Source organism: Aegilops tauschii, chromosome 5 (genome assembly GCF_002575655.3).
Source record: "Aegilops tauschii subsp. strangulata cultivar AL8/78 chromosome 5, Aet v6.0, whole genome shotgun sequence".
Lineage (NCBI taxonomy): Eukaryota > Viridiplantae > Streptophyta > Magnoliopsida > Poales > Poaceae > Aegilops > Aegilops tauschii.
In genome coordinates this window covers 196,369,703-196,513,881 of record NC_053039.3, presented here as the reverse complement: position 1 = coordinate 196,513,881, position 144,179 = coordinate 196,369,703, and positions in this window count along the sequence as shown.

Genomic DNA, 144,179 nt, shown 5'->3' with positions numbered 1-144,179 from the left:
ACATTGCATACATGCATATTTATCAGGTGATTTCTAGTGCAAACTATTCAATAATTTATTTATGTTATCCAGAACAATAATACTTCACACACTTTTGTGTTTTGCCTAATTGCAGGTGTATGGGACATTTGTACAATCCACATATGAAGATAGGGGAGAAGGAGAAGTTCAGGTTCTGTTCAAAAAGTCCTCTCACGTCACTTTTGGGCCAAAAGAAGATAGAGTCCAAGTCTCTCACGTTCTGGATTCAGATTCGGACTGCACAGACATACCTGACTCAAAACGCCAACAACTTTTTCATACGGACTCCGAATTGGGTGATTTTTTTTTGGAAAGTAGATTTCGTCCTCTTTCCCGCCCAATTGGATTCACCTTTAAATTCGTCCGGAGTGTTGAGATATGGATGAAACAATCTGACGCTACAGCAGAATCCGAGTCAAACAACAAGTCCAAAGGTGTTGCATCACCTCCACTTGGGCCCATGAGCCTTGTACGACCTAGGGTTGGTTTTAGGCTGCCTTGGGACGTCCTCCCACCTCCTTGGCCGCCACTCCTTGCTCCTATATAAGTAGATCCATCTAGTAGCTTTTTCCTTGGGATTTGTTTAGTTAAAAGTTAGCCATTGCAACTTCGTGTATTTCATTTGTGTCCAACGACAAGACCAAGACCGCTTACGGATCCCCACCATTATCAATACTTCATATATATTCGCAATATTCAGATTGCTTTACCATATTCTTGCTCGTTCTTAGATTGCTTGCAGGAATAGACCTTCGTGGTCAGGCTGATCGTGCTTCCGGCATCGTCAGTAACCTCAGGAGATTGGTTTAGCGATTGCTAAGGCACAACGTCGTGCACGTGATGAGGACATCAATACCATTGTTACACCCACAACCCCTGCTGCTATACATACTGGACCAATTACTAGAGCTCGCGCACGCCAATTAAATTACCAGGTACTTTCGTTTCTTGGTAATGATTCTAATGTTCATGAGAATATGATGCTGCCTAAATTGGATACATTTGTTTTGCTTACAAATGAAGGGCCTAGCTTTGAGAAGGATGAACATTGGAGCAAGAACAAGCATGGAGATGATTGCATGCGCATGGGGGACAAGAACGGAGTTACAAGTGATGATTTCAGGACATTGAAGCCACCATAATGCGTGCATGAAGCCTTGGACGAAATATACAAGATGCTACTTCATAACTTTCGTCCAGAGGCTATTCTAGGTGCTGCGTCACCTTATTATTGGGCCAGGCCCATGTAATTTCGAAATACTTGAGTATAGGCTATTTTTAGAGTCCGTATGTGTGGGGAAACAAGAGATAGGGTTGGTTTCGGACCCCTTCCCCAAGGGCCACGAAATTCCCCCCTCTTCCTCCATATATACAGCCCTTAGGGCGTCGTTTAGACTTTGGGTTTTGTTTAGATTAAAAGTTCGCCATAGCTGCAACTTCGCGTACTTCGTTTGTGTTCCACGACCAGACAAAGGCGTCACAGAACCCCACCTTGATCAATAAAGCTTTCATCTTATATTCGCAATATCCAGATTGCAATCTCAGTTTCTTGCTTGTTTTTCGTTTGCTCGCAGGAAACAGACCCTCGTGGTCAGGTTGATCGTGCTCCGGCGTGGTCAATAACCTCTCGGAGTTGGTTTAGCGATTGCTAAGGCGCAACGTCATCGCACGTTCGTAGTCGGGTCGTCAAAGTCGACTTCCACCAAAGCGATATCCATCATCTCATCGAAAGACGGGACACCTTAGCCTCTATCAAGTGGTATCAGATTTCCAGGTTGCTCGGTGAGATTTTACAGTTTTTCGTAGTTTAGATCGAGTCTGTTCTTCATACCTACAGTCCACGAAAAAGCCACACAAAAAAATTAGGGTTAGTTCATCATATCCGAACCAATCTGAGCCTTTGCATAATCTTTTTAGGGTTTTTGCTTTGTTGAATTTGCGGTTGCATCGTCGTGTCAAGTTGCTGGTCTTAGAGTCTAGTCTTTTAGAGTTTCGAGTTCTGGTCATAAGTTGTCACGCCGCCGCCGCACCATCATCATCGCCTTGCCATCTACCACCATTGCTTATCCGCCACCGCTCTGAATCCGTATCCATATACCACCACCAATCCGTATCCATATACCACCACCGATCCGTATCCATATACCACCACCGCTACCATATACCACCACCGCTGCCATATCCTACCACCATATATCCACCACCAATCCGAGTTCTTTTCATATTCGGTTTGTTTAGAGATCCATCTATTTTCCGTTTCGTGTTTCCTTGCCTGAGTAGGTCTCGAAAAAAAAAAGAGTCTGGAGACCCCCGGGCAGTTTTTAGGCCAAAATTTCGGCGACAAAAAATATTTTTCCCTATCTTATTTTTAGGTCCCGGGGAGTGTTTTGAGACACTCGCCATCATAGTGATTTTTTGTCGCACTTTTTCGTCGTCGCTGCCCTGATTTCTGAAAAAAAAATAGTCAAAAAAAATTTTGTGCCTATCCTGTCAGTTTGACCTGGGAAGTGTTTTGAGACACTCGCCATTATAGTGATTTTTCGCAAAAAATAAAAATAAAAGAGGAGCGCAAAAAAAAGAGAGCAAAAAATTTTTCCAGAGTGTGCTTTTCCCTTGTTTACGTGCAGCGCCATGATTTTGTTAGTGTTCTAGGCTCGCGTCTCTAGCACGGTCTAGCCTAGGACCAGCACAGTACCGTCGTTGAGCGTTTATTCAACTTTGCATCTCTGAATTGATTATTGCTGACCATTTTTGCTACCATATTATAAGCCTTCCCAGCTCCACATACATCTACATCGTGCGTTTGACTCTCCCTGGTAATCGCTCTATCCAAGCTTTGAGAGTTTTGACTACAACGGTTGCCGATCACCACCTGCTGCTGGGTAAGAACTGGTAAGAATTTGAGATTCGCTTGAAGGATTTGTGACACACCACCATCACCAGCACTTCCTAGTAGTATGTAGGATCATATTCTTTTGTGTTTCTATTGCTGCTAACCATGGCAGGATCACAAGCCGATGAGACTGATTGGGAGAACATGACGAACAAGGAGTTGCATGATAAATTTCAGCAAATGATGAGTGGCCAGGTGGGAGATGTGCTAAACAGATTTGAAGAGGCTATGGAGAAGATAGATGCCGTGGAGAAGTCGTTCGAGACAAAGCTGGATAACAAGTTTACTGAATTACTCAAGCGTCTCCCCCAACCACCACCGGCTGCATATGTCGCACCTCTACAACAACAACAACCACATCTCCAACGCCGCCTTCCAAATCAAGTGGGACGGGCACAGCGCGTTCCAATTGAGATTGGTCAAAATTCGGGTGCTGCTGCACCTACTGTTGATGCTTCTTTGGCTCCTGCTCCTGCGGCGGCTGAGGAGGATGACGATTATGCGGGCGATTATGAGGATGAGGTTGATCAAAATCAGAACTACGTGCAGCCACCACCACCACCACCAGCAGGTCGACCTCAGGTATATATTCGCAACGGTAGGCCGGCACCACCACCTCAGGTACGAGATCATGACCATCTCCCTAAACTGAAATTGAATATTCCACCATTTGAGGGTAGATATGTTCCTGATATATATCTTACTTGGGAGTTAGAAATTGAACAACGATTTACATGTTTACAATATCCTGAGGAGAGACGTGTTCCTGCTGCTGTTTGTGCTTTCACTAGCTTTGCATGTGTTTGGTGGTCTGAACATTGTAGATTATATCCTGTTCCAGCTACTTGGGCTGCTTTGAAAACTGCTATGCGTACTCGTTGGGTTCCACCATATTATCAACGTGAATTACTTCAAAAATTGCAGCGTTTAAGACAAGGGAAAAATTCTGTAGAAGAATATTATCAGGAATTACAAACTGGCATGATTAGATGTGGTATTGTTGAGGAGAATGAAGCTATGCTTGCACGTTTTATGGGTGGATTAAATAAAGCGATTCAGACCATTCTAGAGTATAAGGATTATAATAATATCACTCGTTTATTCCATCTTGCTTGTAAAGCTGAACGTGAAGTGCAGGATCGACAGGCATTGGCGCGAACTAACTTTTCTGCAGGTCGACCTTCATCATGGACACCACGTGCATACTCTACTTCCACTTCACCATCACCTCCATCAGGTGCCACCTCCAGCCGTGATACAAGAAAGCAGGCACAACCACCACTCTCTGCCAAGAGCACACCTGCCGGGCCTGCGCAGAGCTCTTCTTCTTCCATGGCGTCCACAGGGCACACAAGTGATATTATTTGTCGTCGTTGTAAGGGAAGAGGACATTATGCGAGAGAATGCAAATCTCAGCGTGTGATGATTGCTACTGAGGATGGTGGGTATGAGTCCGCTAGTGACAATGATGAGGAGACTTTGGCTCTTATTACACGTGAAGAACATGGTGGAGATGATTCTGAAAATGAGACGCAATACATGGCTCCTGAAGACGCTGACAGGTATGAATGTTTAGTTGCTCAACGTGTTTTGAGTGTGCAGGTCACACAAGCAGAGCAAAATCAGAGGCATAATTTGTTCCATACAAAGGGAGTTGTGAAGGAACGTTCTGTTCGCGTCATCATAGATGGAGGGAGCTGTAACAACTTGGCTAGCATGGAGATGGTGGAGAAACTATCTCTCACCACAAGACCACATCCACATCCTTACTACATCCAATGGTTCAACAACAGCGACAAGGTTAAGGTAACACGTACTGTTCGTGTGCATTTTAGTATCTCTACATATGCTGATTATGTTGATTGTGATGTGGTACCCATGCAAGCATGTTCCTTATTACTTGGTAGACCATGGCAATTTGATAAAAATTCTGTACACCATGGTAGAAACAATCAGTATACTCTTGTTCATAAGGATAAAAATATTACTTTGCTTCCTATGACTCCTGATTCCATTTTGAAAGATGACATTAATAGAGCTAATAAAGCAAAACAGGAGAAAATTAAGAGTGAAAATTAGATTGTGGCAAAAGAATTTGAGCAACAAATGAAACCTAATAATAAACCATCTAGTGTTGTTTCTGAAATTAAATTGAAAAGTGCATGTTTACTTGCCACAAAATCTGATATTGATGAGCTAGATTTCAACAAATCTGTTTGCTATGCTTTTGTGTGCAAAGAGGCATTATTTTCATTCGAGGACGTGCCTTCCTCTTTGCCCCCTGCTGTCACTAACATTTTGCAGGAGTTCGCTGACGTCTTCCCACAAGACGTGCCACCGGGATTACCACCTATTCGAGGGATTGAGCATCAAATTGATTTAATTCCCGGTGCATCGCTACCCAACCGTGCACCATACCGTACCAATCCAGAGGAGACGAAGGAGATTATGCGTCAAGTACATGAGCTGCTCGACAAAGGTTATATACGGGAATCTCTTAGTCCTTGTGCTGTTCCTATTATACTAGAGCCTAAAAAGGATGGTACGTCGCGTATGTGTGTTGATTGTAGAGGCATTAATAATATTACTATTCGTTATCGTCATCCTATTCCTTGGCTAGATGATATGCTTGATGAATTGAGTGGCTCTACAATATTCTCCAAAGTTGATTTGCGTAGTGGATACCATCAAATTCGTATGAAATTGGGAGATGAATGGAAAACTGCATTTAAAACTAAGTTTGGTTTATATGAGTGGTTAGTCATGCCTTTTGGGTTAACTAATGCACCTAGTACTTTCATGAGACTAATGAACGAAGTTTTACGTGCTTTCATTGGACGATTTGTGGTAGTCTATTTTGATGATATACTGATTTATAGCAAATCTTTGGAAGAACATTTGGAACATTTACGTGCTGTTTTTATTGCTCTACGTGATGCACGTTTGTTTGGTAACCTTGGGAAGTGCACCTTTTGCACCGACCGAGTATCTTTTCTTGGCTATGTTGTTACTCCACAGGGAATTGAAGTTGATAAAGCCAAGATTGAAGCTATTGAGAGTTGGCCGCAGCCCAAAACGGTCACACAAGTGCGGAGTTTTCTTGGACTCGCTGGTTTCTATAGGCGTTTTGTGAGAGATTTTAGCACCATTGCTGCACCTCTCAACGAGCTTACAAAGAAGGATGTGCCTTTTGTTTGGGGTACCGCACAGGAAGAAGCCTTCACGGTATTGAAAGATAAGTTGACACATGCTCCTTTACTCCAACTTCCTGATTTTAATAAGACTTTTGAGCTTGAATGTGATGCTAGTGGCATTGGATTAGGAGGTGTGTTATTACAAGATGGCAAACCTGTTGCATACTTTTCTGAAAAAATGAGTGGGCCTAGTCTGAATTATTCTACTTATGATAAAGAACTATATGCTCTTGTTCGGACTTTAGAAACATGGCAACATTATTTATGGCCCAAAGAATTTGTTATACATTCTGATCATGAATCTTTGAAACATATTAAAAGTCAAGCTAAACTGAATCGTAGACATGCTAAATGGGTTGAATTCATTGAAACTTTCCCTTATGTCATTAAACACAAGAAGGGTAAAGAAAATGTTATTGCTGATGCATTGTCTCGTAGCTATACTATGCTTTCACAACTTGACTTCAAAATATTTGGTTTGGAGACCATCAAAGATCAATATGTGCATGATGCTGATTTTAAAGATGTTTTGCAGAATTGTAAAGAAGGAAGAACCTGGAACAAGTTTGTCGTTAATGATGGATTTGTGTTCCGTGCTAACAAGCTATGCATTCCAGCTAGCTCTCTTCGTCTTTTGTTGTTGCAGGAGGCGCATGGAGGAGGATTAATGGGACACTTTGGCGTGAAGAAGACGGAGGACGTACTTGCTACACATTTCTTTTGGCCAAAGATGAGACGGGATGTTGAGCGTTTTGTTGCTCGCTGCACTACATGTCAAAAAGCTAAGTCACGACTCAATCCTCATGGTTTATATATGCCTTTGCCTGTACCTAGTGTTCCTTGGGAGGATATATCTATGGACTTTGTTTTAGGTTTACCTCGAACAAAGAAGGGGAGGGATAGCATATTTGTTGTCGTGGATAGATTCTCAAAAATGGCACACTTTATACCATGTCATAAAAACGATGATGCTGTTAATGTTGCTGATTTGTTCTTCCGTGAAATTATTCGTTTGCATGGTGTGCCAAATACTATTGTTTCAGATCGTGATACTAAATTTCTTAGCCACTTTTGGAGATGTTTATGGGCTAAGTTGGGGACTAAACTGCTTTTTAGTACTACTTGTCACCCCCAAACTGATGGACAAACTGAAGTAGTCAATAGAACATTGTCTACTATGCTTAGGGCTGTTTTGAAGAATAATAAGAAAATGTGGGAAGAATGCTTGCCTCATATTGAGTTTGTTTATAATCGTTCATTGCATTCTACTACTAAAATGTGCCCTTTTGAAATTGTGTATGGTTAGCTATCTCGTGCAGCTATTGATTTGTTGCCTCTTCCATCTTCGGAGAAGGTTAATTTTGATGCTAAACAACGTGCTGAATTGATCTTAAAAATGCATGAGTTAACTAAGGAAAACATTGAGCGTATGAATGCTAAATATAAACTTGCTGGAGATAAGGGTAGAAAACATGTTGTGTTTGCACCTGGAGATCTTGTTTGGTTACATTTGCGTAAGGATAGATTTCCTGATTTGCGCAAATCAAAGCTAATGCCACGTGCTGATGGTCCTTTTAAGGTGTTAGAGAAAATAAATGATAATGCATATAAACTTGAGCTGCCTGCAGATTTTGGGGTTAGTCCCACTTTTAACATTGCAGATTTGAAGCCTTATTTGGGTGAGGGAGATGAGCTTCCGTCGAGGATGACTTCATTTCAAGAAGGGGAGGATGATGAGGACATCAATACCATTGTTACACCCACAGCCCCTGCTGCTATACATACTGGACCAATTACTAGAGCTCGCGCACGCCAATTAAATTACCAGGTACTTTCGTTTCTTGGTAATGATTCTAATGTTCATGAGAATATGATGCTGCCTAAATTGGATACATTTGTTTTGCTTACAAATGAAGGGCCTAGCTTTGAGAAGGATGAACATTGGAGCAAGAACAAGCATGGCGATGATGGCATGCGCATGGGGGACAAGAACGGAGTTACAAGTGATGATTTCAGGACATTGAAGCCACCATAATGCGTGCATGAAGCCTTGGACGAAATATACAAGATGCTACTTCATAACTTTCGTCCAGAGGCTATTCTAGGTGCTGCGTCACCTTATTATTGGGTCAGGCCCATGTAATTTCGAAATACTTGAGTATAGGCTATTTTTAGAGTCCGTATGTGTGGGGAAACAAGAGATAGGGTTGGTTTCGGACCCCTTCCCCAAGGGCCACGAAATTGCCCCCTCTTCCTCCATATATACAGCCCTTAGGGCGTCGTTTAGACTTTGGGTTTTGTTTAGATTAAAAGTTCGCCATAGCTGCAACTTCGCGTACTTCGTTTGTGTTCAATGACCAGACAAAGGCGTCACAGAACCCCACCTTGATCAATAAAGCTTTCATTTTATATTCGCAATATCCAGATTGCAATCTCAGTTTCTTGGTTGTTCTTCGTTTGCTCGCAGGAAACAGACCCTCGTGGTCAGGTTGATCGTGCTCCGGCGTGGTCAATAACCTCTCGGAGTTGGTTTAGCGATTGCTAAGGCGCAACGTCATCGCACGTTCGTAGTCGGGTCGTCAAAGTCGACTTCCACCAAAGCGATATCCATCATCTCATCGAAAGACGGGACACCTTAGCCTCTATCAGCACGTTTGTAGTCGGATCGTCAAAGTCGACTCCACCAAATCGATAGTTATCATCTCATCGAAAGATCGGGACACCCTTGCCTCTATCAAGTGGTATCAGTTTTCAGGTTTTTCGGTGAGAATTTCCAGTTTCCCCTAGATTAGATTTATTTTCTTACCTATTGTCCAAGAAAAAGCCACAAAAAAGTTAGATCTATTCATCTTTTTGTCCAAGCCTGTCTGAGCCTTTGCAATTTTCTTTTCATTGTTTGCATTATTGAATTATCGTTTGCATCTTCGTGTCGAGTTGCTGGTCTTAGGGTCTAGTTCGTTTAGAGTTTCGAGTTCTGTTCACATTAGTCACGTCGCCGCTGCATCGTTATCCCTTCCGCTGTCCACCACACCATCTATCAATTTCCACCACGTGCTACCCATAGTTCATTGTCACAATCATAGTTGAGGTCGTTCACATCTTCGCTTGATCCAATCTGCATCTTATCTAGTTTGTCTTGGAAAGAGGGAGAGAAAAAAAGACAGAGAAAAAATAACAGAGAAAAAAAAAGAGAGAAAAAAAAGAAAAAGAAGTCAGAGAAAAAAAAGAGAAAAAGAAAAAAAGTGTGAGGAAAAAAAGAGAGAGAAAAAAACAAAATTCGGATCTATCTAGACTCAGTCTCGTAGTTGAATTCGGATTGGAATCTGTTTTGTGCACTGTTCAGTAAAACAGGCATAACTTCCTCATACGAAGTCCGTTTTCGCTCCGCGAGTACTCAAATGAAAGCTAGCGACGAGCCACATCTAAATAGTTGCAGAGACTAGTTCAATATTTGACACCTCAAAATCGTCTTCTAAATAGGTCTTTTTGCCCTCCGAAGTTCGCGGACACAGCTTATTCCAGTTTTTCAAGCCAGTTTCAGAATTTTTTGACTCCTCATATCAACTCGGAATTGAGTGATTCTTTTTGCATTGGAAAGCTTGAGTTAGTAGCATTCTTTGAAAAAATTTATCAGAAAATTGGCTCAAACTTTTCAAGAGGAAAGTTGGAGAGAGAGTTGTTGTATATCCTCCTTGGCAGTTCTTTTTCATCATTATCTTTAGTGCTGTTGTGATCTGCACTTATATCTTGCTGTCCAGAGCTACTTAGTATCCTTCATTGATGCTAGTTGTGCTACGCTGTGACCTCATTAGTGTTCTAGGCTCGCGTCTCTAGTCCGGTCTAGCCTAGGACCAGCACAGTACCGTCGTTGAGCGTTTATTCAACATTGCATCTTTGAATTGATTATTGCTAATCTTTTGCTACCATATATAGCCAAGCCAGCTCCACATATTTCTACACCGTGTATACGTACGTTTTCCTGGCAATCGCTTTACACAATCTTCGGAGTTATTTGACACCGCTGGTTGCCTATCACCACCTGCCGCATGGTAAAAACTTGTAAGATATTGATATTTGCGTTACTGTGAGCACTTTACAACCACATCCTAGTAGTTCATAGGAACATTATTCTCGAATTTTGTTTCTTGTTTCTACTAATCATGACAGGTTCCGGAGATAGAAGTTCTTGGACGACAGACACATCATCACCATCACGAGAGTTGGGACAACACACACAAGCACATGGTCAGGTTATCTCTTTACCGTCATTTGAGGGTAGATTTAATCCTGCTATTTATCTAGCTTGGGAGCTTGAAGTAGAACAAGTTTTTAGTCACCGTGACTTTTCTGAACTTGAGCGAGTACGGGCTGCCACTAGAGCATTTACTGGTTTTGCTTCTGTTTGGTGGAGTGTGCATTGTAAGAAAAACATTGATAACCAACCCACAACTTGGAAAGATTTGAAAGATGTAATGAGACCACAATTTTTCCCTCCTTACTATCGCCGTGAATTGCTTCGCAAATTTGAACAATTTAAACAAGGCAACAACACTGTTCATGCTTACTTCCAAGAGTTCAAATCTTATATGCATCATTGTGACATAGAAGAATCTGAGGATGATACAATGAATAGATTTTTGGTGGTTTGAACCACGATATTCAGGCACGATTTCAGTATATTCCTCGTTGCATTACTGGTATGTATGTTCGTGCTTGTACCTTTGAGAGACAGTTACAGGAGGACGCATTAGGTGACTACAACAACAACTATTCCAGTTCATGCTCACCACCACCGGTTGGTTCCTCGACCGTTGCACCTACTAGAGCAGCCACACCTCAGATTGTGAGCGCGACATCATCTCAAGAGTATGGTACATTGCCATCATCCGTACCTACATCAGCTACATCTTTGCGACAAGGTAACTGTAAAGGTATTGATGATATAACTTCACATGAGAATGATGGATGCCTAGTTAACTTGAATACATCATGTGTTGAGTTACCTGTTGATTTGAGCGCATCACCTATTTAAGAGAATCATGTTACTGTCATGAATGCGTCATGTGATCAAACAACTGAAATACCAACAATTTTGAGTGCACCCAATGAATTAACTGTTGATGCAAAAGAACCAATGTTTAATCATTTTGATATGACCTCTAATCTTGGTGATGATTCTGTGTCAAATGACTTATTGCATGTTTGCTTATTTAAGCATGTTGTAGCATGTAAATTTGATGCAAGTAAGGTTTATTCACCAATGTTGGGACGGTTTAATGATGAATATTGTCAATCTTTTCATATGAATAAGAGCTTCACTTATATGTGCAAACTGAGTTGCAATAGTTTCATGCCTTCTACTTCTTGTGATAATATTTTGGCTTTATATTTTATTAACTATGAAATTTACTCATGTATACATGTGTCATATGTGCAAAATCCACGGGAAGTAAAAATGGATGACATATACAACATGTACACCTTGTCTCTTTTGTTAGCCACATTTCAGATTAAGCAACGCCGAGGACGGCTTTATTTTCAAGAAGGGGAGGATGATGAGGACATGACTACCTTGGATACGACCAAAAATATTGCATACATGCATATTTGTCAGGTGATTTCTAGTGCAAATTATTCAATAATCTATTTATGTTATCCAGAACAAAAATACTTCACACACTTTTGTGTTTTGTCTAATTGCACGTGTATGGAACATTTGTACAATCCACATATGAAGATAGGGGAAAAGGAGAAGTTTAGGTTCTGTTCGAGAAGTCCTCTCACGTCACTTTTGGGCCAAGAGAAGATAGAGTCCAAGTCTCTCACGTTCTGGATTCAGATTCAGACTGCACAGACATACCTGACTCAAAACGCCAACAACTTTTTCATACGGACTCCAAATTGGGTGATTCTTTTTATGTTGGAAAAGTAGATTTCGTCCTCTTTCCAACCCAATTGGAAGCACCTTTAAATTCGTCCGGAGCATTGAGATATGGACGAAACAATCTGATGCTGCAGCAGAATCCGAGTCAAACAACAAGTCCAAAGGTGTTGCATCACCTCCACTTGGGCCCATGAGCCTTGTACGACCTAGGGTTGGTTTTAGGCTGCCTTGGGACGTCCTCCCACCTCCTTGGCCGCCACCCCTTGCTCCTATATAAGTAGATCCATCTAGTAGCTTTTTCTTTGGGATTTGTTTAGTTAAAAGTTAGCCATTGCAACTTCATGTACTTCGTTTGTGTCCAACGACCAGACCAAGACCGCTTTCGGATCCCCACCTTTATCAATACTTCATCTATATTCGCAATATTCAGATTGCATTATCATATTCTTGCTTTTTCTTCGATTGCGTGCAGGAATAGACCTTCGTGGTCAGGCTGATTGTGCTTCCAGCCTCGTCAGTAACCTCGGGAGATTGGTTTGTAGTCGGATCGGTAAAGTCGGCTCCACCAAATCGATAGTTATCATCTCATCGAAAGATCGGGACACCCTCGCCTCTATCACCTTCCCTTTGAGCCTTTCTCAAATACGCATGTTGGATGGGTCATTCTTTCATTGTTGTTTCCTTCTTGTTTTCTACATGATACATCTCGTGAACGGAGTACCGACATTGGAGATGGACCCTATGGACCTTCAAGTTGAGGAGTGCTCGGACTTAGTGGATGCACCACCGGACCAACACTTCTACCACGACATCGAGCTATGGTACAACACCACCCATGACAAATTTGCATCTTATGCATGGATTGACACACATTATGCTTGTCTTGTTGCACCTATTCCCATGTCATCCATGATATATGAGCTTGTGCATTTTCTTAGCAAATTTGTTGTGATCTTACTTGATGGCATATTCATACATCATAATCATATTGCCTACCATCAATTGCATGATAACATAATCATATTGAGCATCCATTGCCATATTCATGCTATTGATCAACCGTCTCACTATGACATCATTTTGCACCGTGGTTGCATTGATCATATTCACAACACATTTGTGTGCACATCCCATGAATGCTTTACATCTCATTCCATATCATCTTGCTAAGCTTCATGTGCTTTGTCATGAACAACCTTGCCTCGCGGACTCATTCTTACATGATGGACACCTTGTGTGCGCTAACCATTGTATTTCCAAGTGTCGTTTGTGTTTGCTCTTTTTGCATGTGTACCACTCCGGAAACACATTGGAGTACTTGGATTGCGCCATGACTTCCACTCCGTCCAATTACAAGTACGTCCACGACAACCGTTTCCATGGTGATGAGGATTTCGATCCGAGGTCGGATCTTTCCCAAGGGAGGGGAGATGATGTGGAGCATCCGACGATCATCCCCATGTACACTCGAGCCTATGCCATTGGACCTAAGGTGAACTCGCTCCTTTCTGAATATTCCCTTTCCGCATGCAAGACATGGATGCTACTTCAAGCGCGGACCTTGTTCATACTCAGGTACACCCGAGGAGACCATGGAGAACCCAAGGACCAAGGCCAAGCGTGCGCGGAAGCAAAGGAAGGAGAAGGAAGAAGAGACAGCTACTAAGAGTCAGAATATCCAATGAGATCAAAAGCCGAGCCCTTGGGGTACCATAATCCAAGTGTTGGTGTGTGAGCTAGATATCGAAGAATATGCTTCACAGCCTTATGGTGTGATTCCTTCGGTGTAGCTTGAAATCGGGCACACCTGCAAACACTAAGCATAATATCTAGCCTAGATGCACATAAATACAATAAAGAACTAATCATGGAGCGGTATACCTTTTGATCGAAGTCAATACCATTTTTATCAGTGCATAGATGGCCATTTGTGGGCATCGGAATTTTGACGCCTTTGCAATCTAGCATGCCGAATTTCCTCAGTACATCCTTGAGGTATTTCTCCTGAGATATGAATATGCCATTGCGCTGTTGACGAATTTGAAGACCTAAGAAGAATTTCAACTCTCCCATCATAGACATTTGATATTCTTCACTCATCATATAGGCAAATTCATCACTATAACGTTGGTTAGTACAGCCAAAGATAATATCATCAACATATATTTGGCACACAAACAATTCACCATCATAAGATTTAGTGAAAAGAGTAGGGTCGGGTGAATCGGGTTTGAAGCCTTTCTTCATGAGGAATTCCTTCAAAATATCATACCATGCCCGAGGGGCCTGCTTGAGGCCATAGAGGGCCTTATTGAGTCTGAAGACTTTGTCAGGATGCTTTGGATCTTCAAAACCTGGGGGTTGAGCAACATATATGATAGAGGCAAAGGTGTCCCGTCTTTCGATGAGATGATGAATATCGCTTTGATGGAAGTCGACTTTGACGATCCGACTACGAACGTGCGAGGACGTCGCGCCTTAGCAATCGCTAAACCAACTCCGAGAGGTTATCGACCACGCCGGAGCACGATCAACCTGACCACGAGGGTCTGTTTCCTGCGAGCAAACGAAGAACAAGCAAGAAACTGAGACTGCAATCTGGATATTGCGAATATAAGATGAAAGCTTTATTGATCAAGGTGGAGTTCTGTGACGCCTTTGCCTGGTCGCTGAACACAAACGAAGTACGCGAAGTTGCAGCTATGGCGAACTTTTAATCTAAACAAAACCCAAAGTCTAAACGACGCCCTAAGGGCTGTATATATGGAGGAAGAGGGGGGAATTTCGTGGCCCTTGAGGAAGGGGTCCGAAACCAACCCTATCTCTTGTTTCCCCACACATACGGACTATAAAAACAGCCTATACTTATGTATTTCGAAATTACATGGGCCTGGCCCAATAATAAGGTGACGCAGCACCTAGGATAGCCTCTGGACGAAAGTTATGAAGTAGCATCTTGTATATTTCGTCCAAGGCTTCATGCACGCATTATGGTGGCTTCAACGTCCTGAAATCATCACTTGTAACTCCGTTCTTGTTCCCCATGCGCATGCCATCATCTCCATGCTTGTTCTTGCTCCAATGTTCATCCTTCTCAAAGCTAGGCCCTTCATTTGTAAGCAAAACAAATGTATCCAATTTAGGCAGCATCATATTCTCATGAACATTAGAATCATTACCAAGAAACGAAAGTACCTGGTAATTTAATTGGCGTGCGCGAGCTCTAGTAATTGGTCCAGTATGTATAGCAGCAGGGGCTGTGGGTGTAACAATGGTATTGATGTCCTCATCATCCTCCCCTTCTTGAAATGAAGTCGTCCGCGACGGAAGCTCATCTTCCTCACCCAAATAAGGCTTCAAATCTGCAATGTTAAAAGTGGGACTAACCCCAAAATCTGCAGGCAGCTCAAGTTTATATGCATTATCATTAATTTTCTCTAACACCTTAAAAGGACCATCAGCACGTGGCATTAGCTTTGATTTGCGCAAATCAGGAAATCTATCCTTACGCAAATGTAACCAAACAAGATCTCCAGGTGCAAACAAAACATGTTTTCTACCCTTATCTCCAGCAAGTTTATATTTAGCATTCATACGCTCAATGTTTTCCTTAGTTAACTCATGCATTTTTAAGATCAATTCAGCACGTTGTTTAGCATCAAAATTAACCTTCTCCGAAGATGGAAGAGGCAACAAATCAATAGGTGCACGAGGTAGGAAACCATACACAATTTCAAAAGGGCACATCTTAGTAGTAGAATGCAATGAACGATTATAAGCAAACTCAATATGAGGCAAGCCTTCTTCCCACATTTTCTTATTATTCTTCAAAACAGCCCTAAGCATAGTAGACAATGTTCTATTGACTACTTCAGTTTGTCCATCAGTTTGGGGGTGACAAGTAGTACTAAAAAGCAGTTTAGTCCCCAACTTAGCCCATAAACATCTCCAAAAGTGGCTAAGAAATTTAGTATCACGATCGGAAACAATAGTATTTGGCACACCATGCAAGCGAATAATTTCACGAAAGAACAAATCAGCAACATTAACAGCATCATCGCTTTTATGACATGGTATAAAGTGTGCCATTTTCGAGAATCTATCCACGACAACAAATATGCTATCCCTCCCCTTCTTTGTTCGAGGTAAACCTAAAACAAAGTCCATAGATATATCCTCCCAAGGAACACTAGGTACAGGCAAAGGCATATATAAACCATGAGGATTGAGTCGTGACTTAGCTTTTTGACATGTAGTGCAGCGAGCAACAAAACGCTCAACATCCCGTCTCATCTTTGGCCAAAAGAAATGTGTAGCAAGTACGTCCTCCGTCTTCTTCACGCCAAAGTGTCCCATTAATCCTCCTCCATGCGCCTCCTGCAACAACAAAAGACGAAGAGAGCTAGCTGGAATGCATAGCTTGTTAGCACGGAACACAAATCCATCATTAACGACAAACTTGTTCCAGGTTCTTCCTTCTTTACAATTCTGCAATACATCTTTAAAATCAGCATCATGCACATATTGATCTTTGATGGTCTCCAAACCAAATATTTTGAAGTCAAGTTGTGAAAGCATAGTATGGCGACGAGACAATGCATCAGCAATAACATTTTCTTTACCCTTCTTGTGTTTAATGACATAAGGGAAAGTTTCAATGAATTCAACCCATTTAGCATGTCTACGATTCAGTTTAGCTTGACTTTTAATATGTTTCAAAGATTCATGATCAGAATGTATAACAAATTCTTTGGGCCATAAATAATGTTGCCATGTTTCTAAAGTCCGAACAAGAGCATATAGTTCTTTATCATAAGTAGAATAATTCAGACTAGGCCCACTCATTTTTTCAGAAAAGTATGCAACAGGTTTGCCATCTTGTAATAACACACCTCCTAATCCAATGCCACTAGCATCACATTCAAGCTCAAAAGTCTTATTAAAATCAAGAAGTTGGAGTAAAGGAGCATGTGTCAACTTATCTTTCAATACCGTGAAGGCTTCTTCCTGTGCGGTACCCCAAACAAAAGGCACATCCTTCTTTGTAAGCTCGTTGAGAGGTGCAGCAATGGTGCTAAAATCTCTCACAAAACGCCTATAGAAACCAGCGAGTCCAAGAAAACTCCGCACTTGTGTGACCGTTTTGGGCTGCGGCCAACTCTCAATAGTTTCAATCTTGGCTTTATCAACTTCAATTCCCTGTGGAGTAACAACATAGCCAAGAAAAGATACTCGGTCGGTGCAAAAGGTACACTTCCCAAGGTTACCAAACAAACGTGCATCACGTAGAGCAATAAAAACAGCACGTAAATGTTCCAAATGTTCTTCCAAAGATTTGCTATAAATCAGTATATCATCAAAATAGACTACCACAAATCGTCCAATGAAAGCACGTAAAACTTCGTTCATTAGTCTCATGAAAGTACTAGGTGCATTAGTTAACCCAAAAGGCATGACTAACCACTCATATAAACCAAACTTAGTTTTAAATGCAGTTTTCCATTCATCTCCCAATTTCATACGAATTTGATGGTATCCACTACGCAAATCAACTTTGGAGAATATTGTAGAGCCACTCAATTCATCAAGCATATCATCTAGCCTAGGAATAGGATGACGATAACGAATAGTAATATTATTAATGCCTCTACAATCAACACACATACGCGACGTACCATCCTTTTTAGGCACTAGTATAATAGGAACATCACAAGGACTAAGAGATTCGCGTATATAACCTTTGTCGAGCAGCTCCTGTACTTGACGCATAATCTCCTTCGTCTCCTCTGATTGGTACGGTATGGTGCACGGTTGGGTAGCGATGCACCGGGAATTAAGTCAATTTGATGCTCAATCCCTCGAATAGGTGGTAATCCCGGTGGCACGTCTTGTGGGAAGACGTCAGCGAACTCCTGTAAAATGTTAGTGACAGCAGGGGGCAAAGAGGAAGGCACGTCCTCGAATGAAAATAATGCCTCTTTGCACACAAAAGCATAGCAAACAGATTTGCTGAAATCTAGTTCATCAATATCTGATTTTGTGGCAAGTAAACATGCACTTTTCAATTTAATTTCAGAAACAACACTAGATGGTTTATTATTAGGTTTCATTTGTTGCTCAAATTCCTTTGCCACAATCTGATTTTCACTCTTATTTTTCTCCTGTTTTGCTTTATTAGCTCTATTAATGTCATCTATCAAAATGGAATCAGGAGTCATAGGAAGCAAAGTAATATTTTTATCCTTATGAACAAGAGTATACTGATTGTTTCTACCATGGTGTACAGAATTTTTATCAAATTGCCATGGTCTACCTAGTAATAAGGAAGATGCTTGCATGGGTACCACATCACAATCAACATAATCAGCATATGTAGAGATACTAAAATGCACACGAACAGTACGTGTTACCTTAACCTTGCCGCTGTTGTTGAACCATTGGATGTAGTAAGGATGTGGATGTGGTCTTGTGGTGAGAGATAGCTTCTCCACCATCTCCATGCTAGCCAAGTTGTTACAGCTCCCTCCATCTATGATGACGCGAACAGAACGTTCCTTCACAACTCCCTTTGTATGGAACAAATTATGCCTCTGATTTTGCTCTGCTTGTGTGACCTGCACACTCAAAACACGTTGAGCAACTAAACATTCATACCTGTCAGCGTCTTCAGGAGCCATGTATTGCGTCTCATTTTCAGAATCATCTCCACCATGTTCTTCACGTGTAATAAGAGCTAAAGTCTCCTCATCATAGTCACTAGCGGACTCATACCCACCATCCTCAGTAGCAATCATGACACGCTGAGATTTGCATTCTCTCGCAAAATGTCCTCTTCCCTTACAACGACGACAAATAATATCACTTGTGTGCCCTGTCGATGCCATGGAAGAAGAAGAGCTCTGCGCAGGCCCGGCAGGTGTGCTCTTGGCAGAGAGTGGTGGTTGTGCCTGCTTTCTTGTATCACGGCTGGAGGTGGCACCTGATGGAGGTGATGGTGAAGTGGAAGTAGAAGATGCACGCGGTGTCCATGATGAAGGTCGACCTGCAGAAAAGTTAGTTCGCGCCAATGGCTGTCGATCCTGCACTTCACGTTCAGCTTTACAAGCAAGATGGAATAAACGAGTGATATTATTATAATCCTTATACTCTAGAATGGTCTGAATCTCTTTATTTAATCCACCCATAAAACGTGCAAGCATAGCTTCATTCTCCTCAACAATACCACATCTAATCATGCCAGTTTGTAATTCCTGATAATATTCTTCTACAGAATTTTTTCCTTGTCTTAAACGCTGCAATTTTTGAAGTAATTCACGTTGATAATATGGTGGAACCCAACGAGTACGCATAGCAGTTTTCAAAGCAGCCCAAGTAGCTGGAACAGGATATAATCTACAATGTTCAGACCACCAAACACATGCAAAGCTAGTGAAAGCACAAACAGCAGCAGGAACACATCTCTCCTCAGGATATTGTAAACATGTAAATCGTTGTTCAGTTTCTAACTCAAAAGTAAGATATATATCAGGAACATATCTACCCTCAAATGGTGGAATATTCAATTTCAGTTTAGGGAGATGGTCATGATCTCGTACCTGAGGTGGTGGTGCCGGCCTACCGTTGCGAATATATACCTGAGGTCGACCTGCTGGTGGTGGTGGTGGTGGCTGCACGTAGTTCTGATTTTGATCAACCTCATCCTCATAATCGCCCGCATAATCGTCATCCTCCTCAGCCGCCGCAGGAGCAGGAGCCAAAGAAGCATCAACAGTAGGTGCAGCAGCACCCGAATTTTGACCAATCTCAATTGGAACGCGCTGTGCCCGTCCCACTTGATTTGGAAGGCGGCGTTGGAGATGTGGTTGTTGTTGTTGTAGAGGTGCGACATGTGCAGCCGGTGGTGGTTGGGAAGACGCTTGAGTAATTCAGTAAACTTGTTAACCAGCTTTGTCTCGAACGACTTCTCCACGGCATCTATCTTCTCCATAGCCTCTTCAAATCTGTTTAGCACATCTCCCACCTGGCCACTCATCATTTGCTGAAATTTATCATGCAACTCCTTGTTCGTCATGTTCTCCCAATCAGTCTCATCGGCGTGTGAACCTGCCATGGTTAGCAGCAATAGAAACACAAAAGAATATGATCCTGCAGACTACTAGAAGTGGTGGTGATGGTGGTGTGTCACAAAACCTTCAAGCGAATCTCAAATTCTTACCAGTTCTTACCCAGCAGCAGGTGGTGATCGGCAACCGTTGTAGTCAAAAACTCTCAAACCTTGGATATAGCGATTACCAGGGAGAGTCAAACGCACGATGTAGACTTATGTGGAGCTGGGAAGGCTTATAATATGGTAGCAAAATGGTAAGCAATAATCAATTCAGAGATGCAAAGTTGAATAAACGCTCAACGACGGTACTGTGCTGGTCCTAGGCTAGACCGTGCTAGAGACGCGAGCCTAGAACACTAACAAAATCACGGCGCTGCACGTAAACAAGGGAAAAGCACACTCTGGAATTTTTTTTTTCGCTTTTTTTTTGCGCTCTCTTTTTTTTTTGCGCTCCTCTTTTTTTTGCGAAAAATCACTATAATGGCGTGTGTCGCAAAACTCTTCCCAGGTCAAACTGACAGGACGGGCACAAATTTTTTTGACTATTTTTTTTTGGAAATCAGGGCAGCGACGACGAAAAAGTGCGACAAAAAATCACTATGATGGCGAGTGTCTCGAAACACTACCCGGGGCCTAAAAATAGGATAGGGAAAAAATATTTTTGGTTGCCGATTTTTTTTTTCCGAGACCTACTCAGGCAAGGAAACACGAAACGGAAAATATATGGATCTCTAAAACCAACCGAATATGAAAAGAACTCGGATTGGTGGTGGATATATGGCGGTAGGATATGGCAGCGGTGATGGTATATGGTAGCGGTAGTGGTATATGGATACGGATTGGTGGTGGTATATAGATACGGATTCAGAGCGGTGACGGATGAGCAATGGTAGTAGATGGCAAGGCGATGATGATGGTGCGGCGGCGGCGGCGTGACAACTTATGACCAGAACTCGAAACTCTAAAAGACTAGACTCTAAGACCAGCAACTTGACACGACGATGCAACCGCAAATTCAACAAAGCAAAAACCCTAAAAAGATTATGCAAAGGCTCAGATTGGTTCGGATATGATGAACTAACCCTAATTTTTTTGTGGCTTTTTGTGGACTGTAGGTATGAAGAACAGACTCGATCTAAACGACGAAAAACTGTAAAATCTCACCGAGCAACCTGGAAATCTGATACCACTTGATAGAGGCAAAGGTGTCCCGTCTTTCGATGAGATGATGAATATCGCTTTGATGGAAGTCGACTTTGACGATCCGACTACGAACGTGCGAGGACGTCGCGCCTTAGCAATCGCTAAACCAACTCCGAGAGGTTATCGACCACGCCGGAGCACGATCAACCTGATCACGAGGGTCTGTTTCCTGCGAGCAAACGAAGAACAAGCAAGAAACTGAGATTGCAATCTGGATATTGCGAATATAAGATGAAAGCTTTATTGATCAAGGTGGAGTTCTGTGACGCCTTTGTCTGGTCGCTGAACACAAACGAAGTATGCGAAGTTGCAGCTATGGCGAACTTTTAATCTAAACAAAACCCAAAGTCTAAACGACGCCCTAAGGGCTGTATATATGGAGGAAGAGGGGGGGAATTTCGTGGCCCTTGCGGAAGGGGTCCAAAACCAACCCTATCTCTTGTTTCCCCACACATACGGACTCTAAAAACAGCCTATAGTTATGTATTTCGAAATTACGTGGGCCTGGCCCAATAATAAGGTGACGCGGCACCTAGAATAGCCTCTGGACGAAAGTTATGAAGTAGCATCTTGTATATTTCGTCCAAGGCTTCATGCACGCATTATGGTGGCTTCAACGTCCTGAAATCATCACTTGTAAGTCCGTTCTTGTTCCCCATGCGCATGCCATCATCTCCATGCTTGTTCTTGCTCCAATGTTCATCCTTCTCAAAGCTAGGCCCTTCATTTGTAAGCAAAACAAATGTATCCAATTTAGGCAGCATCATATTCTCATGAACATTAGAATCATTACCAAGAAACGAAAGTACCTGGTAATTTAATTAGCGTGCGCGAGCTCTAGTAATTGGTCCAGTATGTATAGCAGCAGGGGCTGTGGGTGTAACAATGGTATTGATGTCCTCATCAATATACTTCTTCCTCAAGCTTACCATTGAGGAATGCACTTTTCACATCCATTTGATATAAAGTGATATCATGATGGTTAGCATAAGCAAGTAATATGCGAATAGCTTCAAGTCTAGCAACATGTGCAAAAGTTTCATCGAAATCAATTCCTTCAACCTGCGTGTAGCCTTGAGCTAGAAGCCGTGCCTTATTCCTCACCACAAGGCCATTTTCATCTTGCTTGTTCGGTAGATCCACTTTGTGCCAATGATATTGTGCTTGCGAGGATCTGGACGTTTAACCAGTTCCCAGACGTTGTTGAGTTCGAATTGATGTAATTCTTCTTGCATGGCTTGAATCCACTCAGGCTCCAGAAATGCTTCATCTACCTTAATGGGCTCTGTGATAGAGACAAAAGCATAGTGCCCACAAAAGTTAGATAAATGTGAAGCTTTTGAGCGTGTGAGAGGACCTGGTGCTTCAATGTCATCGATGATCTTTTTAACTTGCACTTCTTTTGCAACGCGAGGATGAGCTGGTCGTCGTCGAGGAATTTGATCAGCATTTTCTTCAGCATTTTCTTCAGGTGCATTAGCTCGACGTTCTTCACGTTCTGGAATGAATTCTTCAGTAGATTCTTCGGTAGGAATGACATCCTCAGTAGCCTTGAACTTGATAGTTTCCTCAGGTGTTGGTTCATCTATCACAGAGGGTAGGTGCTCTCTTTGCGAGCCATTAGTTTCATCGAACCGCACATCTACAGTTTCAACAACCTTGTGAAGAATGTTGTTGAAGACTCTGTAGGTGTGCGAGTCCTTTCCGTAACCAAGCATAAAACCTTCATGTGCTTTCGGTGCAAATTTAGCATTGTGATGAGGGTCTCTAATCCAACATTTAGCACCGAAGACTTTGAAATAACTCACATTGGGTTTCTTGTCAGTGAGGAGTTCATAGGCAGTCTTCTTGAAGAATTTGTGAAGATATACCCTGTTGATGATGTGGCACGCAGTATAAATTGCCTCAATCAAGAAGTGACGAGGCGTCTTGTACTCATCAAGCATAGTGCGAGCCATCTCAACAAGAGTTCTGTTCTTGCGCTCCACGATGCCATTCTGCTGAGGAGTATAAGGAGCAGGTAACTCAGGAGTAATACCAAGTTCATCAAGATAGTCATCAAGACCAGAATTCTTGAACTCAGTTCCATTGTCACTTCTGATGTGCTTGATCTTCACACCAAAGTTAGTTGAAGCCCTCGAGGAAAATCGTTTGAAGACTTCCTGCACTTCATGTTTGTAAGTAACAATGTGTACCCATGTGTATCGAGAGTAATCATCAACAATAACAAAGCTATAGAGAGATGCGTCATTTGTGACTGCTGAGTAATGGTTAGGACCGAAGAGATCCATATGAAGCAATTCAAATGGTCGAGTAGTGGTCATGATAGTCTTCGCTGGATGCTTAGCCTTGGTCATCTTTCCAGCTTCACAAGCTCCACACAAGTGATCCTTGAGGAATTTGACATTCTCAATGCCAATGACATGCTTCTTCTTCCCAAGCGTGTGCAAATTCCTCATGCCTGCATGACCAAGTCGTCGATGCCATAGCCAGCCTTCTGAAGCTTTTGCAAGTAGGCACACGGCTGGTTGCGGTCCTGTAGAGAAATCAACAATATACAAGTCTTCTCTCCTAAAGCCTTCGAAGGCTTTGGAATTGTCAGCTTCCATAACCACAACACAACGATACTTGCCAAAGACAACAACCATATCAAGATCACAAAGCATTGAGACAGACATGAGGTTGTATCCTAAGGACTCGACAAGCATGACTTTGTCCATGTGTCGATCCTTTGTGATCGCAACCTTACCTAGACCCAATACCTGACTTTTGCCTTTGTCAGCGAAGATGATATGCTTCAGATGCGATGGTGATAAGGGAGCATCCATCAATAGATTCTTGTCACCAGTCATGTGATTTGTACATCCACTATCGAGGACCCACTCAGTGGCTTTGGGTTGATCATCCTGCAGATGAATTAGTGCAGCTTACGAACTTCATATACTTCATCAGTGAAGAATATGACATCACAATTCATCAGACCAATTTCATCAAGCAATGCAACAGTTAAAACAGTATGAGGACGTGAGAAATGAAAGTTCATTTCTTCATGATTAGCCTGCGTCCTTTCAGGCACTTTTCAGGTCTCCAGCAAATTCTTCAGACATTTAAGTACGTCTGGAGACCTGACCCTGCATAAAAGATTAGTTCTTTTTCTTCACCACCCACATCTGAAGGGGTGGCAAAGAGTTCATCACTCTGTGAGCTCCATACGAGAAAGGTAGCATAGAAGCCAATCCATTTCGTTCCACATAAGAGGAGTTAGGTGATGTAGGGTGGAACCCTAGATGGCCGATCTTTCACGAAAGGAGCGGATCCCTACGAAGAACGCGATGAACACGAGGGGAAACACGAGGGAAACATGAGGGAAACACGAGGGAAACATGAGGGGAACACGAGAGAAATCACTCAACCAACAAGAATAGATCACACATGCGCTAGATCGATGAACACAAAGGTAAGATACAAGATCCAAAGTCAACAACGGACGATACAAAGGGTAACCGGTTCTTCTCCGTGAGGAGGTCTTGAGGGGGCCGCCCAAGAGGGGGTCTTGAATCCAAGGGGATCTTCTCCATAGAGGGGCCACGGTCTCTCTCGTGGAGTAGATCCGTAACGGATGAGCAAAGCTCTATCTCACATATGAGCTAATCCTTTGCTAACCCTAACTAGGAGGAGGTGGGGTCTATATATAGTGCTAGTGTAAGTTGGGGCGAAGGGGAACATGGGCTTTCGGCCCGGATACACTGCGTGTAGGCAGGAGGGGCCGGATGTCCGGGCGACGGGCCGGATGTCAGGGGCTTCACGACGGGCCGGATGTCCGGGCTGGGGTGGCCGGATATCCGGGCTGTCCTGGGTCTTCCAGATGCATTCGGTGATGGAGGGGCCGGATTTCCGGGTGAAGGGCCGGATGTCTGGGCTGGGGCCGGATGTCCGGGGCCTGTAGCAGCTGGATCTTCTCCCTTCTCCTTCCTTCGCTTCCAGGCATGCTTGGCCTTGGTCCTTGGGCTCTCCATGGTCTCCTCGGGTGTACCTGAGTATGCACAAGGTCCGGGCTTGAAGTAGCATCCATGTCTTACATGCGGAAAGGGAAGATTCGGAAAGGAGCGAGTTCACCTTAGGTCCAATGGCGTAGGCTCGAGTGTACATGGGGATGATCGTAGGATGCTCCGCATCATCTCCCCTCCCTTGGGAAAGATCCGACCTTGGATCGAAAACCTCATCACCATGGAAACGGTTGTCGTGGACGGACTTGTAGTTGGACGAAGTGGAAAACATGGCGCAATCCAAATACTCCAAGGTGTGTCCGGAGTGGTACACATGCAAAAAGAGCAAACACAAACAACACTTGGATATACAATGGTTAGCGCACACAAAGTGTCCATCATGTAAGAATGAGTCCGTGAGGCAAGATTGTTCATGACAAAGCACATGAAGCTTAGCAAGATGATATGGAATGAGATGTAAAGCATCATGGGGGCAAAAACATTCATTGTGCACACAAATGTGTTGTGAATATGATGAATGCAACCACGGTGCAAAATGATGTCATAGTCAGACGGTTTATCAATAGCATGAATATGGCAATGGATGCTCAATATGAATAAGTTATCATGCAATTGATGGGAGGCAATATGATCATGATGTATGAATATGCCATCAAGAAAGATCACAACAAATTTGCTAAGAAAATGCACAAGCTCATATATCATGGATGACATGGGAATAGGTGCAACAAGACAAGCATAATGTGTGTCAATCCATGCATAGGGTGCAAACTTGTGGTGAGTATGATATGTCCATCGAGCATGACATGTATGAGCACAATCAACAAATATGAAGGTGGGGGTGCAATGTGTCAAAGGAGTGTTGATGTACCAATGCTCGATGTCGTGGCATGAGTGGAGGTTCGAAGGTGCATCCAATAAGTCCGAGCGCTTCTCAATGTGAAGGTCCATAGAGCCAATTTCCAATGTCGGTCCTCCATCCAATAGATGTATCATGTAGACAAGAACAAGGAAACAACAATGAAAGAATGACCCATCCAATATGCGTAATTGAGTCGCTCAAAGGGAAAGAGTTCACCTTGATGAGTTTGTCGAAAATGTTGGTGTTGCACATCATATACGCCTTCACATAACCAATATGTCTCTTGATAGTAATGCCTTGAGAATCCTTCAAAATGAAAGAACATGACAAACACTCGGAAAAACAAATGAGGTTAGTGCAAATGCAAAACCTATCATTCGAGTGGTAAGATACCCAACAAGTGTATGCATCATGCTCATCATAAGAAAGGACAAGGGAGCATTTCATAGTATGGAGGCATATGATGCGAGAACAACCAAATACAATAGGCTCAATCAACCAAGCATGTATCACAAGTGAAGTGTCCAAGTCTCCAAGATCATTAAGCATAGAGGCAATTATTGGAGGCAAGCGACAATAAACAACATATATCATGTGAGAGGCATGAGCATATATGTCATCAACCCAAGAAAGCGAGTAATGGAACATGGGTGATGCAACAAAGCAAGCAATCATAGAGATCAAGTCAAGCAAGCTAGTAGTACGAAGATGCAACGTACTATAAGGAATCATGGCGAACATGTCATGTGTGCAAATACTGGGCATATATAATGCACATGACATTTCACAAGCATAAAGGCAAGATATGAGCAAAATAGCATCAATAGCATGGGGCACATGATAAACATGGCAATAGCAACAAGGATCTCCACCAAGCATGCAAATACACATAGGAGTAGCATAATGGTGAATCATGGGTAGATGCAAGCAAGGGTCACGATTGCATGGCAAAATCATAGAAAGAGGCATAGCATGCAAAGTGAACACGGGAAAATGGGTATAACATAACAAGTGATATATAGCCCAAAGCCGTGTGAGAGCCAAGTAAAAGGAATGCCCGAAGTCGTTGCGCGAAGGGAATGGTGGTAAGGATAGTCCACGGGATCCCAAGTGGTCGTTGCTCTCAAGAGCTCGTTTCGTCAACTCTTGGGATTGAGAGGTTGACGAGTATACATGAGTACCTACACCAAACAAAGGCAAAGGTAAAATTGTGTGTGCGTGGTAGATGTACACATCATCCATCATGATGCGCACGTGCATGTGTTGGTTAGCACAAAATAGCCAATGCTCAAATAAATGAGATGCTGATATAGAAACATGTCATCCATCATGAGAGGTTTGTTATTATGTATAGCATAATGGAGACTCAAATTGTGTAATGCATCATGAGAAATATGTAGAGCATTGTTATTCATGGAATGCATATGGTGCAAGCAATTATGGGAATCATGCAAAGTATGGAATGCATCAAGATCTCCTAATATGTATGAGGAAACTATGGGGGTCTCCTCATGAGCATTTGTAGAAACATCACATGGAGAATATTGACAACATCCAAAACAAAGCATATTTGGAACAATGTGATCATGACATGGCATAGTAGATGAATTGCGCAAATCATGTAATGGAAGCATAGCAATATCATCACATGAAAAAAAAAGCCAATAACCATCATCTCGTCATCTATGCCATAAGTGCAAATGGGATTTATTTTAATGGGGCATGCATAGTTACAATGTTGAGATTGAAATGATGTAATATGGGATATCTCACTCATAGCATATGACAAGTTCAATGGATTGTCAAACATGAAGTGACCAATAGAATTTTCACAAGATATCCTATGGAGCATAGCATCACAACTAGGCAACTCAACATGCTCATCATAAATTGGTAAGTCATGACATGAAGAAGTCGCACTAGCATGAAGCATGGGAATAGGTGGATCAACATCATGCAAGCAATCATTGGTGAGATAGTCCACTAGTTGGACAAGAGAAGCACCATCACCTATGTTACCTTTGGAGCATCGTTCATGTGTTGTAGGTGAGGTGCCGAAGACCAAGCCATGGTCATCTTCATCTTGATGGAACCATGTGGGGGTGCATCATCGTCCATCATGGCCATCATCATTTCAATTTGAGGTATGGACTCGTCGAGGATAGGCATGTCGTCATGTAGGAGACCTAGCACCAAAGAAGAAAACACACTAGGAGTAGAGGTTAAGTCATTAGAAATCATAGTGGTCTCACGTGCCGTCTCAAATACCTCACTCACTAAGTGTTGTGGCTCACTCACTCCCGGTAAGATGCTCTCACTCATATGGTTGGTGGAGTCACTCAAATGGCACTCAACCTCACATAGGATGTGTGGCATATGTGTGGGGCTAGTGGTGGTCACACTCATCCTCTCATAGGAAATGCACTCAATGTCACATATGGTGGAGTCACTCATATCACTCATGGTGGGGTGGCTCTCCTCACATGGGAATTGGGGCATCTCTTCATATGTGGGTGTCGGAGAGATGTTGGTGTAAATGTCTCCATGTGCGGTCTATTAGCTTGACTCGGAGTATGAGTCACATAGGGGCGTCCTCTTCATGTTGTTGAAGAGGGTCGCACTCGCCGCCGTGGTCGAAGGGAATGGCCCTAGCTCGACCGTCTTGTCGCCGTCTTGTTGTCGGAGGCCCCTATGATGTGGCACCTCGTAGCTCGTCTCCATGACCGAAGGGAATTTCCCATGCTCGGCCATCTTCCTTGAGGGGCTGCCGAAGATGGAAGTGTCGCCCTCGCTCATAGGTGGTCGCCTTGTTGTTGAAGATGTTGATGTAGGCGAACTCATGGGAAGTAGGCGAAGATGCCTTCATAGCACTTGGCGAAGATGCCGAAGTGGTTGTTGTAGCCGTAGCTCCGTCTTGGTGGTGCTCGTCTCGCAGTCTTCTCTTATGCTCATGAAGCTTGGACTTGGCGTGAAGTAGAGCTTGTTGGGACTTGTGCATTTGCGCTTGTGGAGCAACTTTATGTTGATGGTGTCGTCGTCGCACTTGAGCTCGTAGTAGATGTCGTTCGTCGTCGTTGTGCACATGATGCTTGGAGGTGTCTTGCCCTTTGATAGAGGCAAAGGTGTCCCGTCTTTCGATGAGATGATGGATATCGCTTTGGTGGAAGTCGACTTTGATGATCCGACTATGAACGTGCGATGACGTCGCGCCTTAGCAATCGCTAAACCAACTCCGAGAGGTTATTGACCACGCCGGAGCACGATCAACCTGACCACGAGGGTCTGTTTCCTGCAAGCAAACGAAGAACAAGCAAGAAACTGAGATTGCAATCTGGATATTGCGAATATAAGATGAAAGCTTTATTGATCAAGGTGGGGTTCTGTGACGCCTTTGTCTAGTCGTTGAACACAAACGAAGTACGCGAAGTTGCAGCTATGGCGAACTTTTAATCTAAACAAAACCAAAGTCTAAACGACGCCCTAAGGGCTGTATATATGGAGGAAGAGGGGGGAATTTCGTGGCCCTTGAGTAAGGGGTCCGAAACCAACCCTATCTCTTGTTTCCCCACACATACGGACTCTAAAAACAGCCTATACTCAAGTATTTCGAAATTACATGGGCCTGGCCCAATAATAAGGTGACGCAGCACCTAGAATAGCCTCTGGACGAAAGTTATGAAGTAGCATCTTGTATATTTCGTCCAAGGCTTCATGCACGCATTATGGTGGCTTCAACGTCCTGAAATCATCACTTGTAACTCCGTTCTTGTTCCCCATACGCATGCCATCATCTCCATGCTTGTTCTTGCTCCAATGTTCATCCTTCTCAAAGCTAGGCCCTTCATTTGTAAGCAAAACAAATGTATCCAATTTAGGCAGCATCATATTCTCATGAACATTAGAATCATTACCAAGAAACGAAAGTACTTGGTAATTTAATTGGCGTGCGCGAGCTCTAGTAATTGGTCCAGTATGTATAGCAGCAGGGGCTGTGGGTGTAACAATGGTATTGATGTCCTCATCATCCTCCCCTTCTTGAAATGAAGTCGTCCTCAACGGAAGCTCATCTCCCTCACCCAAATAAGGCTTCAAATCTGCAATGTTAAAAGTGGGACTAACCCCAAAATCTGCAGGTAGCTCAAGTTTATATGCATTATCATTTATTTTCTCTAACACCTTAAAAGGACCATCAGCACGTGGCATTAGCTTTGATTTGCGCAAATCAGGAAATCTATCCTTACGCAAATGTAACCAAACAAGATCTCCAGGTGCAAACACACACATGTTTTCTACCCTTATCTCCAGCAAGTTTATATTTAGCATTCATACGCTCAATGTTTTCCTTAGTTAACTAATGCATTTTTAAGATCAATTCAGCACGTTGTTTAGCATCAAAATTAACCTTCTCCGAAGATGGAAGAGGCAACAAATCAATAGGTGCACGAGGTAGGAAACCATACACAATTTCAAAAGGGCACATCTTAGTAGTAGAATGCAATGAACGATTATAAGCAAACTCAATATGAGGCAAGCATTCTTCCCACATTTTCTTATTATTCTTCAAAACAGCCCTAAGCATAGTAGACAATGTTCTATTGACTACTTTAGTTTGTCCATCAGTTAGGGGGTGACAAGTAGTACTAAAAAGCAGTTTAGTCCCCAACTTAGCCCATAAACATCTCCAAAAGTGACTAAGAAATTTAATATCACGATATGAAACAATAGTATTTGGCACACCATGCAAACGAATAATTTCACGGAAGAACAAATCAGCAACATTAACAGCATCATCGCTTTTATAACATGGTATAAAGTGTGCCATTTTCGAGAATCTATCCACGACAACAAATAAGCTATCCCTCCCCTTCTTTGTTCGAGGTAAACCTAAAACAAAGTCCATAGATATATCCTCCCAAGGAACACTAGGTACAGGCAAAGGCATATATAAACCATGAGGATTGAGTCGTGACTTAGCTTTTTGACATGTAGTGCAGCGAGCAACAAAACGCTCAACATCGCGTCTCATCTTTGGCCAAAAGAAATGTGTAGCAAGTACGTCCTCCGTCTTCTTCACGCCAAAGTGTCCCATTAATCCTCCTCCATGCGCCTCCTGCAACAACAAAAGACGAAGAGAGCTAGCTGGAATGCATAGCTTGTTAGCACGGAACACAAATCCATCATTAACAACAAACTTGTTCCAGGTTCTTCCTTCTTTACAATTCTGCAAAACATCTTTAAAATCAGCATCATGCACATATTGATCTTTGATGGTCTCCAAACCAATTTTTTTGAAGTCAAGTTGTGACAGCATAGTATAGCGACGAGACAATGCATCAGCAATAACATTTTCTCCAGCATAAAACGTGCAAGCATAGCTTCATTCTCCTCAACAATACCACATCTAATCATGCCAGTTTGTAATTCCTGATAATATTCGTCTACAGAATTTTTCCCTTATCGTAAATGCTGCAGTTTATGAAGCAATTCACGTTGATAATATGGTGGAACCCAACGAGTACGCATAGCAGTTTTCAAAGCAGCCCAAGTAGCTGGAATAGGATATAATCTACAATGTTCGGACCACCATACACATGCAAAACTAGTGAAAGCACAAACAGCAGCACCAACCCGTCTCTCCTCGGGATATTGTAAACATGGAAAACGTTGTTCAGTTTCTAACTCCCAAGTAAGATATACATCAGGAATTTATCTACCCTCAAACGGTGGAATATTCAATTTCAGTTTAGGAACATGGTCATGATCTCGTACCTGAGGTGGTGGTGCAGGCCTACCGTTGCGAATATATACCTGAGGTCGACCTGCTGGAGGTGGTGCTGGTGGCTGCACGTAGTTCTGATTTTGATCAACCTCATCCTCATAATCGCCCGCATAATCGTCATCCTCCTCAGCCGCCGCAGTAGCAGGAGCCAAAGAAGCATCAACAGTAGGTGCAGCGGCACCCGAATTTTGATCAGTCTCAATTGGAACGCGCTGTGCTCGTCCCACTTGATTTGGAAGGCGGCGTTGGAGATGTGGTTGTTGTTGTTGTAGAGGTGCGACAGGTGCAGCCGGTGGTGGTTGGGGAAGACGCTTGAGCAATTCATTAAACCTGTTATCCAGCTTTGTCTCAAACGACTTCTCCACGGCATCTATCTTCTCCATAGCCTCTTCAAATCTGTTTAGCACATCTCCCACCTGGCCACTCATCATTTGCTGAAATTTATCATGCAACCCCTTGTTCGTCATGTTCTCCCAATCAGTCTCATCGGCGTGTGATGCTGCCATGGTTAGCAGCAATAGAAACACACAAAAATATGATCCTACAGACTACTAGGAAGTGGTGGTGATGGTGGTGTGTCACAAATCCTTCAAGCGAATCTCAAATTCTTACCAGTTCTTACCCAGCAGCAGGTGGTGATCGGCAACCGTTGTAGTCAAAACTCTCAAAGCTTGGATAGAGCGATTACCAGGGAGAGTCAAACGCACGACGTAGATGTATGTGGAGCTGGGAAGGCTTATAATATGGTAGCAAAAAGGGTCAGCAATAATCAATTCAGATATGCAAAGTTGAATAAACGCTCAACGACGGTACTGTGCTGGTCCTAGGCTAGACCGTGCTAGAGACGCGAGCCTAGAACACTAACAAAATCACGGCGCTTCACGTAAACAAGGGAGGAGCACACTCTGGATTTTTTTTCACTTTTTTTTGCTCCGCAACAATTTTTTTCGAAAAAGTCTACAAATGGTCTAAAAACTGCCTAGCCAGAATTTTCCAGACTTAGTTTTTTTTTAAACTGGAACTATTTTTCTACTTCGGGTAACACAAAAGTTTGGGAGTCCTTCTCTGTCACGACTCGGAGTATGGCGTGATCTGGAAATCCTAAACAGAGTAACAAAATACTGGACTTGGACTAGGACTGGTGGAGGAGATGAATCTGGTGGAACTAGGACTGGTGGCGGAGATGAATCTGGTGGAACTCGGACTGGTGGCGGATATATGTTGCAGGTGTACTCGGATTGGCGTGATGGCGGCGTGATGAGGACATGACTACCTTGGATACGACCAAAAATATTGCATACATGCATATTTATCAGGTGATTTCTAGTGCAAACTATTCAATAATCTATTTATGTTATCCAGAACAAAAATACTTCACACACTTTTGTGTTTTGTCTAATTGCAGGTGTATGGGACATTTGTACAATCCACATATGAAGATAAGGCAAAAGGAGAAGTTTAGGTTCTGTTCAAAAAGTCCTCTCACGTCACTTTTGGGCCAAGAGAAGATAGAGTCCAAGTCTCTCACGTTCTGGATTCAGATTCGGACTGCACAGACATACCTGACTCAAAACGCCAACAACTTTTTCATACGGACTCCGAATTGGGTGATTCTTTTTTTGTTGGAAACTAGATTTCGTGCTCTTTCCAACCCAATTGGATTCACCTTTAAATTCGTCTGGAGCATTGAGTTATGGTCGAAACAATCTGACGTTGCACCAGAATCCGAGTCAAACTACAAGTCCAAAGGTGTTGCATCACCTCCACTTGGGCCCATGAGCCTTGTACGACCTAGGGTTGGTTTTAGGCTGCCTTGGGACGTCCTCCCACCTCCTTGGCCGCCACCCCTTGCTCCTATATAAGTAGATCCATCTAGTAGCTTTTTCCTTGGGATTTGTTTAGTTAAAAGTTAGCCATTGCAATTTCGTGTACTTCGTTTGTGTCCAACGACCAGACCAAGACCGCTTACGGATCCCCACCACTATCAATACTTCATATATATTCGCAATATTCAGATTGCATTATCATATTCTTGCTCGTTCTTTGATTGCTTGCAGGAATAGACCTTCGTGGTCAGGCTGATCGTGCTTCCGGCATCGTCAGTAACCTCAGGAGATTGGTTTAGCGATTGATAAGGCGCAACGTCGTGCACGTTTGTAGTCGGATCGTCAAAGTCGTCTCCACCAAATCGATAGTTATCATCTCATCGAAAGATCGGGACACCCTCGCCTCTATCAAGTGGTATCAGTTTTCAGGTTGCTCGGTGAGAATTTCCAATTTCCCCTAGATTAGATTTATTTTCTTACCTATTGTCCAAGAAAAAGCCACAAAAAGTTAGATCTATTCATCCTTTTGTCCAAGCCAGTCTGAGCCTTTGCAATTTTCTATTCATTGTTTGCATTATTGAATTATCGGTTGCATCGTCGTGTCGAGTTGCTGGTCTTAGGGTCTAGTTCGTTTAGAGTTTCGAGTTCTGTTCACATTAGTCACGTCGCCGCTGCATCGTTATCCCTTCTGCTGTCCACCACACCATCCATCAAATTCCACCACGTGCTACCCATAGTTCATTGTCACAATCATAGTTGAGGTCGTTCACATCTTCGCTTGATCCAATCTGCATCTTATCTAGTTTGTCTTGGAAAGAGGGAGAGAAAAAAGACAGAGAAAAAAAAGAGAGAAAAAAGAAAGAAAAAGAAGTCAGAAAAAAAGAGAAAGAAAAAAAAGTGTGAGGGAAAAAAAGAGAGAAGAAAAAAAAACAAAATTCGGATCTATCTAGACTCGATCTCGTAGTTGAATTCGGATTGGAATCTGTTTTGTGCACTGTTTAGTAAAACAGGCATAACTTCCTCAAACGAAGTCCGTTTTGACTCCGCGAGTACTCAAATGAGAGCTAGCGACGAGCCGCATCTAAATAGTTGCAGAGACTAGTTCAATATTTGACACCTCAAAATCGTCTTCTAAATAGGTCTTTTTGCCCTCCGAAGTTCGCGGACACAGCTTATTCCAGTTTTTCAAGCCAGTTTCAGAATTCTTTGACTCCTCGTATCAACTCGGAATTGAGTGATTCTTTTTGCATTGGAAAGCTTGAGTTAGTAGCATTCTTTGAAAAAAAATTATCACAAAATTGGCACAAACTTTTCAAGAGGAAAGTTGGAGAGAGTTGCTGTATATCCTGCTTGGCAGTTGTTTTTCATCATTATCTTTACTGCCGTTGTGATCTTCACTTATATCTTGCTGTCCAGAGCTACTTAGTATCCTTCATTGATGCTAGTTGTGCTACGCCGTGACCTCATTAGTGTTCTAGGCTCGCGTCTCTAGTCCGGTCTAGCCTAGGACCAGCACAGTACCGTCGTTGAGCGTTTATTCAACATTGCATCTCTGAATTGATTATTGCTAATATTTTGCTACCATATATAGCCAACCCAGCTCCACATATTTCTACACCGTGTATACGTACGTTCCCCTGGCAATCGCTTTACTCAATCTTTGGAGTTATTTGACACCGCTGGTTGCCTGTCACCACCTGCTGCTTGGTAAGAACTTGTAAGATATTGATATTTGCTTTACTGTGAGCACTTTACCACCACATCCTAGTAGTTCATAGGAACATTATTCTTGAATTTTGTTTCTTGTTTCTACTAATCATGACAGGATCTAGAGTCAATTCATGGGGTTTGTCGATCGTGGGAGATGTGCCATCACCTATGCAAATACCACAACCGTCACGAGAGGTGCACAAACATCCAAATGCACATGATCAGGTTAATGTTTCTATACCACCATTTAATGGCCGTTTTAGACCTGCTTTATATATTGAATGGGAGTTTGACCTAAATAATATATTTGCTTCCAATAATTTTGATGTACGTAAAAATGTTAAGGTTGCGGTTGGTTCTTTCACTGGTTATGCTGTAGTTTGGTGGAGTGAATATTGTCGGTTACACCCTAATGATATACCTACTACTTGGGATGATTTGAAACTTGCCATGCGACATACATTCGTTCCCGCTTATTATACTCGTGACATGATTACAAAGTTGCAACATTTAAAACAAGGTAGTGACACCGTAACGAAATATTATGATACTTTACAAACTACCTTGCTGCATTCCTCTTTAGAAGAAAGTGAAGAAGATTTTATGGATAGATTTTGGGGAGGATTAAATCGTGACATTCAGGAGATACTAATACATGAAGAGTGTTATCCTATGGACCATTTGTTTCATCTTGCTTGCAAAGCTGAACAGGAAATAAAACGACGTGTTGCGCACAAGGAGAACAAGCGCGAGATGCACATTCCAAGAGTTGATACGGTTGTCCCTTCAACTACTAAGCATACTATGACAACCACATCCGTTGTTGTGAGGACTACATCACCTCCACCATGTGACACATCATCACCAGGAGTGCCTACCTCATCTGAGTTGATCATAAGAGGTAATGACAAAGGTACTAATCTTCCACTTCCACATGAGTATGATGAATGTCTTGTCAATTTAAGTGCACCATGCGGTGAGCTACCCACTACTTTGATCACACCAGCTACCTTAGAGGACTATGTTGATGATTTGACTTTGCCATGTGATCAAACAATTTTGAGTGAGCCCATTGAATTAACTATCGATGCAAAAGAATCAAGTGAATCAGGGAATAAATCAGATTTGGATCAAATATGTTTGAAAATAATTGTGCCAATGTTTAATCATTTTGATATGACCTCTAATCTTGGTGATGGTTCATCAATGTTGGGATGGTTTAATGATGAATATTGTCCATCTTTTCATATGAATAAGAGCTTCACTTATATGTGCAAACTGAGTTGCAATACTTTCATGCCTTCTACTTCTTGTGATAATATTTTGGCTTTATATTTTATTAACTATGAAAGTTACTCATGTATACATGTGTCATATGTGCAAAATCCACGGGAAGTAAAAATGGATGACATATACATATACAACATGTACACCTTGTCTCTTTTGTTAGCCACATTTCAGATTAAGCAACGCCGAGGACGGCTTTGTTTTCAAGAAGGGGAGGATGATGAGGGCATGACTACCTTGGATACGACCAAAAATATTGCATACATGCATATTTATCAGGTGATTTGTAGTGCAAACTATTCAATAATCTATTTATGTTATCCAGAACAAAAATACTTCACACACTTTTGTGTTTTGTCTAATTGCAGGTGTATGGGACATTTGTACAATCCACATATGAAGATAAGGCAAAAGGAGAAGTTTAGGTTCTGTTCAAAAAGTCCTCTCACGTCACTTTTGGGCCAAGAGAAGATAGAGTCCAAGTCTCTCACGTTCTGGATTCAGATTCGGACTGCACAGACATACCTGACTCAAAACGCCAACAACTTTTTCATACGGACTCCGAATTGGGTGATTCTTTTTTTGTTGGAAACTAGATTTCGTGCTCTTTCCAACCCAATTGGATTCACCTTTAAATTCGTCTGGAGCATTGAGTTATGGTCGAAACAATCTGACGTTGCACCAGAATCCGAGTCAAACTACAAGTCCAAAGGTGTTGCATCACCTCCACTTGGGCCCATGAGCCTTGTACGACCTAGGGTTGGTTTTAGGCTGCCTTGGGACGTCCTCCCACCTCCTTGGCCGCCACCCCTTGCTCCTATATAAGTAGATCCATCTAGTAGCTTTTTCCTTGGGATTTGTTTAGTTAAAAGTTAGCCATTGCAATTTCGTGTACTTCGTTTGTGTCCAACGACCAGACCAAGACCGCTTACGGATCCCCACCACTATCAATACTTCATATATATTCGCAATATTCAGATTGCATTATCATATTCTTGCTCGTTCTTTGATTGCTTGCAGGAATAGACCTTCGTGGTCAGGCTGATCGTGCTTCCGGCATCGTCAGTAACATCAGGAGATTGGTTTAGCGATTGATAAGGCGCAACGTCGTGCACGTTTGTAGTCGGATCGTCAAAGTCGTCTCCACCAAATCGATAGTTATCATCTCATCGAAAGATCGGGACACCCAAAAATATTGCATACATGCATATTTATCAGGTGATTTCTAGTGCAAACTATTCAATAATCTATTTATGTTATCCAGAACAAAAATACTTCACACACTTTTGTGTTTTGTCTAATTGCAGGTGTATGGGACATTTGTACAATCCACATATGAAGATAAGGCAAAAGGAGAAGTTTAGGTTCTGTTCAAAAAGTCCTCTCACGTCACTTTTGGGCCAAGAGAAGATAGAGTCCAAGTCTCTCACGTTCTGGATTCAGATTCGGACTGCACAGACATACCTGACTCAAAACGCCAACAACTTTTTCATACGGACTCCGAATTGGGTGATTCTTTTTTTGTTGGAAACTAGATTTCGTGCTCTTTCCAACCCAACTGGATTCACCTTTAAATTCGTCTGGAGCATTGAGTTATGGTCGAAACAATCTGACGTTGCACCAGAATCCGAGTCAAACTACAAGTCCAAAGGTGTTGCATCACCTCCACTTGGGCCCATGAGCCTTGTACGACCTAGGGTTGGTTTTAGGCTGCCTTGGGACGTCCTCCCACCTCCTTGGCCGCCACCCCTTGCTCCTATATAAGTAGATCCATCTAGTAGCTTTTTCCTTGGGATTTGTTTAGTTAAAAGTTAGCCATTGCAATTTCGTGTACTTCGTTTGTGTCCAACGACCAGACCAAGACCGCTTACGGATCCCCACCACTATCAATACTTCATATATATTCGCAATATTCAGATTGCATTATCATATTCTTGCTCGTTCTTTGATTGCTTGCAGGAATAGACCTTCGTGGTCAGGCTGATCGTGCTTCCGGCATCGTCAGTAACCTCAGGAGATTGGTTTAGCGATTGATAAGGCGCAACGTCGTGCACGTTTGTAGTCGGATCGTCAAAGTCGTCTCCACCAAATCGATAGTTATCATCTCATCGAAAGATCGGGACACCCTCGCCTCTATCACGGCGGATATGTGGTGGCGTATATGGACTCGGATTGGCGGTGAATATGTGGTGGTGGTATATGGCAGCGGCAATGAAGTTGGTGCTGTGGTGGTATATGGCAGCAGCGATGATGATGAAGGTGGTGATATATGGCAGCGGCGACGTGACAACCTGTGAACAGAACTCGAAACTCTAAAGCACTAGACGCTAAGACCAGCAACTTGACACGACGATGCAACCGCAAATTCAACAAAGCAAACACAGAAAAGATTATGCAAAGGCTCAAATTGGTTCGGATAGGATGAACTAACCCTAAATTTTTTTTGGCTTTTTCGTGGACTATAGGTATGAAGAACAAACTCGATCTAAACTACGAAAAACTGTAAAATCTCACCGAGCAACCTGGAAATCTGATACCACTTGATAGAGGCAAAGGTGTCCCGTCTTTCGATGAGATGATGGATATCGCTTTGGTGGAAGTCGACTTTGACGATCCGACTACGAACGTGCGATGACGTCGCGCCTTAGCAATCGCTAAACCAACTCCGAGAGGTTATTGACCACGCCGGAGCAAGATCAACCTGACCACGAGGGTCTGTTTCCTGCGAGCAAACAAAGAACAAGCAAGAAACTGAGATTGCAATCTGGATATTGCGAATATAAGATAAAAGCTTTATTGATCAAGGTGGGGTTCTGTGACGCCTTTGTCTGGTCGTTGAACACAAACGAAGTACACGAAGTTGCAGCTATGGCGAACTTTTAATCTAAACAAAACCCAAAGTCTAAACGACGCCCTAAGGGCTGTATATATGGAGGAAGAGGGGGGGAATTTCGTGGCCCTTGGGGAAGGGGTCCGAAACCAACCCTATGTCTTGTTTCCCCACACATACGGACTCTAAAAACCAACCCTATGTCTTGTTTTTAGAGTCCGTATGTGTGGGGAAACAAGAGATAGGGTTGGTTTCGGACCCCTTACTCAAGGGCCACGAAATTCCCCCCTCTTCCTCCATATATACAGCCCTTAGGGCGTCGTTTAGACTTTGGTTTTGTTTAGATTAAAAGTTCGCCATAGCTGCAACTTCGCGTACTTCGTTTGTGTTCAACGACTAGACAAAGGCGTCACAGAACCCCATCTTGATCAATAAAGCTTTCATCTTATATTCGCAATATCCAGATTGCTATCTCAGTTTCTTGCTTGTTCTTCGTTTGCTTGCAGGAAACAAACCCTCGTGGTCAGGTTGATCGTGCTCCGGCGTGGTCCATAACCTCTCGGAGTTGGTTTAGCGATTGCTAAATCGCGACGTCATCGCACGTTCCTAGTCGGATCGTCAAAGTCGACTTCCACCAAAGCGATATCCATCATCTCATCGAAAGACGGGACACCTTTGCCTCTATCAAGTGGTATCAGATTTCCAGGTTGCTCGGTGAGATTTTACAGTTTTTCGTAGTTTAGATCGAGTTTGTTCTTCATACCTATAGTCCACGAAAAAGCCAAAAAAAAAATTAGGGTTAGTTCATCCTATCCGAACCAATCTGAGCCTTTGCATTTCTGTGTTTGCTTTGTTGAATTTGCGGTTGCATCGTCGTGTCAAGTTGCTGGTCTTAGCGTCTAGTCCTTTAGAGTTTCGAGTTCTGTTCACAGGTTGTCACGTCGCCGCTGCCATATATCACCACCACATCATCATCATCGCTGCTGCCATATACCACCACCGCACCAACTTCATCGCCGCTGCCATATACCACCACCACATATTCACCGCCAATCCGAGTCCATATACGCCACCACATATCTGCCGCCATCACGCCAATCCGAGTACACCTGCAACATATATCCGCCACCAGTCCGAGTTCCACCAGATTCATCTCCGCCACCAGTCTGAGTTCCACCAGATTCATCTCCGCCACCAGTCCTAGTCCAAGTCCAGTATTTTGTTACTCTGTTTTGGATTTCCAGATCACGCCATACTCCGAGTCGTGACAGAGAAGGACTCCCAAACTTTTGTGTTACCCGCAGTAGAAAAATAGTTCCAGATTCAAAAAAAACTAAGTCTGGAAAATTCTGGCTAGGCAGTTTTTAGACCATTTGTAGACTTTTTCGAAAAAAAATTGTTGCGGAGCAAAAAAAAGTGCAAAAAAAAAGTGAAGAAAAAATTCAGAGTGTGCTCCTCCCTTGTTTACGTGCAGCGTCGTGATTTTGTTAGTGTTCTAGGCTCGCCTCTCTAGCACGGTCTAGCCTAGGACCAGCACAGTACCGTCGTTGAGCGTTTATTCAACTTTGCATATCTGAATTGATTATTGCTGACCCTTTTTGCTACCATATTATAAGCCTTCCCAGCTCCACATACATCTACATCGTGCGTTTGACTCTCCCTGGTAATCGCTCTATCCAAGCTTTGAGAGTTTTGACTACAACGGTTGCCGATCACCATCTGCTGCTGGGTAAGAACTGGTAAGAATTCTAGATTCGCTTGAAGGATTTGTGACACACCACCATCACCACCACTTCCTAGTAGTCTGTAGGATCATATTCTTTTGTGTTTCTATTGCTGCTAACCATGGCAGGATCACAAGCCGATGAGACTGATTGGGAGAACATGACGAACAAGGGGTTGCATGATAAATTTCAGCAAATGATGAGTGGCCAGGTGCGAGATGTGCTAAACAGATTTGAAGAGGCTATGGAGAAGATAGATGCCGTGGAGAAGTCGTTTGAGAAAAAGCTGGATAACAGGTTTAATGAATTGCTCAAGCGTCTTCCCCAACCACCACCGGCTGCACCTGTCGCACCTCTACAACAACAACAACCACATCTCCAACACTGCCTTCCAAATCAAGTGGGACGAGCACAGCGCGTTCCAATTGAGACTGGTCAAAATTCGGGTGCCGCTGCACCTACTGTTGATGCTTCTTTGGCTCCTGCTACTGCGGCGGCTGAGGAGGATGACGATTATGCGGGCGATTATGAGGATGAGGTTGATCAAAATCAGAACTACGTGCAGCCACCAGCACCACCTCCAGCAGGTCGACCTTAGGTATACATTCGCAACGGTAGGCCTGCACCACCACCTCAGGTACGAGATCATGACCATGTTCCTAAACAGAAATTGAATATTCCACCGTTTGAGGGTAGATACATTCCTGATGTATATCTTACTACGGAGTTAGAAACTGAACAACGTTTTACATGTTTACAATATCCCGAGGAGAGACGGGTTGCTGCTGCTGTTTGTGCTTTCACTAGTCTTGCATGTGTATGGTGGTCTGAACATTGTAGATTATATCCTATTCCAGCTACTTGGGCAGCTTTGAAAACTGCTATGCGTACTCGTTGGATTCCACCATATTATCAACGTGAATTGCTTCAAAAACTGCAGCGTTTACGACAAGGGAAAAATTCTGTAGAAGAATATTATCAGGAATTACAAACTGGCATGATTAGATGTGGTATTGTTGAGGAGAATGAAGCTATGCTTGCACGTTTTATGGGTGGTTTAAATAGAGAGATTCAGGCCATTCTAGAGTATAAGGACTATACTAATATCACTCGTTTATTCCATCTTGCTTGTAAAGCTGAACGTGAAGTGCAGGATCGACAAGCATTGGCGCGAACTAACTTTTCTGCAGGTCGACCTTCATCATGGACACCGCGTGCATCTTCTACTTCCACTGCACCAGCACCTCCATCAGGTTCCACCTCCAGCCGTGATACAAGAAAGCAGGCACAACCACCACTATCTGCCAAGAGCGCACCTGCCGGGCCTGCATAGAGCTCTTCTTCTTCCATGGCATCCACAGGGCACACAAGTGATGTTATTTGTCGTCGTTGTAAGGGAAGAGGACATTATGCGCGAGAATGCAAATCTCAGCGTGTAATGATTGCTACTGAGGATGGTGGGTATGAGTCCGCTAGTGACTATGATGAGGAGACTTTGGCTCTTATTACACGTGAAGAACATGGTGGAGATGATTTTGAAAATGAGACGCAATACATGGCTCCTGAAGACGCTGACAGGTATGAATGTTTAGTTGCTCAACGTGTTTTGAGTGTGCAGGTCACACAAGAAGAGCAAAATCAGAGGCATAATTTGTTCTATACAAAGGGAGTTGTGAAGGAACGTTCTGTTCGCGTCATCATAGATGGAGGGAGCTGTAACAACTTGGCTAGCATGGAGATGGTGGAGAAACTATCTCTCACCACAAGACCACATCCACATCCTTACTACATCCAATGGTTCAACAACAGCGGCAAGGTTAAGGTAACACATACTGTTCGTGTGCATTTTAGTGTCTCTACATATGCTGATTATGTTGATTGTGATGTGGTACCCATGCAAGCATGTTCCTTATTACTTGGTAGACCATGGCAATTTGATAAAAATTCTGTACACCATGGTAGGAACAATCAGTATACTCTTGTTCATAAGGATAAAAATATTACCTTGCTTCCTATGACTCCTGATTCCATTTTGAAAGATGACATTAATAGAGCTAATAAAGCAAAACAGGAGAAAAATAAGAGTGAAAATCAGATTGTGGCAAAAGAATTTGAGCAACAAATGAAGCCTAATAATAAACCATCTAGTGTTGTTTCTGAAATTAAATTGAAAAGTGCATGTTTACTTGCCACAAAATCTGATATTGATGAGCTAGATTTCAACAAATATGTTTGCTATGCTTTTGTGTGCAAAGAGGCATTATTTTCATTCGAGGACGTGCCTTCCTCTTTGCCCCCTGCTGTCACTAACATTTTGCAGGAGTTCGCTGACGTCTTTCCACAAGACGTGCCACCGGGATTACCACCTATTCGAGGGATTGAGCATCAAATTGACTTAATTCCCGGTGCATCGCTACCCAACCGTGCACCATACCGTACCAATCCAGAGGAGACGAAGGAGATTATGCGTCAAGTACAGGAGCTGCTCGACAAAGGTTATATACGCGAATCTCTTAGTCCTTGTGCTGTTCCTATTATACTTATGCCTAAAAAGGATGGTACATCGCGTATGTGTGTTGATTGTAGAGGCATTAATAACATTACTATTCGTTATCGTCATCCTATTCCTAGGCTAGATGATATGCTTGATGAATTGAGTGGCTCTACAATATTTTCCAAAGTTGATTTGCGTTGTGGATACCATCAAATTCGTATGAAACTGGGAGATGAATAGAAAACAGCATTTAAAACTAAGTTTGGTTTATATGAGTGGTTAGTCATGCCTTTTGGGTTAACTAATGCACCTAGTACTTTCATGAGACTAATGAACGAAGTTTTACGTGCTTTTATTGGACGATTTGTGGTAGTCTATTTTGATGATATACTGATTTATAGCAAATCTTTGGAAGAACATTTGGAACATTTACATGCTGTTTTTATTGCTCTACGTGATGCACGTTTGTTTGGTAACCTTGGGAAGTGCACCTTTTGCACCGACCGAGTGTCTTTTCTTGGCTATGTTGTTACTCCACAGGGAATTGAAGTTGATAAAGCCAAGATTGAAGCTATTGAGAGTTGGCCGCAGCTCAAAACGGTCACACAAGTGAGGAGTTTCCTTGGCCTCGCTGGTTTCTATAGGCGTTTTGTGAGAGATTTCAGCACCATTGCTGATAGAGGCGAGGGTCCCGATCTTTCGATGAGATGATAACTATCGATTTGGTGGAGACGACTTTGACGATCCGACTACAAACGTGCACGACGTTGCGCCTTAGCAATCGCTAAACCAACTCGAAGAGGTTATTGACCATGCCGGAGCACGATCAACCTGACCACGAAGGTCTATTCCTGCAAGCAATCGAAGAACGGGCAAGAATATGATAAAGCAATCTGAATATTGCGAATATGGATGAAGTATTGATAAAAGTGGGGTTTCATAAGCGGTCTTGGTCTGGTCGCTGGACACAAACGAAGTACACGAAGTTGCAGCGATGGCTAACTTTTAACTAAATAAAACCCAAGTCTAAACGATGCCTTAAGGGCTATATTTATAGGGAAAAGAGAGGGGATTTTGTCCACCCTTGGCAAGGTGGGACTAAAACACCTCCTAAGTCGTTTCCCCTACAATATGGACTCTAAAAATAGATTACATGGGCCTGGCCCAAAATAAGGTCGCGCCACACCAATAATAAGCTATGGACGAAATTTATGAAAGGCCATCTTGTATATTTCGTCCATCTTCTTGTATGTCATCATGGTGGCTTCAAAGTCCGGAAATCTCCACTTGAACCTCCGTTCTTGTTCTCCTCACACGCACCTTCATCTCCGTGCTTGACCATGCTCCAATGTTCAACCTTCTTGTCCGTGCTAGGCCCTTCAATTGCAAACAACACAAATGTATCTAAGTTAGGCAGCATCATATTCTCATGAACACTAGAAACATTACCAAGAAACGAAAGTACCTGATAATTTAATTGGCATATCTGAGCTCTAGCAACTGTTCTAAGAGGTAAAACAGCAGGGGATATGGGTGTAACTGTGGTGGCCATGTCCTCATCATCCTCCCCTTCTTGAAAACAAAGCCGTCCTCGGCGTTGCTTAATCTGAAATCTGGCTAACAAAAGAGACAAGGTGTACACATTGTATATGTATATGTCATCCATTTTTACTGATCTCAGTTGGGGCACATGTGACACGGTTATACAAGAGCACCCTTCAAAAGTCATGAAATATAAAGCCAATATATTATCACAAGAATTCAAAGGCATGAAAATATTGCAACTTAGTTTGCACATATAAGTGAAGCTCTTATTCATATCAAAAGATTGACAATGCTTATCATTAAACCATCCTAACATTGATGAATCATCACCAAGATTAGAGGTCATATCAAAATGATTAAACATTGGCACAATTATTTTCAAACGTATTTGATCCAAATATGATTTATTCCCTGATTCACATGATTCTTTTGCGTCAATTGTTAATTCAATGGGTTCACTCAAAATTGTTTGATCACATGGCAAAGTCAAATCATGAACATGGTCCTCTAAAATAGCTGGTGTGATCAAAGTAGTGGGTAGCTCATCGCATGGTTCATTTAAATTAACAAGGCATTCATCATACTCATGTGGAGGTGGAAGATCGGTACCTTCGGCATTACCTCTTATGATCAACAAAGATGATGTAGGCACTCTAGGTGGCGACACGGCACATGGTGGAGGTGATGTAGTGCTCTCAACAATGGATGTTGTTTTCATAGGAGACACAGTGGTGGAAGGAACAACCGTCGCAACTCTTGGGATTTGCACCTTCCACTTGTTTGTCTTGTGGGCAACACGTCTTGTTATCTCCTGTTCAGCTTTGCAAGCAAGACGAAACAAACGGTCCATAGGATAACATGTTTCATGAATTAGTATATCCCGAATGTCACAGTTTAATCCGCCCCAAAATCTATCCATAAAATCTTCTTCACTTTCTTCTAAAGAGGAATGCAACAAGGTAGTTTGTAAATCATCATAATATTTCGTTACGGTGTCACTACCTTGTTTTAAATGTTGCAACTTTTTCATCATGTCACGAGTATAATAAGCGGGGACAAATGTATGTCGCATGGCAAGTTTCAAATCATCCCAAGTAGTAGGTATATAATCAGGGTGTAACCGACAATATTCACTCGACCAAACTAAAGCATAACAGGTGAAAGAACCAACCGCAACCTTAACTTTTTTATGTTCATCAAAATTATGGGAAGCAAATATATTATTTATGTGGAACTCCCATTCAATATATAAAGCAGGTCTAAAACGCCTATTAAATGGTGGTATAGAAACATTAACCTGAACATGTGCATCCGGATGTTTGTGCACCTCTCGTGACGGTTGTGATATTTGCATAGGTGGTGGCACGTCTCCCGCGATCGACAAAGCCCATGAATTGACTCTAGATCCTGATGAGGACATCAATACCATTGTTACACCCACAGGCCCTGCTGCTATACATACTGGACCAATTACTAGAGCTCGCGCACGCCAATTAAATTACCAGGTACTTTCGTTTCTTGGTAATGATTCTAATGTTCATGAGAATATGATGCTGCCTAAATTGGATACATTTGTTTTGCTTACAAATGAAGGGCCTAGCTTTGAGAAGGATGAACATTGGAGCAAGAACAAGCATGGAGATGATGGCATGCGCATGGGGAACAAGAACGGAGTTACAAGTGATGATTTCAGGACGTTGAAGCCACCATAATGCGTGCATGAAGCCTTGGACGAAATATACAAGATGCTACTTCATAACTTTCGTCCAGAGGCTATTCTAGGTGCTGCGTCACCTTATTATTGGGCCAGGCCCATGTAATTTCGAAATACATAAGTATAGGCTGTTTTTAGAGTCCGTATGTGTGGGGAAACAAGAGATAGGGTTGGTTTCGGACCCCTTACTCAAGGGCCACGAAATTCCCCCCTCTTCCTCCATATATACAGCCCTTAGGGCGTCGTTTAGACTTTGGTCTTGTTTAGATTAAAAGTTCGCCATAGCTGCAACTTCGCGTACTTCGTTTGTGTTCAACGACTAGACAAAGGCGTCACAGAACCCCACCTTGATCAATAAAGCTTTCATCTCATATTCGCAATATCCAGATTGCAATCTCAGTTTCTTGCTTGTTCTTCGTTTGCTCGCGGGAAACAAACCCTCGTGGTCAGGTTGATCGTGCTCCGGCGTGGTCCATAACCTCTCGGAGTTGGTTTAGCGATTGCTAAATCGCGACGTCATCGCACGTTCATAGTCGGATCGTCAAAGTCGACTTCCACCAAAGCGATATCCATCATCTCATCGAAAGACGGGACACCTTTGCCTCTATCAAGTGGTATCAGATTTCCAGGTTGCTCGGTGAGATTTTACAGTTTTTCGTAGTTTAGATCGAGTCTGTTCTTCATACCTACCGTCCACGAAAAAGCCACAAAAAAAATTAGGGTTAGTTCATCATATCCGAACCAATCTGAGCCTTTGCATAATCTTTTTAGGGTTTTTTGCTTTGTTGAATTTGCGGTTGCATCGTCGTGTCAAGTTGCTGGTCTTAGAGTCTAGTCTTTTAGAGTTTCGAGTTCTGGTCATAAGTTGTCACGCCGCCGCCGCACCATCATCATCGCCTTGCCATCTACCACCATTGCTTCTCCGCCACCGCTTTGAATCCGTATCCATATACCACCACCAATCCATATCCATATACCACCACCGATCCGTATCCATATACCACTACCGCTACCATATACCACCACCGCTGCCATATCCTACCGCCATATATCCACCACCAATCCGAGTTCTTTTCATATTCGGTTGGTTTTGGAGATCCATATATTTTCCGTTTCGTGTTTCCTTGCCTGAGTAGAAAAAAACGAGTCTGGAGACCCCCGGGCAGTTTTTAGGCCAAAATTTCGGCAACCAAAAATATTTTTTCCCTATCCTATTTTTAGGTCCCGGGGAGTGTTTTGAGACACTCGCCATCATAGTGATTTTTTGTCGCACTTTTTCGTCGTCGCTGCCCTGATTTCCGAAAAAAAAATAGTCAAAAAATTTTGTGCCCATCCTGACAGTTTGACCTGGGAAGAGTTTTGAGACACTCGCCATTATAGTGATTTTTCGCAAAAAAAAAAGAGCGCAAAAAAAAAAGAGCGCAAAAAAAAGAGCGAATTTTTTTTTCCAGAGTGTGCTTTTCCCTTGTTTACGTGCAGCGCCGTGATTTTTAATCTTTCTAGGCTCGCGTCTCTAGCACGGTCTAGCCTAGGACCAGCACAGTACCGTCGTTGAGCGTTTATTCAACTTTGCATCTCTGAATTGATTATTGCTTACCATTTTTGCTACCATATTATAAGCCTTCCCAGCTCCACATACATCTACATCGTGCGTTTGACTCTCCCTGGTAATCGCTATATCCAAGCTTTGAGAGTTTTTGACTACAACGGTTGCCGATCACCACCTGCTGCTGGGTAAGAACTGGTAAGAATTTGAGATTCACTTGAAGGTTTTGTGACACACCACCATCACCACCACTTCTAGTAGTCTGCAGGATCATATTCTTTGGTGTTTCTATTGCTGCTAACCATGGCAGGTTCACAAGCCGATGAGACTGATTGGGAGAACATGACGAACAAGGAGTTGCATGATAAATTTCAGCAAATGATGAGTGGCCAGGTGGGAGATGTGCTAAACAGATTTGAAGAGGCTATGGAGAAGATAGATGCCGTGGAGAAGTCGTTTGAGACAAAGCTGGATAACAAGTTTACTGAATTACTCAAGCGTCTTCCCCAACCACCACCGGCTGCACATGTCGCACCTCTACAACAACAACAACCACATCTCCAACGCCGCCTTCCAAATCAAGTGGGACGGGCACAGCGCGTTCCACTTGAGATTGCTCAAAATTCGGGTGCTGCTGCACCTACTGTTGATGTTTCTTTGGCTCCTGCTCCTGCGGCGGCTGAGGAGGATGACGATTATGCGGGCGATTATGAGGATGAGGTTGATCAAAATCAGAACTACGTGCAGCCACCAGCAGGTCGACCTCAGGTATATATTCGCAATGGTAGGCCGGCACCACCACCTCAGGTACGAGATCATGACCATCTCCCTAAACTTAAATTGAATATTCCACCATTTGAGGGTAGATATGTTCCTGATATATATCTTACTTGGGAGTTAGAAACTGAACAACGATTTACATGTTTACAATATCCTGAGGAGAGACGTGTTCCTGCTGCTGTTTGTGCTTTCACTAGCTTTGCATGTGTTTGGTGGTCTGAACATTGTAGATTATATCCTGTTCCAGCTACTTGGGCTGCTTTGAAAACTGCTATGCGTACTCGTTGGTTTCCACCATATTATCAACGTGAATTACTTCAAAAACTGCAGCGTTTAAGACAAGGGAAAAATTCTGTAGAAGAATATTATCAGGAATTACAAACTGGCATGATTAGATGTGGTATTGTTGAGGAGAATGAAGCTATGCTTGCACGTTTTATGGGTGGATTAAATAAAGAGATTCAGACCATTCTAGAGTATAAGGATTATAATTATATCACTCGTTTATTCCATCTTGCTTGTAAAGCTGAACGTGAAGTGCAGGATCGACAGCCATTGGCGCGAACTAACTTTTCTGCAGGTCGACCTTCATCATGGACACCGCGTGCATCTTCTACTTCCACTTCACCATCACCTCCATCAGGTGCCACCTCCAGCCGTGATACAAGAAAGCAGGCACAACCACCACTCTCTGCCAAGAGCACCCCTGCCGGGCCTGCGCAGAGCTCTTCTTCTTCCATGGCATCGACAGGGCACACAAGTGATATTATTTGTCGACGTTGTAAGGGAAGAGGACATTTTGCGAGAGAATGCAAATCTCAGCGTGTCATGATTGCTACTGAGGATGGTGGGTATGAGTCCGCTAGTGACTATGATGAGGAGACTTTGGCTCTTATTACACGTGAAGAACATGGTGGAGATGATTCTGAAAATGAGACGCAATACATGGCTCCTGAAGACGCTGACAGGTATGAATGTTTAGTTTCTCAACGTGTTTTGAGTGTGCAGGTCACACAAGCAGAGCAAAATCAGAGGCATAATTTGTTCCATACAAAGGGAGTTGTGAAGGAACGTTCTGTTCGCGTCATCATAGATGGAGGGAGTTGTAACAACTTGGCTAGCATGGAGATGGTGGAGAAGCTATCTCTCACCACAAGACCACATCCACATCCTTACTACATCCAATGGTTCAACAACAGCGGCAAGGTTAAGGTAACACGTACTGTTCGTGTGCATTTTAGTATCTCTACATATGCTGATTATGTTGATTGTGATGTGGTACCCATGCAAGCATGTTCCTTATTACTTGGTAGACCATGGCAATTTGATAAAAATTCTGTACACCATGGTAGGAACAATCAGTATACTCTTGTTCATAAGGATAAAAATATTACTTTGCTTCCTATGACTCCTGATTCCATTTTGAAAGATGACATAAATAGAGCTAATAAAACAAAACAGGAGAAAAATAAGAGTGAAAATCAGATTGTGGCAAAGGAATTTGAGCAACAAATGAAACCTAATAATAAACCATCTAGTGTTGTTTCTGAAATTAAATTGAAAAGTGCATGTTTACTTGCCACAAAATCTGATATTGATGAACTAGATTTCAGCAAATCTGTTTGCTATGCTTTTGTGTGCAAAGAGGCATTATTTTCATTCGAGGACGTGCCTTCCTCTTTGCCCCCTGCTGTCACTAACATTTTGCAGGAGTTCGCTGACGTCTTCCCACAAGACGTGCCACCGGGATTACCACCTATTCGAGGGATTGAGCATCAAATTGACTTAATTCCCGGTGCATCGCTACCCAACCGTGCACTATACCGTACCAATCCAGAGGAGACGAAGGAGATTATGCGTCAAGTACAGGAGCTGCTCGACAAAGGTTATATACGCGAATCTCTTAGTCCTTGTGCTGTTCCTATTATACTCGTGCCTAAAAAGGATGGTACGTCGCGTATGTGTGTTGATTGTAGAGGCATTAATAATATTACTATTCGTTATCGTCATCCTATTCCTAGGCTAGATGATATGCTTGATGAATTGAGTGGCTCTACAATATTCTCCAAAGTTGATTTGCGTAGTGGATACCATCAAATTCGTATGAAATTGGGAGATGAATGGAAAACTGCATTTAAAACTAAGTTTGGTTTATATGAGTGGTTAGTCATGCCTTTTGGGTTAACTAATGCACCTAGTACTTTCATGAGACTAATGAACGAAGTTTTACGTGCTTTCATTGGACGATTTGTGGTAGTCTATTTTGATGATATACTGATTTATAGCAAATCTTTGGAAGAACATTTGGAACATTTACGTGCTGTTTTTATTGCTCTACGTGATGCACGTTTGTTAGGTAACCTTGGGAAGTGCACCTTTTGCACCGACCGAGTATCTTTTCTTGGCTATGTTGTTACTCCACAGGGAATTGAAGTTGATAAAGCCAAGATTGAAGCTATTGAGAGTTGGCCGCAGCCCAAAACGGTCACACAAGTGCGGAGTTTTCTTGGACTCGCTGGTTTCTATAGGCGTTTTGTGAGAGATTTTAGCACCATTGCTGCACCTCTCAACGAGCTTACAAAGAAGGATGTGCCTTTTGTTTGGGGTACCGCACAGGAAGAAGCCTTCACGGTATTGAAAGATAAGTTGACACATGCTCCTTTACTCCAACTTCCTGATTTTAATAAGACTTTTGAGCTTGAATGTGATGCTAGTGGCATTGGATTAGGAGGTGTGTTATTACAAGATGGCAAACCTGTTGCATACTTTTCTGAAAAATTGAGTGGGCCTAGTCTGAATTATTCTACTTATGATAAAGAACTATATGCTCTTGTTCGGACTTTAGAAACATGGCAACATTATTTATGGCCCAAAGAATTTGTTATACATTCTGATCATGAATCTTTGAAACATATTAAAAGTCAAGCTAAACTGAATCGTAGACATGCTAAATGGGTTGAATTCATTGAAACTTTCCCTTATGTCATTAAACACAAGAAGGGTAAAGAAAATGTTATTGCTGATGCATTGTCTCGTCGCTATACTATGCTTTCACAGCTTGACTTCAAAATATTTGGTTTGGAGACCATCAAAGATCAATATGTGCATGATGCTGATTTTAAAGATGTATTGCAGAATTGTAAAGAAGGAAGAACCTGGAACAAGTTTGTCGTTAATGATGGATTTGTGTTCCGTGCTAACAAGCTATGCATTCCAGCTAGCTCTCTTTGTCTTTTGTTGTTGCAGGAGGCGCATGGAGGAGGATTAATGGGACACTTTGGCGTGAAGAAGACGGAGGACGTACTTGCTACACATTTCTTTTGGCCAAAGATGAGACGGGATGTTGAGCGTTTTGTTGCTCGCTGCACTACATGTCAAAAAGCTAAGTCACGACTCAATCCTCATGGTTTATATATGCCTTTGCCTGTACCTAGTGTTCCTTGGGAGGATATATCTATGGACTTTGTTTTAGGTTTACCTCGAACAAAGAAGGGGAGGGATAGCATATTTGTTGTCGTGGATAGATTCTCGAAAATGGCACAATTTATACCATGTCATAAAAGCGATGATGCTGTTAATGTTGCTGATTTGTTCTTTCGTGAAATTATTCGCTTGCATGGTGTGCCAAATACTATTGTTTCAGATCGTGATACTAAATTTCTTAGCCACTTTTGGAGATGTTTATGGGCTAAGTTGGGGACCAAACTGCTTTTTAGTACTACTTGTCACCCCCAAACTGATGGACAAACTGAAGTAGTCAATAGAACATTGTCTACTATGCTTAGGGCTGTTTTGAAGAATAATAAGAAAATGTGGGAAGAATGCTTGCCTCATATTGAGTTTGCTTATAATCGTTCATTGCATTCTACTACTAAGATGTGCCCTTTTGAAATTGTGCATGGTTTCCTACCTCGTGCACCTATTGATTTGTTGCCTCTTCCATCTTCGGAGAAGGTTAATTTTGATGCTAAACAACGTGCTGAATTGATCTTAAAAATGCATGAGTTAACTAAGGAAAACATTGAGCGTATGAATGCTAAATATAAACTTGCTGGAGATAAGGGTAGAAAACATGTTGTGTTTGCACCTGGAGATCTTGTTTGGTTACATTTGCGTAAGGATAGATTTCCTGATTTGCGCAAATCAAAGCTAATGCCACGTGCTGATGGTCCTTTTAAGGTGTTAGAGAAAATAAATGATAATGCATATAAACTTGAGCTGCCTGCAGATTTTGGGGTTAGTCCCACTTTTAACATTGCAGATTTGAAGCCTTATTTGGGTGAGGAAGATGAGCTTCCGTCGAGGACGACTTCATTTCAAGAAGGGGAGGATGATGAGGACATCAATACCATTGTTACACCCACAGGCCCTGCTGCTATACATACTGGACCAATTACTAGAGCTCGCGCACACCAATTAAATTACCAGGTACTTTCGTTTCTTGGTAATGATTCTAATGTTCATGAGAATATGATGCTGCCTAAATTGGATACATTTGTTTTGCTTACAAATGAAGGGCCTAGCTTTGAGAAGGATGAACATTGGAGCAAGAACAAGCATGGAGATGATGGCATGCGCATGGGGAACAAGAACGGAGTTACAAGTGATTATTTCGGGACGTTGAAGCCACCATAATGCGTGCATGAAGCCTTGGACGAAATATACAAGATGCTACTTCATAACTTTCGTCCAGAGGCTATTCTAGGTGCTGCGTCACCTTATTATTGGGCCAGGCCCATGTAATTTCGAAATACATAAGTATAGGCTGTTTTTAGAGTCCGTATGTGTGGGGAAATGATGAGGACATCAATACCATTGTTACACCCACAGCCCCTGCTGCTATACATACTGGACCAATTACTAGAGCTCGCGCACGCCAATTAAATTACCAGGTACTTTCGTTTCTTGGTAATGATTCTAATATTCATGAGAATATGATGCTGCCTAAATTGGATACATTTGTTTTGCTTACAAATGAAGGGCCTAGCTTTGAGAAGGATGAACATTGGAGCAAGAACAAGCATGGAGATGATAGCATGCGCATGGGGAACAAGAACGGAGTTACAAGTGATGATTTCAAGACGTTGAAGCCACCATAATGCGTGCATGAAACCTTGGACGAAATATACAAGATGCTACTTCATAACTTTCGTCCAGAGGCTATTCTAGGTGCTGCGTCACCTTATTATTGGGCCAGGCCCATGTAATTTCGAAATACATCAGTATAGGCTGTTTTTAGAGTCCGTATGTGTGGGGAAACAAGAGATAGGGTTGGTTTCGGACCCCTTCCTCAAGGGCCACGAAATTCCCCCCCTCTTCCTCCATATATACAGCCCTTAGGGCGTCGTTTAGACTTTGGGTTTTGTTTAGATTAAAAGTTCGCCATAGCTGCAACTTCGCGTACTTCGTTTGTGTTCAGCGACCAGACAAAGGCGTCACAGAACTCCACCTTGATCAATAAAGCTTTCATCTTATATTCGCAATATCCAGATTGCAATCTCAGTTTCTTGCTTGTTCTTCGTTTGCTCGCAGGAAACAGACCCTCGTGGTCAGGTTGATCGTGCTCCGGCGTGGTCGATAACCTCTCGGAGTTGGTTTAGCGATTGCTAAGGCGCGACGTCCTCGCACGTTCGTAGTCGGATCGTCAAAGTCGACTTCCACCAAAGCGATATCCATCATCTCATCGAAAGACGGGACACCTTTGCCTCTATCAAGTGGTATCAGATTTCCAGGTTGCTCGGTGAGATTTTACAGTTTTTCATAGTTTAGATCGAGTCTGTTCTTCATACCTACAGTCCACGAAAAAGCCACAAAAAAAATTAGGGTTAGTTCATCATATCCGAACCAATCTGAGCCTTTGCATAATCTTTTTAGGGTTTTTGCTTTGTTGAATTTGCGGTTGCATCGTCGTGTCAAGTTGCTGGTCTTAGAGCCTAGTCTTTTAGAGTTTCGAGTTCTGGTCATAAGTTGTCACGCCGCCGCCGCACCATCATCATCGCCTTGCCATCTACCACCATTGCTTATCCGCCACCGCTTTGCATCCGTAGCCATATACCACCACCAATCCGTATCCATATACCACCACCGATCCGTATCCATATACCACTACCGCTACCATATACCACCACCGCTGCCATATCCTACCGCCATATATCCACCACCAATCCGAGTTCTTTTCATATTCGGTTGGTTTTAGAGATCCATATATTTTCCGTTTCGTGTTTCCTTGCCTGAGTAGGTCTCGAAAAAAAAAGAGTCTGGAGACCCCCGGGCAGTTTTTAGGCCAAAATTTCGGCAACCAAAAATATTTTTTCCCTATCCTATTTTTAGGCCCCGGGTAGTGTTTTGAGACACTCGCCATCATAGTGATTTTTTGTCGCACTTTTTCGTCGTCGCTGCCCTGATTTCCGAAAAAAAATAGTCAAAAAATTTTGTGCCCATCCTGTCAGTTTGACCTGGGAAGAGTTTTGAGACACTCGCCATTATAGTGATTTTTCGCAAAAAAAAAAGAGGAGCGCAAAAAAAAAGAGCGAAAAAAAAATTCCAGAGTGTGCTTTTCCCTTGTTTACGTGCAGCGCCGTGATTTTGTTAGTGTTCTAGGCTCGCGTCTCTAGCACGGTCTAGCCTAGGACCAGCACAGTACCGTCGTTGAGCGTTTATTCAACTTTGCATCTCTGAATTGATTATTGCTTACCATTTTGCTACCATATTATAAGCCTTCCCAGCTCCACATAAGTCTACATCGTGCGTTTGACTCTTCCTGGTAATCGCTATATCCAAGCTTTGAGAGTTTTTGACTACAACGGTTGCCGATCACCACCTGCTGCTGGGTAAGAACTGGTAAGAATTTGAGATTCGCTTGAAGGTTTTGTGACACACCACCATCACCACCACTTCTAGTAGTCTGCAGGATCATATTCTTTTGTGTTTCTTTTGCTGCTAACCATGGCAGGTTCACAAGCCGATGAGACTGATTGGGAGAACATGACGAACAAGGAGTTGCATGATAAATTTCAGCAAATGATGAGTGGCCAGGTGGGAGATGTGCTAAACAGATTTGAAGAGGCTATGGAGAAGATAGATGCCGTGGAGAAGTCGTTTGAGATAAAGCTGGATAACAAGTTTACTGAATTACTCAAGCGTCTTCCCCAACCACCACCGGCTGCACATGTCGCACCTCTACAACAACAACAACCACATCTCCAACGCCGCCTTCCAAATCAATTGGGACGGGCACAGCGCGTTCCAATTGAGATTGGTCAAAATTCGGGTGCTGCTGCACCTACTGTTGATGCTTCTTTGGCTCCTGCTCCTGCGGCGGCTGAGGAGGATGACGATTATGCGGGCGATTATGAGGATGAGGTTGATCAAAATCAGAACTACGTGCAGCCACCAGCACCACCACCAGCAGGTCGACCTCAGGTATATATTCGCAACGGTAGGCCGGCACCACCACCTCAGGTACGAGATCATGACCATCTCCCTAAACTGAAATTGAATATTCCACCATTTGAGGGTAGATATGTTCCTGATATATATCTTACTTCGGAGTTAGAAACTGAACAACGATTTACATGTTTACAATATCCTGAGGAGAGACGTGTTCCTGCTGCTGTTTGTGCTTTCACTAGCTTTGCATGTGTTTGGTGGTCTGAACATTGTAGATTATATTCTGTTCCAACTACTTGGGCTGCTTTGAAAACTGCTATGCGTACTCGTTGGGTTCCACCATATTATCAACGTGAATTACTTCAAAAATTGCAGCGTTTAAGACAAGGGAAAAATTCTGTAGAAGAATATTATCAGGAATTACAAACTGGCATGATTAGATGTGGTATTGTTGAGGAGAATGAAGCTATGCTTGCACGTTTTATGGGTGGATTAAATAAAGAGATTCAGACCATTCTAGAGTATAAGGATTATAATAATATCACTCGTTTATTCCATCTTGCTTGTAAAGCTGAACGTGAAGTGCAGGATCGACAGCCATTGGCGCGAACTAACTTTTCTGCAGGTCGACCTTCATCATGGACACCGCGTGCATCTTCTACTTCCACTTCACCATCACCTCCATCAGGTGCCACCTCCAGCCATGATACAAGAAAGCAGGCACAACCACCACTCTCTGCCAAGAGCACGCCTGCCGGGCCTGCGCAGAGCTCTTCTTCTTCCATGGCATCGACAGGGCACACAAGTGATATTATTTGTCGTCGTTGTAAGGGAAGAGGACATTTTGCGAGAGAATGCAAATCTCAGCGTGTCATGATTGCTACTGAGGATGGTGGGTATGAGTCCGCTAGTGACTATGATGAGGAGACTTTGGCTCTTATTACACGTGAAGAACATGGTGGAGATGATTCTGAAAATGAGACGCAATACATGGCTCCTGAAGACGCTGACAGGTATGAATGTTTAGTTGCTCAACGTGTTTTGAGTGTGCAGGTCACACAAGCAGAGCAAAATCAGAGGCATAATTTGTTCCATACAAAGGGAGTTGTGAAGGAACGTTCTGTTCGCGTCATCATCGATGGAGGGAGCTGTAACAACTTGGCTAGCATGGAGATGGTGGAGAAGCTATCTCTCACCACAAGACCACATCCACATCCTTACTACATCCAATGGTTCAACAACAGCGGCAAGGTTAAGGTAACACGTACCGTTCGTGTGCATTTTAGTATCTCTACATATGCTGATTATGTTGATTGTGATGTGGTACCCATGCAAGCATGTTCCTTATTACTAGGTAGACCATGGCAATTTGATAAAAATTCTGTACACCATGGTAGAAACAATCAGTATACTCTTGTTCATAAGGATAAAAATATTACTTTGCTTCCTATGACTCCTGATTCCATTTCGAAAGATGACATTAATAGAGCTAATAAAGCAAAACAGGAGAAAAATAAGAGTGAAAATCAGATTGTGGCAAAGGAATTTGAGCAACAAATGAAACCTAATAATAAACCATCTAGTGTTGTTTCTGAAATTAAATTGAAAAGTGCATGTTTACTTGCCACAAAATCTGATATTGATGAACTAGATTTCCACAAATCTGTTTGCTATGCTTTTGTGTGCAAAGAGGCATTATTTTCATTCGAGGACGTGCCTTCCTCTTTGCCCCCTGCTGTCACTAACATTTTGCAGGAGTTCGCTGACGTCTTCCCACAAGACGTGCCACCGGGATTACCACCTATTCGAGGGATTGAGCATCAAATTGACTTAATTCCCGGTGCATCGCTACCCAACCGTGCACCATACCGTACCAATCCAGAGGAGACGAAGGAGATTATGCGTCAAGAACAGGAGCTGCTTGACAAAGGTTATATACGCGAATCTCTTAGTCCTTGTGCTGTTCCTATTATACTCGTGCCTAAAAAGGATGGTACGTCGCGTATGTGTGTTGATTGTAGAGGCATTAATAATATTACTATTCGTTATCGTCATCCTATTCCTAGGCTAGATGATATGCTTGATGAATTGAGTGGCTCTACAATATTCTCCAAAGTTGATTTGCGTAGTGGATACCATCAAATTCGTATGAAATTGGGAGATGAATGGAAAACTGCCTTTAAAACTAAGTTTGGTTTATATGAGTGGTTAGTCATGCCTTTTGGGTTAACTAATGCACCTAGTACTTTCATGAGACTAATGAACGAAGTTTTACGTGCTTTCATTGGACGATTTGTGGTAGTCTATTTTGATGATATACTGATTTATAGCAAATCTTTGGAAGAACATTTGGAACATTTACGTGCTGTTTTTATTGCTCTACGTGATGCACGTTTGTTTGGTAACCTTGGGAAGTGCACCTTTTGCACCGACCGAGTATCTTTTCTTGGCTATGTTGTTACTCCACAGGGAATTGAAGTTGATAAAGCCAAGATTGAAGCTATTGAGAGTTGGCCGCAGCCCAAAACGGTCACACAAGTGCGGAGTTTTCTTGGACTCGCTGGTTTCTATAGGCGTTTTGTGAGAGATTTTAGCACCATTGCTGCACCTCTCAACGAGCTTACAAAGAAGGATGTGCCTTTTGTTTGGGGTACCGCACAGGAAGAAGCCTTCACGGTATTGAAAGATAAGTTGACACATGCTCCTTTACTCCAACTTCCTGATTTTAATAAGACTTTTGAGCTTGAATGTGATGCTAGTGGCATTGGATTAGGAGGTGTGTTATTACAAGATGGCAAACCTGTTGCATACTTTTCTGAAAAATTGAGTGGGCCTAGTCTGAATTATTCTACTTATGATAAAGAACTATATGCTCTTGTTCGGACTTTAGAAACATGGCAACATTATTTATGGCCCAAAGAATTTGTTATACATTCTGATCATGAATCTTTGAAACATATTAAAAGTCAAGCTAAACTGAATCGTAGACATGCTAAATGGGTTGAATTCATTGAAACTTTCCCTTATGTCATTAAACACAAGAAGGGTAAAGAAAATGTTATTGCTGATGCATTGTCTCGTCGCTATACTATGCTTTCACAGCTTGACTTCAAAATATTTGGTTTGGAGACCATCAAAGATCAATATGTGCATGATGCTGATTTTAAAGATGTATTGCAGAATTGTAAAGAAGGAAGAACCTGGAACAAGTTTGTCGTTAATGATGGATTTGTGTTCCGTGCTAACAAGCTATGCATTCCAGCTAGCTCTCTTCGTCTTTTGTTGTTGCAGGAGGCGCATGGCGGAGGATTAATGGGACACTTTGGCGTGAAGAAGACAGAGGACGTACTTGCTACACATTTCTTTTGGCCAAAGATGAGACGGGATGTTGAGCGTTTTGTTGCTCGCTGCACTACATGTCAAAAAGCTAAGTCACGACTCAATCCTCATGGTTTATATATGCCTTTGCCTGTACCTAGTGTTCCTTGGGAGGATATATCTATGGACTTTGTTTTAGGTTTACCTCGAACAAAGAAGGGGAGGGATAGCATATTTGTTGTCGTGGATAGATTCTCGAAAATGGCACACTTTATACCATGTCATAAAAGCGATGATGCTGTTAATGTTGCTGATTTGTTCTTTCGTGAAATTATTCGCTTGCATGGTGTGCCAAATACTATTGTTTCCGATCGTGATACTAAATTTCTTAGCCACTTTTGGAGATGTTTATGGGCTAAGTTGGGGACTAAACTGCTTTTTAGTACTACTTGTCACCCCCAAACTGATGGACAAACTGAAGTAGTCAATAGAACATTGTCTACTATGCTTAGGGCTGTTTTGAAGAATAATAAGAAAATGTGGGAAGAATGCTTGCCTCATATTGAGTTTGCTTATAATCGTTCATTGCATTCTACTACTAAGATGTGCCCTTTTGAAATTGTGTATGGTTTCCTACCTCGTGCACCTATTGATTTGTTGCCTCTTCCATCTTCGGAGAAGGTTAATTTTGATGCTAAACAACGTGCTGAATTGATCTTAAAAATGCATGAGTTAACTAAGGAAAACATTGAGCGTATGAATGCTAAATATAAACTTGCTGGAGATAAGGGTAGAAAACATGTTGTGTTTGCACCTGGAGATCTTGTTTGGTTACATTTGCGTAAGGATAGATTTCCTGATTTGCGCAAATCAAAGCTAATGCCACGTGCTGATGGTCCTTTTAAGGTGTTAGAGAAAATAAATGATAATGCATATAAACTTGAGCTGCCTGCAGATTTTGGGGTTAGTCCCACTTTTAACATTGCAGATTTGAAGCCTTATTTGGGTGAGGAAGATGAGCTTCCGTCGAGGACGACTTCATTTCAAGAAGGGGAGGATGATGAGGACATCAATACCATTGTTACACCCACAGCCCCTGCTGCTATACATACTGGACCAATTACTAGAGCTCGCGCACGCCAATTAAATTACCAGGTACTTTCGTTTCTTGGTAATGATTCTAATATTCATGAGAATATGATGCTGCCTAAATTGGATACATTTGTTTTGCTTACAAATGAAGGGCCTAGCTTTGAGAAGGATGAACATTGGAGCAAGAACAAGCATGGAGATGATGGCATGCGCATGGGGAACAAGAACGGAGTTACAAGTGATGATTTCAAGACGTTGAAGCCACCATAATGCGTGCATGAAACCTTGGACGAAATATACAAGATGCTACTTCATAACTTTCGTCCAGAGACTATTCTAGGTGCTGCGTCACCTTATTATTGGGCCAGGCCCATGTAATTTCGAAATACATCAGTATAGGCTGTTTTTAGAGTCCGTATGTGTGGGGAAACAAGAGATAGGGTTGGTTTCGGACCCCTTCCTCAAGGGCCACGAAATTCCCCCCCTCTTCCTCCATATATACAGCCCTTAGGTCATCGTTTAGACTTTGGGTTTTTTTTAGATTAAAAGTTCGCCATAGCTGCAACTTCGCGTACTTCGTTTGTGTTCAGCGACCAGACAAAGGCGTCACAGAACTCCACCTTGATCAATAAAGCTTTCATCTTATATTCGCAATATCCAGATTGCAATCTCAGTTTCTTGCTTGTTCTTCGTTTGCTCGCAGGAAACAGACCCTCGTGGTCAGGTTGATCGTGCTCCGGCGTGGTCGATAACCTCTCGGAGTTGGTTTAGCGATTGCTAAGGCGCGACGTCCTCGCACGTTCGTAGTCGGATCGTCAAAGTCGACTTCCACCAAAGCGATATCCATCATCTCATCGAAAGACGGGACACCTTTGCCTCTATCAGGAAACAAGAGATAGGGTTGGTTTCGGACCCCTTCCTCAAGGGCCACGAAATTCCCCCCTTTTCCTCCATATATACAGCCCTTAGGGCGTCGTTTAGACTTTGGGTTTTGTTTAGATTAAAAGTTCGCCATAGCTGCAACTTCGCGTACTTCGTTTGTGTTCAGCGACCAGACAAAGGCGTCACAGAACTCCACCTTGATCAATAAAGCTTTCATCTTATATTCGCAATATCCAGATTGCAATCTCAGTTTCTTGCTTGTTCTTCGTTTGCTCGCAGGAAACAGACCCTCGTGGTCAGGTTGATCGTGCTCCGGCGTGGTCGATAACCTCTCGGAGTTGGTTTAGCGATTGCTAAGGCGCGACGTCCTCGCACGTTCGTAGTCGGATCATCAAAGTCGACTTCCACCAAAGCGATATCCATCATCTCATCGAAAGACGGGACACCTTTGCCTCTATCAGATCCTGTCATGATTAGTAGAAAAAAGAAACAAAATCCAAAAATAATGCTCGTATAACTACTAGGATGTGGTGGTAAAACGCTCACAGTAAAGCGAATATCAATGTCTTACAAGTTCTTACCATGCAGCAGGCGGTGATCGGCAACCAGCAGTGTCAAGTAACTCCAAAAGTTGGGTAAAGCGATTGCCAGGTGAACTATAGATACACGGTGTAGAAATATGTGGAGCTAGGTTGGCTTTATATATGTGGGAAAAAAATGCTACAACCACGTTAATTAATGCAAGCTGAAAATTCGTTCAAAGTGGTCGAGTGCTGGTCCTAGGCTAGACAACTAGAGACGCGAGCCTATGACACAAATGAATTCACGATGCTTCACTGAAAAAAAATGTGTTTACAATGGTAGACACGACGATAGATGTGGCTGAAAATATAGATCCTCAAAAATAGAGCAATCAAAAACGTGCCTAACGTGAAAAACCAACGTGGCAGCAGAGAATCTTGTGGCCCTCTCCTTGATCCAAGTCAACTTTTAGGCACAAGTATACTAGTGACGTACCACTCCTTCAATAAGCTAGTCTCTTTTTTTTGGAAGCCAACACCACAAAGGGATCAAGTCAACCGCTGCACTTTTCTCTCTCTCCAAAGAAAAACTGCACGGGCTGTTTTCTTTTTTTTCGTGGGAAAGACAACTGAATCAGCCAAGAGATTTTTTTTATCGTGAGGCCCTAGGCAAAAGCACGTGCACTTCCCTTCTCTTACTTCTTCTTTTTTTCCAGTCAAAACGCCCGAGCAACCGTCCCACAAAATCAGCTAGATGCCAAACGCCAATTGCCTGTTTTTTTTCGTCAAATGCTTCCTTCCAAATAGCACAAAATCCTACGTAAAAAAAACAGATCCTCAGCTTTCCTTATTTTCTTCTTCGAAACATGGAAACAACCACCTCTCCTTGATTTACGTGCAGATTTATTTCCTCCTTTCCTTTTTTTCACAGAAATTGCCCAATAAAACGGCCACCAACCAAACCGATTAACACTTGCCTTTTTTTTCACTTGTTTCCTTGTGATACGTAACAAACTTTCCGCAACAAACACAAATTTTCGTCCAACTAGGAAGCAGATCAACGCTGGACTTTCCTTTTTTCCAATCTCCTTCCTTATTCTCCTCTACTCTTTCTTATAATTCTTCTTCTCTTTTTTTCAATAAATGTGCCCGGATCTGATCCGACTTGCCTTTTTTTTCTCCAAGATGGCTGCTCTTTTTCTCCTTTATTTTCACCAAGGAGATTCCAAAACTTGGAAACCACCAACCGAATGAGCCAACTATAGTACTACTTCCTCTTTTGTTTCCTTTCCTTCCCTTTTTTTTACTTGGTTTCCAAAAACGTGAATGGCAAGGACTCCAAACCGAACAGCTTTTTTTAATTATCTCAACGTCACAAGTAGAAGTCCTTCCACGTGAAGGACTAGATCTTACTACCCAAGAGGAAAACAAGACACGCTTCACGTGGTTGCCTTAAAATATCTGCATGCTGCCACTCTTTTCTTTATTCCTTCGAAATCTTCTTCCTAAACAAGTCACGTGAGTCGCCTCCTCCTTTCAAAAATATTTTGTCCTCAACCACTCAAACCGACAAGATCTGCACAACAGAATCAATATGACGTGATTGAACTATTGTGTTCCCCTCAAAACTACTAGTATATCATAACTTCCAATTGAACCAGTACTAGTAGTATCCGAAGGTTGACTTTCCTTGTAAGGTGAGAAACAAAATTTTATGTACTCCTCCCTTCTTTTTCTACGGAGGTTGATGCAACGGAAAACGATGACGGCAGCAAATGACTCACGATGGCAGCAGTGAGTGCGAAGCGCGAACGATACTGATGTAGGGCGGCAACAACTGAGGTGATGGAGATGACAACGACAACCTCAGTGAATGATGGATGTGGATGCAGTCGGTGCAAGTGGATGCAACATGAACAATGCGTGACTAGAACTCGAAACTCTAAATGACTAGATGCTAAGAAACCAGCAACTCGACACAGATGCAGCCGAAAATTCAACAATGCAAAAACTATGTGGCAATGGCGAAAAGGCTCGGACTGTCTTGGACATGGATGAACTAATCTAACTTTTTTTGTGGCTTTTTCTGGGACTCCAGGTATGAAGAACAGATGCAATCTAGACTATGAAAAACTGGAAAATCTCACCGAGCAACCTGAAAACTGATACCACTTGATAGAGGTGAGGGTCCCGATCTTTCGATGAGATGATAACTATCGATTTGGTGGAGACGACTTTCACGATCCGACTACAAACGTGCACGACGTTGCGCCTTATCAATCGCTAAACCAACTCGAAGAGGTTATTGACCATGCCGGAGCACGATCAACCTGACCACGAAGGTCTATTCCTGCAAGCAATCGAAGAACGGGCAAGTCGTCCACGCCCACATCTCCATGGCGACCATCGCCAACACCTTCATGAAGGGTGATGAGGACATCAATACCATTGTTACACCCACAACCCCTGCTACTATACATACTGGACCGATTACTAGAGCTCGCGCACACCAATTAAATTACCAGGTACTTTCGTTTCTTAGTAATGATTCTAATGTTCATGAGAATATGATGCTGCCTAAATTGGATACATTTGTTTTGCTTACAAATGAAGGGCCTAGCTTGGAGAAGGATGAACATTGGAGCAAGAACAAGCATCGAGTTGATGGCATGCGCAAGGGAGACAAGAACAGAGTTTCAAGTGATGATTTCAGGACTTTGAAGCCACCATAATGAGGGCATGAAGCCTTGGACGAAATATACAAGATGCCACTTCATAATTTTCGTCCATAGGCTATTCTAGGTGCTGCGTCACCTTATTTTGGGCCAGGCCCATGTAATTTCGAAATACTTCAATATAGGCTGTTTTTAGAGTCCGTATGTGTGGGGAAACAAGAGTTAGGGTGGGTTTCGGACCCCTCCTCCAAGGGCCACGAAATTCCCCCCCTCTTCTTCCATATATACAGCCCCCAGGGCATCGTTTAGACTTTGGGTTTTGTTTAGATTAAAATTTCGCCATAGCCGCAACTTCGCGTACTTCGTTTGTGTTCAACGACCAGACAAAGACGTCACAGGACCCCACCTTGATCAATAAAGCTTTCCTCTTATATTCGCAATATCCAGATTGCAATCTTAGTTTCTTGCTTGTTCTTTGTTTGCGTGCAGGAAACAGACCTTCGTGGTCAGGTTGATCGTGCTCCGGCGTGGTCAATAACCTCTCGGAGTTGGTTTAGCGATTGCTAAGGCGCGATGTCCTCGCACGTTCGTAGTCGGATCGTCAAAGTCGACTTCCTCCAAAAAGATAGCCACCATCTCATCGAAAGACGGGACACCTTTGCCTCTATCAAGTGGTATCAGATTTCCAGGTTGCTCGGTGAGATTTTACAGTTTTTCTTTGTTTAGATCGAGTCTGTTCTTCATACCTATAGTCCATGAAAAAGCAAAAAAAAAATATTAGGGTTAGTTCATCTTATCCGAACCAATCTGAGCCTTTGCATAATCTTTTCTGTATTTGCTTTGTTGAATTTGCGGTTGCATCGTCGTGTCAAGTTGCTGGTCCTAGAGTCTAGTACTTTCGAGTTTCTAGTTCTGTTCACATGTTGTCACGCCGCCGCCGCACCATTGTCATCACCGCTGCCATATACCACCATTGTCATCACCGTTGCCATATACCACCATCATCATCACCGCTGCCATATACCACCATCGTCATCACCGCTGCCATATACCACCATCGTCATCACCGCAACCATATACCACATATCCACCGCCATCACGCTAATTCGAGTCCACCTCCATCACAGATTCGCCACGAGTCCGTGTTCAATTGCCCTGCAAGTATCCGCCACCAGTCCGAGTTTCCACCAGATTCATCTCTGCCACCAGTCCTAGTCCGAGTCCAGTAATTATTGCTTTGTTCTCGATTTCCAGATCACGCGATACTCCGAGTCATGACAGAGTAGGACTCCCCAACTTCCGAGCCATCCGCAGAAGAAAAATAGTTCCAGTTAAAAAAAACTAAGTCTGGAAAATTCTGGCTAGGCAGTTTTTAGGACATTTGTAGACTTTTTCGAAAAAAATTGTTGTGGAGCAAAAAAAGTTCAAAAAAAAGTGAAAAAAGAAAAAAAAATCAAAGAGTGCTCCTCCCTTGTTTACGTGCAGCGCCGTGATTTTGTTAGTGTTCTAGGCCCGCGTCTCTAGTACGGTCTAGCCTAGGACCAGCACAGTACCGTCGTTGAGCGTTTATTCAACTTTGCATTTCTGAATTGATTATTGCTGACCCTTTTTGCTACCATATTATAAGCCTTCCCAGCTCCACATACATCTACATCGTGCGTTTGACTCTCCCTGGTAATCGCTCTATCCAAGCTTTGAGAGTTTTGACTACAACGGTTGCCGATCACCGCCTGCTGCTGGGTAAGAACTGGTAAGAATTTGAGATTTGCTTGACGGATTTGTGACACCCACCACCACCACCACTTGTTAGTAGTCTATAGGATCATATTTTTGTGTGTTTCTATTGCTGCTAACCATGCCAGGATCACAAGCCGACGAGATTGACTGGGAGAACTTAACGAACAAGGAGCTTCATGATAAGTTTCAGCAAATGATGACTCAACAGGTGCAAGATGTGCTGAACGATTTTGAAGAGGCCATGGAGAAGATCACTGGCCTTGAGAAGACGTTCGAAACAAAGCTCGATAACAGATTTAATGAACTGCTTGCGCGTCTTCCACCACCGGCTGAACCTGCCGCACCTCTGCAACAACAACAACAACGACTACCTCCACGTCGGGAAACAGCCCTCCGCCGAGCGAGTCGTGTCCCTCTTCAGCCTGGCCAAACTGCTGGTGCTGCTGTTGATACTTCTGTGGCTCCTGCTGCTGATGTGGAGGAGGATGATTATGCGGGAGATTACGAGGATGAGGTTGATCAAAATCAGAACTACGTGCAACCACCAGCACCACAACCACCAGGTCGTCCACACGCAAATAATGGCAATGTTAGGGCTCCCCCTCAGGTCCGAGATCATGACCATCTCCCTAAACTGAAACTGAATATTCCACCATTTGAGGGTAGATACGTTCCTGATATATATCTTACTTGGGAGTTAGAAACTGAACAACGATTTACATGTTTACAATATCCTGAGGAGAGACGTGTTCCTGCTGCTGTTTGTGCTTTCACTAGCTTTGCATGTGTTTGGTGGTCTGAACATTGTAGATTATATCCTGTTCCAACTACTTGGGCTGCTTTGAAAACTACTATGCATACTCGTTGCGTTCCACCATATTATCAACGTGAATTACTTCAAAAATTGCAGCGCTTAAGACAAGGAAAAAATTATGTAGAAGAATATTATCAAGAATTACAAACTGGCTTGATTAGATGTGGTATTGTTGAGGAGAATGAAGCTATGCTTGCACGTTTTATGGGTGGATTAAATAGAGAGATTCAGACCATTTTAGAGTATAAGGATTATAATAATATCACTCGTTTATTCCATCTTGCTTGTAAAGCTGAACGTGAAGTGCAGGATCGACATGCATTGGCGCGAACTAACTTTTCTACAGGTCGACCTTCATCATGGACACCACGTGCATCATCTACTTCCACTGCACCATCACCTCCTTCAGGTGCCACCTCCAACCGTGATACAAGAAAGCAGGCACAACCACCACTATCTGCCAAGAGCACACCTGCCGGGCCTGCATAGAGCTCTTCTTCTTCCATGGTGTCAACAGGGCACACAAGTGATATTATTTGTCGTTGTTGTAAGGGAAGATGACATTTTGCGAGAGAATGCAAATCTCGGCGTGTCATGATTGCTACTGAGGATGGTGGGTATGAGTCCGCTAGTGACTATGATGAGGAGACTTTGGCTCTTATTACACATGAAGAACACGGTGGAGATGATTCTGATCATGAGACGCAATACATGGCTGCTGAAGATGCTGACAGGTATGAATGTTTAGTTGCTCAACGTGTTTTGAGTGTGCAGGTTACACAAGCTGAGCAAAATCAGAGGCATAATTTGTTCCATACAAAGGGAGTTGTGAAGGAACGTTCTATTCGCGTCATCATAGATGGAGGGAGCTGCAACAACTTGGCTAGCATGGAGATGGTGGAGAAGCTATCTCTCACCACAAGACCACATCCACATCCTTACTACATCCTATGGTTCAACAACAGCGGCAAGGTTAAGGTAACACGTACTGTTCGGGTGCATTTTACTATCTCTACATATGCTGATTATGTTGATTGTGATGTGGTACCTATGCAAGCATGTTCCTTATTACTTGGTAGACCATGTCAATTTGATAAAAATTCTGTACACCCTGGTAGAAACAATCAGTATACTCTTGTTCATAAGGATACATTACTCTGCTTCGTATGACTCCTGATTCCATTTTCAAAGATGATATTCATAGAGCTAATAAAGCAAAACAGGAGAAAAATAAGAGTGAAAATCGGATTGTGGCAAAAGAATTTGAGCAACAAATGAAGCCTAATAATAAACCATCTAGTGTTGCTTTTGAAATTAAAGTGAAAAGTGCATGTTTACTTGCCACCAAATCTGATATTGATGAGCTAGTTTTTACCAAATCTGTTTGCTATGCTTTTGTGTCCAAAGAGGCATTATTTTCATTCGAGGACGTGCCTTCCTCTTTGCCCCTGCTGTCACTAACATTTTGCAGGAGTTCGCTGACGTCTTCCCACAAGACGTGCCACCGGGATTACCACCTATTCGAGGGATTGAGCATCAAATTGACTTAATTCCCGGTGCATCGCTACCCAACCGTGCACCATACCGTACCAATCCAGAGGAGACGAAGGAGATTATGCGTCAAGTACGGGAGCTGCTCGACAAAGGTTATATACGTGAATCTCTTAGTCCTTGTGCTATTCCTATTATACTAGTGCCTAAAAAGGATGGTACGTCGCGTATGTGTGTTGATTGTAGAGGCATTAATAATATTACTATTCGTTATCGTCATCCTATTCCTAGGCTAGATGATATGCTTGATGAATTGAGTGGCTCTACAATATTCTCCAAAGTTGATTTGCGTAGTGGATACCATCAAATTCGTATCAAATTGGGAGATGAATGGAAAACAACATTTAAAACTAAGTTTGGTTTATATGAGTGGTTAGTCATGCCTTTTGGGTTAACTAATGCACCTAGTACTTTCATGAGACTAATGAACGAAGTTTTATGTGCTTTCATTGGACGATTTGTGGTAGTCTATTTTGATGATATACTGATTTATAGCAAATATTTGGAAGAACATTTGGAACATTTACGTGCTGTTTTTATTGCTCTACATGATGCATGTTTGTTTGGTAACCTTGGGAAGTGCACCTTTTGCACCGACCGAGTATCTTTTCTTGGCTATGTTGTTACTCCACAGGGAATTGAAGTTGATAAAGCCAAGATTGAAGCTACTGAGAGTTGGCCGCAGCCCAAAACGGTCACACAAGTGCGGAGTTTTCTTGGACTCGCTGGTTTCTGTAGGCGTTTTGTGAGAGATTTTAGCACCATTGCTGCACCTCTCAACGAGCTTACAAAGAAGGATGTGCCTTTTGTTTGGGGTACCGCACAGGAAGAAGCCTTCACGGTATTGAAAGATAAGTTGACACATGCTCCTTTACTCCAACTTCCTGATTTTAATAAGACTTTTGAGCTTGAATGTGATGCTAGTGGAATTGGATTAGGAGGTGTGTTATTACAAGATGGCAAACCTGTTGCATACTTTTCTGAAAAATTGAGTGGGCCTAGTCTGAACTACTCTACTTATGACAAAGAATTATATGCTCTTGTTCGGACTTTAGAAACATGGCAACATTATTTATGGCCCAAAGAATTTGTTATACATTCTGATCATGAATCTTTGAAACACATTAAAAGTCAAGCAAAACTAAACCGTAGATATGCTAAATGGGTTGAATTCATTGAGACTTTCCCTTATGTCATTAAACACAAGAAGGGTAAAGAAAATGTTATTGCTGATGCATTGTCTCGTCGTTATACTATGCTTTCACAACTTGACTTTAAAATATTTGGTTTGGAGACCATCAAAGATCAATATGTGCATGATGCTGAATTTAAAGATGTATTGCAGAATTGTAAAGAAGGTAGAACATGGAACAAGTTCGTCGTTAACGATGGATTTGTGTTTCGTGCTAACAAGCTATGCATTCCAGCTAGCTCCGTTCGTCTTTTGTTGTTGCAGGAGGCGCATGGAGGAGGACTAATGGGACACTTTGGCGTGAAGAAGACGGAGGATATACTTGCTACACATTTCTTTTGGCCAAAGATGAGACGGGATGTTGAGCGTTTTGTTGCTCGCTGCACTACATGTCAAAAAGCTAAGTCACGACTCAATCCTCATGGTTTATATATGCCTTTGCCTGTACCTAGTGTTCCTTGGGAGGATATATCTATGGACTTTGTTTTAGGTTTACCTCGAACAAAGAAGGGGAGGGATAGCATATTTGTTGTCGTGGATAGGTTCTCGAAAATGGCACACTTTATACCATGTCATAAAAGCGATGATGCTGTTAATGTTGCTGATTTGTTCTTTCGTGAAATTATTCGCTTGCATGGTGTGCCAAATACTATTGTTTCAGATCGTGATACTAAATTTCTTAGTCACTTTTGGAGATGTTTATGGGCTAAGCTGGGGACTAAACTGCTTTTTAGTACTACTTGTCACCCCCAAACTGATGGTCAAACTGAAGTAGTCAATAGAACATTGTCTACTATGCTTAGGGATGTTTTGAAGAATAATAAGAAAATGTGGGAAGAATGCTTGCCTCATATTGAATTTGCTTATAATCGTTCGTTGCATTCTACTACTAAGATGTGCCCTTTTGAAATTGTGTATGGTTTCCTACCTCGTGCACCCATTGATTTGTTGCCTCTTCCATCTTCGGAAAAGGTTAATTTTGATGCTAAACAACGCGCTGAATTGATCTTAAAAATGCATGAGTTAACTAAGGAAAACATTGAGCGTATGAATGCTAAATATAAACTTGCTGGACATAAGGGTAGAAAACATGTTGTCTTTGCACCTGGAGATCTTGTTTGGTTACATTTGCGTAAGGATAGGTTTCCTAATTTGCGCAAATCAAAGCAAATGCCACGTGCTGATGGTCCTTTTAAGGTGTTAGAGAAAATAAATGATAATGCATATAAACTTGAGCTGCCTGCAGATTTTGGGGTTAGTCCCACTTTTAACATTGGAGATTTGAAGCCTTATTTGGGTGAGGAAGATGAGCTTCCGTCGAGGACGACTTCATTTCAAGAAGGGGAGGATGATGAGGACATCAATACCATTGTTACACCCACAACCCCTGCTACTATACATACTGGACCGATTACTAGAGCTCGCGCACGCCAATTAAATTAGCAGGTACTTTCGTTTCTTGGTAATGATTCTAATGTTCATGAGAATATGATGCTGCCTAAATTGGATACTTTTGTTTTGCTTACAAATGAAGGGCCTAGCTTGGAGAAGGATGAACATTGGAGCAAGAACAAACATGGAGTTGATGGCATGCGCAAGGGAGACAAGAACAGAGTTTCAAGTTATGATTTCAGGACTTTGAAGCCACCATAATGAGTGCATGAAGCCTTGGACGAAATATACAAGATGCCACTTCATAATTTTCGTCCAGAGGCTATTCTAGGTGCTGCGTCACCTTATTTTGGGCCAGGCCCATGTAATTTCGAAATACTTCAATATAGGCTGTTTTTAGAGTCCGTATGTGTGGGGAAACAAGAGTTAAGGTGGGTTTCGGACCCCTCCTCAAAGGGCCACGAAATTCCCCCCTCTTCCTCCATATATACAGCCCCTAGGGCATCGTTTAGACTTTGGGTTTTGTTTAGATTAAAAGTTCGCCATAGCCGCAACTTCACGTACTTCGTTTGTGTTCAACGACCAGACAAAGGCGTCACAGAACCACACCTTGATCAATAAAGCTTTCCTCTTATATTCGCAATATCCAGATTGCAATCTTAGTTTCTTGCTTGTTCTTCGTTTGCCTGCAGGAAACAGACCTTCGTGGTCACGTTGATCGTGCTCCGGCGTGGTCAATAACCTCTCGGAGTTGGTTTAGCGATTGCTAAGGCGCGACGTCCTCGCACGTTCGTAGTCGGATCGTCAAAGTCGACTTCCTCCAAAACGATAGCCACCATCTCATCGAAAGACGGGACACCTTTGCCTCTATCAGGTTAGGTTGTTGTCGGAAGTGTATGGTGGGTAAGCCTATGCGGTAGTGGTGGTGGTGGTTGATGAAGAAGCAACCGTCCCTAAGTAGCCGAAACACCTTAGGGGACTTGAATCACAACTCAAACAACCACAAATGCTAAGGGGAACAAAATGTGTTAGGTTGTGGAAGTCGGTGGTGGTTATGCGGAAGTTATGGTGGAAGCCCTAGGCAAAGATGCCTAAATGCCAAATATTTGATGGAGTTAAATGGTGATGTAACCTATCTAGATGTATAGAGGATGTCAATAGCTACTCAACGAGCTAAAGAACGCGAAAATCGGACTCCGTATGTGGAAGTTATGCACAAAACGGTGAAACGGGAAAGCTGAAATGTACAGGGGTCGGATGTCCGGGGTGGAGCCCGGATTTCCGGGGCTGTCTGTCCAGAACCGAGCAGATTTGGCGCTCCAGGAGCCGGATGTCCGGCTTGGGGCCGGATGTCTGGCCCGATGGCCCGGATGTCCGGCCCGACGATTCCAGATCTCGTTTGGGGCGGAAATTTTCGAATTGGGGCGGAAATTGATGATTCCAAGGGCAAAATTGGAGAGATTTCGTGGATGAAAGTGGGAAAACTTGGGGAGATGCTAGATCCACTCGAAACCAAGCAAATCCATGGATCAAAATCAACAAAATATCATCACATGAACAAATCAGAAAAAAATTTGGGGGCTATTTTTTGGTGGGGATTTTCGAATTTGGGACAAAATGAACAAAACTAGGCTAGAAAACACAACGGGGAGGCTCCAAATTCGTGATAAACCTAAGCTCTGATCCAAGATGATGTAGGGTGGAACCCTAGATGGCAGATCTTTCACGAAAGGAGCGGATCCCTACGAAGAACGTGATGAACACGAGGGGAAACACGAGGGAAACACGAGGGGAACACGAGAGAAATCACTCAACCAACAAGAATAGATCACACGTGCGCTAGATCGATGAACACAAAGGTAAGATACAAGATCCAAAGTCAACAACGGACGATACAAAGGGTAACCGGTTCTTCTCCGTGAGGAGGTCTTGAGGGGGCCGCCCAAGAGGGGGTCTTGAATCCAAGGGGATCTTCTCCGTAGAGGGGCCGCGGTCTCTCTCGTGGAGTAAATCCGTAATGGATGAGCAAAGCTCTATCTCACATATGAGCTAATCCTTTGCTAACCCTAACTAGGAGGAGGTGGGGGTCTATATATAGTGCTAGTGTAAGTTGGGGCGAAGGGGTACATGGGCTTTCGGCCCGGATACAATGCGCGTAGGCAGGAGGGGCCGGATGTCCGGGGCTTCACGACGGGCCGGATGTCCGGGCTGGGGTGGCCGGATGTCCGGGCAAGCCTGGGTTGCGTTCTGTGAAGGACGCCGGATGTCCGGGCTTGGGCCGGATGTCCGGGGCTTCAGGACGGGCCGGATGTCCGGCTGGGAGGCCGGATGTCCGGGCTGGCCTGGATCTTCCAGATGCATTCGGTGATGGAGGGGCCGGATTTCCGGGCTCGGGCTGGATGTCCGGGGCCTGTAGCAGCTGGCTCTTCTCCCTTCTCCTTCCTTCGCTTCCACGCACGCTTGGCCTTGGTCCTTGGGCTCTCCATGGTCTCCTCGGGTGTACCTGAGTATGCACAAGGTCCGGGCTTGAAGTAGCATGCATGTCTTACATGTGGAAAGGGAAGATTCGGAAAGGAGCGAGTTCACCTTAGGTCCAATGGCGTAGGCTCGAGTGTACATGGGGATGATCGTAGGATGCTCCGCATCATTAGGGTAAGCATATGAATAAGCAGAGAAATTCTTCGACGACTTATGAACGTAATGATTAGAAGAATAATGCTCATATTCATAGCCCTTAGCTCTTCCCTGCGAAACAGAGTTGTTAGCACGATGATGTTCATATGAGGACTTTGATCCTTTTGAGGAATATGATCCACGTGAGGAATTCGATCCGTACGAGGACTTGGATCCATATGAAGAATTTGGTCCATATGAAGAATTTTATCTGGGGTTCCTATTCTTCACAGGTGGTGTCATGAGGACATTCACCTGAAGACTTTCAAGGCACTTTTTGGGGACCCAGATTTTCTTCATAGGAGAACCGTTCCTACAGTTAGTGCCAACATATCTAGCAAATACTTCACCATTCTGATTTTTAAACAGTTTATAGTTGGAGTCAAATGACTCATCAGAAGAATGAGAAGATTCACATGTAAAGCCAGATAAATTAGATGGATCAACTGGAGGTCCCTTTGTAGCAACCCATGAGGTTTTGGGGTACTGCTCAGGCTTCCAATATGTACCATCAGCATTGAGTTTCCTCTCAAAGGCAATATCCTCTTTCCTAGGGTTCCTGTTGAGGATCTGCTTTTTAAGCACATCACAAAGAGTCTGATGCCCTTTGAGGGTTTTGTACATGCCTGTCATCTACAATTCCTTCAGCCCTGCATCGTCAGTGATACTAGCAATGTCCTCAGATGAGGAATTAGTGATAGCAGAGACAGTTGAAGAATTTGTAGCATTAGAAGCATTTGAATATTCAGGTGAAGAATTAGCAAATTCACGTTCAATGCATTTCAAACATGGAGGAACAAATTCTTCGTGAGTAGCGCTGATTTGTTGAGCAAGTAATGAATCGTGCTCCTTCTGAAGATCTTCATAACTCACTCTTAGCTTCTCAAGATCTTGCTTTCTATGAAGAAATCCATAAGAAAGCTTCTCATGATCAGATAAGAGAGTGTTATGTTGATCTTGAAGGGTCTCATACTTAGTATGAAGTCTCTGAAGACTTTCAGCCAAAGCTTTTGACTGATCCATTTCTTCACCCAACATATCATCGCTCGTATTTAGCATGTACTGAACTTTTTCCAAAGCTCTTTGTTGTTTAGTGGCAAGGGAAGCAAGTTTGACATAGCTGGGTCCAAATTCATCACCAGATTCATCATCACTTGACTCGGATAGGTAGCATTCAGTTACCTCAGCACTTTTTGCCATAAGGCATGATGAAGATGATAGAGGCGAGAGTCCCGATATTTCGATGAGATAATAACTATCGATTTGGTGGAGACGACTTTGACGATCCGACTACAAACGTGCACGACGTTGCGCCTTAGCAATCGCTAAACCAACTCCGAGAGGTTATTGACCACGCCGCAGCACAATCAACCTGACCACGAAGGTCTATTCCTGCAACCAATCGAAGAACAAGCAAGAATATGATAATGCAATCTGAATATTGCGAATATTGATAGAGGCGAGGGTGTCCCGATCTTTCGATGAGATGATAACTATCGATTTGGTGGAGTCGACTTTGACGATCCGACTACAAACGTGCACGACGTTGCGCCTTAGCAATCGCTAAACCAATCTCCTGAGGTTACTGACGATGCCGGAAGCACGATCAGCCTGACCACGAAGGTCTATTCCTGCAAGCAATCGAAGAACGAGCAAGAATATGATAAAGCAATCTGAATATTGTGAATATATATGAAGTATTGATAATGGTGGGGATCCATAAGCGGTCTTGGTCTGGTCGTTGGACACAAACGAAGTACACAAAGTTGCAATGGCTAACTTTTAACTAAACAAATCCCAAGGAAAAAGCTACTAGATGGATCTACTTATATAGGAGCAAGGGGTGGCGGCCAAGGAGGTGGGAGGACGTCCCAAGGCATCCTAAAACCAACCCTAGGTCGTACAAGGCTCATGGGCCCAAGTGGAGGTGATGCAACACCTGTGGACTTGTTGTTTGACTCGGATACTGGTGCAACGTCAGATTGTTTCGACCATAACTCAATGCTCCGGACGAATTTAAAGGTGAATCCAATTGGGTTGGAAAGAGCACGAAATCTAGTTTCCACAAAAAAAGAATCACCCAATTCGGAGTCCGTATGAAAAAGTTGTTGGCGTTTTGAGTCAGGTATGTCTGTGCAGTCCGAATCTGAATCCAGAACGTGAGAGACTTGGACTCTATCTTCTCTTGGCCCAAAAGTGACGTGAGAGGACTTTTTGAACAGAACCTAAACTTCTCCTTTTGCCTTATCTTCATATGTGGATTGTACAAATGTCCCATACACCTGCAATTAGACAAAACACAAAAGTGTGTGAAGTATTTTTGTTCTGGATAACATAAATAGATTATTGAATAGTTTGCACTAGAAATCACCTGACAAATATGCATGTATGCAATACTTTTGGTCGTATCCAAGGTAGTCATGTCCTCATCAAATATAGATGAAGTATTGATAAAGGTGGGGGATCCGTAAGCGGTCTTGGTGTGGTCGTTGGACACAAACGAAGTACACGAAGTTGCAATGGCTAACTTTTAACTAAACAAATCCCAAGGAAAAAGCTACTAGATGGATCTACTTATATAGGAGCAAGGGGTGGCGGCCAAGGAGGTGGCAGGACGTCCCAAGGCAGCCTAAAACCAACCCTAGGTCGTACAAGGCTCATGGGCCCAAGTGGAGGTGATGCAACACCTTTGGACTTGTTGTTTGACTCGGATTCTGCTGCAGCGTCAGATTGTTTCGTCCATATCTCAATGCTCCGGACGAATTTAAAGGTGAATCCAATTGGGTTGGAAAGAGGACGAAATCTACTTTCCAACAAAAAAAGAATCACCCAATTCAGAGTCCGTATGAAAAAGTTGTTGGCATTTTGAGTCAGGTATGTCTGTGCAGTCCGAATCTGAATCCAGAACGTGAGAGACTTGGACTCTATCTTCTCTTGGCCCAAAAGTGACGTGAGAGGACTTTTTGAACAGAACCTAAACTTCTCCTTTTGCCTTATCGTCATATGTGGATTGTACAAATGTCCCATACACCTGCAATTAGACAAAACACAAAAGTGTGTGAAGTATTTTTGTTCTGGATAACATAAATAGATTATTGAATAGTTTGCACTAGAAATCACCTGACAAATATGCATGTATGCAATATTTTTGGTCGTATCCAAGGTAGTTATGTCCTCATCATCCTCCCCTTCTTGAAAACAAAGCCGTCCTCGGCGTTGCTTAATCTGAAATCTGGCTAACACAAGAGACAAGGTGTACACGTTGTATATGTATATGTCATCCGTTTTTACTGATCTCATTTGGTGCACATGTGACACAGTTATACAAAAGCACCCTTCAAAAGTCATGAATTGTAAAGCCAATATATTATCACAAGAAGTCAAAGGCATGAAAATATTGCAACTCAGTTTGCACATATAAGTGAAGCTCTTATTCATATCAAAAGATTGACAATGCTTATCATTAAACCATCCCAACATTGATGAACCATCACCAAGATTAGAGGTCATATCAAAATGATTAAACATTGGCACAATTATTTTCAAACATATTTGATCCAAATCTGATTTATTCCCTGATTCACTTGATTCTTTTGCATCGATAGTTAATTCAATGGGTTCACTCAAAATTGTTTGATCACATGGCAAAGTCAAATCATCAACATAGTCCTCTAAAGTAGCTGGTGTGATCAAAGTAGTGGGTAGCTCACCGCATGGTGCATTTAAATTGATAGGACATTCATCATACTCATGTGGAGGTGGAAGATTAGTACCTTTGTCATTACCTCTTATGATCAACTCAGATGATGTAGGCACTCTCGGTGATGATGTGTCACATGGTGGAGGTGATGTAGTCCTCACAACAACGGATGTGGTTGTCATAGTATGCTTAGTAGTTGAAGGGACAACCGTATCAACTCTTGGAATATGCATCTCGCGCTTGTTCTCCTTGTGCGCAACACGTCGTTTTATTTCCTGTTCATCTTTGCAAGCAAGATGGAACAAATGGTCCATAGGATAACACTCTTCATGAATTAGTATCTCCTGAATGTCACGATTTAATCCTCCCCAAAATCTATCCATAAAATCTTCTTCACTTTCTTCTAAAGAGGAATGCAGCAAGGTAGTTTGTAAAGTATCATAATATTTCGTTACAGTGTCACTACCTTGTTTTAAATGTTGCAACTTTGTAATCATGTCACGAGTATAATAAGCGGGAACGAATGTATGTCGCATGGTAAGTTTCAAATCATCCCAAGTAGTAGGTATATCATTAGGGTGTAACCGACAATATTCACTCCACCAAACTACAGCATAACCAGTGAAAGAACCAACCACAACCTTAACTTTTTTACGTACATCAAAATTATTGGAAGCAAATATATTATTTATGTCAAACTCCCATTCAATATATAAAGCAGGTCTAAAACGGCCATTAAATGGTGGTATAGAAACATTAACCTGATCGTGTGCATTTCGATGTTTGTGCACCTCTCGTGACGGTTGTGGTATTTGCATAAGTGATGGCACGTCTCCCACGATCGACAAACCCCATGAATTGACTCTAGATCCTGTCATGATTAGTAGAAACAAGAAACAAAATTCAAGAATAAAGTTCCTATGAACTCCTAGGATGTGGTGATAAAACGCTCACAGTAAAGCAAATATCAATATCCTACAAGTTCTTACCAACCAGCAGGTGGTGACAGGCAACCAGCGGTGTCAAATAACTCTGAAGATTGTGTAAAGCGATTGCCAGGGGAACGTACGTATACACGGTGCAGAAATATGTGGAGCTGGGTTGGCTATATATGGTAGCAAAATATTAGCAATAATCAATTCAGAGATGTAATGTTGAATAAACGCTCAATGACGGTACGGTGCTGGTCCTAGGCTAGACCGGACTAGAGACGCGAGCCTAGAACACTAATGAGGTCACGGCGTAGCACAACTAGCATCAACGAAGGATACTAAGTAGCTCTGGACACCAAGATATAAGTGAAGATCACAACGGCAGTAAAGATAATGATGAAAAACAACTGCCAAGCAGGATATACAACAACTCTCTCTCCAACTTTCTCTTGAAAAGTTTGAGCCAATTTTTTTATAACTTTTTTCAAATAATGCTACTAACTCAAGCTTTCCAATGCAAAAAAGAATCACTCAATTCCGAATTGATATGAGGAGTCAAAGAATTCTAAAACTGGCCTCAAAAACTGGAATAAGCTGTGTCCGCGAACTTCGGAGGGCATAAAGGCCTATTTAGAAGACTGATGAGGACATCAATACCATTGTTACACCCACAACCCCTACTGTTACATATAATGGACCAATTACTAGAGCTCGCGCACGCCAATTAAATTACCAGGTACTTTCGTTTCTTGGTAATGATTCTAATGTTCATGAGAATATGATGCTGCCTAAATTGGATACTTTTGTTTTGCTTACAAATGAAGGGCCTGGCTTGGAGAAGGATGAACATTGGAGCAAGAACAAGCATGGAGTTGATGGCATGCGCAAGGGGAACAAGAACGGAGTTACAAGTGATGATTTCAGGACTTTGAAGCCACCATAAGGAGTGAATGAAGCCTTGGACGAAATATACAAGATGCCAGTTCATAAATTTCGTCCAGAGGCTATTCTAGGTGCTGCGTCACCTTATTATTGGGCCAGGCCCATGTAATTTCGAAATACATAAGTATAGGCTGTTTTTAGAGTCCGTGTGTGTGGGGAAACAAGAGATAGGGTTGGTTTCGGACCCCTTCTCCAAGGGCCACGAAATTCCCCCCTCTTCCTCCATATATACAGCCCTTAGGGCACCGTTTAGACTTTGGGTTTTGTTTAGATTAAAAGTTCGCCATAGCTGCAACTTCGCGTACTTCGTTTGTGTTCAACGACCAGACAAAGGCGTCACAGAACCCCACCTTGATCAATAAAGCTTTCATCTTATATTCGCAATATCCAGATTGCAATCTCAGTTTCTTGCTTGTTCTTCGTTTGCTCGCAGGAAACAGACCCTCGTGGTCAGGTTGATCGTGGTCCGGCATGGTCAATAACCTCTCGGAGTTGGTTTAGCGATTGCTAAGGCGCGACGTCCTCGCACGTTCATAGTCGGATCGTCAAAGTCGACTTCCGTCAAAGCGATATCCATCATCTCATCGAAAGACGGGACACCTTTGCCTCTATCATGTGGTATCAGATTTCCAGGTTGCTCGGTGAGATTTTACAGTTTTTCGTAGTTTAGATCGAGTCTATTCTTCATACCTACAGTCCACGAAAAAGCCACACAAAAAATTAGGGTTAGTTCAGTATATCCGAACCAATCTGAGCCTTTGCATAATCTTTTTAGGGTTTTTGCTTTGTTGAATTTGCGGTTGCATCGTCGTGTCAAGGTGCTGGTCTTAGAGTCTAGTCTTTTAGAGTTTCGAGTTCTGGTCATAAGTTGTCACGCCGCCGCCGCACCATCATCATCGCCTTGCCTTCTACCACCATTGCTTATCCGCCACCGCTCTGAATCCGTATCCATATACCACCACCAATCTGAGTTCTTTTCATATTCGGTTTGTTTTAGAGATCCATCTATTTTCCGTTTCGTGTTTCCTTGCCTGAGTAGGTCTCGGAAAAAAAAATTTAGGCCAAAATTTCGGCAACCAAAAATATTTTTTCCCTATCCTATTTTTAGGTCCCGGGGAGTGTTTTGAGACACTCGCCATCATAGTGATTTTTTGTCGCACTTTTTCGTCGTCGCTGCCCTGATTTCCGAAAAAAATTAGTCAAAACAATTTTGTACCCATCCTGTCAGTTTGACCTGGGAAGAGTTTTGAGACACTCGCCATTATAGTGATTTTTCGCAAAAAAAAAACAAAAAAAAGAGGAGCGCAAAAAAAAGAGCAAAAAAAATTCCAGAGTGTGCTTTTCCCTTGTTTACGTGCAGCGCCGTGATTTTGTTAGTGTTCTAGGCTCGCGTCTCTAGCACGGTCTAGCCTAGGACCAGCACAGTACCGTCGTTGAGCATTTATTCAACTTTGCATCTCTGAATTGATTATTGCTGACCATTTTTGCTACCATATTATAAGCCTTCCCAGCTCCACATACATCTACATCGTGCGTTTGACTCTCCCTGGTAGTCGCTCTATCCAAGCTTTGAGAGTTTTGACTACAACGGTTGCCGATCACCACCTGCTGCTGGGTAAGGACTGGTAAGAATTTGAGACTCGCTTGAAGGTTTTGTGACACACCACCATCACCACCACTTCCTAGTAGTCTGCAGGATCATATTCTTTTGTGTTTCTATTGCTGCTAACTATGGCAGGATCACAAGCCGATGAGACTGATTGGGAGAACATGACGAACAAGGAGTTGCATGATAAATTTCAGCAAATGATGAGTGGCCAGGTGGGAGATGTGCTAAACAGATTTGAAGAGGCTATGGAGAAGATAGATGCCGTGGAGAAGTCGTTCGAGACAATGGTAGGCCACCAGCACCACCACCAGCAGGTCGACCTCAGGTATATATTCGCAATGGTAGGCCGGCGCCACCACCTCAGGTACGAGATCATGACCATCTCCCTAAACTGAAATTGAATATTCCACCATTTGAGGGTAGATATGTTCCTGATATATATCTTACTTGGGAGTTAGAAACTGAACAACGATTTACATGTTTACAATATCCTGAGGACAGACGTGTTCCTGCTGCTGTTTGTGCTTTCACTAGCTTTGCATGTGTTTGGTGGTCTGAACATTGTAGATTATATCCTGTTCCAGCTACTTGGGCTGCTTTGAAAACTGCTATGCGTACTCGTTGGGTTCCACCATATTATCAACGTGAATTACTTCAAAAATTGCAGCGCTTAAGACAAGGGAAAAATTCTGTAGAAGAATTGATAGAGGCAAAGGTGTCCCGTCTTTCGATGAGATGATGGATATCGCTTTGGTGGAAGTCGACTTGGACGATCCGACTACGAACGTGCGATGACGTCGCGCCTTAGCAATCGCTAAACCAACTCCGAGAGGTTATTGACCACGCCGGAGCACGATCAACCTGACCACGAGGGTCTGTTTCCTGCTAGCAAACGAAGAACAAGCAAGAAACTGAGATTGCAATCTGGATATTGCGAATATAAGATGAAAGCTTTATTGATCAAGGTGGGGTTCTGTCACGCCTTTGTCTGGTCGTTGAACACAAACGAAGTACGCGAAGTTGCAGCGATGGCGAACTTTTAATCTAAACAAAACCCAAAGTCTAAACGACGTCCTAAGGGTTGTATATATGTCGGCCTACCATTGTCTCGAACGACTTCTCCACGGCATCTATCTTCTCCATAGCCTCTTCAAATCTGTTTAGCACATCTCCCACCTGGCCACTCATCATTTGCTGAAATTTATCATGCAACTCCTTGTTCGTCATGTTCTCCCAATCAGTCTCATCGGCTTGTGATCCTGCCATAGTTAGCAGCAATAGAAACACAAAAGAATATGATCCTGCAGACTACTAGGAAGTGGTGGTGATGGTGGTGTGTCACAAAACCTTCAAGCGAGTCTCAAATTCTTACCAGTTCTTACCCAGCAGCAGGTGGTGATCGGCAACCGTTGTAGTCAAAACTCTCAAAGCTTGGATAGAGCGATTACTAGGGAGAGTCAAACGCACGATGTAGATGTATGTGGAGCTGGGAAGGCTTATAATATGGTAGCAAAAATGGTCTGCAATAATCAATTCAGAGATGCAAAGTTGAAGAAACGCTCAACGACGGTACTGTGCTGGTCCTAGGCTAGACCGTGCTAGAGACGCGAGCCTAGAACACTAACAAAATCACGGCGCTGCACGTAAACAAGGGAAAAGCACACTCTGGAATTTTTTTCGCTCTTTTTTTTTGCGCTCCCTTTTTTTGCGAAAAATCACTATAATGGCGAGTGTCTCAAAACTCTTCCCAGGTCAAACTGAGAGGATGGGCACAAAAAAATTTTGACTATTTTTTTCAGAAATCAGGGCAGCGAGGACGAAAAAGTGCGACAAAAAAATCACTATGATGGCGAGTGTCTCAAAACACTCCCCGGGACCTAAAAATAGGATAGGGAAAAAATATTTTTGGTTGCCGAAATTTTGGCCTAAAAACTGCCCGGGGGTCTCCAGACTTTTTTTTTCCGAGACCTACTCAGGCAAGGAAACACGAAACGGAAAATAGATGGATCTCTAAAACAAACCGAATATGAAAAGAACTCAGATTGGTGGTGGATATATGGTGGTAGGATATGGCAGCGGTGGTGGTATATGGTAGCGGTGGTGGTATATGTATACGGATCGGTGGTGGTATATGGATACGGATTGGTGGTGGTATATGGATACGGATTCAGAGCGGTGGCGGATAAGCAATAGTGGTAGATGGCAAGGCGATGATGATGGTGCGGCGGTGGCGTGACAACTTATGACCAGAACTCGAAACTCTAAAAGACTAGACTCTAAGACCAGCAACTTGACACGACGATGCAACCGCAAATTCAACAAAGCAAAAACCCTAAAAAGATTATGCAAAGGCTCAGATTGGTTCGGATATATTGAACTAACCCTAATTTTTTTTGTGGCTTTTTCGTGGACTGTAGGTATGAAGAACAGACTCGATCTAAACTACGAAAAACTGTAAAATCTCACCGAGCAACCTGGAAATCTGATACCACTTGATAGAGGCAAATGTGTCCCGTCTTTCGATGAGATGATGGATATCGCCTTGATGGAAGTCGACTTTGACGATCCGACTACGAACGTGCGAGGACGTCGCGCCTTAGCAATCGCTAAACCAACTCTGAGAGGTTATTGACCACGCCGGAGCACGGTCAACCTGACCACGAGGGTCTGTTTCCTGCGAGCAAACGAAGAACAAGCAAGAAACTGAGATTGCAATCTGGATATTGCGAATATAAGATGAAAGCTTTATTGATCAAGGTGGGGTTCTGTCACGCCTTTGTCTGGTCGTTGAACACAAACGAAGTACGCGAAGTTGCAGCTATGGCGAACTTTTAATCTAAACAAAACCCAAAGTCTAAACGACGCCCTAAGGGCTGTATATATGGAGGAAGAGGGGGGAATTTCGTGGCCCTTGGGGAAGGGGTCCGAAACCAACCCTATCTCTTGTTTCCCCACACATACGGACTCTAAAAATAGCCTATACTCAAGTATTTCGAAATTAAATGGGCTTGGCCCAATAATAAGGTGACGCAATACCTAGAATAGCCTCTGGATGAAAGTTATGAAGTAGCATCTTGTATATTTCGTCCAAGGCTTCATGCACGCATTATGGTGGCTTCAACGTCCTGAAATCATCACTTGTAACTCCGTTCTTGTCCCCCATGCGCATGCCATCATCTCCATGCTTGTTCTTGCTCCAATGTTCATCCTTCTCAAAGCTAGGCCCTTCATTTGGAAGCAAAACAAATGTATCCAATTTAGGCAGCATCATATTCTCATGAACATTAGAATCATTACCAAGAAACAAAAGTACCTGGTAATTTAATTGGCGTGCGCGAGCTCTAGTAATTGGTCCAGTACGTATAGCAGCAGGGGCTGTGGGTGTAACAATGGTATTGATGTCCTCATCACTCACGGTTGCTTTTCTCCCTCTTTTCCCCTTTCCATTCTACCTGGTTGTCGCAACCAGATGCTGGAGCCCAGGAGCTTGACGCCACCGTCGATGACGACTCCTACTACACCGGAGGTGTCTACTACTACGTGCAGGCCGCTGACGACGACCAGGAGTAGTTTAGGAGGATCCCAGGCAGGAGGCCTGCGCCTCTTTCGATCTGTATCCCAGTTTGTGCTAGCCTTCTCAAGGCAAACTTGTTTAACTTATGTCTTTACTCAGATATTGTTGCTTCTGCTGACTCGTCTATGATCAAGCACTTGTATTCAAGCCCTCGAGGCCCCTGGCTTGTATTATGATGCTTGTATGACTTATTTTTATTTTTAGAGTTGTGTTGTGATATCTTCTCGTGAGTCCCTGATCTTGATCGTACACGTTTGCGTGTATGATTAGTGTATGATTGAATCAGGGGCGTCACACCCTCAAGGAGCAATGATTCCTCATCCAGTGACTACAAGAAGAGGCTTTGTCACAAATGCAAGAAACCTAGACACTACATTCCAGATTGTCCTCAGTGGGAAAAGGAATCAAAGAAGAAGAAATACAAGGATTACAGTTCTGATGATACAAAGAAAAAGAAGAAATCCTCAAAGTCTTCATCATCAAAATCCTCAAAGTCTTCATCTCACAAGAAGAGCAGCTCCAAGAAGGCTCGGGCATTCATTGGCAAGGAAATGGACTCTGAGGCTGAATCTGAAGAAAATGAGGAAGAGGACGCGTCTGAGGAGTCCGAATCCGGTGTGGCGAGCCTAGCTCTCGCTACTGCATTCGTCAGCAAGTCTATCTTCAACTCTGAAGAAAATGACCTCACCAACAAGGCTGATGAAGGCAATGATGACTACGCTCCCACCTTTTGCTTCATGGCAAAGGGTGCCAAGGTACTCAAATATACCTCCTCTGAATCAAGTGAGCATGAATCTGATGAAAACCTCAAGCCCGGCTATTCTAAACTTGCTAAGATTGCTGTGAAACAACAAAGGGCTTTTGAAAAGGTTCAAAACATGCTAGACAAAAGTGATGATATGTTGGGTGAAGAAATGGATCGCACTAAAATCTTGACTGAAAATCTTCAGAGACTTCAGACTAGGTTTGACAACCTTCAAGGTCATCATAACTCTCTCTTATCTGATCATGAGAAGCTTTCTTATGAATTTCTTCAAAGAAAGCAAGATCTTGAAAAGCTAAAAGTGAGTTATGAAGATCTTCAGAGCGCGATTCATTACTTGCTCAACAAATCAGCGCTGCTCAGGAAGAATTTGTTCCTCCATGTTTGAAGTGCATTGAACGTGAATCTGCTAATTCTTCACCTGAATGTTCAAATACTTCTAATGTTACAAATTATTCACCTGCCTCTGCTATCACTAATTCCTCATCTGAGGACATTGCTAGTATCACTGATGATGCAGGGCTGAAGGAATTGTACATGACAGGCATGTACAAAAGCCTCCAAGGGCATCAGACTCTTTGTGATGTGCTTAAAAAACAGATCCTCAACAGGAACCCTAGGAAAGAGGGTATTGCCTTTCAGAGGAAACTCAATGCTGATGGCACATATTGGAAGCCTGAGCAGTACCCCAAAACCTCATGGGTTCCTGCAAAGGGACCTCCAATTGATCCATCCAATTTATCTGGCTTTACATGTGAATCTTCTCGTTTTTCTGATGAGTCATTTGACTCCAACTATAAACTGTTCAAAAATCAGAATGGTGAAGTATTTGCTAGATATGTTGGCACTAACTGCACGAACGGTTCCCCTATGAAGAAAATCTGGGTTCCCAAAAGGTGCCTTGAAAGTCTTCAGGTGAATGTCCTCATGACACCACCTGTGAAGAATAGGAACCCCAGATCGAATTCTTCATATGGATCCAAGTCCTCATACGGACCAAATTCCTCACGTGGATCAAATTCCTCAAAAGGATCAAAGTCCTCACATGAATATCATCGTGCTAACAACTCTGTTTCGCAGGGAAGAGCTAAGGGCTATGAATATGAGCATTATTCTTCTAACCATTATGTTCATAAGTCCTCGAAGAATTTCTCTGCTTATTCATATGCTTACCCTAACTTCTCTTATGTGAAACGAAATGGATTGGCTTCTATGCCACCTTTCTCGTATGGAGCTCGCAGAGTGATGAACTCTTTGCCACCCCTTCAGATGTGGGTGGTGAAGAAAAAGAACTAATTTCTTCAGGAGGGTTAGGTCTCCAGACGTACTAAAACGTCTGAAGAATTAGCTGGAGACCTGAGAAATGCCTGAAAGGACGCAGGCTAATCATGAAGAAATGAACTTTCATTTCTCACGTCCTCATACTGCTTTATCTGTTCTATTACTTGATGAAATTGATCTGATGAATTGTGATGTCATATTCTTCACTGATGATGTATATGAAGTTCGTAAGTTGCACTAATTCATCTGCAGGATGATCAACCCAAAGCCACTGTGTGGGTCCTCGATAGTGGATGTACAAATCACATGACTGGTGACAAGAATCTATTGATGGATGCTCCCTTATCTCCATCTCATTTGAAGCATATCATCTTCGCTGACAAAGGCAAAAGTCAGGTATTGGGTCTAGGTAAGGTTGCGATCATAAAGGATCGACACATGGACAAAGTCATGCTTGTCGAGTCCTTAGGATACAACCTCATGTCTGTCTCAATGCTTTGTGATCTTGATATGGTTGTTGTCTTTGGCAAGTATCGTTGTATTGTGGTTATGGAAGCTGACAATTCCAAAGTCTTCGAAGGCTTTAGGAGACGAGACTTGTATATTGTTGATTTCTCTACAGGACCACAACCAGCCGTGTGCCTACTTGCAAAAGCTTCAAAAGGCTGGCTATGGCATCAACGACTTGGTCATGCAGGCATGAGAAATTTGCACACGCTTGCTAAGAAGAAGCATGTCATTGGCATTGAGAATGTCAAATTCCTCAAGGATCACTTATGCGGAGCCTGTGAAGCTGGGAAGATGACAAAGGCTAAGCATCCAGCGAAGACTATCATGACCACTACTCGACCATTTGAATTGCTTCATATGGATCTCTTCGGTCCTAACCATTATTCTGCAGTTTCAAATGATGCGTCTCAATATGGCTTTGTTATTGTTGATGATTACTCTCGTTACACATGGGTACACATTGTTACTTACAAACATGAAGTGCAGGAAGTCTTCAAACGATTTTCCTCGAGGGCTTCAACCAACTTCGGTGTGAAGATCAAGCACATCAGAAGTGACAATGGAACTGAGTTCAAGAATTCTGGTCTTGATGACTATCTTGATGAACTTGGTATTACTCATGAGTTATCTGCTCCTTATACTCCTCTGCAGAATGGCGTCGTGGAGCGCAAGAACATGACTCTTGCTAAGGTGGCTCGCACTATGCTTGATGAATACAAAATGCCTCGTCGTTTCTGGATTGATGCAATTGATACTGCTTGCCACATCATCAACAGAGTATATCTTCACAAATTCTTCAAGAAGACTGCCTATGAACTCCTCACTGACAAGAAACCCAATGTGAGTTATTTCAAAGTCTTCGGTGCTAAATGCTGGATTAGAGATCCTCATCACAACTCCAAATTTGCACCGAAAGCACATGAAGGTTTTATGCTTGGTTACGGAAAGGACTCACACACCTACAGAGTCTTCAACTTCGTCACAAGGTTGTTGAAACTGTAGATGTGCAGTTCGATGAAACTAATGGCTCGCAAAGAGAGCACCTACCTTATGTGATAGATGAACCAGCACCTGAGGAATCTATCAAGTTCAAGACAGGATGTCATTCCTACCGAAGAATGTGCTGAAGAATTCATTCCAGAACGTGAAGAACATCGAGCTAATGCACCTGAAGAAAATGCTGATCAAATTCCTCGACGACAACCAGCTCATCCTCGCGTTGCAAAAGAAGTGCAAGTTGAAAAGATCATCGATGACATTGAAGCACCAGGTCCTCTCACACGCTCAAAAGCTTCACATTTATCTAACTTTTGTGGGCACTATACTTTTGTCTCTATCACAGAGCCCACTATGGTAGATGAAGCATTTCTGGAGCCTGAGTGGATTCAGGCCATGCAAGAAGAATTACATCAGTTCGAGCTCAACAATGTTTGGGAACTGGTCAAACGTCCAGATCCTCGCAAGCACAATATCATTGGCACAAAGTGGATCTACCGCAACAAGCAAGATGAAAATGGCCTTGTGGTTTTGAAGATCCAAAGCATCCTAACAAAGTCTTCAGACTCAATAAGGCCCTCTATGGTGATAGAGGCAAACGTGTCCTGTCTTTCGATGAGATGATGGATATCGCTTTGGTGGAAGTCGACTTTGATGATCCGACTACGAACGTGCGAGGACGTCGCGCCTTAGCAATCGCTAAACCAACTCCGAGAGGTTATTGACCACACTGGAGCACGATCAACCTGACCACGAGGGTCTATTTCCTGCGAGCAAACGAAGAACAAACAAGAAACTGAGATTGCAATCTAGATATTGCGAATATAAGATGAAAGCTTTATTGATCAACGTGGGGTTCTGTGACGCCTTTGTCTGGTCGTTGAACACAAACGAAGTACGCGAAGTTGTAGCTATGGCGAACTTTAATCTAAACAAAACCCAAAGTCTAAACGACGCCCTAAGGGCTGTATATATGGAGGAAGGGGGGGGGATTTCGTGGCCCTTGGGGAAGGGGTCCGAAACCAACCCTATCTCTTGTTTCCCCACACATACGGACTCTAAAAACAGCCTATACTCAAGTATTTCAAAATTACATGGGCCTGGCCCAATAATAAGGTGACGCAACACCTAGAATAGCCTCTGGACGAAAGTTATGAAGTAGCATCTTGTATATTTCGTCCGAGGCTTCATGCACGCATTATGGTGGCTTCAACGTCCTGAAATCATCACTTGTAACTCCGTTCGTGTTCCCCTTGCGCATGCCATCATCTCCATGCTTGTTCTTGCTCCAATGTTCATCCTTCTCCAAGCTAGGCCCTTCATTTGTAAGCAAAACAAATGTATCCAATTTAGGCAGCATCATATTCTCATGAACATTAGAATCATTACCAAGAAACGAAAGTACCTGGTAATTTAATTGGCGTGCGCGAGCTCTAGTAATTGGTCCAGTATGTATAGCAGCAGGGGCTCTGGGTGTAACAATGGTATTGATGTCCTCATCATCCTCCCCTTCTTGAAATGAAGTCGTCCTCGACGGAAGCTCATCTTCCTCACCCAAATAAGGCTTCAAATCTGCAATGTTAAAAGTGGGACTAACCCCAAAATCTGCAGGCAGCTCAAGTTTATATGCACTATCATTTATTTTCTCTAACACCTTACAAGGACCATCAGCACGTGGCATTAGCTTTGATTTGCGCAAATCAAGAAATCTATCCTTACGCAAATGTAACCAAACAAGATCTCCAAGTGCAAACACAACATGTTTTCTACCCTTATCTCCAACAAGTTTATATTTAGCATTCATACGCTCAATGTTTTCCTTAGTTAACTCATGCATTTTTTAAATCAATTTAGCATGTTGTTTAGCATCAAAATTAACCTTCTCCGAAGATGGAAGAGGCAACAAATCAATAGGTGCACGAGGTAGGAAACCATACACAATTTCAAAAGGGCACATCTTAGTAGTAGAATGCAATGAACGATTATAAGCAAATTCAATATGAGGCAAGCATTCTTCCCACATTTTCTTATTATTCTTCAAAACAGCCCTAAGCATAGTAGACAATGTTCTATTGACTACTTCAGTTTGTCCATCAGTTTGGGGGTGACAAGTAGTACTGAAAAGCAGTTTAGTCCCCAACTTAGCCCATAAACATCTCCAAAAGTGGCTAAGAAATTTAGTATCACGGTCTGAAACAATAGTATTTGGTACACCATGCAAGCGAATAATTTCACCAAAGAACAAATCAGCAACATTAACAGCATCATCGCTTTTATGACATGGTATAAAGTGTGCCATTTTCGAGAATCTATCCACGACAACAAATATGCTATCCCTCCCCTTCTTTGTTCGAGGTAAACCTAAAACAAAGTCCATAGATATATCCTCCCAAGGAACACTAGGTACAGGCAAAGGCATATATAAACCATGAGGATTGAGTCATGACTTAGCTTTTTGACATGTAGTGCAGCGAGCAACAAAGCGCTCAACATCTCGTCTCATCTTTGGCCAAAAGAAATGTGTAGTAAGTATGTCCTCCGTCTTCTTCACGCCAAAGTGTCCCATTAATCCTCCTCCATGCACCTCCTGCAACAACAAAAGATGAATGGAGCTAGCGGGAAAGCATAGCTTGTTAGCACGGAACACAAATCCATCATTAATGACGAACTTGTTCCATGTTCGTCCTTCTTTACAATTCTGCAATACATCTTTAAAATCAGCATCATGCACATATTGATCTTTGATGGTCTTCAAACCAAATATTTTGAAATCAAGTTGTGAAAGCATAGTATAGCAACGAGACAATGCATCAGCAATAACATTTTCTTTACCCTTCTTGTGTTTAATAAGGGAAAGTCTCAATGAATTCAACCCATTTAGTATGTCTACAATTCAGTTTAGCTTGACTTTTAATATGTTTCAAAGATTCGTGATCGGAATGTATAACAAATTCTTTGGGCCATAAATAATGTTGCCATGCTTATAAAGTCCGAACAAGAGCATATAATTCTTTATCATAAGTAGAATAATTCAGACTAGGCCCACTCAATTTTTCAGAAAAGTATGCAACAGGTTTGCCATCTTGTAATAACACACCTCCTAATCCAATTCCACTAGCATCGCATTCAAGTTCAAAAGTCTTATTAAAATCAGGAAGTTGGAGTAAAGGAGCATGTGTCAACTTATCTTTCAATACCGTGAAGGCTTCTTCCTGTGCGGTACCCCAAAAAAAGGCACATCCTTCTTTGTATGCTCATTGAGAGGTGCAGCAATGGTGCTGAAATGTCTCACAAAATGCCTATAGAATCCCGCGAGGCCTAGAAAACTCCTCACCTGTGTGACCTTTTGGGCTGCGGCCAACTCTCAATAGCTTCAACCTTGGCTTTATCTACTTTAATTCCCTGTGGAGAAACAACATAGCCAAGAAAAGACACTCGGTCGGTGCAAAAGGTGCACTTCCCAAGGTTACCAAACAAACGTGCATCGCATTGAGCAATAAAAACAACACGTAAATGTTCCAAATGTTCCTCCAAAGATTTGCTATAAATCAATATGTCATCAAAGTAAACTACCACAAATCGTCCAATGAAAGCACGTAAAACTTCGTTCATTAATCTCATGAGAGTACTAGATGCATTAGTTAACCCACAACGCATGACTAACCACTCATATAATCCAAACTTAGTTTTAAATGCTGTTTATCATTCATCTCCCAATTTCATACGAATTTGATGGTATCCACTACGCAAATCAACTTTGGAGAATATTGTGGAGCCACTCAATTCATCAAGCATATCATCTAGCCTAGGAATAGGATGACGATAACGAATAGTAATATTATTAATGCCTCTACAATCTACGCACATACGCGAAGTACCATCCTTTTTCGGCACTAAAATGATAGGAACAGCACAAGGACTAAGGGATTCGCGTATATAACCTTTGTTGAGCAGCTCCTGTACTTGACGCATAATCTCCTTCGTCTCCTCTGGATTGGTACGGTATGGTGCACGGTTGGGTAATGATGCACCGGGAATTAAGTCAATCTGATGCTCAATCCCTCGAATGGGAGGTAATCCCGGTGGCACGTCTTGTGGAAAGACGTCAGCGAACTCCTGCAAAATGTTAGTGATAGCAGGAGGCAAAGAGGAAGCCACGTCCTCGAATGAAAATAATGCCTCTTTGCATACAAAAGCATAGCAAACAGATTTGCTGAAATCTAGCTCATCAATATCAGATTTGGTGGCAAATAAACATGCACTTTTCAATTTAATTTCAGAAGCAACACTAGATGGTTTATTATTGGGCTTCATTTGTTGCTCAAATTCTTTTGCCACAATCTGATTTTCACTCTTATTCTTCTCCTGTTTTGCTTTATTAGCTCTATTAATATCATCTTTCAAAATGGAATCAGGAGTCATAGGAAGCAAAGTAATATTTTTATCCTTATGAACAAGAGTATACTGATTGTTTCTACCATCGTGTACAGAATTTTTATCAAATTGCCATGGTCGACCAAGTAATGAGGAACATGCTTGCATAGCTACCACATCACAATCAACATAATCAGTATATGTAGAGATACTAAAATGCACACGAACAGTACGTGTTACCTTAACCTTGCCGCTATTGTTGAACCATTGGATGTAGTAAGGATGTGGATGTGGTCTTGTGGTGAGAGATAGCTTCTCCACCATCTCCATGCTAGCCAAGTTGTTGCAGCTCCCTCCATCTATGATGGCGCGCACAGAACGTTCCTTCACAACTCCCATTGTATGGAACAAATTATGCCTCTGATTTTGCTCAGCTTGTGTGACCTGCACACTCAAAACACGTTGAGCAACTAAACATTCATACCTGTCAGCGTCTTCAGGAGCCATGTATTGTGTCTCATGATCAGAATCATCTCCACCGTGTTCTTCACGTGTGATAAGAGCCAAAGTCTCCTCATCATAGTCACTAGCGGACTCATACCCACCATCCTCAGTAGCAATAATCACACGCTGAGATTTGCATTCTCGTGCATAATGTCCTCTTCCCTTACAGCGACGACAAATAATATCACTTGTGTGCCCTGTTGATGCCATGGACGAAGAAGAGCTCTGTGCAGGCCCGGCAGGTGTGCTCTTGGCAGATAGTGGTGGTTGTGCCTGCTTTCTTGTATCACGGCTGTAGGTGGCACCTGATGGAGGTGCTGGTGCAGTGGAAGTAGAGGATGCACGCAGTGTTCCATGATGAAGGTCGACCTGCAGAAAAGTTAGTTCGTGCCAATGCTTGTCGATCCTGCACTTCACGTTCAGCTTTACAAGCAAGATGAAATAAACGAGTGATATTAGTATACTCCTTATACTCTAGAATGGTCTGAATCTCTCTATTTAATCCACCCATAAAACGTGCAAGCATAGCTGCGTTCTCCTCAACAATACCACATCTAATCATGCCAGTTTGTAATTCCTTATAATATTCTTCTACAGAATTTTTCCCTTGTCGTAAACGCTGCAATTTTTGAAGCAATCCACGTTGATAATATGGTGGAACCCAACGACTACGCATAGCAGTTTTCAAAGCAGCCCAAGTAGCTGGAATAGGATATAATCTACAATGTTCAGACCACCATACACATGCAAAACTAGTGAAAGCACAAACAGCAGCAGCAACCCGTCTCTCCTCGGGATATTGTAAACATGTAAAACGTTGTTCAGTTTCTAACTCCCAAGTAAGATATATATCAGGAACATATCTACCCTCGAATGGTGGAATATTCAATTTCAGTTTAGGAATATGGTCATTTTTCGTACCTGAGGTGGTGGTGCAGGCCTACCGTTGCGAATATATACCTGAGGTCGACCTGCTGGTGGTGGTGCTGGTGGCTGCACGTAGTTCTGATTTTGATCAACCTCATCCTCATAATCGCCCACATAATCGTCATCCTCCTCAGCCGCCGCAGCAGCAGGAGCCAAAGAAGCATCAACAGTAGGTGCAGCGGCACCCGAATTTTGACCAGTCTCAATTGGAACGCGTTGTGCTCGTCCCACTTGATTTGGAAGGCGGCGTTGGAGATGTTGTTGTTGTTGTTGTTGTTGTAGAGGTGCGACAGGTGCAGCCGGTGGTGGTTGGGGAAGACGCTTGAGCAATTCATTACACTTGTTATCCAGCTTTGTCTTGAACGACTTCTCCACGGCATCTATCTTCTCCATAGCCTCTTCAAATCTGTTTAGCACATCTCCCACCTGGCCACTCATCATTTGCTGAAATTTATCATGCAACTCCTTGTTCGTCATGTTCTCCCATTCAGTCTCATCGGCTTGTGATCCTTCCATGGTTAGCAGCAATAGAAACACACAAGAATATGATCCTACAGACTACTAGGAAGTGGTGGTGATGGTGGTGTGTCACAAATCCTTCAGGCGAATCTCAAATTCTTACCAGTTCTTACCCAGCAGCAGGCGGCGATCGGCAACCGTTGTAGTCAAAACTCTCAAAGCTTGGATAGAGCGATTACCAGGGAGAGTCAAACGCACGACGTAGATGTATGTGGAGCTGGGAAGGCTTATAATATTGTAGCAAAAAGGGTCAGCAATAATCAATTCAGAGATGCAAAGTTGAATAAACGCTCAACGACGGTACTGTGCTGGTTCTAGGCTAGACCGTGCTAGAGACGCGAGCCTAGAACACTAACAAAATCACGGCGCTGCACGTAAACAAGGGAGGAGCACACTCTGAATTTTTTTCACTTTTTTTTCCTCTTTTTTTTTGCTCCGCAACAATTTTTTTTTTGAAAAAGTCTACAAATGGTCTAAAAACTGCCTAGCCAGAATGTTCCACACTTAGTTTTTTTTGAAACTGGAACTATTTTTCTATTGCGGGTAACACGGAAGTTTGGGAGTCCTCTGTCACGACTCGGAGTATGGCGTGATCTGGAAATCCAAAACAGAGTAAAAAAATACTGGACTCGGACTAGGACTGGTGGCGGAGATAAATCTGGTGGAACTCGGACTGGTGGCAGAGATGAATGATAAAGGCAAAGGTGTCCCGTCTTTCGATGAGATGATGGATATCGCTTTGGTGGAAGTCGACTTTGACGATCCGACTACGAACGTGCGATGACGTCGTGCCTTAGCAATCGCTAAACCAACTCCGAGAGGTTATTGACCACGCCGGAGCACGATCAACCTGGCCACGAGGGTCTGTTTCCTGCGAGCAAACGAAGAACAAGCAAGAAACTGAGATTGCAATCTGGATATTGCGAATATAAGATGAAAGCTTTATTGATCAAGGTGGGGTTCTGTGACGCCTTTGTCTGGTCGTTGGACACAAACGAAGTACGCGAAGTTGCAGCTATGGAGAACTTTTAATCTAAACAAAACCCAAAGTCTAAACGACGCCCTAAGTGCTGTATATATGGAGGAAGAGGGGGGAATTTCGTGGCCCTTGGGGAAGGGGTCCGAAACCAACCCTATCTCTTGTTTCCCCACACATACGGACTCTAAAAACAGCCTATACTCAAGTATTTCGAAATTGCATGGGCCTGGCCCAATAATAAGGTGACACGGCACCTAGAATAGCCTCTGGACGAAACTTATGAAGTAGCATCTTGTACATTTCGTCCAAGGCTTCATGCACGCATTATGGTGGCTTCAACGTCCTGAAATCATCACTTGTAACTCCGTTCTTGTCCCCCATGCGCATGCCATCATCTCCATGCTTGTTCTTGCTCCAATGTTCATCCTTCTCAAAGCTAGGCCCCTCATTTGTAAGCAAAACAAATGTACCCAATTTAGGCAGCATAATATTCTCATGAACATTAGAATCATTACCAAGAAACGAAAGTACCTGGTAATTTACTTGGCGTGCGCGAGCTCTAGTAATTGGTCCAGTATGTATAGCAGCAGGGGCTATGGGTGTAACAATGGTATTGATGTCCTCATCATCCTCCCCTTCTTGAAATGAAGTCGTCCTCGACGGAAGCTCATCTCCCTCACCCAAATAAGGCTTCAAATCTGCAATGTTAAAAGTGGGACTAACCCCAAAATCTCCAGGCAGCTCAAGTTTATATGCATTATCATTTATTTTCTCTAACACCTTAAATGGACCATCAGCACGTGGCATTAGCTTTGATTTGCGCAAATCAGGAAATCTATCCTTACGCAAATGTAACCAAACAAGATCTCCAGGTGCAAACACAACATGTTTTCTACCCTTATCTCCAGCAAGTTTATATTTAGCATTCATATGCTCAATGTTTTCCTTAGTTAACTCATGCATTTTTAAGATCAATTCAGCACGTTGTTTAGCATCAAAATTAACCTTCTCCGAAGATGGGAGAGGCAACAAATCAATAGGTGCACGAGGTAGGTAACCATACACAATTTCAAAAGGGCACATCTTAGTAGTAGAATGCAATGAACGATTATAAGCAAACTCAATATGAGGCAAGCATTCTTCCCACATTTTCTTATTATTCTTCAAAACAGCCCTAAGCATAGTAGACAATGTTCTATTGACTACTTCAGTTTGTCCATCAGTTTGGGGGTGACAAGTAGTACTAAAAAGCAGTTTAGTCCCCAACTTAGCCCATAAACATCTCCAAAAGTGGCTAAGAAATTTAGTATCACGATCTGAAACAATAGTATTTGGGACACCATGCAAACGAATAATTTCACGGAAGAACAAATCAGCAACATTAACAGCATCATCGCTTTTATGACATGGTATAAAGTGTGCCATTTTTTAGAATCTATCCACGACAACAAATATGCTATCCCTCCCCTTCTTTGTTCGAGGTAAACCTAAAACAAAGTCCATAGATATATCCTCCCAAGGAACACTAGGTACAGGCAAAAGCATATATAAACCATGAGGATTGATTTGTGACTTAGCTTTTTGACATGTAGTGCAGCGAGCAACAAAACGCTCAACATCCCGTCTCATCTTTGGCCAAAAGAAATGTGTAGCAAGTACGTCCTCCGTCTTCTTCACGCCAAAGTGTCCCATTAATCCTCCTCCATGCGCCTCCTGCAACAACAAAAGACGAAGAGAGCTATCTGGAATTCATAGCTTGTTAGCACGGAACACAAATCCATCATTAACGACAAACTTGTTCCAGGTTCTTCCTTCTTTACAATTCTGCAAAACATCTTTAAAATCAGCATCATGCACATATTGATCTTTGATGGTCTCCAAACCAAATATTTTGAAGTCAAGTTGTGACAGCATAGTATAGCGACGAACAATGCATCATCAATAACATTTTCTTTACCCTTCTTGTGTTTAATGACATAAGGGAAAGTTTCAATGAATTCAACCCATTTAGCATGTCTATGATTCAGTTTAGCTTGACTTTTAATATGTTTCAAAGATTCATGATCAGAATGTATAACAAATTCTTTGGGCCATAAATAATGTTGCCATGTTTCTAAAGTCTGAACAAGAGCATATAGTTCTTTATCATAAGTAGAATAATTCAGACTAGGCCCACTCAATTTTTCAGAAAAGTATGCAACAGGTTTACCATCTTGTAATAACACACCTCCTAATCCAATTCCACTAGCATCACATTCAAGCTCAAAAGTCTTATTAAAATCAGGAAGTTGGAGTAAAGGAGCATGTGTCAACTTATCTTTCAATACCGTGAAGGCTTCTTCCTGTGCGGTACCCCAAACAAAAGGCACATCCTTCTTTGTATGCTCGTTGAGAGGTGCAGCAATGGTGCTGAAATCTCTCACAAAACGCCTATAGAAACCAGCGAGGCCAAGGAAACTCCTCACTTGTGTGACCGTTTTGAGCTGCGACCAACTCTCAATAGCTTCAATCTTGGCTTTATCAACTTCAATTCCCTGTGGAGTAACAACATAACCAAGAAAAGACACTCGGTCGGTGCAAAAGGTGCACTTCCCAAGGTTACCAAACAAACGTGCATCACGTAGAGCAATAAAAACAGCATGTAAATGTTCCAAATGTTCTTCCAAAGATTTGCTATAAATCAGTATATCATCAAAATAGACTACCACAAATCGTCCAATAAAAGCACGTAAAACTTCGTTCATTAGTCTCATGAAAGTGCTAGGTGCATTAGTTAACCCAAAAGGCCTGACTAACCACTCATATAAACCAAACTTAGTTTTAAATGCAGTTTTCCATTCATCTCCCAGTTTCATACGAATTTGATGGTATCCACTACGCAAATCAACTTTGGAAAATATTGTAGAGCCACTCAATTCATCAAGCATATCATCTAGCCTAGGAATAGGATGACGATAACGAATTGTAATGTTATTAATGCCTCTACAATCAACACACATACGCGATGTACCATCCTTTTTAGGCACAAGTATAATAGGAACAGCACAAGGACTAAGAGATTCGCGTATATAACCTTTGTCGAGCAGCTCCTGTACTTGACGCATAATCTCCTTCGTCTCCTCTAGATTGGTACGGTATGGTGCACGGTTGGGTAGCGATGCACCGGGAATTAAGTCAATTTGATGCTCAATCCCTCGAATAGGTGGTAATCCCGGTGGCACGTCTAGGGGAAAGACGTCAGCGAACTCCTGCAAAATGTTAGTGACGTCAGGGGGCAAAGACGAAGGCACGTCCTCGAATGAAAATAATGCCTCTTTGCACACAAAAGCATAGCAAACAGATTTGTTGAAATCTAGCTCATCAATATCAGATTTTGTGGCAAGTAAACATGCACTTTTCAATTTAATTTCAGAAACAACACTAGATGGTTTATTATTAGGTTTCATTTGTTGCTCAAATTCTTTTGCCACAATCTGATTTTCACTCTTATTTTTCTCCTGTTTTGCTTTATTAGCTCTATTAATGTCATCTTGCAAAATGGAATCAGGAGTCATAGGAAGCAAAGTAATATTTTTATCCTTATGAACAAGAGTATACTGATTGTTTCTACCATGGTGTACAGAATTTTTATCAAATTGCCATGGTCTACCAAGTAATAAGGAACATGCTTGCATGGGTACCACATCACAATCAACATCATCAGCATATGTAGAGATACTAAAATGCACACGAACAGTATGTGTTACCTTAACCTTGCCTCTGTTGTTGAACCATTGGATGTAGTAAGGATGTGGATGTGGTCTTGTGGTGAGAGATAGTTTCTCCACCATCTCCATGCTAGCCAAGTTGGTACAGCTCCCTCCATCTATGATGACGCGAACAGAACGTTCCTTCACAACTCCCTTTGTATGGAACAAATTATGCCTCTGATTTTGCTCTGCTTGTGTGATCTGCACACTCAAAACACGTTGAGCAACTAAACATTCATACCTGTCAGCGTCTTCAGGAGCCATGTATTGCGTCTCATTTTCAGAATCATCTCCACCATGTTCTTCACGTGTAATAAGAGCCAAAGTCTCCTCATCATAGTCACTAGCGGACTCATACCCACCATCCTCAGTAGCAATCATTACACGCTGAGATTTGCATTCTCGCGCATAATGTCCTCTTCCCTTACAACGACGACAAATAATATCACTTGTGTGCCCTGTTGATGCCATGGAAGAAGAAGAGCTCTGTGCAGGCCCGGCAGGTGCGCTCTTGGCAGATAGTGGTGGTTGTGCCTGCTTTCTTGTATCACGGCTGGAGGTGGAACCTGATGGAGGTGCTGGTGCAGTGGAAGTAGAAGATGCACACGGTGTCCATGATGAAGGTCGACCTGCAGAAAAGTTAGTTCGCGCCAATGCCTGTCGATCCTGCACTTCACGTTCAGCTTTACAAGCAAGATGGAATAAACGAGTGATATTATTATAATCCTTATACTCTAGAATGGTCTGAATCCCTTTATTTAATCCGCCCATAAAACGTGCAAGCATAGCTTCATTCTCCTCAACAATACCACATCTAATCATGCGAGTTTGTAATTCCTGATAATATTCTTCTACAGAATTTTTCCCTTGTCTTAAGCGCTGCAATTTTTGAAGTAATTCACGTTGATAATATGGTGGAACCCAACGAGTATGCATAGCAGTTTTCAAAGCAGCCCAAGTAGCTGGAACAGGATATAATCTACAATGTTCAGACCACCAAACACATGCAAAGCTAGTGAAAGCACAAACAGCAGCAGGAACACGTCTCTCCTCAGGATATTGTAAACATGTAAATCGTTGTTCAGTTTCTAACTCCCAAGTAAGATATATATCAGGAACATATCTACCCTCAAATGGTGGAATATTCAATTTCAGTTTAGGGAGATGGTCATGATCTCGTACCTGAGGTGGTGGTGCCGGCCTACCGTTGCGAATATATACCTGAGGTCGACCTGCTGGTGGTGGTGCTGGTGGCTGCACGTAGTTCTGATTTTGATCAACCTCATCCTCATAATCGCCCGCATAATCGTCGTCCTCCTCAGCCGCCGCAGTAGCAGGAGCCAAAGAAGCATCAACAGTAGGTGCAGCGGCACCCGAATTTTGACCAGTCTCAATCGGAACGCGCTGTGCTCGTCCCACTTGATTTGGAAGGCGGCGTTGGAGATGTGGTTGTTGTTGTTGTAGAGGTGCGACATATGCAGCCGATGGTGGTTGGGGAAGACGCTTGAGTAATTCAGTAAACTTGTTATCCAGCTTTGTCTCGAACGACTTCTCCACGGCATCTATCTTCTCCATAGCCTCTTCAAATCTGTTTAGCACATCTCCCACCTGGCCACTCATCATTTGCTGAAATTTATCATGCAACTCCTTGTTCGTCATGTTCTCCCAATCTGTCTCATCGGCTTGTGATCCTGCCATGGTTAGCAGCAATAGAAACACAAAAGAATATGATCCTATAGACTACTAGGAAGTGGTGGTGATGGTGGTGTGTCACAAATCCTTCAAGCGAATCTCAAATTATTACCAGTTCTTACCCAGCAGCAGGTGGTGATCGGCAACAATTGTAGTCCAAACTCTCAAAGCTTGGATAGAGCGATTACCAGGGAGAGTCAAACGCACGATTTAGATGTATGTGGAGCTGGGAAGGCTTATAATATGGTAGCAAAAATGGTCAGCAATAATCAATTCAGAGATGCAAAGTTGAAGAAACGCTCAACGATGGTACTGTGCTGGTCCTAGGCTAGACCGTGCTAGAGACTCGAGCCTAGAACACTAACAAAATCACGGCGCTGCACGTAAACAAGGGAAAAGCACACTCTGGAAAAAAAATTTGCTCTTTTTTTTCGCTCTCTTTTTTTTGCGCTCCTCTTTCTTTTTTTTTTGTGAAAAATCACTTTAATGGCGAGTGTCTCAAACCTCTTCCCAGGTCAAACTGACAGGATGGGCACAAATAATTTTTTGACTATTTTTTTTCGGAAATTAGGGCAGCGACGACGAAAAAGTGCGACAAAAAATCACTATGATGGCGAGTGTCTCAAAACACTCCCCGGGACCTAAAAATAGGATAGGGAAAAATATTTTTGGTTGCCGAAATTTTGGCCTAAAAACTGCCCGGGGGTCTCCAGACTCTTTTTTTCCGAGACCTACTCAGGCAAGGAAACACGAAACGGAAAAGAGATGGATCTCTAAAAGAAACCGAATATGAAAAGAACTCGGATTGGTGGTGGATATATGGTGGTAGGATATGGGAGCGGTGGTGGTATATGGTAGCGGTGGTGGTATATGGATAAGGATTGGTGGTGGTATATGGATACGGATTGGTGGTGGTATATGGATACGGATTTAGAGCGGTGGCGGATAAGCAATAGTGGTAGATGGCAAGGCGATGATGATGGTGTGGCGGCGGCGTGACAACTTATGGACAGAACTCGAAACTCTAAAAGACTAGACTCTAAGACCAGCAACTTGACACGACGATGCAACCGCAAATTCAACAAAGCAAAAACCCTAAAAAGATTATGCAAAGGCTCAGATTGGTTCGGATATACTGAACTAACCCTAAATTTTTTGTGGCTTTTTCATGGACTGTAGGTATGAAGAACAGACTCGATCTAAACTACGAAAAACTGTAAAATCTCACCGAGCAACCTGGAAATCTGATACCACTAGATAGAGGCAAAGGTGTCCCGTCTTTCGATGAGATGATGTATATCGCTTTGGTGGAAGTCGACTTTGACAATCCGACTACGAACGTGTGATGACGTCGCGCCTTAGCAATCGCTAAACCAACTCCGAGAGGTTATTGACCACGCCGGAGCACGATCAACCTGACCACGAGGGTCTGTTTCCTACGAGCAAACGAAGAACAAGCAAGAAACTGATATTGCACTCTGGATATTGCGAATATAAGATGAAAGCTTTATTGATCAAGGTGGGGTTCTGTGACGCCTTTGTCTGGTCGTTGAACACAAACGAAGTACGCGAAGTTGCAGCTATGGCGAACTTTTAATTTAAACAAAACCCAAAGTCTAAACGACACCCTAATGGCTGTATATATGGAGGAAGAGGGGGGGAATTTCGTGGCCCTTGGGGAAGGGGTCCGAAACCAACCCTATCTCTTGTTTCCCCACACATACGGACTCTAAAAATAGCCTATACTCAAGTATTTCGAAATTACATGGGCCTGGCCCAATAATAAGGTGACGCAGCACCTAGAATAGCCTCTGGACGAAAGTTATGAAGTAGCATCTTGTATATTTCGTCCGAGGCTTCATGCACGCATTATGGTGGCTTCAACGTCCTAAAATCATCACTTGTAACTCCGTTCTTGTTCCCCTTGCGCATGCCATCATCTCCATGCTTGTTTTTGCTCCAATGTACATCCTTCTCAAAGCTAGGCCCTTCATTTGTAAGCAAAACAAATGTATCCAATTTAGGCAGCATCATATTCTCATGAACATCAGAATCATTACCAAGAAACGAAAGTACCTGGTAATTTAATTGGCGTGCGCGAGCTCTAGTAATTGGTCCAGTATGTATAGCAGCAGGGGCTGTGGGTGTAACAATGGTATTGATGTCCTCATCATCCTCCCCTTCTTGAAATGAAGTCGTCCTCGACGGAAGCTCATCTTCCTCACCCAAATAAGGCTTCAAATCTGCAATGTTAAAAGTGGGACTGACCCCAAAATCTGCAGGCAGCTCAAGTTTATATGCATTATCATTTATTTTCTCTAACACCTTAAAAGGACCATCAGCACGTGCCATTAGCTTTGATTTGCGCAAATCAGGAAATCTATCCTTACGCAAATGTAACCAAACAAGATCTCCAGGTGCAAACACAACATGTTTTCTACCTTTATCTCCAACAAGTTTATATTTAGCATTCATATGCTCAATGTTTTCCTTAGTTAACTCATGCATTTTTAAAATCAATTCAGCACGTTGTTTAGCATCAAAATTAACCTTCCCCGAAGATGGAAGAGGCAACAAATCAATGGGTGCACGAGGTAGCAAACCATACACAATTTCAAAAGGGCACATCTTAGTAGTAGAATGCAACGAACGATTATAAGCAAATTCAATATGAGGCAAGCATTCTTCCCACATTCTCTTATTATTCTTGAAAACAACCCTAAGCATAGTAGACAATGTTCGACTACTTCAGTTTGTCCATCAGTTTGGGGGTGACAAGTAGTACTGAAAAGCAGTTTAGTCCCCAACTTAGCCCATAAACATCTCCAAAAGTGGCTAAGAAATTTAGTATCACGATCTGAAACAATAGTATTTGGTACACCATGCAAGCGAGTAATTTCACGAAAGAACAAATCAGCAACATTAACAGCATCATCGCTTTTATGACATGGTATAAAGTGTGCCATTTTCGAGAATCTATCCACGACAACAAATATGCTATCCCTCCCCTTCTTTGTTCGAGGTAAACCTAAAACAAAGTCCATAGATATATGCTCACAAGGAACACTAGGTACAGGCAAAGGCATATATAAACCATGAGGATTGAGTCGTGACTTAGCTTTTTGACATGTAGTGCAGCGAGCAACAAAGCGCTCAACATCCCGTCTCATCTTTGGCCAAAAGAAATGTGTAGTAAGTACGTCCTCCGTCTTCTTCACGCCAAAGTGTCCCATTAATCCTTGATGAGGACATCAATACCATTGTTACACCCACAGGCCCTGCTGCTATACATACTGGACCAATTACTAGAGCTCGCGCACGCCAATTAAATTACCAGGTACTTTCGTTTCTTGGTAATGATTCTAATGTTCATGAGAATATGATGCTGCCTAAATTGGATACATTTGTTTTGCTTACAAATGAAGGGCCTAGCTTTGAGAAGGATGAACATTGGAGCAAGAACAAGCATGGAGATGATGGCATGCGCATGGGGAACAAGAACGGAGTTACAAGTGATGATTTCAGGACGTTGAAGCCACCATAATGCGTGCATGAAGCCTTGGACGAAATATACAAGATGCTACTTCATAACTTTCGTCCAGAGGCTATTCTAGGTGCTGTGTCACATTATTATTGGGCCAGGCCCATGTAATTTCGAAATACATAAGTATAGGTTGTTTTTAGAGTCCGTATGTGTGGGGAAACAAGAGATAGGGTTGGTTTCGGACCCCTTACTCAAGGGCCACGAAATTCCCCCCTCTTCCTCCATATATACAGCCCTTAGGGCGTCGTTTAGACTTTGGGTTTTGTTTAGATTAAAAGTTCGCCATAGCGGCAACTTCGCGTACTTCGTTTGTGTTCAGCGACCAGACAAAGGCGTCACAGAACTCCACCTTGATCAATAAAGCTTTCATCTTATATTCGCAATATCCAGATTGCAATCTCAGTTTCTTCCTTGTTCTTCGTTTGCTCGCAGGAAACAGACCCTCGTGGTCAGGTTGATCGTGCTCCAGCGTGGTCGATAACCTCTCGGAGTTGGTTTAGCGATTGCTAAGGCGCGACGTCCTCGCACGTTCGTAGTCGGATCGTCAAAGTCGACTTCCATCAAAGCGATATTCATCATCTCATCGAAAGACGGGACACCTTTGCCCCTATCAAGTGGTATCAGATTTCCAGGTTGCTCGGTGAGATTTTACAGTTTTTCGTAGTTTAGGTCGAGTCTGTTCTTCATACCTACAGTCCATGAAAAAGCCACAAAAAAAATTAGGGTTAGTTCATCATGTCCGAACCAATCTAAGCCTTTGCATAATCTTTTTAGGGTTTTTGCTTTGTTGAATTTGCGGTTGCATCATCGTGTCAAGTTGCTGGTCTTAGAGTCTAGTCTTTTAGAGTTTCGAGTTCTGGTTATAAGTTGTCACGCCGCCGCCGCACCATCATCATCGCCTTGCCATCTACCACCATTGCTTATCCGCCACCGCTCCGAATCCGTATCCAAATACCACCACCAATCCGTATCCATATACCACCACCGATCCGTATCCATATACCACTACCGCTACCATATACCACCACCGCTGCCATATCCTACCGCCATATATCCACCACCAATCCGAGTTCTTTACATATTCGGTTGGTTTTAGAGATCCATATATTTTCCGTTTCGTGTTTCCTTGCCTGAGTAGGTCTCGGAAAAAAAAAGAGTCTGGAGACCCCCGGGCAGTTTTTAGGCCAAAATTTCGGCAACCAAAAATATTTTTTCCCTATCCTATTTTTAGGCCCCGGGTAGTGTTTTGAGACACTCGCCATCATAGTGATTTTTTGCCGCACTTTTGCGTCGTCGCTACCCTGATTTCCGAAAAAAAATAGTCAAAAAATTTTGTGCCCGTCCTGTCAGTTTGACCTGGGAAGAGTTTTGAGACACTCGCCATTATAGTGATTTTTCGCAAAAAAAAAGAAAAAAAAAGAGGAGCGCAAAAAAAAAAGAGAGCGCAAAAAAAAGAGCGATTTTTTTTCCAGAGTGTGCTTTTCCCTTGTTTACGTGCAGCGCCGTGATTTTGTTAGTGTTCTAGGCTCGCGTCTCTAGCACGGTCTAGCCTAGGACCAGCACAGTACCGTCGTTGAGCGTTTATTCAACTTTGCATCTCTGAATTGATTATTGCTTACCATTTTGCTACCATATTATAAGCCTTCCCAGCTCCACATAAGTCTACATCGTGCGTTTGACTCTCCCTGGTAATCGCTATATCCAAGCTTTGAGAGTTTTTGACTACAACGGTTGCCGATCACCACCTGCTGCTGGGTAAGAAATGGTAAGAATTTGAGATTCGCTTGAAGGTTTTGTGACACACCACCATCACCACCACTTCTAGTAGTCTGCAGGATCATATTCTTTTGTGTTTCTATTGCTGCTAACCATGGCAGGTTCACAAGCCGATGAGACTGATTGGGAGAACATGACGAACAAGGAGTTGCATGATAAATATCAGCAAATGATGAGTGGCCAGGTGGGAGATGTGCTGAACAGATTTGAAGAGGCTATGGAGAAGATAGATGCCGTGGAGAAGTCGTTCGAGACAAAGCTGGATAACAAGTTTACTGAATTACTCAAGCGTCTTCCCCAACCACCACCGGCTGCACATGTCGCACCTCTACAACAATAACAACCACATCTCCAACGCCGCCTTCCAAATCAAGTGGGACGGGCACAGCGCGTTCCAATTGAGACTGGTCAAAATTCGGGTGCTGCTGCACCTATTGTTGATGCTTCTTTGGCTCCTGCTCCTACGGCGGCTGAGGAGGATGACGATTATGCGGGCGATTATGAGGATGAGGTTGATCAAAATCAGAACTACGTGCAGCCACCAGCACCACCACCAGCAGGTCGACCTCAGGTATCTATTCGCAACGGTAGGCCGGCACCACCACCTCAGGTACGAGATCATGACCATCTCCCTAAACTGAAATTGAATATTCCACCATTTGAGGGTAGATATGTTCCTGATATATATCTTACTTGGGAGTTAGAAACTGAACAACGATTTACATGTTTACAATATCCTGAGGACAGACGTGTTCCTGCTGCTGTTTGTGCTTTCACTAGCTTTGCATGTGTTTGGTGGTCTGAACATTGTAGATTATATCCTGTTCCAGCTACTTGGGCTGCTTTGAAAACTGCTATGCGTACTCGTTGGGTTGCACCATATTATCAACGTGAATTACTTCAAAAATTGCAGCGTTTAAGACAAGGGAAAAATTCTGTAGAAGAATATTATCAGCAATTACAAACTGGCATGATTAGATGTGGTATTGTTGAGGAGAATGAAGCTATGCTTGCACGTTTTATGGGTGGATTAAATAAAGAGATTCAGACCATTCTAGAGTATAAGGATTATAATAATATCACTCGTTTATTCCATCTTGCTTGTAAAGCTGAACGTGAAGTGCAGGATCGACAGCCATTGGCGCGAACTAACTTTTCTGCAGGTCGACCTTCATCATGGACACCGCGTGCATCTTCTACTTCCACTTCACCATCACCTCCATCAGGTGCCACCTCCAGCCGTGATACAAGAAGCAGGCACAACCACCACTCTCTGCCAAGAGCACACCTGCCGGGCCTGCGCAGAGCTCTTCTTCTTCCATGGCATCGACAGGGCACACAAGAGATATTATTTGTCGTCGTTGTAAGGGAATAGGACATTTTGCGAGAGAATGCAAATCTCAGCGTGTCATGATTGCTACTGAGGATGGTGGGTATGAGTCCGCTAGTGACTATGATGAGGAGACTTTGGCTCTTATTACACGTGAAGAACATGGTGGAGATGATTCTGAAAATGAGACGCAATACGTGGCTCCTGAAGACGCTGACGGGTATGAATGTTTAGTTGCTCAACGTGTTTTGAGTGTGCAGGTCACACAAGCAGAGCAAAATCAGAGGCATAATTTGTTCCATACAAAGGGAGTTGTGAAGGAACGTTCTGTTCGCGTCATCATAGATGGAGGGAGCTGTAACAACTTGGCTATCATGGAGATGGTGGAGAAGCTATCTCTCACCACAAGACCACATCCACATCCTTACTACATCCAATGGTTCAACAACAGCGGCAAGGTTAAGGTAACACGTACTGTTCGTGTGCATTTTAGTATCTCTACATATGCTGATTATGTTGATTGTGATGTGGTACCCATGCAAGCATGTTCCTTATTACTAGGTAGACCATGGCAATTTGATAAAAAATCTGTACACCATGGTAGTAACAATCAGTATACTCTTGTTCATAAGGATAAAAATATTACTTTGCTTCCTATGACTCCTGATTCCATTTTGAAAGATGACATTAATAGAGCTAATAAAGCAAAACAGGAGAAAAATAAGAGTGAAAATCAGATTGTGGCAAATGAATTTGAGCAACAAATGAAACCTAATAATAAACCATCTAGTGTTGTTTCTGAAATTAAATTGAAAAGTGCATGTTTACTTGCCACTAAATCTGATATTGATGAGCCAGATTTCAGCAAATCTGTTTGCTATGCTTTTGTGTGCAAAGAGGCATTATTTTCATTCGAGGACGTGCCTTCCTCTTTGCCCCCTGCTGTCACTAACATTTTGCAGGAGTTCGCTGACGTCTTCCCACAAGACGTGCCACCGGGATTACCACCTATTCGAGGGATTGAGCATCAAATTGACTTAATTCCCGGTGCATCGCTACCCAACCGTGCACCATACCGTACCAATCCAGAGGAGACGAAGGAGATTATGCGTCAAGTACAGGAGCTGCTCGACAAAGGTCATATACGCGAATCTCTTAGTCCTTGTGCTGTTCCTATTATACTAGTGCCTAAAAAGGATGGTACGTCGCGTATGTGTGTTGATTGTAGAGGCATTAATAATATTACTATTCGTTATCGTCATCCTATTCCTAGGCTAGATGATATGCTTGATGAATTGAGTGGCTCTACAATATTCTCCAAAGTTGATTTGCGTAGTGGATACCATCAAATTCGTATGAAATTGGGAGATGAATGGAAAACTGCATTTAAAACTAAGTTTGGTTTATATGAGTGGTTAGTCATGCCTTTTGGGTTAACTAATGCACCTAGTACTTTCATGAGACTAATGAACGAAGTTTTACGTGCTTTCATTGGACGATTTGTGGTAGTCTATTTTGATGATATACTGATTTATAGCAAATCTTTGGAAGAACATTTGGAACATTTATGTGCTGTTTTTATTGCTCTACGTGATGCACGTTTGTTTGGTAACCTTGGGAAGTGCACCTTTTGCACCGACCGAGTATCTTTTCTTGGCTATGTTGTTACTCCACAGGGAATTGAAGTTGATAAAGCCAAGATTGAAGCTATTGAGAGTTGGCCGCAGCCCAAAACGGTCACACAAGTGCGGAGTTTTCTTGGACTCGCTGGTTTCTATAGGCGTTTTGTGAGAGATTTTAGCACCATTGCTGCACCTCACAACGAGCTTACAAAGAAGGATGTGCCTTTTGTTTGGGGTACCGCACAGGAAGAAGCCTTCACGGTATTGAAAGATAAGTTGACACATCCTCCTTTACTCCAACTTCCTGATTTTAATAAGACTTTTGAGCTTGAATGTGATGCTAGTGGAATTGGATTAGGAGGTGTGTTATTACAAGATGGCAAACCTGTTGCATACGTTTCTGAAAAATTGAGTGGGCCTAGTCTGAATTATTCTACTTATGATAAAGAACTATATGCTCTTGTTCGGTCTTTAGAAACATGGCAACATTATTTATGGCCCAAAGAATTTGTTATACATTCTGATCATGAATCTTTGAAACATATTAAAAGTCAAGCTAAACTGAATCGTAGACATGCTAAATGGGTTGAATTCATTGAAACTTTCCCTTATGTCATTAAACACAAGAAGGGTAAAGAAAATGTTATTGCTGATGCATTGTCTCGTCGCTATACTATGCTTTCACAACTTGACTTCAAAATATTTGGTTTGGAGACCATCAAAGATCAATATGTGCATGATGCCGATTTTAAAGATGTATTGCAGAATTGTAAAGAAGGAAGAACCTGGAACAAGTTTGTCGTTAATGATGGATTTGTGTTCCGTGCTAACAAGCTATGCATTCCAGCTAGCTCTCTTCGTCTTTTGTTGTTGCAGGAGGCGCATGGAGGAGGATTAATGGGACACTTTGGCGTGAAGAAGACGGAGGACGTACTTGCTACACATTTCTTTTGGCCAAAGATGAGACGGGATGTTGAGCGTTTTGTTGCTCGCTGCACTACATGTCAAAAAGCTAAGTCACGACTCAATCCTCATGGTTTATATATGCCTTTGCCTGTACCTAGTGTTCCTTGGGAGGATATATCTATGGACTTTGTTTTAGGTTTACCTCGAACAAAGAAGGGGAGGGATAGCATATTTGTTGTCGTGGATAGATTCTCGAAAATGGCACACTTTATACCATGTCATAAAAGCGATGATGCTGTTAATGTTGCTGATTTGTTCTTTCGTGAAATTATTCGCTTGCATGGTGTGCCAAATACTATTGTTTCAGATCGTGATACTAAATTTCTTAGCCACTTTTGGAGATGTTTATGGGCTAAGTTGGGGACTAAACTGCTTTTTAGTACTACTTGTCACCCCCAAACTGATGGACAAACTGAAGTAGTCAATAGAACATTGTCTACTATGCTTAGGGCTGTTTTGAAGAATAATAAGAAAATGTGGGAAGAATGCTTGCCTCATATTGAGTTTGCTTATAATCGTTCATTGCATTCTACTACTAAGATGTGCCCTTTTGAAATTGTGTATGGTTTCCTACCTCGTGCACCTATTGATTTGTTGCCTCTTCCATCTTCGGAGAAGGTTAATTTTGATGCTAAACAACATGCTGAATTGATCTTAAAAATGCATGAGTTAACTAAGGAAAACATTGAGCGTATGAATACTAAATATAAACTTGCTGGAGATAAGGGTAGAAAACATGTTGTGTTTGCACCTGGAGATCTTGTTTGGTTACATTTGCGTAAGGATAGATTTCCTGATTTGCGCAAATCAAAGCTAATGCCACGTGCTGATGGTCCTTTTAAGGTGTTAGAGAAAATAAATGATAATGCATATAAACTTGAGCTGCCTGCAGATTTTGGGGTTAGTCCCACTTTTAACATTGCAGATTTGAAGCCTTATTTGGGTGAGGAAGATGAGCTTCCGTCGAGGACGACTTCATTTCAAGAAGGGGAGGATGATGAGGACATCAATACCATTGTTACACCCACAGGCCCTGCTGCTATACATACTGGACCAATTACTAGAGCTCGCGCACGCCAATTAAATTACCAGGTACTTTCGTTTCTTGGTAATGATTCTAATGTTCATGAGAATATGATGCTGCCTAAATTGGATACATTTGTTTTGCTTACAAATGAAGGGCCTAGCTTTGAGAAGGATGAACATTGGAGCAAGAACAAGCATGGAGATGATGGCATGCGCATGGGGAACAAGAACGGAGTTACAAGTGATGATTTCAGGACGTTGAAGCCACCATAATGCGTGCATGAAGCCTTGGACGAAATATACAAGATGCTACTTCATAACTTTCGTCCAGAGGCTATTCTAGGTGCTGCGTCACATTATTATTGGGCCAGGCCCATGTAATTTCGAAATACATAAGTATAGGTTGTTTTTAGAGTCCGTATGTGTGGGGAAACAAGAGATAGGGTTGGTTTCGGACCCCTTACTCAAGGGCCACGAAATTCCCCCCTCTTCCTCCATATATACAGCCCTTAGGGCGTCGTTTAGACTTTGGGTTTTGTTTAGATTAAAAGTTCGCCATAGCTGCAACTTCGCGTACTTCGTTTGTGTTCAGCGACCAGACAAAGGCGTCACAGAACTCCACCTTGATCAATAAAGCTTTCATCTTATATTCGCAATATCCAGATTGCAATCTCAGTTTCTTGCTTGTTCTTCGTTTGCTCGCAGGAAACAGACCCTCGTGGTCAGGTTGATCGTGCTCCAGCGTGGTCGATAACCTCTCGGAGTTGGTTTAGCGATTGCTAAGGCGCGACGTCCTCGCACGTTCGTAGTCGGATCGTCAAAGTCGACTTCCATCAAAGCGATATTCATCATCTCATCGAAAGACTGGACACCTTTGCCCCTATCAATCCTCCTCCATGCGCCTCCTGCAACAACAAAAGACGAATGGAGCTAGCGGGAATGCATAGCTTGTTAGCACAGAACACAAATCCATCATTAACGATGAACTTGTTCCATGTTCGCCCTTCTTTACAATTCTGCAATACATCTTTAAAATCAGCATCATGCACATATTGATCTTTGATGGTCTCGAAACCAAATATTTGAAGTCAAGTTGTGAAAGCATAGTATAGCGACGAGATAATGCATCAGCAATAACATTTTCTTTACCCTTCTTGTGTTTAATGACATAAGGGAAAGTCTCAATGAATTCAACATTGAAAGATAAGTTGACACATGCTCCTTTACTCCAATTTCCTGATTTTAATAAGACTTTTGAACTTGAATGCCATGCTAGTGGAATTGGATTAGGAGGTGTGTTATTACAAGATGGCAAACCTGTTGCATACTTTTCTGAAAAATTGAGTGGGCCTAGTCTGAATTATTCAACTTATGATAAAGAATTATATGCTCTTGTTCGGACTTTAGAAACATGGCAACATTATTTATGGCCCAAAGAATTTGTTATACATTCTGATCACGAATCTTTGAAACATATTAAAAGTCAAGCTAAACTGAATCGTAGACATGCTTTCCCTTATGTCATTAAACACAAGAAGGGTAAAGAAAATGTTATTGCTGATGCATTATCTCGTCGCTATACTATGCTTTCACAACTTGACTTCAAAATATTTTGTTTCGAGACCATCAAAGATCAATATGTGCATGATGCTGATTTTAAAGATGTATTGCAGAATTGTAAAGAAGGGCGAACATGGAACAAGTTCATCGTTAATGATGGATTTGTGTTCTGTGCTAACAAGCTATGCATTCCCGCTAGCTCCATTCGTCTTTTGTTGTTGCAGGAGGCGCATGGAGGAGGATTGATAGAGGCAAAGGTGTCCCGTCTTTCGATGAGATGGTGGCTATCGTTTTGGAGGAAGTCGACTTTGACGATCCGACTACGAACGTGCGAGGACGTCGCGCCTTAGCAATCGCTAAACCAACTCCGAGAGGTTATTGACCACGCCGGAGCACGATCAACCTGACCACGAAGGTCTGTTTCCTGCAGGCAAACGAAGAACAAGCAAGAAACTAAGATTGCAATCTGGATATTGCGAATATAAGAGGAAAGCTCTAATTATCAAGGTGGGGTTCTGTGACACCTTTGTCTGGTCGTTGAACACAAACGAAGTACGCGAAGTTGCGGCTATGGCGAACTTTTAATCTAAACAAAACCCAAAGTCTAAATGACGCCCTAAGGGTTGTATATATGGAGGAAGAGGGGGGAATTTCGTGGCCCTTGGGGAAGGGGTCCGAAACCAACCCTATCTCTTGTTTCCCCACACATACGGACTCTAAAAACAGCCTATACTCAAGTATTTCGAAATTACATGGGCCTGGCCCAATAATAAGGTGACGCAGCACCTAGAATAGCTTCTGGACGAAAGTTATGAAGTAGCATCTTGTATATTTCGTCCGAGGCTTCATGCACGCATTATGGTGGCTTCAACGTCCTAAAATCATCACTTGTAACTCCGTTCTTGTTCCCCTTGCGCATGCCATCATCTCCATGCTTGTTCTTGCTCCAATGTTCATCCTTCTCCAAGCTAGGCCCTTCATTTGTAAGCAAAACAAATGTATCCAAATTTAGGCAGCATCATATTCTCATGAACATTAGAATCATTACCAAGAAACGAAAGTACCTGGTAATTTAATTGGCGTGCGCGAGCTCTAGTAATTGGTCCAGTATGTATAGCAGCAGGGGCGGTGGGTGTAACAACGGTATTGATGTCCTCATCAGTTAGGGCGTGGAAGATCTGCACTGACGAACTTCACATCTCCACATCCCAGTTCGTCGTGTTCTTCGTCCAGGGTAATTAAAAGTTACTTTTATTGCCCTCTTTGATTCAAATGATTTCTACAAAATCCTCAAAGGTGTTTATTCTTCAGATTCTCACACACTAAAACACCTCACATGTCATCTGCTCTTGATTCATTTCTATAAGCTGCGTTTTTCTTCAAGATTCCTCAATTGTGTGGATTTTTGATCTGTACAACTCTGGAACCTAAGACAAATAACGCTTAGTGAAATTCTTCAAGACTCTTCTGGTCAAAATCCTCAACTTTGTTCTTTTAAAAAACCTTCTGAGAACGCATATGACCTCTCCAAATTCCTCGCAACTATACTCTGTTCACGGGTACTCATGTCCGCTGCTGAATCACTAGGTTCTCATCAACTTAACTCATTTGCAGCGTTCCTCGAAGAAAAGTTGCATATAACAAAAGGAAGGCTTGAGGGTTTATTTTTGCAGAAAGCTGATTTTGTCCTCATAACTACCTAATAGTCAAATTTTTATTTAGTTCTTTTATTACTACAGTTATATACACAAGGTTGAGTTGGCAAAATCAACTCCAACCTACCCTTTATTAAGTTGCCCAACAAATTTATTAAGTGTCACATCTGTCAAGATCATCCAACAACTGTAATGGCATAGTGGCTCAAAATTACCCATAACCGGGGGCACGGCTAATCATGATTAGTTTTAATACTCTGCAGAGTTTTGCACACTTTACCCACTAGACTCAACCCGAAGATTGAGATGAAGTCTTTCAGAAGCAGTCACCTCCACCCCCGGCAGCCGGTACACCTACTCATATCTACATCTGCTAGCTTACCTGGGCGAGGATCCCACAACCTACTCAACTAAGCCAGAGCCCATTTAGCTAGTGGTTGCGCATGGAAGCTACTAGTCACTAAGTCTGTCTGATCTTTTTCAGCCTGGGCGGCCGTCCACTTACATTCAGAGGGTATAAACCATGATGTTCTTGAAACCACCCTTCAATACCAATTCCGCCCAGAGGTGAGTTAAATCCTGAGTTACTACTCAATTTGTTAAATATATAATCCTCACATAAGCTCAATGAATACTCGAACCAACCCCGTCTACAAAGCATAGCAAAACTACAACTACCACGATCTGCAATGACGGGAGATAGCTCAACAATATAGCAAAATAATATAATAATCCTATACATGCATATATTCATAGTGTGATATAACTACATGAATAGAAAACAATAGGTAAAGGAAGATCAACATGTAACTTGCCTTGGTTCTGGTTCAGAAAGTCACACTCCTGACAATAGCTCGCGTCGCACTCCGGACAATCTACACGTTTCACGCCATTCAGCAAATCAATCACCGGAACATGAAAAGAACCAAAACAAAACCAGCAAGGAAAACATTTTTAAAACACAACAACAGAAGCTTAACAGCACCTAAATTGCACTACGGTCACGATGCAAAAAGAATCACTCGAATTCGATAAGCGGTTTGAAAGATACGGCCTCCGGAAGGTTTAATTCAAATTCAAACGAATTCAAATTTGAATAGAGCAAACATGTGCAAAGTTGGTATTGTGATAATGTGCCGATTTCTGTGAGATCATAGGAAAAAGAATTACCTAAATTGTACTTATAGAATAGAAGATATAGCTAAAAGAATTTTGGATGAAAATCTGTGAAAAACAAAAAGAAACAGAAAACTCCTGGACACTGTAGCAACTCCTATGCGTGTCCTGTAGAGAAGTGCCACATGGCAGCTTCCGATTGGCTGGGCGCGTGTGCTCACCAGAACAGGGGAAAACGGCGGCGGCGGTCTCGGGCGTCGGCGGCGGTCTCGGGCGTCGGCGGCGGCGCGTCTCCGGCGGGTCTCCGGCGAAGGTAAGGGTATGGGTGTATGCGGCGGTGAGTAGCGGAGGTGGTGGTGGTGTTCAACGGCGGCGGGGCTCCCTCGAGCGGCGGTGGTGAGCTCGAGAATTCCGGCGTGCTCCGGCGGAGGCGGACGTCGGCGGCGACGACGTTCTAGTGCCCTGCAGAGTCTCCTGAGGTCTCAAACGAGTGCGGTTTCGAGTGGGGTTTCAAGGTAGACAAGTGGAGCGGCCGGGGATGATCTTACAGTGACGAAAACGATCGGTGAAACGGCGGCGTCTCGAGCTCCTCCGGCGAGATCCGTTTCGCCCTAGCTCACGCGTGCGGCAACAGGAGACGGGGAAAAGGGGTTGCGGGGTTTCCTCGAGGGCTTTGCTCGCGTACGGCAGGTTGGGCGCGCTCGAGGGGGACCAGGACGCGGGGTCGAGTCGGGCTCGGCCTCGGCATGCGCGCGGCGCGCGTCTGGCTCGGTGAAGAAGAAAGCGGCGCGGGGTCCGCGGGTCAGCGGCTGAAGGCGGGGTGGATCAGGCGCGGGTCAGGCGCGGTTCGGGCGCGGCTGGCTGCTGCGCTTACCGCTTCGCGGTTAGGTGGGCTGCGGGCGACGGGAGCTGGGCCGTGGCTAGCTTGCTGGGCCGCTGTGCGGAGCTGCGCTTCCCTTTTTTGTTTTTTTTCCTTTCAACAAAAACTACAGCAGTAAATAACTAAACGTAAAACAAGAGTATAAAAACTAAATAAAAATACATAGACACACAGTAAAATGTATACTACTAACATAAACTACCGGAACACTAGTTCCTCACCTAATGCAATTTTTGTAAAATAATTTTGATGCAATAGGCAACACAAAACAGCAACAAAACAGTCAAATAAAATATTTTGGGGACTAAGAAAAATACTAGCACATATAAAAATAAATGGAAATAATATTCTGGACATTATGAACATTTTTAAAATAGGGGAGAAGTCATGTTATCTCCACTCCAATAAATTGCCTTTGTTTCATAATGATTTGAATATTACCGAAAGAGCAAATAATGCATGGAAAAATATAAGATGCATATGAATGATCTATTAACATCCAAATTAGGAAAATTGGGATGTTACATACCACTTTGTCCTACTCAAGAAGGAGCCGCTCGAGTCGACACTCCGACGACACTATCTCCGGCTCAAGTACACCGACATCGAACACTCTTTGTCGTGCCGCACGTCAAGACCATCAAGCTAACCGCAATCCTCTACACGACACTGATAGAGGCAAAGGTGTCCCGTCTTTCGATGAGATGATGAATATCGCTTTGATGGAAGTCGACTTTGACGATCCGACTACGAACGTGCGAGGACGTCGCGCCTTAGCAATCGCTAAACCAACTCCGAGAGGTTATCGACCACGCCGGAGCACGATCAACCTGACCACGAGGGTCTGTTTCCTGCGAGCAAACGAAGAACAGGCAAGAAACTGAGATTGCAATCTGGATATTGCGAATATAAGATGAAAACTTTATTGATCAAGGTGGGGTTCTGTGACGCCTTTGTCTGGTCGCTGAACACAAACGAAGTACGCGAAGTTGCAGCTATGGCGAACTTTTAATCTAAACAAAACCCAAAGTCTAAACGACGCCCTAAGGGCTGTATATATGGAGGAAGAGGGGGGGAATTTCGTGGCCCTTGAGGAAGGGGTCCGAAACCAACCCTATCTCTTGTTTCCCCACACATACGGACTCTAAAAACAGCCTATACTTATGTATTTCGAAATTACATGGGCCTGGCCCAATAATAAGGTGACGCAGCACCTAGAATAGCCTCTGGACGAAAGTTATGAAGTAGCATCTTGTATATTTCGTCCAAGGCTTCATGCACGCATTATGGTGGCTTCAACGTCCTGAAATCATCACTTGTAACTCCGTTCTTGTTCCCCATGCGCATGCCATCATCTCCATGCTTGTTCTTGCTCCAATGTTCATCCTTCTCAAAGCTAGGCCCTTCATTTGTAAGCAAAACAAATGTATCCAATTTAGGCAGCATCATATTCTCATGAACATTAGAATCATTAGCAAGAAACGAAAGTACCTGGTAATTTAATTGGCGTGCGCGAGCTCTAGTAATTGGTCCAGTATGTATAGCAGCAGGGACTGTGGGTGTAATAATTGTATTGATGTCCTCATCATCCTCCCCTTCTTGAAATGAAGTCGTCCTCGACGGAAGCTCATCTTCCTCACCCAAATAAGGCTTCAAATCTGCAATATTAAAAGTGGGACTAACCCCAAAATCTGCAGGCAGCTCAAGTTTATATGCATTATCATTTATTTTCTCTAACACCTTAAAAGGACCATCAGCACGTGGCATTAGCTTTGATTTGCGCAAATCAGGAAATCTATCCTTACGCAAATGTAACCAAACAAGATCTCCAGGTGCAAACACAACATGTTTTCTACCCTTATCTCCAGCAAGTTTATATTTAGCATTCATACGCTCAATGTTTTCCTTAGTTAACTCATGCATTTTTAAGATCAATTCAGCACGTTGTTTAGCATCAAAATTAACCTTCTCCGAAGATGGAAGAGGCAACAAATCAATAGGTGCACGAGGTAGGAAACCATACACAATTTCAAAAGGGCACATCTTAGTAGTAGAATGCAATGAACGATTATAAGCAAACTCAATATGAGGCAAGCAGTCTTCCCACATTTTCTTATTATTCTTCAAAACAGCCCTAAGCATAGTAGACAATGTTCTATTGACTACTTCAGTTTGTCCATCAGTTTGGGGGTGACAAGTAGTACTAAAAAGCAGTTTAGTCCCCAACTTAGCCCATAAACATCTCCAAAAGTGGCTAAGAAATTTAGTATCACGATCTGAAACAATAGTATTTGGCACACCATGCAAGCGAATAATTTCACGAAAGAACAAATCAGCAACATTAACAGCATCATCGCTTTTATGACATGGTATAAAGTGCGCCATTTTCGAGAATCTATCCACGACAACAAATATGCTATCCCTCCCCTTCTTTGTTCGAGGTAAACCTAAAACAAAGTCCATAGATATATCCTCCCAAGGAACACTAGGTACAGGCAAAGGCATATATAAACCATGAGGATTGAGTCGTGACTTAGCTTTTTGACATGTAGTGCAGCGAGCAACAAAACGCTCAACATCCCGTCTCATCTTTGGCCAAAAGAAATGTGTAGCAAGTACGTCCTCCGTCTTCTTCACGCCAAAGTGTCCCATTAATCCTCCTCCATGCGCCTCCTGCAACAACAAAAGACGAAGAGAGCTAGCTGGAATGCATAGCTTGTTAGCACGGAACACAAATCCATCATTAACGACAAACTTGTTCCAGGTTCTTCCTTCTTTACAATTCTGCAATACATCTTTAAAATCAGCATCATGCACATATTGATCTTTGATGGTCTCCAAACCAAATATTTTGAAGTCAAGTTGTGAAAGCATAGTATAGTGACGAGACAATGCATCAGCAATAACATTTTCTTTACCCTTCTTGTGTTTAATGACATAAGGGAAAGTTTCAATGAATTCAACCCATTTAGCATGTCTACGATTCAGTTTAGCTTGACTTTTAATATGTTTCAAAGATTCATGATCAGAATGTATAACAAATTCTTTGGGCCATAAATAATGTTGCCATGTTTCTAAAGTCCGAACAAGAGCATATAGTTCTTTATCATAAGTAGAATAATTCAGACTAGGCCCACTCAATTTTTCAGAAAAGTATGCAACAGGTTTGCCATCTTGTAATAACACACCTCCTAATCCAATGCCACTAGCATCACATTCAAGCTCAAAAGTCTTATTAAAATCAGGAAGTTGGAGTAAAGGAGCATGTGTCAACTTATCTTTCAATACCGTGAAGGCTTCTTCCTGTGCGGTACCCCAAACAAAAGGCACATCCTTCTTTGTAAGCTCGTTGAGAGGTGCAGCAATGGTGCTAAAATCTCTCACAAAACGCCTATAGAAACCAGCGAGTCCAAGAAAACTCCGCACTTGTGTGACCGTTTTGGGCTGCGGCCAACTCTCAATAGCTTCAATCTTGGCTTTATCAACTTCAATTCCCTGTGGAGTAACAACATAGCCAAGAAAAGATACTCGGTCGGTGCAAAAGGTGCACTTCCCAAGGTTACCAAACAAACGTGCATCACGTAGAGCAATAAAAACAGCACGTAAATGTTCCAAATGTTCTTCCAAAGATTTGCTATAAATCAGTATATCATCAAAATAGACCACCACAAATCGTCCAATGAAAGCACGTAAAACTTCGTTCATTAGTCTCATGAAAGTACTAGGTGCATTAGTTAACCCAAAAGGCATGACTAACCACTCATATAAACCAAACTTAGTTTTAAATGCAGTTTTCCATTCATCTCCCAATTTCATACGAATTTGATGGTATCCACTACGCAAATCAACTTTGGAGAATATTGTAGAGCCACTCAATTCATCAAGCATATCATCGAGCCTAGGAATAGGATGACGATAACGAATAGTAATATTATTAATGCCTCTACAATCAACACACATACGCGACGTACCATCCTTTTTAGGCACGAGTATAATAGGAACAGCACAAGGACTAAGAGATTCGCGTATATAACCTTTGTCGAGCAGCTCCTGTACTTGACGCATAATCTCCTTCGTCTCCTCTGGATTGGTACGGTATGGTGCACGGTTGGGTAGCGATGCACCGGGAATTAAGTCAATTTGATGCTCAATCCCTCGAATAGGTGGTAATCCCGGTGGCACGTCTTGTGGGAAGACGTCAGCGAACTCCTGCAAAATGTGAGTGACAGCAGGGGGCAAAGAGGAAGGCACGTCCTCGAATGAAAATAATGCCTCTTTGCACACAAAAGCATAGCAAACAGATTTGCTGAAATCTAGTTCATCAATATCAGATTTGGTGGCAAGTAAACATGCACTTTTCAATTTAATTTCAGAAACAACACTAGATGGTTTATTATTAGGTTTCATTTGTTGCTCAAATTCCTTTGCCACAATCTGATTTTCACTCTTATTTTTCTCCTGTTTTGCTTTATTAGCTCTATTAATGTCATCTTTCAAAATGGAATCAGGAGTCATAGGAAGCAAAGTAATATTTTTATCCTTATGAACAAGAGTATACTGATTGTTTCTACCATGGTGTACAGAATTTTTATCAAATTGCCATGGTCTACCTAGTAATAAGGAACATGCTTGCATGGGTACCACATCACAATCAACATAATCAGCATATGTAGAGATACTAAAATGCACACGAACAGTACGTGTTACCTTAACCTTGCCGCTGTTGTTGAACCATTGGATGTAGTAAGGATGTGGATGTGGTCTTGTGGTGAGAGATAGCTTCTCCACCATCTCCATGCTAGCCAAGTTGTTACAGCTCCCTCCATCTATGATGACGCGAACAGAACGTTCCTTCACAACTCCCTTTGTATGGAACAAATTATGCCTCTGATTTTGCTCTGCTTGTGTGACCTGCACACTCAAAACACGTTGAGCAACTAAACATTCATACCTGTCAGCGTCTTCAGGAGCCATGTATTGCGTCTCATTTTCAGAATCATCTCCACCATGTTCTTCACGTGTAATAAGAGCCAAAGTCTCCTCATCATAGTCACTAGCGGACTCATACCCACCATCCTCAGTAGCAATCATGACACGCTGAGATTTGCATTCTCTCGCAAAATGTCCTCTTCCCTTACAACGACGACAAATAATATCACTTGTGTGCCCTGTCGATGCCATGGAAGAAGAAGAGCTCTGCACAGGCCCGGCAGGTGTGCTCTTGGCAGAGAGTGGTGGTTGTGCCTGCTTTTTTGTATCACGGCTGGAGGTGGCACCTGATGGAGGTGATGGTGAAGTGGAAGTAGCAGATGCACGCGGTGTCCATGATGAAGGTCGACCTGCAGAAAAGTTAGTTCACGCCAATGGCTGTCGATCCTGCACTTCACGTTCAGCTTTACAAGCAAGATGGAATAAACGAGTGATATTATTATAATCCTTATACTCTAGAATGGTCTGAATCTCTTTATTTAATCCACCCATAAAACGTGCAAGCATAGCTTCATTCTCCTCAACAATACCACATCTAATCATGCCAGTTTGTAATTCCTGATAATATTCTTCTACAGAATTTTTTCCTTGTCTTAAACGCTGCAATTTTTGAAGTAATTCACGTTGATAATATGGTGGAACCCAACGAGTACGCATAGCAGTTTTCAAAGCAGCCCAAGTAGCTGGAACAGGATATAATCTACAATGTTCAGACCACCAAACACATGCAAAGCTAGTGAAAGCACAAACAGCAGCAGGAACACGTCTCTCCTCAGGATATTGTAAACATGTAAATCGTTGTTCAGTTTCTAACTCCCAAGTAAGATATATATCAGGAACATATCTACCCTCAAATGGTGGAATATTCAATTTCAGTTTAGGGAGATGGTCATGATCTCGTACCTGAGGTGGTGGTGCCGGCCTACCGTTGCGAATATATACCTGAGGTCGACCTGCTGGTGGTGGTGCTGGTGGCTGCACGTAGTTCTGATTTTGATCAACCTCATCCTCATAATCGCCCGCATAATCGTCATCCTCCTCAGCCGCCGCAGGAGCAGGAGCCAAAGAAGCATCAACAGTAGGGACAGCAGCACCCGAATTTTGACCAATCTCAATTGGAACGCGCTGTGCCCGTCCCACTTGATTTGGAAGGCGGCGTTGGAGATGTGGTTGTTGTTGTTGTAGAGGTGCGACATGTGCAGCCGGTGGTGGTTGGGGAAGACGCTTTAGTAATTCAGTAAACTTGTTATCCAGCTTTGTCTCAAACGACTTCTCCACGGCATCTATCTTCTCCATAGCCTCTTCAAATCTGTTTAGCACATCTCCCACCTGGCCACTCATCATTTGCTGAAATTTATCATGCAACTCCTTGTTCGTCATGTTCGCCCAATCAGTCTCATCGGCCTGTGAACCTGCCATGGTTAGCAGCAATAGAAACACAAAAGAATATGATCCTGCAGACTACTAGAAGTGGTGGGATGGTGGTGTGTCACAAAACCTTCAAGCGAATCTCAAATTCTTACCAGTTCTTACCCAGCAGCAGGTGGTGATCGGCAACCGTTGTAGTCAAAAACTCTCAAAGCTTGGATATAGCGATTACCAGGGAGAGTCAAACGCACGATGTAGACTTATGTGGAGCTGGGAAGGCTTATAATATGGTAGCAAAATGGTAAGCAATAATCAATTCAGAGATGCAAAGTTGAATAAACGCTCAACGACGGTACTGTGCTGGTCCTAGGCTAGACCGTGCTAGAGACGCGAGCCTAGAACACTAACAAAATCACGGCGCTGCACGTAAACAAGGGAAAAGCACACTCAGGAATTTTTTTTTCGCTCTTTTTTTTTTTTTTGCGCTCTTTTTTTTTTTGCGCTCCTCTTTTTTTTTTTTTTTTTGCGAAAAAATCACTATAATGGCGAGTGTCTCAAAACTCTTCCCAGGTCAAACTGACAGGATGGGCACAAAATTTTTTGACTATATTTTTTTTTTCGGAAATCAGGGCAGCGACGACGAAAAAGTGCGACAAAAAATCACTATGATGGCGAGTGTCTCAAAACACTACCCGAGGCCTAAAAATAGGATAGGGAAAAAATATTTTGGGTTGCCGAAATTTTGGCCTAAAAACTGCCCGGGGGTCTCCAGAACGAAACGGAAAACACGAAACGGAAAATATATGGATCTCTAAAACAAACCGACTATGAAAAGAACTCGGATTGGTGGTGGATATATGGCGGTAGTATATGGCAGCGGTGGTGGTATATGGATACGGATTCAAAGCGGTGGCGGATAAGCAATGGTGGTAGATGGCAAGGCGATGATGATGGTGCGGCGGCGGCGTGACAACTTATGACCAGAACTCGAAACTCTAAAAGACTAGACTCTAAGACCAGCAACTTGACACGACGATGCAACCGCAAATTCAACAAAGCAAAAACCCTAAAAAGATTATGCAAAGGCTCAGATTGGTTCGGATATGATGAACTAACCCTAATTTTTTTGTGTGGCTTTTTCGTGGACTGTAGGTATGAAGAACAGACTCGATCTAAACTACGAAAAACTGTAAAATCTCACCGAGCAACCTGGAAATCTGATACCACTTGATAGAGGCAAAGGTGTCCCGTCTTTCGATGAGATGATGAATATCGCTTTGATGGAAGTCGACTTTGACGATCCGACTACGAACGTGCGAGGACGTCGCGCCTTAGCAATCGCTAAACCAACTCCGAGAGGTTATCGACCACGCCGGAGCACGATCAACCTGACCACGAGGGTCTGTTTCCTGCGAGCAAACGAAGAACAGGCAAGAAACTGAGATTGCAATCTGGATATTGCGAATATAAGATGAAAGCTTTATTGATCAAGGTGGGGTTCTGTGACGCCTTTGTCTGGTCGCTGAACACAAACGAAGTACGCGAAGTTGCAGCTATGGCGAACTTTTAATCTAAACAAAACCCAAAGTCTAAACGACGCCCTAAGGGCTGTATATATGGAGGAAGAGGGGGGGAATTTCGTGGCCCTTGAGGAAGGGGTCCGAAACCAACCCTATCTCTTGTTTCCCCACACATACGGACTCTAAAAACAGCCTATACTTATGTATTTCGAAATTACATGGGCCTGGCCCAATAATAAGGTGACGCAGCACCTAGAATAGCCTCTGGACGAAAGTTATGAAGTAGCATCTTGTATATTTCGTCCAAGGCTTCATGCACGCATTATGGTGGCTTCAACGTCCTGAAATCATCACTTGTAACTCCGTTCTTGTTCCCCATGCGCATGCCATCATCTCCATGCTTGTTCTTGCTCCAATGTTCATCCTTCTCAAAGCTAGGCCCTTCATTTGTAAGCAAAACAAATGTATCCAATTTAGGCAGCATCATATTCTCATGAACATTAGAATCATTAGCAAGAAACGAAAGTACCTGGTAATTTAATTGGCGTGCGCGAGCTCTAGTAATTGGTCCAGTATGTATAGCAGCAGGGACTGTGGGTGTAATAATTGTATTGATGTCCTCATCAGACACCGACTCTCAAGAGCATCGACATCGTCAAAACCAAGCTGCATTCGCGCAAGCACAAGAATGGCAACGCCAACGACAACAAGAACAAGAGGAGCAAGCGCGACAACATCAAGATGCACAAGACGCCGAGGCACAACACCAAGAACAACAACTTCGTGAAGCTCAAGCACTTGAGGCGCAACGTGCCTGATGTAGGGTGGAACCCTAGATGGCCGATCTTTCATGAAAGGAGCGGATCCCTATGAAGAACGCGATGAACACGAGGGGAAACACGAGGGGAACACGAGAGAAATCACTCAACCAGCAAGAATAGATCACACATGTGCTAGATCGATGAACACAAAGGTAAGATACAAGATCCAAGTCCAACAAAGGACGATACAAAGGGTAACCGGTTCTTCTCCGTAAGGAGGTCTTGATGGGGGCCACCCAAGAGGCGGTCTTGAATCCAAGGTGATCTTCTCCGTAGAGGGGCCGCGGTCTCTCTCGTGGAGTAGATCCGTAATGGATGAGCAATGCTCTATCTCACATATGAGTTAAACCAATGCTAACCCTAGCTAGGAGGAGGTGGGGGAGTATATATAGTGTTAGCCCACGAAGGGGTAAGTGAGAGGGGTATACATGGGCCCTTGGCCCGATCTCTGCGCACAGGCAGGTGCCGGATGTCCGGGCTAGGGGGCGGATGTCCGGCGGCTCACGAAGAGCCGGATGTCCGGGCCTCTGGCCGGATGTTCGGGCTGACGGGGTTCAGCTTCGGGTGCATTATGTGATGGGCGCCGGATTTCCGGGCTGGTGCCGGATGTCCGGGCTTGCGGGATGGGCCGGATGTCCGGGGCCTGGCCGGATGTTCGGGCCCTGTAGCACTTTCTTCAGGAGGGGCCGGATGTCCGGGGCCTGGCCGGATGTCCTGGGCTGCTGCTGTTGTTGACATCTTCAGGGGCCGGATGTCCGGGCCGGGGCCGGATGTCCGGGTCCTGTAGCCTTTCTCCGGTTCCTCTCGTCGTGCTCCTTCATCCTTGTACTTGGGGACTTGTCCATCATTCCGAGCATCTCCGAGAGGGTCTCCTTGGTACCTAGGCATGTGTAGTGTCCTTGCATTAGGTAGCAACCATGTCTCACATGAATGGAAAGGAGAAGCATTTAGAAGCTGGTTCACCTTAGGTCCAATGGCGTAGTCTCGAGTGTACATGGGGATGATCGTAGGATGCTCCGCATCATCTCCCCTCCCTTGGGAAAGATCCGACCTCGGATCGAAATCCTCATCACCATGGAAATGGTTGTCGTGGACGAACTTGTAATTGGACAGAGTGGAAGTCATGGCGCAATCCAAGTACTCTAAGGTGTCTCTGGAGTGGTATACATGCAAAGAGAGAAACGCAAACGACACTCGGAAATACAATGGTTAGCGCACACAAAGTGTCCATCATGTAAGAATGAGTCCGTGCGGCAAGATTGTTCATGACAAAACACATGAAGCTTACCAAGATGATAGAGAATGATATGCAAAGCGTTCATGAGAGAAAAATCATACATTGTGCACACAAATGTGTTGTGAATATGATGAATGCAACCACGGTGCAAAATGATGTCATAGTGAGACGGTTTATCAATAGCATGAATATGGCAATGGATGCTCAATATGATTATGTTATCATGCAATTGATGGTAGGCAATGTGATCATTATGTATGAATATGCCATCAAGAAAGATCACAACAAATTTGCTAAGGAAATGCACAAGCTCATATATCATGGATGACATGGAAATAGATGCAACAAGACAAGCATAATGTGAGTCAATCCATGCATAGGGTGCAAACTTGTGGTGACTATGATATGTCCATCGAGCATGACATGTGTGAGCACAATCAACAAATATGGAGGTGTTGATGCAATGTGTCAAAGGAGTGTTGATGTACCAATGCTCGATGTCGTGGCATGAGTGGAGGTTGGAAAGTGCATCCAATAAGTGCGAGCGGTCCTCAATGTGAAGGTCCATAGAGCCAATCTCCAATGTCGCTCCTCCATTCGCGAGATGTATCATGTAGACAACAAGAAGGAAACAACAATGAAAGAATGACCCATCCAATATGCGTATTTGAGGATGGCTAAAAGGGAAGGAGTTCACCTTTATTAGTTTCTCAAGGGTGATGGAGTTGCGCATCATGTATGCCTTCTCATAACCAAAATGTTTCGTGATTGTACCGCCTTGTGAATCCTTCAAAACGAAAGAACATGACAAACACTCGGAAAAACAAATGAGGTTAGCGGAAATGCAAAACCTAGCATTCGTGTGGTAAGATACCCAACAAGTGTATGCATCATGCTCATCATAAGAAAGTACAACGGTGCAGTTCATGGTATGGAGGCGTATGATGCGAGAACAACCAAATACAATAGGCTCAATGAAACAAGCATGCTTCACAAGTAACATGTTGATGCGGAGCATCCTACTAACATCCCCATGGACCTACCATCGTCTCATCAAGAACCAAGAGGACCTATGACACGAGCACGAGCTAGAGCTCTCGAGAACGAGGTGACTTCCTTCCTTAGTGATATCACAAATGATCCACTCGAGACATGGCTACTACTTAAGTCCGATATGCTATGCATGATTAGGTGTCAAGAGGAACCTCCCAAGGATGCACGTGAAGACGGACAAGCCACCAAGTCCATGGATGAAGAGAACCAACGGAAACGGGCAAGTTCACCTTCCAGGCCCCGGACATCCGGCCCCTGGAGCAACCACAGTAGCAGCAACCCAGACGCCCAAGTCTACAGGGCTCGGACATCCGGCATGCAGCTCGGACATCCGGCGCCAAGCTACAGAGCATCCAGAAGCTGAGCCCTCCAGCCCGTACATCCGGCCGCCAAGCCCGGACATTCGGCTCCTCGGGAAGGCCCGGACATCCGGCCCGTCGCCCGGACATCCGCCCCCCTGTCTGCGCACAGTAAAGGGCCGAGGCCCGTGTACCCCTTCGACCCTCTAGACTATATATACTCCTTCTCCCCCATCTTTCTAGGGTTAGCATTGGTTTAGCTCATAGTTGAGATAGAGCTTTGCTCATCCATTACGGATCTCCTCCTCGAGAGAGACTGCGGCCCCTCTTCGGAGAAGATCACCTTGGATTCAAGACCCCCTCTTGGGTGGCCCCCATCAAGACCTCCTCACGGAGAAGAACCGGTTACCGTTTGTATCGTCCGTTGTTGACTTTGGATCTTGTATCTTACCTTTGTGTTCATCGATCTAGCGCATGTGTGATCTATTCTTGTTGGTTGAGTGATTTCTCTCGTGTTCCTCTCATGTTTCCCTCGTGTTTCCCCTCGTGTTCATCACGTTCTTTTTAGGGATCCGCTCCTTTTGTGAAAGATCGGCCTTCTAGGGTTCCACCCTACATCATCTTGGTATCATGAGCCACGTTGATCACGATTTCAGAGCCCCCTCTCTTTGTTTTCTAGCTTGATTTTGTTGTTTTTCGTCCTAACCCGAAAATTGCCCCACAAAAATAGCCCCAATTTTTTTTGTGATTTGTTGGTGTGATGAAGTTTTGTTGGATTTGATCCGCGGATTTCGTGTGTTGCAGGTAGATATAGCTTTTCCCATCTTTTCCCCAATTTCCATCCACAAAATCTTCTGAATTTTGCCCCGGATTTGACCTCTCCACACGGTGTTCTTCGGATCCCGAGCCCGGACATCCGGCCCGACCAGCCCGGACATCCGGCCATCAGCCCGGACATCCGGCCCCTGACGGCATTACTTGCACCCTCCACCCCGTTTACCGCCTAACTTTCATCCAATTTTGTTTCGGAGCCCACATACACTTCTGCATACCACCACCACTTCCGCATACCACCACCATAGCCTTTCCCGCTACGAACTCCAACAATTTTGACCCATTTTGCTTTGAGAATTTGAGTTGTGGTTTCCGTGTCCTATTGTGTTTCGGCTATCTAGGTACGGTTCGGCATCAACATCACCACCGCTCATTTTCGCCAAGGACTACTACGAACGGCGACATCACGTTGGTACCACCTTCACCTTCATATCATCTTGGTGTCGTGATATCATCATACTCTCTTGCATTTGCATTGATACCCCATCGCCTCACTTTTGCGTAGCTTACCTATCGAGACTAGCCTTTGACTATTGCCCGCAACGTGACTTGTGCACATTAGTGTTCATACTTCCCATAGCATACATATCATCATTGAGTTGCATATCTTGGTATCATCTCTTGTGTCACAAAGTTGTCTTCGCATGCACAATTGCTATCTTGGTTCGTGAAGCATTGCATGAGAAAAGAGCTCAAACAACAAAGAGCCAACCAAGCTTTTAAGCAAAAAGGAGAAAGATACAAAGAGCTTATAAGCAAGAACCATAGCATCATACAACATTAAGATTGTCATACTCGATCATCTTGGATCAAAGCATAGAAACATCATACATATAGCATACTTGGGATAGAAGTCGTTGCATTTTTGCTTAGTAGATTGTGCACAAGTTCGTATCCGCCTATTGTGCAATCGTGCTAGCGTCTCTCTAGTGTTGTGCAACAAGAGCATCTTGGTGAATTCCACATTTTGGCTCATCCTTGGTTGCCCAACCCCACTTATCTATTTGCGTGTGTGTTTCCGTGTACCATATCTTGCTATTGGTCTACTTGTTCCATTTGCAAATTTGTGAATCTTTTCCAACATTATTGAGTCTCACTTACAATTGCATCAAATTTTGTGCCACCATCCTAACCAAGCTCCACCATAAGCTTTTACTTGTGTAGGTGTGAGAACCGACAAGAATTGGTACCAATTGTGCTATTTCCTTGATACACATTGGAGTGATCTTTGATCCATTTTCAACATCGGTCAAGGTACATTTGGTATTGGTTCTTCTCTTTCTCCCACTCACATATCTTTGTTTGGAATCATGGATAGGCCAAGTACTTCTACCAACCCACTCTTCTTGGAGCAAGACGACGACATGTCATCCTACGTCACCAAGACTCAACTATTTGGTGCACACCGAGCTTTGCATCAAGAACAACTTGCTTTGGGCGATCGCATCGACAACCTCGCCACCGATCTACGACAATCCGAGCAACGTACAAGAGACAACTTCGACACATCCATGAGTTCCCTCAAAGAAGATATCCGAACCATGATGGTCCGCTCTTCTACAACTTCGTCCTCATCAAGACGGAGCCGCTCAAGTCGACACCCCGACGACACCATCTTCGGTTCAAGTACACCGGCATCGAACACTCTTCGTCGTGCCGCGCGTCAAGACCGTCAAGCTAACCGCAATCCTCTACATGACACCGACTCTCAAGAGCATCGACATCGTCACAACCAAGCTGCTTTCGCACAAGCACAAGAACGGCAACGCCAACGACAACAAGAACAAGAGGAGCGAGCGCGACAACATCAAGATGCACAAGACGCCGAGGCGCAACGTCAAGAACAACAACTACGTGAAGCTCAAGCACTTGAGGCGCAACGTGCCCTTCAAGATTCATGTGTGATCTATTCTTGTTGGTTGAGTGATTTCTCTCGTGTTCCCCTCGTGTTTCCCTCGTGTTCCCCCTCGTGTTCATCGCGTTCTTCATAGGGATCCACTCCTTTCGTGAAAGATCGGCCATCTAGGGTTCCACCCTACATCACCGACAAGTTCGACTACGTCAAGAAGCACTTCGCAACGAATCTCAAGAAAGGATTTACCAAGCACGTGTGCATCGTCAAGCCCCTCGTCAAGATCGACAAGCTCCTCGTGAAGATAGACAAGCTTCTCCTCAAGCGAGACAAGAACGTCAAGTCCACCAAGAGCAACATGAGGTCGACAACCCTCCTCGCCAAGAGCAACATGAGGAAGACAACCCTCCTCGCCAAGAGCAACATGAGATTGCCAATCATCACCGACATGGGCGTCATCATCCCCGACCCCAACACAATGAAGAGCAACGATATGCCAAGCTAAAGTTCACCATGCCCAAGTTTACCAAAAGCAATGACCCTGAAGAGTACATATCATGGGCATTGAAGGTTGACAAAATCTTCCGCTTGCACAACTACGAAGAAGAGAAGAAGATCGCAATGGCATCCCTCGAATTCCAAGACTACATCCTCATTTGGTGGGAACAAGTCATTGAGCGCCGAGCGTCAAGAGGTGAACCACCCATCACCACTTGGGCACAAATGAAGGATGTCATGAGAGCACGATTCGTGCCAAACTACTACAACCGCGACCTCTACAAGAAACTCCAACAACTCAAACAAGGAACCAAGAGCGTTGAAGAGTACTACAAGGAAATGGAGATTGCCATGATACGAGCCAATGTCAAAGAAGATGATGAGCAAACTATGGCGCGTTTCTTGAATGGACTCAATCACCCTATCAAGAAGATTGCCGACTTCCAACCATACTCGAACCTCATCGAGCTAGTGCATCAAGCTACTAAAGCGGAACGGCAAGTACAAGACAACTTCAAGTATGCCAAGTGCTCATCCAAGTCCTATGGCCTCTCCAACAATCAAGCTTCGACGACTCCAACACCTTCAACCAAGCAATCTACAAGCAACGGCGAAAAGTCAAGTTACAAGAAAGCTTCGACAAGCTCAAGTTGATGCGGAGCATCCTACGGTCATCCCCATGGACCTACCATCGTCTCATCAAGAGCCAAGAGGACCTGTGACACGAGCACGAGCTAGAGCTCTCGAGAACGAGGTGACTTCCTTCCTTAGTGATATCACATATGATCCACTCGAGACATGGCTACTACCTAAGTCCGATATGCTATGCATGATCAGGTGTCAAGAGGACCCTCACGAAGATGCACGTGAAGACGGATAAGCCACCAAGTCCATGGATGAAGAGAACCAACGGAAGAAGGCAAGTCCACCTTCCAGGCCCCGGACATCCGGCCCCTGAAGATGTAAACAACAGCAGCAGCCCAGCCATCGAAGTGCTACAGGGCCCGGACATCCGGCCCCAGCCCCGGACATCCGGCTCCTCCCGAAGCCCCGGAAATCCGGCCTCTCTCCGGACATCCGGCGCCACGCGACAGAAACTACAGTAGCTGAACCCTCCAGCCCGGACATCCGGCCGCCAAGCCCGGACATCCGGCCCCTCGGGAAGGCCCGGACATCCGGCCCGTCGCCCGGACATCCGGCCCCCTCTGTCTGCGCACAGTAAAGGGCCGAAGCCCGTGTACCCCTTCGACCGTCTAGACTATATATACTCCTTCTCCCCCATCTTTCTAGGGTTAGCATTGGTTTAGCTCATATGTGAGATAGAGCATTGCTCATCCATACGGATCTCCTCCTCGAGAGACACTGCTGCCCCTCTTCGAAGACGATCCACGTTGGATTCAAGACCCCCTCTTGGGTGGCCCCCATCAAGACCTCCTTTCGGAGAAGAACCGGTTACCTCTTGATCGTCCTTTGTTGGATTTGGATCTTGTATCTTACCTTTGTGTTCATCGATCTAGCGCATGTGTGATCTATTCTTGTTGGTTGAGTGATTTCTCTCGTGTTTCCCTCGTGTTTTCCCCTCGTGTTCATCACGTTCTTCGTAGGGATCCGCTCCTTTCGTGAAAGATCGGCCACCTAGGGTTCCACCCTACATCATCTTGGTATCATGAGCCACGTTGATCACGATTTCAGAGCCCCCTCTCTTTGTTTTCTAGCTTGATTTTGTTGTTTTTCGTCCTAACCCAAAAATTGCCCCAAATTTTTTTGTGATTTGTTGGTGTGATGAAGTTTTGTTGGATTTGATCCGCGGATCTCGTGTGTTGCAGGTAGATCTAGCTTTTCCCCAAATTCCATCCACAAATTCCTCCGAATTTTTGCCCCGGATTTGACCTCTCCACGCGGTGTTCTTCGGATCCCGAGCCCGGACATCCGGCCCGGCCCGGACATCCGGCCCCTGACAGCATCAACTCCATCCTCCACTCCGTTTACCGCCTAACTTTCGTCCAATTTTGTTCCGGAGCCCATATACACTTCCGCATACCACCACCATTTCCGCATAGCACCACCATAGCCTTTCCCGCTACCACCTCTGACAATTTTGACCCATTTTGTTTTGAGAATTTGAGTTGTGGTTTCCGTATCCTATTGTGTTTCGGCTATCTAGGTACGGTTCGGCAACAACATCACCACCGCTCATCTTCGCCAAGGACTACTACGAACGGCTACATTGGTATCACCTTCACCTTCATATCATCTCGGTATAGCGATATCATCATACTCTCTTGCATTTGCATTGATAAACCCATGGCCTTACTTTTGCGTAGCTTACCCATCGAGACTAGCCTTTGAGTATTGCCGGCAACGTGACTTGTGCACATTAGTGTTCATACTTCACATAGCATACATACCATCATTGAGTTGCATATCTTGGTATCATCTCTTGTGTCACAAAAGTTGTCTTCGCATACACAATTGCTATCTTGGTTCGTGAAGCATTGCATAAGAAAAGAGCTCAAACAACAAGGAGCCAAACAAGCTTTTAAGCAAAAGGGAACGATAAGCAAAGAGCTTATAAGTAAGAACCTTAGCATCATACAACATTAAGATTGTCATACTCGATCATCTTGGATCAAAGCATAGAAACATCATACATATAGCATACTTGGGATAGAAGTCGTTGCATTTTTGCTTAGTAGGTTGTGCACAAGTTCTTATCCGCCTATTGTGCAATCGTGCTAGCGTCTCTCTAGTGTTGTGCAACAAGAGCATCTTGGTCGATTCCACATTTTGGCTCTCCCTTGGTTGCCCAACCCCACTTATCTATTTGCGTGTGTGTTTCCGTGTACCACATCTTGCTATTGGTCTACTTGTTGCATTTGCAAATTTGTGAATCTTTTCCAACATTATTGAGTCTCACTTACAATTGCATCAAATTTTGTGCCACCATCCTAACCAAGCTCCACCATAAGCTTTTACTTGTGTAGGTGCGAGAACCGACAAGAATTGGTACCAATTGTGCTATTTCCTTGCTACACATTGGAGTGATCTTTGATCCATTTTCAACATCGGTCAAGGTACATTTTGTATTGGTTCTTCTCTTTCTCCCACTCACATATCTTTGTTTGGAATGATGGATAGGCCAAGTACTTCTACCAATCCACTCTTCTTGGAGCAAGATGACGACATGTCATCCTACGTCACCAAGACTCAACTATTTGGTGCACACCGAGCTTTGCATCAAGAACAACTTGCTTTGGGCGATCACATTGACAACCTCGCCACCGATCTACGACAACCTGAGCAACGTACAAGAGACTACTTCGACACATCCATGAGTTCCCTCAAAGAAGATATCCGAACCATGATGGTCCGCTCTTCTACAACTTCGTCCTCGTCAAGACGGAGCCGCTCAAGTCGACACTACGACGACACCATCTCCGGTTCAACTACACCGACATTGAACACTCTTAGTCGTGTCGCGCGTCAAGACCGTCAAGCTACCCGCAATCCTCTACACGACACCGACTCTCAAGAGCATCGACATCATCACAACCAAGCTGCTTTCGCACAAGCACAAGAACGGCAACGCCAACGACAACAAGAACAAGGGGAGCGAGCGCGACAACATCAAGATGCACAAGACGCCGGGGCGCAACGTCAAGAACGACAACTACGTGAAGCTCAAGCACTTGAGGCGCAACGTGCTCTTCAAGACTCAAGTCGTGTCGTAGCCAATCGAGGCCGACAAGCTCGACTACATCAAGAAGCACTTCGCGACGAAGCTCAAGAAAGGATTTACCAAGCACGTGTGCATCGTCAAGCCCCTCGTCAAGATAGACAAGTTTCTCCTCAAGTCCATCGAGAGCAAGAAGACAATGGACCCCCTCCTCGCCAAGCGCAACATGAGGTCGACAACCCTCCTCGCCAAGCACAACATGAGATTGTCAATCCTCAACGACATGGGCGTCATCATCCCCGACCCCAACACAATGAAGATCAACGATATGGCAAGCTAAAGTTCACCATGCCCAAGTTTACCGGAAGCAATGACCCCGAAGAGTACATATCATGGGCATTGAAGGTTGACAAAATCTTCCGCTTGCACAACTACGAAGAAGAGAAGACGATCGCAATGGCATCCCTCGAATTCCAAGACTACGTCCTCATTTGGTGGGAACAAGTCATTGAGCACCATGCGGCAAGAGGTGAACCACCCATCACCACTTGGGCACAAATGAAGGATGTCATGAGAGCACGATTTGTGCCAAACTACTACAACCGCGACCTCTTCAAGAAACTACAACAACAACTCAAGCAAGGAACCAAGAGCGTTGAAGAGTACTACAAGGAAATGGAGATTGCCATGATACAAGCCAATGTCAAAGAAGATGATGAGCAAACTATGGCACGTTTCTTGAATGGACTCAATCACCCTATCAAGAAGATTGCCGACTTCCAACCATACTCGAACCTCGTCGAGCTAGTGCATCAAGCTACCAAAGCGGACCGACAAGTACAAGACGACTTCAAGTATGCCAAGTTCTCATCCAAGTCCTATGGCCTCTCCACCAATCAAGCTTCGACGACTCCCACCACGAGCAATGGCGACAAGTCAAGTTACAAGAAAGCTTCGACAAGCTCAAGTCGTCCTCCTACTACAAGCAAATTCAAGCCGAAAGCTTCATCATCATCTACTCCAACCGATGAGACCATCAAGACAAGTTCCATCAAATGTTTCACATGCGGAGGCCGAGGCCACAAGTCCTTCGAGTGCACAAACAAGCGCACCATGATCCTCAACGACGATGGCACCTACGACTCCATGAGTGAAGGAGAAATGGAAGCTCTTGAGCAAGTGGCCATGCACCGACAAGTGAACAATGAAGAAGAAGATGATCACATCTTTTGTGACGAAGACTCAAGTCCCGCTCTTGTTGTCTCCAAGGTCTTGACTCTTCAACATCAACAAGACGAAGATCAAAGATGCCATACCTTCCACACAAAGGCCGGCATCAATGGACGGTCCGTCAAGGTCAACATCGATGGAGGGAGTTGCCATAACTTGGCAAGTGAATAACTATGCTCCAAACTCCAATTGGTCAAGATGAAGCACCCGCACCCCTACAAGGTTCAATGGCAAAGCGACATCGGCACCATACAAGTCGAGCTGAGAGTACAAGTCTCTTTCAAGATCGGCGCCTATGAAGACACTTTGGAGTGTGATGTCCTTCCGATGATCGTGTGCCACCTCCTTCTTGGACAGCCATGGCAATTTGACCGAGGTGTCATTCACAATGGGCGTACAAATCACTATAGCTTCAAGATGAAAGGGAAAGAGTTTGTGCTACGTCCTATGTCTCCAAGCCAAGTGCTCGCCAAGAAGCAAAACACCCATCGTGGAGAGAATAGTGAGAGAGTGAACCACCAAAAAGAGAGTGAGCGCCACAAGCCCAAATTGAGTGCCTCCACGATGAGCGACAAGAAAAACTTAGTCCTATTTGCCACCAAACGTGAGATGAGAGAAGTGTGTGAGAACCCATCAAGTGTCCTACACTATGTCCTATTGTGCAAGGATGAGACACCAAAAACTAACAACTCTCACGATCTACCTTTGGTGTTATCTTCTTTATTGCAGGAATTCCAAGATGTTTTCCCCGATGAGCTACCTCCGGGTCTACCTCCACTATGAGGCATTGAGCACCGAATTGATCTCATCCCCGGAGCGCCGCTTCCAAACAAAGCGCCCTACCGCGTCAACCCCGAAGAGACCAAAGAAATTCAAAGGCAAGTAAAGCATCTCATAGACCATGGACATGTGCGTGAAAGTTTGAGTCCTTGTGCCGTACCGGTCATTCTTGTGCCAAAACGAGACGGTAGCTTTCGCATGTGTTCCGATTGTAGACCTATCAATGCTATCACCGTTCGTTATAGGTATCCCATTCCACGCCTTGATGATATGCTTGATGAACTTTGCGGTGCCACTATCTTTTCCAAAATTGATCTTAAAAGTGGTTACTATCAAATCCGCATACAAGAGAGTGATGAATGGAAAACCGCTTTCAAAACAAAGTTTGGTCTATATGAGTGGTTAGTCATGCCTATGGGTTTATCGGAAGCACCCGGTACTTTCATGCGTCTTATGCATTACGTGTTTCGCCCTTACATTGGTGAATTTGTTGTTGTCTACTTTGATGATATCCTTGTGTTTAGCAAATCTCTCAAAGAGCATGTCACCCACCTTCGCACCGTGCTACAAACTCTTCGAAAAGAGTAACTTTATGCTAATATGGAAAAATGCCTATTTGGTGTTGATAAGCTTGTTTTCTTGGGTTTCGTAGTATGTTCTAAGGGTGTTCATGTTGATGAATCTAAGATCAATGCTATTAAAACTTGGCCCCAACCAACCAATTTGCAACAAGTGCGTAGTTTTCTTGGTTTAGCCGGTTTCTATCGCAGATTTGTGAAGGATTTTAGCACCATTGCTTCACCTTTGCATGCTTTGAGTAAGAAAAATGCACCGTTTGTTTGGGGAACATCTCAAGATATCGCTTTCAATGAGCTTAAGAATTTGCTTACTCATGCTCCCGTGCTTGCATTACCCAACTTTGACAAACCTTTTGAAATTCATTGCGATGCTAGTGGTAATGGCATAGGAGGTGTGTTAACGCAAGAGAAGCGCCCAATTGCTTATTTTAGTGAGAAACTCTCCGGAGCGCAACTCAATTACCCCATCTATGACAAAGAGCTATATGCTTTAGTGCGAGTTTTGCATGAATGGGAACATTACCTACGCCCTCATGAGTTCATCATCCATACCGACCATGAAACGCTTAAATACCTTAAGGGTCAAACTAAGTTGAACAAGCGTCATGCTAAATGGAGTGAGTTCATTGAGTCGTTTCCTTATGTCATCAAGTATATTAAAGGTAAGGAAAATGTTGTGGCGGATGCACTTTCCCGTATATGCATGCTTATTAATCAACTTGAGTTAAATGTCATTGCTTTGAGCATATAAAAGACTTGTATGAGCATGATCCTACATTTTCTATTCCTTATGCCAAGTGTTTGACGCATACTTCTTGGGATCGATACTACATCAAAGATGGATATCTTATGAGAGCTAACAAACTTTGCATCCCCGAGTCCTCTCTTCGCTTGTTGCTTTTGCAGGAATCTCATGGAGGCGGACTCATGGGACACCTTGGACGCGACAAGACATTTGCTACGCTCTCCAAGAACTACTTTTGGCCCAAGATGTTCCGCGACGTCAATCGCTTCACCAACCGATGCTCTACATGTCACAAAGCTAAGTCCAAAGCTCAATCTCATGGCCTCTATATGCCACTTCCAATTCCATATCACCCATGGGAAGACTTTAGCATGGACTTTGTGCTTGGTTTGCCTAGAACTTGAAATGGCAAGGATTCCGTTTTTGTTGTTGTGGACCGATTCTCCAAAATAGCACATTTCATTCCTTGCAACAAGATAGACGATGCTTCACATGTTGCAAATTTGTTTTGTAGGGAAATCTTGCGCCTTCATGGAGTGCCAAAGACGATTGTCTCGGACCGCGACATCAAGTTCTTGAGTTACTTTTGGAAGACATTGTGCGCCAAGCTCGGAATCAAGCTTTTGTTCTCTTCGGCATACCATCCATAAACCGACGGCCAAACGGAGGTGACCAACCGCACGCTCTCCACTCTACTACGCGTGTTGATAAAGAAGAACATCAAGGAGTGGGAGGAGTGCCTACCCATCGCCGAGTACGCCTACAATCGTGCAAGACATTCGACTACCGGCAAGTCCCCCTTCGAGGTCGTCTATGGCTTCAACCCATTGTCTCCATTGGACATTCTACCTCTACCGCTACAAGAGCGCACAAACATGGACGCGAGTGCCCGAGTCAACTTCCTCAAGAAGATGCACAAAGATACAAGAAACACCATCGAGCGCCAAGTACAACGACTCGCGACCAAGCTCAACGTCAACAAGCAACCCATGATGTTCAATGTTGGAGATCTTGTGTGGCTACACCTTCGCAAGGATCACTTCCCCAAGGAACGCAAGTCCAAGCTACTACCCCGAGCGGATGGACCCTTCAAGGTGCTTGCACGCTACAACAACAACGCATACAAGATCGACATCCCACCCGACAAGTACTCCGTGAGCGACATCTTCAACATCAAAGATCTATCCCCGTACCATGGTGATGAGGATTTCGATCCGAGGTCGGATCTTTCCCAAGGGAGGGGAGATGATGCGGAGCATCCTACGGCCATCCCCATGGACCTACCATCGTCTCATCAAGAGCCAAGAGGACCTATGACACGAGCACAAGCTAGAGCTCTCGAGAACGAGGTGACTTCCTTCCTTAGTGATATCACATATGATCCACTCGAGACATGGCTACTACCTAAGTCCGATATGCTATGCATGATCATGTGTCAAGAGGACCCTCACGAAGATGCACGTGAAGACGCACAAGCCACCAAGCCCATGGATGAAGAGAACCAATGGAAGAAGGCAAGTCCACCTTCCTGGCCCCGGACATCCAGCCCCTGAAGATGTAAACAACAACAGCAGCCCAGCCATCGAAGTGCTACAGGGCCCGGACATCCGGCCCCAGCCCCGGACATCCGGCTCCTCCCGAAGCCCCGGAAATCCGGCCCCTCACCCGGACATCCGGCGCCACGCGACAGAAACTACAGTAGCTGAACCCTCCAGCCCGGACATCCGGCCGCCAAGCCCGGACATCCGGCCCCTCGGGAAGGCCCAGACATCCGGCCCGTCGCCCGGACATCCGGCCCCCTCTGTCTGCGCACAGTAAAGGGCCAAGCCCGTGTACCCCTTCGACCCTCTAGACTATATATACTCCTTCTCCCCCATCTTTCTAGGGTTAGCATTGGTTTAGCTCATATGTAAGATAGAGCATTGCTCATCCATACGGATCTCCTCCTCGAGAGAGACTGCGGCCCCTCTTCGGAGACGATCCACGTTGGATTCAAGACCCCCTCTTGGGTGGCCCCCATCAAGACCTCCTTTCGGAGAAGAACCGGTTACCTCTTGTATCGTCCTTTGTTGGATTTGGATCTTGTATCTTACCTTTGTGTTCATCGATCTAGCGCATGTGTGGTCTATTCTTGTTGGTTGAGTGATTTCTCTCGTGTTCCTCTCGTGTTTCCCTCGTGTTCATCACGTTCTTCGTAGGGATCCGCTCCTTTCGTGAAAGATCGGCCGCCTAGGGTTCCACCCTACATCACAAGTCGTCCTCCTACTACAAGCAACTTCAAGCCGAAAGCTTCATCATCATCTACTCCAACCGATGAGACCATCAAGACAAGTTCCATCAAATGTTTCACATGCGGAGGCCGAGGCCACAAATCCTTCGAGTGCACAAACAAGCGCACCATGATCCTCAATGACGACGGAACCTATGACTCCATGAGTGAAGGAGAAATGGAAGCCCTTGAGCAAGTGACCATGCACCGACAAGTGAACAATGAAGAAGAAGATGATCACATCTTTTGTGACGAAGACTCAAGTCCCGCATCAACAAGACGAAGATCAAAGATGCCATATCTTCCACACAAAGGCCGGCATCAATGGACGGTCCGTCAAGGTCATCATCGATGGAGGGAGTTGCCATAACTTAGTAAGTGAAGAACTATGCTCCAAACTCCAATTGGTCAAGATGAAGCACCCGCACCCCTACAAGGTTCAATGGCTAAGCGACACCGGCACCATCCAAGTCGAGCATAGGGTACAAGTCTCTTTCAAGATCGGCGCCTATGAAGACACTTTGGAGTGTGATGTCCTTCCGATGACCGTGTGCCACCTCCTTCTTGGACGGCCATGGCAATTTGACCGAGGTGTCATTCACAATGGGCGTACAAATCACTATAGCTTCAAGATGAAAGGGAAAGAGTTTGTGCTACGTCCAATGTCTCCAAGCCAAGTGCTCGCTGACAAGCAAAACACCCATCGTGGAGAGAATAGTGAGAGAGCGAACCACCAAAAAGAGAGTGAGCGCCACAAGCCCAAATTGAGTGCCTCCACGATGAGCGACAAGAAACACTTAGTTCTCTTTGCCACCAAACGTGAGATGAGAGAAGAGTGTGAGAACCCATCAAGTGTCCTACACTATGTCCTATTGTGCAAGGACGAGGCACCAAAAACAAACAACTCTCACGATCTACCTTTGGTGTTATCTTCTTTATTGCAGGAATTCCAAGATGTTTTCCCCGATGAGCTACCTCCGGGTCTACGTCCACTACGAGGCATGAGCACCGAATCGATCTCATCCTCGGAGCGCCGCTTCCAAACAAAGCGCCCTACCGCGTCAACCCCGAAGAAACCAAAGAAATTCAAAGGCAAGTAAAGCATCTCATAGACCATGGACATGTGCGTGAAAGTTTGAGTCCTTGTGCCGTACTGGTCATTCTTGTGCCAAAACGAGACGGTAGTTTTCGCATGTGTTCCGATTGTAGACCTATCAATGCTATCATCGTTCGATATAGTGATAGAGGCAAAGGTGTCCCGTCTTTTGATGAGATGGTGGCTATCGTTTTGGAGGAAGTCGACTTTGACGGTCCGACTACGAACGTGCGAGGACGTCGTGCCTTAGCAATCGCTAAACCAACTCCGAGAGGTTATTGACCACACCGGAGCACGATCAACCTGACCACGAAGGTCTGTTTCCTGCAGGCAAACGAAGAACTAGCAAGAAACTAAGATTGCAATCTGGAGTTGCGGCTATGGCGAACTTTTAATCTAAACAAAACCCAAAGTCTAAACGATGCCCTAGGGGCTATATATATGGAGGAAGAGGGGGGGGGGCATTTCGTGGCCCTTGGAGGAGGGGTCCGAAACCCACCCTAACTCTTGTTTCCCCACACATACGGACTCTAAAAACAGCCTATATTGAGGTATTTCGAAATTACATGGGCCTGGCCCAAAATAAGGTGACGCAGCACCTAAAATAGCCTCTGGACGAAAATTATGAAGTGGTATCTAGTATATTTCGTCCAAGGCTTCATGCAGTGATTATGGTGGCTTCAAAGTCCTGAAATCATCAATTGAAACTCTGTTCTTGTCTCCCTTGCGCATGCCATCAACTCCATGCTTGTTCTTGCTCCAATGTTCATCCTTCTCCAAGCTAGGCCCTTCATTTGTAAGCAAAAAAAATGTATCCAATTTAGGCAGCATCATATTCTCATGAACATTAGAATCATTACCAAGAAACGAAAGTACCTGGTAATTTAATTGGCGTGCGCGAGCTCTAGTAATCGGTCCAGTATGTATAGTAGCAGGGGTTGTGGGTGTAACAATGGTATTGATGTCCTCATCATCCTCCCCTTCTTGAAATGAAGTCGTCCTCGACGGAAGCTCATCTTCCTCACCCAAATAAGGCTTCAAATCTGCAATGTTAAAAGTGGGACTAACCCCAAAATCTGCAGGCAGCTCAAGTTTATATGCATTATCATTTATTTTCTCTAACACCTTAAAAGGACCATCAACACGTGGCATTAGCTTTGATTTGCGCAAATTAGGAAACATATCCTTACGCAAATGTAACCAAACAAGATCTCCAGGTGCAAAGACAACATGTTTTCTACCCTTATCTCCAGCAAGTTTATATTTAGCAATCATACGCTCAATGTTTTCCTTAGTTAACTCATGCATTTTTAAGATCAATTCAGCACGTTGTTTAGTATCAAAATTAACCTTCTCCGAAGATGGAAGAGGCAACAAATCAATGGGTGCACGAGGTAGGAAACCGTACACAATTTCAAAAGGGCACATCTTAGTAGTAGAATGCAACGAACGATTATAAGCAAATTCAATATGAGGCAAGCATTCTTCCGACATTTTCTTAATATTCTTCAAAACAGCCCTAAGCATAGTAGACAATGTTCTATTGACTACTTCAGTTTGACCATCAGTTTGGGGTGACAAGTAGTACTAAAAAGTAGTTTAGTCCCCAACATAGCCCATAAACATCTCCAAAAGTGACTAAGAAATTTAGTATCACGATCTGAAACAATAGTATTTGGCACACCATGCAAGCGAATAATTTCACGAAAGAACAAATCAGCAACATTAACAGCATCATCTCTTTTATGACATGGTATAAAGTGTGCCATTTTCGAGAACCTATCCACGACAACAAATATGCTATCCCTCCCCTTCTTTGTTCGAGGTAAACTAAAACAAAGTCCATAGATATATCCTCCCAAGGAACACTAGGTACAGGCAAAGGCATATATAAACCATGAGGATTGAGTCGTGACTTAGCTTTTTGACATGTAGTGCAACGAGCAACAAAACACTCAACATCCCGTCTCATCTTTGGCCAAAAGAAATGTGTAGCAAGTATATCCTCCGTCTTCTTCACGCCAAAGTGTCCCATTAGTCCTCCTCCATGCGCCTCCTGCAACAACAAAAGGCGAACGGAGCTAGCTGGAATGCATAGCTTGTTAGCACGAATCACAAATCCATCGTTAACGACGAACTTGTTCCATGTTCTACATTCTTTACAAT